The sequence below is a fragment of the Eleginops maclovinus genome, chromosome 14, assembly GCF_036324505.1.
Source record: "Eleginops maclovinus isolate JMC-PN-2008 ecotype Puerto Natales chromosome 14, JC_Emac_rtc_rv5, whole genome shotgun sequence".
NCBI lineage: Eukaryota > Metazoa > Chordata > Actinopteri > Perciformes > Eleginopidae > Eleginops > Eleginops maclovinus.
In genome coordinates, this window is record NC_086362.1 from 3,473,240 (window position 1) to 3,610,774 (window position 137,535).

A 137,535-nucleotide genomic window follows, 5' to 3' on the forward strand; every position below is an offset into this window, starting at 1 on the left:
GGGATCAGCTTATGTTAAAAGTGTTTGTCATGTATTTGTGCTACCTGAGTAGAAAATATGCGTTTTGACATGTGTGCCATGTGCAAAAATACATGTTCTGAGTCTGCAAGGAGTATGAACAGTTACGTCAAAATCCACAAAAGGTTTCTTGTTGTTAATGGTCAATTTCAAGCAAATAGTCAAAAATGTGTGCCACGGGTATTGCTTCTCAAATGTAAGACTTTTTTCTTTATCATATATCACTGCAAACTTAATATCTATGCAACTACAAGTATGATTCATTTAGTAAAACCATGCTGCATGCTGATACGTCAACTGTAAGAGTGGTAAATGACAGTGTATTATTCTCTTAGTTAAGTTATACTTAATACCAATTTCTTAAACGTTGACAAAACCTATAACCCTGTGTATTTGGAGTAAGTTTACCATTGCTGTATGCCATGAAACTAAGTTTGAATACAACCCAGTGTTTAAATACTGGTGATTTTCTGGCTTATATACTAAGTCCTGTATAACTTGCAGCCACAGTCAGCTTTACGCACCAGCGATATCCCACAGCTGTAGCCGCAGCACCGTCCTCTGGTCCCAGGTCAGTAACTTCAGGGCGAAGTCCACCCCGATGGTGGCGCGGTAATGCTGGGAGAACACCTGGTGCACGTAGCGTTTGATGATGGACGTTTTACCGACTCCCAGATCGCCGATGACCAGGACTTTGAGCAGCCGCTCTTGCTGCATTACTGCTCCGGTCGAGGACGCTCGCGAAGTGGGATGGCACGGCGATGTCTCCAATTATCCGGTTCCGCATGGAGGAGGGTTTGGCCACGGAGAGGCAGCAGAACAATCCACTGATGCTGCAAAACCGAGTACTGCGTGCAATATCTAACGCTGCAATGAAAACTAATTTGACAAAAAGGAACTATTTTGCAGAAATTATATTAGCAAATAAAAATGTTGACAGGAAATAAATTCATAACTCTCTAAGTCTATTAATTAGTCTTGGGTCCTGCAGATGCAAAAAACTGTAAAACTGTGGTTCAAGTAGTCGTTTTTTCATCGCACAGCGCGTGCAAGTCGTCAAGTGACAGTGCAAAAAGTGCAAAATGAGAAATTGCTGTCGTGTCCTGTCCAAGCGAGAGATAGTCACTTCAGTGTTATCTGCTCAGCCTGCGGTCTGTGTGCACGTCTCCTGCTGTTTGGTTTGCTGCCAGAGAGCAAACTGTGCTGAGAGACTGACAGCTGGAGAGTGCGAGCGACAACAACGCCACAAACCCATATATGAGTCTGCGTTTAAGTAAACGATTACAAAGACAAGAAAGATTATATCTTGACTGGACTTTTCTTGGAAATGTCTGATAAACAAAGGCTAACCAGGATTTGGATTAGCATATTATTCTTTAGTTAAAAAATGAAAACAACCTAACATACAGTAACTTTAAACATTAACTAATTCAACCAAAACATATTGAAATTATGACCTTCGTGCAGAAACTACAACAAACTCACATGTAGTTCAGGGCTACACGAGAGAAAACACTACATCTCCCAGCCTGCAACTCGTCTAGTTCCATGTCTGCGCACTGAGATATGCGCACATAGCGCACTGGAGCAGTGAGTGTGCAGCTCTTGTTGTACTAAAATATACAAACATAAAACAAGATTATAATAGTAATTAACAAAGTAAGGCTTCCATGAGTGTTATGTATTTACTTTACTTAAATACATATTAAAATGTAACCCTTGCCATTATGTCCCGGACATCATACTGCAGGAATTTCCCTTTTTTATTCCAGTATTTAAGAAAATCTAGTAACAATACTAATAAACCACCCAAAGTAGTCTTATTATTCCTTGTTTTTTCTTTAATTTCCTAACACAAACTGTTCTCTTCTCGATGAGCACCGTGCATGGTTTTCCTTCAGTGTTGCGCCTCTGCACGGTGCTTTACGGCAGTGGTACTGATGCGGGATGAGTCAGGCTATATGATGCTGCTGCTGCTGCTGCCATTTCATCAGCAGCCAAACGCTACAAACACACAGCAAACACACAAGTGATACCGCGGGATTCCCTCTGACAACCCCCCCCAAAAAACCCCAGCTCCTCGGTGTGGAAACGCACATCTCTGGGTGGTGTATTCCTGGAACGAAAGCGCAAGATCCGGTTTTTATTGCACCTGCTCTGGATGCGTTTTCCTTTCTCAGCTCTCGATCGGGCCTGACATCAACAAGGAAATCAGTGCCGACTCCAGGGCCTGCTGTGCATTAGCGTGTGTGTGCAGGATCTGAGACAAACATCGAGGTTTTTGTGGAGTAGTGCTCGGCGCCATGGAGCCCACACCAGCCTCCTGAAAAGCGCAAAGGAAACGGAAGAGGAACCGATCTGGGCTAAAGTCCACTCCTGCTGCAAGTAGGCTGTTTTCGTTTTACCATTTAAGGCTTCTGTTTCCCTTATTTATCATGCTATTAAGTAAAACGTGATCTTAAGAAAGCATATAGACCTGTTTTCATACCATTATGTGCTCTGGTCTAATAATAGCCTGCAGTAGTAGACGCTTTATTAGATGAATTATATTTAGAAAGGCCTCCACACTTTGCAGATTGTACGTGTTACTGCTTTTAAATGGTCTATTATTTGGGCTGTTGTTTTATTCTTTTTATTTGAGTTGGTACCTTCTTTTTGGTACCCCCCCCCCCCTAAATCTCAACTAGTACTAGACAAAATAAAGTCCCACATGGAGATATATTAATATTCAGAATGGGGACAGGTCTAAATGTTGGATATGTGATACCCTCTGTGCCGGGATGGACCTCTAAATCACCCCCCAACATCACATCCGGTGTGAGAGCCCACAGGCTGCAGCTCTCTGGGGATTCAGTCTCTAATGTTTGCATACCGACCGAGCTACGCAACCAGAGACAGGAGGGGGGGGGTGCATGTGTCTGGCCACGGTCTGCTACTGTGCTGTAAGATATATAATAGGTACAAAAATGACATTTTTATGTTGAAGTTCATCAATACTTTGGACAATACTTGGTGGATTGATAGTATGTTGCTGCATGCTGTGTGTTATAGTACATTTTAAAATACATGTGTGGAGTTAAAATAAGTGTATTTACCTGTGAGATGTAGTGGAATAGAAAAGAAAAGTAGCACAGAGTAGAAATACTCAGTTAAGTATGTAAGGGACCACACAAACTTGAGTTATAAAGTACAACATCTTTGAAATGAAGCGAAATGAATAAAACTAAAAGTAGAAAGACTTAAAAACTGTGTCTGGTTTTGAACTGAAGTGTTGTAGTAACAATTAGGTACTGGCAAACATAAAGCTCCTGTGGTCCCAATATGTAAAAAAAAGCTAGCAGTTTATGTTATATTAGAGGTCTTTCTGATTAATAGAAGGTCACACATTGAAATGCCAGCGCCCCGTGTAAAAAAGGACATTAGGCTGCAGCCAATAATCCAGAAATCAGGCTTGTTAAAATATCACTTGACGCCATCGAGTGAGGAGAAAAGCATAAGAGGATTTTCTCTCATACTCGTGGTTTTGATTGAATAACGCACTGAACACAATGAAGCGGTTATGTGTGTGTGTAGTGTGTGTGTGTAGTTTTGGCAAATAGCCAATTAAAGGGTCATAGATCAGGAAGGCAGAGTTGGTGCAGCCAGGAATATATTTCATTTACATTCATTTGAGGTGTTTGTACTCATTAAGCCCCTAATGTTAAGTACCATACATCGAGTACTGATAGCGCATAATAAGTAAGGTTAACAAAAGTAGAGATGAAACCGTGGAACAGTACCTAAGGCATACTGGTCTCTAGTATAACATTTAGGGCTTTCTTAAATATTCTTGATGATGATACTGCTATTATACAACGGTTAAAGGATATAGATACATCTCAGAATCAGTAGCACACGTAGTCATAAAGAAACTGGCCCACTTCAGAACAATATAAGCAATATTGTATTACTGGGTGCATTACATTCATTTATTATTGCCTCCAGCAGATGTGGGGTTAATTGGTATTCCTATATCTAACCCCATAATAAAACATGGCAATTTAGCCTATTAATTGATTTCCATATTGTATTAATAACATACAATTATATTAATGCAGGCAATATAACAATTTATAATATGTTCCTCTAAAAATAGAAGTTAAATAACGTGGAAGTACTCAAAACAGTACTTAAGTAGTAATTCAGTAAACTACCTATTTTCCACCACTAAGAAATGCTTGTTATTTAATATGAGGATTATTTTAGCCATCACTAAGATGTTTGTAGCACACATACCCATAGTTATACATTATTACAATAAACTGTGGGGCTAGTATTTAATTCTACTTCCTGTTTTATCTTATTTTACATGTAGAAAGTTTCTAAATGTTTGCACTCTTATTTATTTTATGTCTTACTGCATGTTCAATTATTGGAGGAGCGTGGGACTTAAAATGTACTGGAAATAAATATAGGATACATTATGGATTTGGAGTTATAATCCAACTCTCTGCTGTGCAGACGCACCGCCTCCAAACCCGCTCTCACCTGAGCAGACCGACCGGAGAGCGACAGACAGCCAGTCATGGAGGCCATCTGGCTGTACCAGTTCCGGCTGATCGTCATCGGGGACTCCACGGTGGGCAAGTCGTGTCTGATCCGCCGCTTCACGGAGGGTCGCTTCGCCCAGGTTTCGGACCCCACGGTCGGCGTGGACTTCTTCTCCCGCCTGGTGGAGATCGAGCCCGGCAAGAGGATCAAGCTGCAGATCTGGGACACCGCGGGGCAGGAGCGCTTCAGGTGGGGAAATATATATGCTTTTACCGGGTTCATTACACGGCATTACTCGGTTTTAAATCATGAAGTTACTTTAATATGCGATGTGTTGCACCTGTTAGCCCCTTTGCCCTTTATGTTATATAAAACATGGCAGCAAAAGTGAAAGTAAGAGTGCTACACTGTTAAAACTCTCCGGTTTAAGTTAAAAACAGTGCATTCTGCCATCGTATTTTTAACTAAATTCACCTAAAGTGAAAAGTAAACGTGTGATTCTTTATATAAAGGTTCTTAATTAGGATTTGTTCAGATGTTAGGAAACTCCCATGGCTTTAAAGATGCGTATCTACATTATAATGTGTTGGAAGACTTGATAGAAACACAATGAGCACCCGTTTGTCAGCTGGGTGTTCTCCCAAGAAACTATGTTCATACTGAGTTTGTATAGTGTACTACAGCATGCATTTTAAATCACAATATTTCTATAAGACATGTAAGTGACCACTGTGTGCCTCTAGGGCTACATTTTCAGATAAAACGTAGAAGCAAAAAGGGAAATAAGTACACAGATACTTAGGTAAAAGCACCAGTAACAAAGAAAGTCTACTTCTAATTTTAAAAAAAGCAGATATTTAAATAAAGTTTGATTGTGTTGTATGAAAGTCCTTAATAGATTATAAGGCTCTTAAACTTTAGCACTTTTAAGAGGCTTGTTGATAAACTGCTTAAGAACGAAAATCAGATCGATCTTTACGACTTCTTTTGTCATTTCTTGCACAATAGGAAGTTATGGTTACGTGGTATTTTTACAGTAAGTACACAGAGAGAAGAACTGGGAAGCTGACTGACCTAGAAAAAACGAAACTCAGACATTTTTAGCAGAAAAATTCACAGAAATCACGTCAAGAGAGTTCAAAGTACACACGTGATCTCTGGGAAAAGTAGAATCACAACTAGAAACACAGATAAGGAAATTGTGGTTCACCTCTTAATTCTGCTTTTTGGATATTTAATTGGAATACAGCTTATTTTTACACAACTGAGAAGTAGAAAGACACTTAGCTGACCTCTAAACTCTTTGCTGAAGTAAAAAGATTTATAGAGATTAATGAATAATACGACTTTACAAAGGTTAGATGTTGGATCAGATAGATAGACACCATTTTAGTAGATTCCTATAGCAGGAATCACATTTGAAATATCAATCAATAGAAAAGGAATTGTCTATGCTTCATTATTCAAAGACATAAAATAAATTGGTAGTTTGAATCCAAGTTCAAAAGATACACGCCACGTTTAAAAGAATGGACGATCATTACTGAATGATAGTAGACGCTTCCTATTCAAACGACGTAGCCTCGAGGTCTTGAAACTCGAAAAGCTACCTGTGAATAATTTGTTTGGCTAGATAAAAGGAGAGAGCAGTTATTCAAAAGAGCTTCTTGGTGATATTGGCAGAGAAAACTGCTGGAGGGGTTGTTTCTAATTCATAAGTGCTCCTAATAGCTCAAATTAAGAGTGATTCTGCCTCTACAATGATCCTGTTTTTTCACACTGTTGAAGGTATTTTCATGTGGTGTTAACGACATTTTAAGAAGGATACCATTATGTCATCATCTCAGGACAGATAGACACCATTAGTACAGCATTTATAATCATATATATCATAATTATACAGCGACTAGGCGCTCTGCACACCCTTGCAGATGTTTCCACTCATAAAAGCTGACTAAATCTTTGCTTAAATTGAAAGCACGCAGAATTAAGATGGAAATTATCCACATATGCAGCTGCCATGCACTAACAAGGACAATATTATCCCACTTAACAGGTGCAAAGATAGGGAATCAAACGCACTATATGTCCAAAATCATTCCTTATTTACTAGACTATCCTGCATGTACTGCTCTGTGTTTAATTAAGATTGAAACTTATGGTTTCTTTAGTGCCCTCCACAATTCAAATTAAGTGGTTTTTTTTATTCAAGACTATAGTATATGATTTGAAGGCAGGTATATCTCTGCAGCACCACAATCTGTCTTTCAGAGAAATGATTTGACACATAATTTGCAGTTGTCAATGTCGATGCTGCCAAATGAAGTATCAGAAGAACTGAACAAATATAAAACTTGAGTAAATGTAGTCATCAGAGTGCATCTGTACGCCCTTTAAAGGATCCCTGAACCCTATAACCAAGGGTAACACATAAAGTTGTGTGTCTTATCTAAAATGCATCTTCACACATTCATGCACACCCACACACACACACACACACTCACACTCATCACGCTGACAGAAGGGAACTGGTCTCACCTGTCAGCATGATTAGTGTCTCCATGGCAACAGTGACACATCCACCCCCCTCCCCTCCCGAGACCGAAGGACGCATCAGATATAAATGTGCCCCAGACATGATTTAAACATCAACTAAATCGGATGTTTTTTGAAATTATTCAGCGATTTGAGAACATCAAACGTTATATTTTGGAGACGTTTTAAAGATGTATGGCGCTCAGGCTGCATAAGAAGTACAGAGAGAATAACGAACACATTGATCTTCTTGTGGACGGTTACAAAAACATAGAATAAAACCAACTTATGTTCAATGGAGTAGTGCAGGAATGAGTCCTAAACCAGGCAATGAGTTAGCATTTTAGCACTTTCTGGTTCCCTGGTGCTGAAGCTATTGTTTTTCTGGATATATTTTCGGTTAGATGTGAAATCTGTGGTTACATTTAGTTTTACAACATTAAATATGTCAGTAAATACCCCACTAGAGAATGCCTGAAAATGTTACATCGTCACAACACGTCGAACGTTAGCCACCTTTAGCTTAGCGGTGGTGAAGCGCAGTCTACGCGACCATCATGAAGTTCATAGCATTATGTTAGCTATATTTATCTGGCATGGGCTATTTAATTCAACTATTATACAAGTGGTGTTACTATGTGGAGATTATCCTGCTACAACCATACATGTAACTGTCATAAATGTGTGTTTGCCACAAAAACAGTGGAAAAATCCCACTGCTTTTTCGTCGAGGGAGGCCTTTAAAAAAATACAGGGATTTTTACTTAAATGTGTCATAAATAGTACCATCTGTGTCTCATCATATATGTCATGTAGAATTATTTTGGATCTAAGCTTCCAGAACTTATACTGCCATGACTGCATTAAGGTTTACATTTTAACTCATGCACTGAAGCCATTACAAGTACTAGGATGGGTTAAATGCAGAGGACCAATTTCACTGTGTGTGCTCTGCTGTGTGCATGTATGTGACTAATAAAGAGGGTTTCATAAAGAGGAAAGTATTTATGTTCCAGAAGGGATCTTTCTGCGGCTGCTGTAGTGGATTTATTCCTGCTCCTATGAATAACCGTACAGCCTCTTGTGTAAATCCACCTCATCCCAAAATCATCTTAGTCATTATTTTGTATCTGCGTGGTTCCTTCCTTGCATAGATAAATATATGTGCGTTTCAGCATTTTGGATCACATGACTCACTCGCCGCCTTGGAAATCTTTCCACCTACTTCTCGTCTCTTACTGTATTTTCTCCGTCAACTAATCCCCCCCTCTTCCTCCCCTCTTCCTCTTTCATGACACGTCTCTCCTTCCTGTCTGCGAGGACACTGTGGGAAGATAGATGCATCACAAGGGGGTTGGTGTGCGTTTGTTTGCATGCAGGGTGTCACATCCTGTCAATATCTCGCAGCTATTCTCCTCCCAGTCGGGCTGCAGTGTTGGTTCTGTAAAATCAAACACCATCATTCGAGTATCTCCCAAAGGCTCGACGGATAATAGCTTTTTAAAGGTTGATATTGATACTGACGCGAGTTAACAATGCTTGCACAGTTATTCATTATAGGCAGTGCTGATTTGTTCCATTTGGTATTCAGTTGTAGTCAATGCTACTAAGAGACACAAAAAGTGCGTTCAAAACCGCATAAATAAATAAAAACTGTTGTTTTAAGTAACTGTAGAAGGGCCAGTAGTCAGAATATAAGTAGGTAGACTCTTCAAGAACACATACTTTCTCGCTCCAACATGAAGACCGTCTATTTTTAATCATTAAAACAAACCAAAATTGTCGTATAATCTATGAAAATAACTAGATTCTCATTTAAAGCGTTATCGTTCACACTCACTGTCGACAACATCTCCCCTTCATCTCATTTATTCCCAACTTCTCAGCTCCTCCACCCGACACCTCCATCACTTCTGCTTCTTTTTCTGTCCTTCACACCTCCTGACATCTGTTTTTCGCTCGGAGAAGCTTTTCCCCCTGTGGTTTTATCGTTTTTTTTTATCATCCCTTTCACTCGATGTGCTTTATCTCTTGTTATCCACGTCCTAAACAAAGATAAAAGCCTTCCCAAAAACAAAAACCCTTAGAGCATAAGTGGCAGAAAGGGTTCAGGTATCTGCGTGTTTGTCTACTGTTTCCTGCAAACGTTAGCATGCACAGCTAAATGAAAACAGTTTGAAAATACAAACACTACAAGCCTACATCTAACAACTGTCTTGTGTGTCAAAGTATAGACTTAATAGGGTTCCATTAAAGTAACGTTGATCCTACGTTTTAGTACTAAATACTAGGACACCTGTATATCTTGTGCCGAGCTCCTCCCTATGTGTCCAGTGTCTTTACCTTCCTCCTCCTTTTTGCAACCCCTGCAGGTCTATCACCAGGGCGTACTACCGTAACTCTGTGGGCGGGCTCCTCCTGTTCGACATCACAAACCGTCGCTCCTTCCAGAACGTCCACGATTGGCTCGAAGAGGCACGCAGCCACGTCCAGCCGCACAGCATCGTCTTCCTATTGGTCGGCCACAAGTGTGACCTGGAGGCACAGCGCCAGGTGTGTAAAAGTGGACAAAACAATGTTAATAGGGCTTGAGTTGCTGGGGATAGTGGCTGTTTTGGATGTTATGTAACACTTATTTACTAAAGTGTGCAGCAGTAAAAATAACCTTGTGTTCAGAATTAGATCAGCTAACATTTGGATCAAAGGCAAGTCGTCTTTGTTCAGTTCTCTTGGGGCAGCTGACAGACAGAAAGCAAAAATAACACTATTGAAAGTAAGACTTGGATGATACTGCAAAACGCTGTGAAGAACAGTGAGTCCAAACTCATAATGCAGCGTTTCAGCGGCATTCAAATCTAAAAGGTCATACATTGTGTACAGTTTGGGAACTAGTCTGTGTCCAGTCACACACAATTCTTGGGCAGTTTGTTTGTGTTGAGAATGGGATCCAATTATAACGTACACTTTGCGAGTTCGAGCCGAAAAAAGCTCCTATACCAAGGTGCATTTTGCCTATTGAAATGCAGATTAACAGACATCGATGAATTAGTTCTGGCCACGAGAAGCAACAAGTATGTAGCATTCTTGGAATATAGGCAGGTGGGACCTACTTCAATGCCTTCTTTATGGGTTTCTCACTGATCCATTAAGAGTTGCTTGAATCTTTGTGTGAAAAGAACCCAAACTCAAACAATCCATGGATCTAAAAGCATCCTTAGATCCTGCTTTTGGTTCCTGGTGCTCCTTAGTTCTCTGGACTGTTTTGTTGGAACAGACAGTTAGTGATCTCCTTTCCCGTTTGTTACATCTACTGGTTCTTGACCGCCCAGTTCCCATATGGTAGAGTTCATCTCATCTCATTTAATCTTCTAGGTAACTCGCCAAGAAGCAGAGAAGCTAGCGGGGGCGTACGGGATGCGCTACGTCGAGACTTCGGCCCGTGACGCCATCAACGTGGAGCACGCCTTCACCGAGCTGACCAGAGACATCTTCGCCCTGGTGCGGACCGGAGAAATCACCATCCAGGAGGGCTGGGAGGGCGTCAAGAGCGGGTTCGTCCCCAATGTGGTTCACTCCTCGGAGGAAGTGACCAAGAGCGATCGCCGCTGTCTGTGTTGATCCGGTTTTGGGAACTGAAGGTGACAAGAGGGAAGGGGTCCAGGGAAGGATTCAGAGGAGAGTGGACTGAGATGTCAGCCCTCTGACTGTAACCCTCTGTAGTTCAGACTGGATACGAAAGGGGAGGTTTGAGGACTTTCAATAAAAGGTAAAAACCAGACAAGCACTCCTTGAACGTGGGTGGACAGCGGAAGTGTTGAGCCCATATATGAATACATTTTCTTGGAGAGGAAGGATAACAGATTCTCATTTACTCACGAGGGCTCAAATGATTTGTGTATGGTTTGGGCATTGTGAATCTCTCCCTTAGAAAGGCCTTAGAAAGAGGATCCATTTGCGCCAAAATACGATGAGACTAATCTTTCTTTCACCTTCACCTCGCCTTCCACTAATCTTCTACTCTCCTCCAGTATGCAATTACATGATCACTTAGGAAATGATCACTTCACGTTGGGGTTGCGACATCCTCAGAGCACATATTATTTTAGAAAAGTTAAGTCTGCACCCTTAGATCCCTCGTTAACAAGAGTGGTGTTCCTCTTGTGCCGATATTTTGCTCCACATTCCACTATCGGGTCAATGGAGGAGTCCTGTAGGGCCTACGTTTAATGAGGGATTTCCTTTCCTGGAGCTGGGAACACTATATCTCTTTGAAGCAATTAAGGCCTCCTGTGAGCTCAATGACATTGACTTCATGGTAATATCCAATATCATTCTGCTAAATACCGCACTATAATAAAACTCTGTCGCCCATCCAGTTCCTAATGGACTCCTTAAGCAGGATAAGACAAGCTCGGTGTACAGCTAAACAGACCGAGGTGGACTAACTTACGCCTCATTGTCTGCCTTCAACTGGGGGACTTGCTAAGATGGACTTATAGGAGTGTTGGAGCCAGAAAGCACTTTAACAGCCAGGTCCAACTTAACTGTGGGGCCTCGTTCGGGACTACAGATACACACAACGGAGATCATTTATTCCTTGAAAGCAACGAGACGGACCAGACCATGGACTCCACACAACAAGGGCCACAATATCCACAATGCACGCATACAGGCAATATAATCAGGCAAAGAATGTCCAATTAGCGGGCTTTAAATCGACTTAGAAAGAGATCCAGGAGCAGGGAAATTACGAGGTTAAACTTTGTCCTGACTAAGTGGTTTACATGCCTTTTTTGTGTGTTTGTGCAAGTCAATATCAGAAACCTTTATTTTCATTTCAATACATTTAAACGCAACAATTTTGCGCAGTTACATTTTCCGACTAACACCTTGAAACTACATGTGTTTTGTTCGGATCGCTTAGCTTGGTGATAACCGAATTTACACACATCCATGTTTTAGTGAGCCACATCAACGTAGATTTACATATACATTTAATTTAAACAATGACGACTTACAGCATTTTTAGCAATTAAATGTACCATATCTACCTTAAGCACCTGGATGTACATCGGAATTTCTGCAGTCTATCTTTTTATTTAGCCAATTTTAGTTTTCATGATTGGATAAGCATTTTGTTTTCTAACTATCCTTGCTATGTTCTCTATTATATATGTTACCGTGACATTTTCTCACACTGTATGCCTTCTTTTTACACGTCTCTTAAGTCTTCTGCTTTATATTTTTACATGAATGTATCAGCGGGGGATAAGGTGACGTTGGTCACATAAGAAATGTGTGAACAAGTCGAACGCAAAACCTTACAAACTTACCCTGTATGTCTTACAAAAGCTTTGAGAAAAGTAGTCCAACCCCTCCCCAATTTCTTGGAGTGCAATGATTCCTGACATAAGACAAATGTAAGTAATCGATCTTCAAATTAATTCCAGAAATAATAATACATACACAATCTCCCGGATGCCACTGAAGATCATTTTTCCATTATAAACAGTTTGCTGTATCATCATCAACCAACCACTCCTTAAAATACCTGCAATAAAACACTCTTGAGTCCTCTCTGAAATCCCTAACAAATATTCTGTTCCCTTATCAGTTTGATAATAATTCTCATATTAAATTGTTTGTGTTCTAATAGTATTTCCTTTTATTCATGAGTCTTGAATTTGGGGTTAAAATTTGCCGTCATAACGCACAAAATGAATACATAATGAGGCAACACTAAAAAAAAAAGAGTCTTATTAAGGGATGCAATATAAAAATCATCCTGAATGGCTTTTAAGGAACTGTGAAGTGAAGAAATGCTTGATTGAGGCCCATTTCCTAATCTGTCTCTCATGTTTCTAGACCAAAATTATAATATCAAACTCCATGACTTTTGAAAATATTGAAATCCTGTCAGATCTTTAAAAAAAAGGGCTTTTTTTTCTTGGTTCACTGTTGAAACGATTGTAATCAACACATCTGTGTATTGTTTCCTGGTGTCATATTGACTGGATAATGGAAGAAAAAGTCAGACACTATTTAAGTAAAGAGAAGTCAGGTTATCCCTGGAGCAGCTGATTCTAGTAAAACCCAATTCGATCAGTGTGTGAAACAAGCAGCCAGCAATTAAACGCTTAAATACTTCTTTCCCAGAAGCTGCTTCTGTCTGCTAGTGTCTGTCCATGTCTTTTGCCTCACATGACAATACAGTCTGCGAGTAAAGCAAGTCTGTTTCCTTTCAGTAAGTCAGTGAGGTTTCTGAACATGAAAGCAGCAGTCCACTCCATCAAGTTGTTTTCTTAGACGCCTCAGTCTTTTATTGATCTTAGTTTGGTGCAAACAAAAGATGAGAAAATTCAGAATTGCTGACAAAAGTCGCCCAAAGGGATCAAGCAAGGTCACGTTGAAGGGAGGCGTTTGTATGATAGCAGTGCTATGATCGACGGTAAAGCAATCTGCTTCTTGGCTCTTTTCACTGCACAGGGTGATTTACTGGCACTGCACTGTTCTCAGCCAGGATCCAACTGAGGCTGCTTTCATGCACACAATACACATGACTGCTTAACTTAGTAAACATGTCAAGTTAACAGGTCTCTTAACTATAATTACAGTCAAATGTATAGAGAGTCAGTCATATCAGGATTTAGCATTTTGTTTTTTTGTTAAATCTGTACTAACAAAACTAGATGTAACAACAGTATATCTTTGTTGTGAAGGGGAATACTGTGCTGGAATATTAAAAGCCCAAGTGAAGTTACTTTATAAAGTCATAGGTAGATAGTTTCAGATTTTTGGATCGAAAATGGCAGTTTACCCCCGTTTCCAGTCATCGTGCTAAACTACGCTAACTAGCTGCTAGCTGTAGCCTAATTTTTATAACACACGTCAGTCCTGAGTTGTGTCCCTCGTGGAATCTTGTTAGATTTTATTTAAAAGGCTTAGCTAAGGTTACCTCTGTGACTTTATTTGATGTTAATGTTTATTCAAAAGAAGCACAAACTGGGGTTAATCCGTGTGATGAAAATGAAGCTAAAGCTAGCAGACAGTTAGCCTAGCAATAAAGGTGTAAACGGGGTAAAACGGTTGGCCTTGCTCCTCCAAAACATACTAAAATCCAGCTAGCAGCGTTGCTATTCAAGACTCTATGAAGTTACTGTTTGTGGCCCAAAACACTTATTTGCTACCCTATTTTTGTGCTAAAATACTCTAGCAGACTGATGCTAGGCAAGACATAATAATCTGTACCCATCGTCAAATTCTTTAAAGCCATTATTTGTTTGCCCTGTTTAATGTCCATGATTTAAAAGGAAATTAAGAGGAATGGGAAATTAATCTCAATATTTTCTAAAAACATTTTGCACATGCAACGACTCATGGCTTTCCAAATCACTCTTTTATTTGACATAGATATAATGATTAAAAGGGGATGAAGGGAACAACCGTTGACCTGTAGATGTCTTTTCTACCCTGCCGCTGTGACATAGCCTACATGTCATAAATTGGTCGGCCTTGCCATCCAAAGCATGAATCTGTTGGGTGTCAACAGCTATTACATGCCCTCAGTGTGACCCTTCTTCTCACAGGAGCCGTGGTACAACAAAAACTCACCTTTTTCACCCCTCTGAGATGTACAGACGATACTGTATCACTGTCCTCAATCCTGCTGGGTGACATCGGACAGTCTCTTGTTCTGCTCTTAGTTATCTCTCAACAAACTGAAATGTACTAAAAAATAAATAAAATGTGACTGGAAAAACAATCATCTTGTCATTGAGTTTTTAAACAAAATATTGTGGCTTTTTCCGTAGGAATATGTTGAGGGGAAATGTGTGTTTCTTGTCATTTTAAGCTTTTTAATGAGTCATTTTAGATCTAAAAGTGATTGGTTGAATTTAAATTAAATAGAAATATCTTACTGAAGAGGAAAAGCAAGTCATTCACGATCTAAACGTACTTTACATAAGCTTATTGGTGACACATGCCTATCTAACTCCTAATTCAACACATTTGTTAATGGAAGTAGTATTTACACTTAACTTTAAAAACAAAAAGGTCAAGCACACACGAATATTGGTATTATTGCTTGCATGTTGTTGCTCAAGATGATGTCAAAGCACCTGTACCCTTTGCTGTGCAGCAGTTCCACACAGTACCACTGGATAGAAGCACTGAGGCCTAAACATTTGACAACACCATCTGTTTTCCCGAAAAAAACCCAGAGAAGCAGGTTTCTGAACATTCAAATTCTGGTAAAATGCCTTCAAATGTTCCCACTAATAGCTGCTCAATTTGGCTTCTCTATTCAAAGCTTGAAGCTGCAAGAGGACAACATGCATGAAAGGAAAGTGTTTGCTTTTAAGAGGAAGAGGGAAAGTTATACACAAAGCTACAGGAGGAAAATCATCTAGGAAGAAACATACTCTTTAAATCAGTAGAGTATCAATAGAAGGAAAAACGTCTTTAAGTGTCACAGGACTGAATGTAGAATAAATTGTGATTATGCTTAAGGAGTTTGTTCATTAATATTGAAAAATATATCTATCAGTTTAAATAATACACTCAAATTAAGCAGTTTCCAAAATTCAAAGACTTTCAGAATAAATCCTGATGATTTTAACTCTAAGTAAATGTTGCAAGAATGTACGGTTCAATCTTGACTTTGACTGAATAACGAAATCATACATCGTTACCTGCAGGGACTGGATTTCAAACACCTTTTCTGACCAGTCTGTTCAAATCAGAGGAATAAAACACACCAGGTGAAAGTCTTTTGTCTTTGCCCAAATGTTCTTCTTTTACTTCATTCATTGTATAATGAATACAGTGACAGACAAATAAATACAGACAGAACAGCAGCTGAGGAGGAAGAGGAGGAGATGGTCGAGTGTTAGAGGACGGAAGAGTGAAAAGCTAACCACTTTGTCATCCTATAGGTCTGATTCTACCGAGTATAATGGCCACTGGAGTCGTTTCAATCATTAACAACTCAAGTGAAAAGTCTAATATGTCAGGACAAGAAAATGGAAAACAAGTGCAGGTAGGTAAGGTGGGAAAAAGCAGGGGGAAGAAGACGATGCAAGTTAACCCTCACACATAAATCTGCCTAAGATAGGAGTAACATACTTAAATCAATCAAAAGAATACAAAAAATTGCCTTTGATTTTGTTAGTTTTTACTTGAAAAAATACATTAAAAAGTAACAAATCAACTGAAAACAGTAGAGGTGGAAGCTTGACGTTAAAGGGGGCATCTTTAAAACGAAGTGTGCTTGGTTTAAGAATCCAAATCAAACACACTGCCACTTTTATATTTTAAATATGCACTCTTTTCCGCCGAGCTATGGGGGTGAACATACATGTGACTGAAAGGGGACGGGGTTTGTTTTTTTATTTATGCGAGTAGAAGATAGTTAGCCGAAGGGATGTGGATGCTGTCGATATTAAGACTTTTCTGCAGATTTGAGGAGGTTTTCTTTGCTCCTTCTCTTCACGTCCCAGTTGTAAACTCGTGCCATGTCTGAGGGGAGCGGTGAGTTGAGGAACAACAGCAGCAAAAGGGACCGCAGGACTTGGCAGAATAATTGATAGTAAGAAACAGTGGCAGGATATGTAAACTGTAAGATCTAAAAATACAAAGAGTATATTTATTTATTACATAATACAAACATAATAAAATCTCTAAAAATATTAATAATATTTCTGCAAAAATGAAATGGTTTCAAGGCATTAAATGTGAGGATTGGTTGTTTTCCTACATTTTAAAATCTACATTTTTTTGGGAAAATTGTGATGGTTATTCATGTTGGCATTCATTTTTGACTCTTGAAAATAGGCAGACTTTTATGACAAATTTAAAACTTCTTAAAAAGGTTCAGTTAATTAAAAAACTATATTTTTTCACTTACCTCAAGTATATAGGAATTTAGTTTGTCAATTTGGGTAACCTGACTTTATAGAGATTTTTTTAAATAAAGTTTAATACAATGTATGTTAAACCTTACGGGGCTTAATGCTTCTGGAAAATTGAGATTTTTTTTATAATTGTAGAAATTTTATTTAACCTTTAACCCTTAACCCTAACTTTTTCTTGGAAGTGTTGTACTCTTTTTTTAAATATTGTCACTTATTATTTAACTAAATACAAGAGACAATTGTGAGATCCTCTTACCAACAGATCGTATCGTTTAGCCAGCAGGTGTCACCGTTATCTAAATCAAATGCTCCTCAACAATGCACCATTTTCAAAACAATTGCTTTACAGTGATTAGGCACCTCAAATACCTGATTTTTCCACCCATCTTTATGGAAAACAATTTGTGTTGGTGTTGCAGAAACCTGTAAAAAACACCTTTAAAGTCGGTAAGCCAAACCTGAGTGGACTACATTGTGGAAGGATACTGACTTCGGTGGTGGTGAACTGGTCTCGCAGGAAGTCCAGATCATCCTCGAGTGTCTCGAGGTTACGAGATGCCGTAGACAGGTTCTTCTCCAGCAGAGCCTGGGCTTCATCGATGTCGTACTCTAACATGACGTTAGCCTTTGGAGGGGAATGTCGGGGTGGGCAGGAGTGAAACATGTGGAGAGGATATAAGTTATGGCGTTCACCATCGTCGCCTCCGACCTCTCATATTCGTCTCCGTAAAACTGCCCTCATGCAGGGTTGCAGACCACACATCAGAAAATAAATTGGACTTTAATCTAAGCGGTACTCACCCCTAACCATAGGCACACTTTATCGGTGGGCGGTACGGAAGCCTTGCAGTAAACATTGTCGGCCAATAGGAAGTGCGTCTCCATGGGCGTTGTGGTGTCCTGGGAAACAAAGCGTTACAGTAATGGTCAGAAGGAGTCTCTCTTTTTTTAACTGAAGCTGATGTTGAGACATTTTTGAGTCTAACGCAATGCTGAGAAAGATAAATGTGTCAGCATTAATCAAAATGCAAATTAAGAAATATACAACAAATATTTCCATTCATATGTAGATTTTTTTTGCAGCTAATGCATCTTTTTTTCTGTTAAGTTTCAAGGAAATTAAAGATGAAAAAACAATATTTTAAAAGAGAAATATTGAAGAAAATTGGCTGTTTCCTTTTAATAAATAGTCAAAACAAATAATAAAAGGAAATACAATGCATAACATAAAAACCGTAATTTAAATAATACCAATAATTTGTATCAGTTCAAATACCAAGTTTGCCATTTCAATAATAGTTTATTACGGGATACACACCTTCTTCTTCTGCATGTGTCGCAGGATTTCTAGCGTCTGTGTGATTTGTGGGATCTGGCTTTTCAACCTACACATAAAACGAATAAAAACATTTCAGTAGGAGCAGTCCTAGGAAAAAAATATCTGGTGTCAAATTATTTTCTGTCCTTTTCTTGGTGTTACCTGAATTTCTTCTGGGATAGGTTGAGCTCCATGTATTTATATTTCTGGAGCTGTTCGTCCAGCTTCCTCAGAGCAGCGTCTGCCGTCTCATTGCCTGGCTTTTTCATAAAGGAGTCCACATCCTCCTGTAGGACACAGCAAAAGAGACAGAACACAAAACATTAAAGCCTAACAGATAGAACTCCTAGCATAGATTTTTATTTGGGTCACTTTAAAATCATTTGTCAAGTTAGAAATCGACCAGGCTCTGTTGGGTACTTCTGATGATATAGCAACACCATTTTAATCAAACATTAACATATCATTCTCATTCAAAGGCTACAAATTGTGCAACTCGGTTAACAATTCACCCATAAAAAATGATTCCTACTTGTTTTTTTTACTGTTTACAGGAAAGGGATGATTAACTGAGGTACTTCAATTCAAAGATCTACAGCAGTGCAATACTATAAGCAGCTGTAATTTATATTTTACAAAAACACTGACTGATTATACTTTCACATGCTGATGATAAGTTACAAATTTCCTACTTAATGCACGACATGCATCCGTAGTGGAGTATTTTAACAGTGTTGTTAGTACTTTTGCTTAAGTATATAATGTGAACTATCCTTCCACAGTATTGATATTTCCTGAAAAGGGAAGATGTTGTAGGCAGCTAATGCTAATTTAGTCAAACTGTCATTAGCAGAGCATGTTTTACTAACAAGTAGTTATCTACAATATTTTAAAGCCTACAGAGGAAAATAGGTGCAGTAAAATGAGGAGGCAGCTCCCACACACACAGCCTCTGGGATGATGTCCATAGATGGACGTGAGGAGCCGCCCTGCACACTGCAGGAATAGCATTAAGCTAACTAGCTCGTAGCCAGCATGACGCGCCCACACACAAACCACAACAATAACATGCGTGTTTTCACCCCTCAGACGTCAATGTGGAGTTTTGACAACCTAAAGCAGTAAATGTCAGCTTTTACGCACCACAAAAAATGCTTCGGGGATCCCGAGATGCTTTTTCTTTGTCGCCTGAACGGCATTGCTGGTGTCTATGGTCGCCGCCATGTTGGAGAGAGGCTACTCCTTCTTCCTACTTTACGTACAAGTTTGTGCGTCATCGCGTCATCACGTCAGTGCGTAAAGCAGGGTAAAGGATCGGCTGCCTCTAGTGGCCGCAGACTGCAACTACTGGTGGTGTCAAATACTGTATAGTATAAGTAAGGATAAGTAAAGAAAGATACTTTACTCAAAGGACCTTTATGTAGAATAAAGGGGTGTTTATCTATTCCATCATCATGGGTGATTGAAAAAACTCCAAGCCGTGTGCACCATGATGCAAAGATGCATGGAAATGTACTGTCACTGATCTGGATGCAAAGGAGATATTTGGAATTAAATTTGCAATTGTTCTCACTGCTTGGACAAGTAAAACCCATCTGTCTTCAGTCGTTTTGTAGAAGTTTATTAATGTAATCACAGAAAATGGCTTTATAAATGACTGAAATATGCAGAGACTAATCAAAACAAGCATAACTTTTAAATAATTCTGGTATTTTCTAATGTTTGAATAGGATTTTAATCAGATGGCCCAAAAGAAATTTCACACAAACACAACAAAATATGTGTTTTAAGGAACACAGTTTGATTCAGGTTCTACTGTTGGAGCTTAGGTTTCCTCCTTCTCTGGAAGCTTGCTCCAGCGCAGTTCAAACTCTTCAGTGGCACCCAGATTTGTTTTCACCTATGCATCAAAACAGAGTTACAAACATTTTATTTTGAGTTAAAGGTGTTTTATGAGGAAGGGTTTGTGTTTTTACACCAGGTATAATTTCGTGACTTTGTACAAGTTGCCAGGAATTCGTCAAAGCTGTGAAAAGTCACCGTTTTCAAGATGGACTCCAACACAGCGGGATCCGCCATGTCCACAGAGTCGTCAGCCCCCAGCTTCACCTTAACCAAATACTTCTTCAGTGGATCTAGAAAAAATAAAAAAGCAACAATATTTTAGCCTACTTAACGGAATAGTTAATCATTTTTGGGAAGTATGCTCATCTTTACAAAGAGTAGGAGAGTAGAAGAGAAACTATACATTTTTTATGAAACACTACAAAAAAAGGTGTGAATTAAACACAGCCTGCAAATGCATCTGTCCTAATATACAAAATAATGTCCCTATAACCCAATTATTCTGAAATACAATGCACATCAGTAGTAGTCCTCATGACTGCACATGTTAAACTTCAACAGTAAATATCATCCAGTAGGTTGTGATGGTAGAAAAGCTTTTTACCAGAGTAGCAAACGAAGGGCAGTTGTTCAGTACATTCCTTGTCTACTATTCCCAGAGGTTTGCTGTTGACCTCCAGTGTAGCACAACGACTGGCTCCATGGATTTGGGGCTCCTGAGGTCTCCAGGGTATGAAGGAGGGTTCCCTCCCATCGGACCACACCAAGGTCTCCTGTGTCAGCCCAATCCAGATCTGGCTCTGGTTGAAAACATCTATTAGCGCCTCGTTTTCAAGCTGGTTTCGAACTCTGGCCAGGTCTGTGTGCCGCTCCCTGCAGAAAGCCTGAGCCGAGGGCCAGTCCCTGAAGTCATCCCCCATAATAAACCTCTTAGAGGTATCAGGTTTCGGATTCTGCAAATGACATTAGTTCTTTTTATTTTATATTTATTATTATTTTTGTTTGTATTTTATTATTTATTGCATTTATTTGTATTATTATCTTTTATTTTATTATAATTGTTTGATCTTATCATCCTTGTGTTTATCATCTTGGGTATTATCTGAGTTTCTCTCTTCTTCTGTTGCTGCTATAACACCTGAATTTCCCTACAGGGATTAATAAAGGTCCATCTTATCTTATCTTAACCTGATATATCAATTAAATTGCTTATCACGCTGTTTTTAAATGTTCGGATACCAAATAATACCAATAAACCCCAATGACATGAGACCTGAGAGTCAAATCCAACTAGAAAATCACAAACCTTTTCATAATATAACAAAATATTTGAAAAAACAACAATTTTACTGACATTTCTTAGTAAAAAATAAACATTTTAGAGCAGCAATTCTTTAAAAAATATCTTTATTTTCTGTGGGTTTTTGAATTTTTCAATCAAATCTAAATTAGTCATTGTGTTCGGACCACAGAGCACTGCTAGAGTATCATTCTTACCTCTGTAGCAGATGAATTTCAAAGTAGTTTTGCAATTTCCAGCATACCACTCTCCAGAGAGTTTTGTGTACCCACAACCGTATCCTTTGGGTTCATCACTCGCCCATTTCCAGTAAGCCGGTTCTCCCTCTTTGTGGTCGTCGGCGTCGGACACTGACCATCCCCAGCTTTTGTACAAACCTATGAAGACTTGGGAGGCGTCAGACCCCACCAGACTAGCTAGTTCCTCCAGGTCCTGCTCGTCGTTGACGGTGGCCAAGTCGGTGTGATTTTCGCTGCAGTACTGTTGGGCCTCCAGCCAAGTTTTGGACTCTTTGATGAAGTGGTACCGAGGATGATGAAGAGGAGACACAAAGTGGAACACACCTTTGGACAGGGGTTGAAGAAGTACAACCATGTAAAAACAATGTATGGGTTCCCCCCTCCAAAGGGTCTCTGTAAGAACATTTACGGCCGTAAAAAATAGATACAAACTGAGTTCTGCTTCACAAACTTGTATTTTCACTTTGGACCTCTCTTATTTTTTGTGAGGTATTGGATTTGTTTAGATTTTTGGAGCCTTAAAGACGTATTTAATTGAAACAATGATAAACTTCTAACACAAGGAGGCAAGACTACCTTCAGAGGAACTGCAATTCATGGTCACAAACCAATACATTGGAAACTCCTGATTTAATCTTTAGCAGATTATTGGATTTTATAAGATTATCATGTGTTCTTTTATTTGAAATCTTAGTTTTTAAAGGATCTTAAAGTGTAAGTAAGTAAAAGATCTTGAGTAAAATGCAGGATGCAAAAGTATGGTAAAGGTCAATAAAAGAGTAGCTTTAGGCCGTTTATAATCATGTGTTACAGCAAGATGTTCATCACTACCTCACCTGAGAGTAGCACAATGCCAATCATTCGTCTATCCATGGTTTGCAATTTCTATAGGAGAATAAAACAACACATATAGATGATTCAAACTGATTATCTTCAAGACAAACTAATGGATAATTCAGATTGACAGCATAAAATTGTGATGATAAAACGTACCTCTGAAGAAGAAATCAGACCGACGAGAACAAGCTGCCCAGACACTGACTGAGTAATCGAGTACTGCACTCTTTATTTAAGTTTCTTAATCCTCCTTGCATGAGTTGACGTATGTCCTCTCACAATGCAAAGCACATGGAAACAGGGGCGCTCTGTCGGGACGGATGCAAACGTTTTTGCAAAACAGAAAAGGTTTCTGGGACACGATTTAAACTCGTTTTTTTTATTTCAAAAACGAATCACCAGGTGGAACACACAACAAAAACAAGACACAAACAAATATGCTAGCCAAACATGCTAGCCGTAGCATTGCTCTCAATCATATGGTCGTTCTTTTTTTATCTTAAACTGTAATCAGCATCCCAAAAGTCTTTGTAATGTCAATGACAACAATGCATGGCACCACACCACCAGACATATCAGGTATATTCAAGCACAAGTTTGATGATTAGTTTAGGTTTGGCATTCGACATCATGGCGTAAAATTGTCCGGGATTGGAATTATTGTTCCTTCATTTGAGATCAATCTTCTCTCGTCTATAGGTCGAAAGCAACAGTTAAACAATTCCCATTAGGCCTTAAAGGTTCAAAATGGCTTGTATTGAGGTTGTGGGGTCATTATGATCTTTGAAACTGTTGGTAATATGTACAGTAAAAACCTAGATACCAACCAAACTAGACTAAATGTTCAGCTGGAAGCAGTGATAGGCTCAACCTCAAGTCTCATGATTGACAGCTTTGATAACCAATGGTGCTGCATTCTTCCCATCATCAAAAACACCCGGGCTGAAGAAGGGGAAGATCCTCTCGGAGAACATACACCCAGTGAAGCTGTAGATGTGAGCCCCGGCCTCCACGTCGAAGAACGACACGGTTCCCTCTTCATAATCCACGAACACTCCCACCGTCTGCGGCTTCTTCTTCAGGGACAGAAGGACCGAGGGAGAGTCCAAAGCGCGGTACTCCTCCCCGTTCCTAAGACGCACTGTCCAATAGCCGTTCTCCGGTTTGGAGGTGATCATCCCCTTCCTGTTGATGGACTCCTTGACCACGCCAAGGTCCCAGAAGGTCTTGGCCCCAACCGCAACCTGACGAATGATGAAGAGAGTAAAAAACTTTGAACATGGAAACTAGAAAGTAGATTTTGATGGCTCCATACTCAAATTAACAATTGATTTATACACAAAAGAGTCCCTGACCTCAAAGTAGAACCTCCCGGACAAGTAACCTCTCTTGCTCACAATGCAGATGACGGGGTCGAAGCGTTGGGGGTTGTCGGGCACGATGTGCAAAAGCTCGCCTCGGCCCGCCTGCTTCCCGTCAGCGGACAGGACGATGTTTGGATGGGCGGTTTCTGGGTCTAAAACCACGTCGACTACGGAGATAAGAGAAGTTAAATTAATAGACAATAGGCGATTTCTCTCCCATTAGGTGAGTTTAGTTCAGTTCTTAACCGAAAGTAATGCATGTTGTGCTGGCTGGAAAATGCTTTGTGACACAACCACAAGTAGGCAGCATATTACTTCAACTTCTGCATAGCAATCCAATACGCCAGTGTGCACTTCACCTAATCAATTATTTAAAGTGAGGTCCTACCTGCATATCTGTGCATCTTCTTCATCTCTGCCAGGACGAAAATGAGACATTCTAGTTACAGAAAACACAACTATAGAGAGGATAAATTAAGTCATAAGAATAACTGCAATATTTCATGATTAGTTAAATGGCAGCGCATGTTCTACCTTCTTTCTTCAGACCATCCAGTTCTTTACTCAGAGTGTTGTCCAGTTTGGACAGGGCTCCCCTCACCGTCCCCACACAGAGCTCAGGGTGAACGCCGATCTCTGTCCACACTTTGGTGGGTGGGGACGACATAAGAGAGGGTGACTTCTACATGAGGGAAACACAGAGAAGAAATGTGAATAAACTGTAACCCAAAAGATCCAGTTTTGACCAATTTCGCAAGAATTTTAACCTGTAAAACATGCAGATGGTCCTCAGAGTCCCTCAGCTCCTCCAGCTCAGAGTTTCTCCTCTGCAGTTCAGTGATTTCCTGTTTCAGCTCACCAACCAGCTCTTCTGCTCTCCTCTCCGCAGCTTTCTGCTTCTCCGTGATCTCCGTGTTGACTTCAGTGTGTCTCTCGTGGACGGAGCGAATCAGAGAAGTGAAGAGACGGTCGCTCTCCTTCAACTCCTTCTCTGCACTCGTCTGGACAGTAAAAAAAAATGAGAATAAGTCACATTTTAAAATGTATGCTGTCATGCTCAGAAGTAACTTGCCATGAAAAGACTTCTCTACATCTTGGTAGCTGTGTGTAATGTTGTGCTTGCGTCCTTGTCATCAGTTTGTTTTCTTTAAATGAATAAAGATCTCATTTAACTTGATTAGGACTCACGTTGCTGAGCTTCAAACAGTTTTTGATCTCCTCCACTTTCTTCATGCGCTCCTGGATCAGCTGCTGGAAATCTGCTTCAGTATTCTTTATTTTGACCTGTAAGACATACATGCACAAAGAGAACTTGGAAAATATTCTCAATTTCATTGCCTATCACGAAGGATAAGGTCTTGTCTGACTGTTTGAACATTACAAGTGTCAGCACCACAGTTTCATGCCTTTAAAAATGTGTAGGTTCTATAGCTGCAGTCTCCCTAATGTCCAGCAGGGGGAGGAAGTCCAATTGTATAGAGAAAGTGACTCTACTTCTTAATTGATTTATTACCACAATCAATACTTTCCTAAAGACTTTATGGTCTTAATAGCTTATTGTAACAGTTCTTTAATACAGCATGATGTCCATTTTTTATAAAAGTAAGAGTCCCAGTCACCATTTAGAGTAAAATAGACAATACATCCGGGTATGTTTAAGGTCAGGATAACCTTTGCCTGTATTCTCATGGTCTGCATTGACTTTGTACACCTGGGTCTGAACACTCTTATAACACATAGTCCACTTTGAGTTTACCTTCCTCTCCCCACTCTCGTCCTCTATCGTGACGGCCTGGTGATCTTTGTGCTCGGTCTCGGTGCAGAACTGGCACACACACTTCTGTTCGTCCCTGCAGAACATCTCCAGCAGCCTCTCGTGCTTCTTGCACATCCTCTCCTGCAGGTTCTTCACCGGATCGATCAGCTTGTGGATCTTCAAGGTGGCGACTCTCTGGTGGGGCTCCAGGTGGGACTCACAGTACGACGTCAGACACACCAGGCAGGACTTCAGCGCCTTCACCTGCATGGAGGTGGCCGCGCAGACATCACACGCCACCTCCCCTGGTTTGGCGGCGCACAGCGGGGAAGCGGACTTACACACTATGATATTTCTCAATGTGTCCGCCAGTTCTTTGAAGGCTGTGTTGATGCTTGTTTCAGGCCGGGAGGTGAAGGATTTGCTACAGGTGGGGCACTTGCAGACCTCACTGCTGTCCCACACATTCTCGATGCAGGCCTGGCAGAAGTTGTGTCCGCAGGGAGTGGTGACGGGGTCGGTGAACACTTGCTGACAGATTGTACACTGGAACTGTTTTTCTGGTAACATGTTACCCGAGGAAGCCATTCTCTGCAGAACCATAAAGAAATAGGAAGTTAGGTGCACAGGATGATGTAAAGAGGAAGTGCATGCAAAGATGTATATCCACAGAACAAATATTATACAGCACTGTGTATATTTGAGTTTGGATTTATACACCCTGCACTGTTGGGAGTGCATGGCGTAGTGTATTAGTCATTGTTTTTCTTGGCTAAATACACACGACAGACCAGACACACCCTCACTTCCCTCAGAAAATATCCACATAATTACACAAGTGCATCAACACCCCATTACTGACGGAAGAAACAAATAAGGGTATTAAAGTTGTATAACTGCCACAATGCTTGAGAGGGTTGTATTCAACTGAAAAGCCTTGTAAATATAAGTGTTACTTTTATTTTTTTACAAATGCATACAATAAATTTGCTTTTGGTATTTATGCATTTCAGGATACCCATTATGCTAATTAGCTAACACTTTCTGATCACAACATTATTATCGTAAAATGCTTTTATTTGAGGTATATTCTTTGTTAAATGTACTCCAAAATCTTCCATCCTACCTGATGAAAGATCATTTTGTGTTACAGGTCTGTTACAGTATGTCTCTTTTTATTGGCAATCACAACAGATCCTATGTTAGCATGCTAGCCTAACTTTATCCATTCAATATGAAGCTACACAGCTAGCAACTTGTTAGCTTAGACTTCAAACAGCTGACCTGGCTATCTCCTAAAGCAAACGTAATCCACTTAGCAGGATATCTAAAACATACTGATAACATAGCAGGCCTATATCTTGGTTTTTAAACACTAAAACACTTATCTTAAATCTTATAAGGCCTGTTCCCTACACACACATTTAAAGAGTAAGGCTTAAGGGCTTTACACAGACCTGAATAATCAAACTGCACAAAATAATGGGAAAAAACACTTTAAACCCACTTTAAGACAACCAAATATAGTACATTTCCATGTCAACATACAGTAAAGTGGCATATTTGTCAGCTTTCAGACTATAAAAGTACTGTTTTCCCTCTTAAATCATTCACCTCATCAGTTTTTAAACTGATTTACTTTACTTTCATTCACCTGCCAAGTTTCCCCCCACCAAACAGATCATATTCTGTATCTGTTATCAAATATCTCTCATACTTACAGCTGCTTCTCTTCCGTGAAGATATGGTCAGTCACACTCCTGTCCTCTGTGACGGAGCAGGTGACCCCTGCTTTATGAATGAGCGTGAGTACAGCTGTGTAACAGGAACACCAGTTATTCATCGGCTCCAACCCTCCCTCTTACCGAGCAAAACACTGGTTTCTCTCTCAGTTTTACTACCTAATCCTTCAATAGCAGCATTTACGACACAGCCTTCCATTAGTGACTGTATTTTATTATGCTCCCATGTTGTGGAAGACATTTGTGTGTGCATATATGATCATGGAAACACAGTAATAGCAGCTCCCACCCAGGGAAGTTGTGTGTTTAACCTCATGGGTGTGGTGTGTGGAGTCCAATGGTTAAGATTTTCCATTTATGACACACCTGAAACACAGTTTACACCACAGCCTGACCTGAGGAATGCTGCAAGTCTGCCTGTTACCTGTAAAACGTCCTTATTAACACTTGGATAAGCACCAAAAAGAGAAGCACATAAGGTTACAGTCAGGTAATAGTTGCTCATTGACAGGTTAAAGATCATGTGACAGGTGTGTGATGGGACCTTTAAAAGTCATAAAGTACAAACAGGATATGCTATAACAATGCACATATAACTACAAATGATGTGTACTTTAGTCCTGAATTATAATGATGTTCAATTTGTGCTGCATGTATTATGTTTGGGTCGATTTAAGCTTTTGAGTTGAAGCATAACTTGTTTTTTACCCACTGTTATTAAATATATTTTCATAATTTAGTGTTCCTGGGTGTCTGTTTTGCGAGTGATAGACTCACTTTGATGAGGAACTTCATTAGAAAGGTCCACAAGTGAATCAGCTACACAAAGTATATTTATTTTCACAATAATAATCCTTTTAAACCACTGCTGGAACAGAAGTGAATCGAGGAAATGAATGCTTTTAAATCATTCTTTTAACACTTCCTGACAGCTCCACTCGATGGCAGTGAAGTACAATGCAGTCAGACGGGGTTTTTTGGTTGTAATGTGTGGGAATAACACCACATTAAGTTCACTTCTCTTACACGGTGTGTGCAAAGTCGCAGGTTAACCTTACCTAACAAACCCTAAAAGCTGCTAAGGCAGGGATTCTTTTTATAATTAGACATAATTGGTGGTTTAATTCAACACAAAAAGTCCCTTGGTTATGCAAGTAAAGAGAGTATGTCGTAAGGCCAATTTAAACTTGTGCGCACTAATTGACCACGTACCGTTAATCTAATTTAGAAATGTTCTAGTGTCTGAGATACAATCATCCAGGCTGAATAACTTCTATGTTAAACTAATAAGCATAGATTTTCAAGCAGTGAGGACATGTCAGACACAATGAACCAAAAATAAATTAACGACTTAACGAGACGTTCTCATTACATCACCAGAAGCAATGTTTCACTCAGTAGGAGTTCATAATAGGTGTGTAGAAGTTTATATGTGTGTGTGTGTGTGTGTGTGTGTGTGTGTGTGTGTGTGTGTGTGTGTGTGTGTGTGTGTGTGTGTGTGTGTGTGTGTGTGTGTGTGTGTGTGTGTGTGTGTGTGTGTGTGTGTGTGCAGGTGAAAAGACCACCTCTAAGTTTCCGTTAAATTACCCCTTTTTCAACGTATTTTTACAGCAATTCATTTTTTTGCACAACAGAAAATTGCAACCACGTCCGACCTCAGCCTCTCAGCGGTTGTTTCCCTCAGCTTTGTGCTTTGGTGGACACACCTTAAGCCGGATAACTGTATGTGATTACATGTGCTGTCATTGTTTAGTGTACCAGACCGAATTCCAAATCCACTGCTATTGAAATGGTTGAATATTATAGGGGGGAGGGTGCCAAATCTGGCAGTAGACGTACCTTCTCTGCCAGATATGGAAGCCCCCCTTTAGATGTTCACCTTATGCGCCCAGAGTGAAATGCTTTTGTGTGCATGAACTAGAGGGGAACTGCAAACACCAGTGTGATTTTGATAACTGTATGAATATCCTGGAATAAGTTAAAGGACGGGTGCCAAATCTGCCAGATATGGAAGCCCCCAGTATTAAAGGGTCAGAAAAATCGACTTATTTGGTTGTATGAGTTGGAGGACGTGTTACAGCTGTTAGAGCAGATGACGAGATATAAGATGAGATGATAATGCAGTCATCCTCCTTTTGTATCTCTCAGAGGCATCAGGGAGAAGTCTTACAACACACACGTCAACATTCATGTGGTTCCTGGGGAATTTGAACAAAAATAAATCCCACATCTCAACTCTATATGCTGGGATTTTCCAGGTTCAGTAGGACAGTGTCACAGTACACCTGCATGCTGCCTTTCCAAGGTGTTGATGGCATTACACAAAATAATGCACTTACACAGTAGGTGGCAACCTGGACAGGTTCTCTTTTCACAAGTGTTGGAAACCCCGCTGCAGATGCAGCTTGGCCTCTGTATATTCCCAGGTTTCCACAGCACTTTATTTGTCGTTCAGAGTGTCTGCACTAAGCTGTCTCACTACCTCCAGTCTGAAAATGGTATATCATTAAAGATTTTCAAGGTTACATGGGTTTATTTTATACCTAGCATGACTGGTATGCTAACAGTAAAGAAGTTAACTTACATTGTTGTCATTCAAGAACGTTAAAGCCTAAATGATTAAGTATATGAACATGGTTGTGTCGTTGGTCGGGAAAGGACATCTTCAATCCCCTGTTTGATGCCTTTTAATGAGGAATGTTGAGGTGGAAGATGGTGATGTTACAAAACAAATAGTTTCTTGTCCTAAAGAAGTTGATTTCATTCGTTCAGCATGAATCAAACCATGTTTAGCAAATCCAGCCTTACCATCTAGACATGACTCTCGTTCAGCAAGCTAACCCAGAAGTACAAACACTGAGCAAAAGAACAAACCCAAACTAAGACATGGAGACACGTGGTGTGTTTACATGGACCTTGGTAGTGCACTATTAATCTAATTGCTAAAGACAAATAGGTCCAATTGGATTAAAAAGAAAAGCCCAAGCTGTAAGGCAATCAGCAAAAGTTAGCCATGACCTAATTGGGAGAGAAAGTAAACAGTAAAAATAATTAAACACATGTGATGGAAACTTCTGAAGCAATGGAGAGGAAAATCAGAGAGACACGGGAGAGCAGGAACTTGATGTCAAAACACTGTTGGGTTTATTCGGAGTTACGGCCGGAGAATTGACAAGACATTTGCGGTAGACACGAGTTGCCACAGCGGTTCCCAATCCAATTCTGAAGAACTCAACAACAGGAAGAGGTTTTAACTAGTTCCAAATGGCTAATCAACATTCTTCAAAAGCCCAACTAAACAAGCTCAGACAATACGTTTAACTTAAACTGTCATCTAGGTTACAGATAAGGTGTTTACCGGAGCATAGTGGGCCAGATAAACTGGAGCTAGCTGTGCTTAAACAATAAAGCCAATCTTAGGTCAGCATGAGCTTGTACCCACTGTGGGAACAACAAGGCTTCGGAAGCCCAGGCTGCCCTCCTCCTTAATGAAGATAACAGCACCTGCAAGGCCGTAGAGCCAGGTCAGAGGAGGACAGAGAGAAGAGATGCAAATGAGCTAAAGATTTACAAGTTTACACAAAATATTCCCTAACAACACGGATCCATAAGAGTTTACAGAACACCTTCCTGGTTCCACTTTGACTTTGGACAGTAGTTATAGATGATGTGTGATGCACATGATTTCTAAGACGTGCTCACTTGGATAATCAGATGTCTTTGGGCTGCATGATGAGGTGCACAGTCACTTATGCAGTCGCCGTAACAAACAGGACTGTTTAGATGCCACTGAAAAGGGCTAAAGAAACAGCCAGAGATACATGACTGCAGGCTCTTCAAGTGTGACGCATGTTCTGCCCACGATGCATACCAGGAAGAAACCTATTGAATTCTGTGGGAACAAAAACAGATATAAGGACGCGATGTGCAGCTGTGTCATGAGAACGTGACAAAGGAAAATGAAAACAGAGAAAGGACTGTCTTTTACAAAATGGAGGAAATATCATTACATACATGGTTTATCACCCCAATCAACACACACACACACACACACACACACACACACACACACACACACACACACACACACACACACACACACACACACACACACACACACACACACACACACACACACACATTAGCAGAAATGTTAATTAAGATGATTTTTTTGCTGAATCTGGATGTATTTTCATAGATTTTGTGACTCCAATCAAAACCTTTGATTAGGAAGTAAATAAATCAGGGTGTTGCCGTCTTGAACTACATTGTAAGGCCTATTCAATTATCTGCAACTGTTAGAGCTAATGATAGTCTTGAGCATGCAATCACAAAAGGCTATACAATAAAACCCCACTGACAGGTCTTCATGCCACATTTAGTTGAATGATAGCTGGATTGACATCAACATCACGTGCAAATGGTCTTTATGGAAGTTTTTATGGTCTTTATGGAAGTTTTTGTAACCATATTGATGTGTCATACAGCAATCCTCCTCATAATTAATGATAGTTTATTTGCTTTAATGGGTTAACAGACAAACACCATATAGCTAGTTCAGAAAGATCAGCATACAGGACTGCTTTCTTATTTAATGGTCATATTTTGTCTAACTTCAGGGGTAAAAACAAGTCTGATCAACATCCAATAATTGATCACATGACAATTGTACCTTGTGTGCATGAATGGAAACATGAAGGTGAGTCATGCTTCACAACTTTCCACCCTCAACAACCCAGAAATAACATCGTAGTTTAAAAACTCAGGAACTTGCAGCTAATTTGATAATTGCTCAGTTTGTAATTAAAGACATTAAAAAGAAGGAGAGAAGGAGAACCAGAATTACCCGTTTTGAAAAGAGAATGTGGGAGGATCTTTGAAACTGCTGTCCTTGTTTATTTCGAGAAGACTGTTTTGACTGCATCCACACTGCTAACAACACACGAGGAGCATCAGATCTTCGACACACACAGGTAAAACATTATATCAAGCAGATAGTGTACAGAGCATATACAATGACACATCACTACGCTATGCTTTAGTCTGAATTGATGTTTGGCCAGGAACGCTAACATTGTCAGGAAGGTATTTAGAGGTGGATATAATGGAAGTTGCATTTACGATGTACCAAAAAAGGCAAAGTGTCATTTCAGTGGATTTCATATGAGGCACAGACCTTTGAATCAAAACAAAATCTATCCTTTAACCAGTGATTGAGGATAAATGAATTTGCAAAAGACATGCGCTAAAGGTAAATCAGTTTTTTAAGTGAGGTACTTTCCAACAAAACCCTTTCACCTACTTTAAAAGTTGTATATCCAACTTTTAGACCCATTTGCCTCATTGTTTCCACTAGCTTTTATAATGCTGCATCTTGATTTTCTTTTCTGAACGTGTGCTTGCCTCTTTATGTAATATATATCCACTACTTTATTTCTGCGCTGTCCCTTTCCTTGTAACATTTCTGATTTAAATATCTGATTCTGATAACGTTTCAGTGAACAAATGAGGCCCTGAGCAGAAAAATGCTCGACTACTTTGTGTTGTAATCCACGTGCTCCCCTCTACTGTAATAACCACTGCTTTGCACTTTGAGTATTTTCAATGTGAAGACATAATACAGTTGTTCTATATAGCTGCTTTGGTATTTTTATTCATTTTTGACATATAAAGCAAGGTGTCGTCGTCATAACATACGTTCTGTCAGGGTTGGGGAAACAAGACCCAAGTGCTGTAAATCAAGGGGAAGCAGGTAAGGGTCAAAACGCAAGCTTTATTCAAAAGCTGTTGGCGACAACACGAATCAAGGGGAACACAGGACATGAAAAACACTTAACTCCAGACATGAAGGGCGACAGGAACAGGCAGGTATCATGGACAAGATCAGGGAAGAAATGACGACGACCGAACAACAGCCAAAAGGGGAAACAGGGACTAAATACACATGGGTAATCACAAGACGAGAGACAGCTGGAAGGGGGAGGAGAAACACAGGGGCAACAGGTGAACACAATGACACAATCAGGCACAGGAGGGAAACGCAGACAGGAAGTGAAGCTTAACGTGACAGAAGTGGGGAAAACATTTCAAAATAAAACACACAACACAAAGACATGACAGATACGAAACACGGATCATGACACGTATAGAAAAGTTGAATTTGTACTTTATCACATTCCTGTAAATACTAACACCTATAGGTTGAAACTCAGCTTTGTTTTCACATTATAATATGTACAATAAGTGTTGTTACAGCTTGTGTAAGTGAAATAATGTTATTTTCCAGTCAGAAACATGGCCTTTGCTCTGTCCAAGGATCAGTTTCGGTGCAGCATCTGCCTGGATGTCTTCCGCAACCCCGTCTCCATCCCATGTGGACACAACTACTGCCTGGGATGCATCAAACGCTTCTGGGATACGAGGAATAGGTCGGAGTGTCCTCTGTGCAAAGAAGACTTCAAACCCCGTCCGGATCTCAGGGTCAACATAGGCTTGAGAGACATCACGGATCAATTTAAAAAGTCTGTTTACATTTTCTGACTTGCAAAATCAAACATACTTTCTTGAGCCAATTTGACTTTAACCACATCTGTTTTGAATCTAAAGGTCTATAAAGGGCCAGCCTCAATACAAGCCAGCCCCGCCAAAGAGGATGGGGCATAGACGACAACAATCGATGTCGGAAGAAGTTGTCTGTGACATCTGCCAAGGAAAGAATATAATGGCGGTGAAGTCTTGCCTCGTCTGCCAGGCGTCTTACTGTGAAATTCACCTGACGCCACACCTAAGGGATCCAGTGTTGACGAAGCACATGCTGACGGATCCGGCCACCTTCGTCTCCAGTTGCCTCTGCAGAAGTCACAACATGCTCCTGGACATGTTTTGCAAGAACGAACAGACACCTATTTGTGGGAAATGTAGAGAGAGGGACCACAGATACCATGAGATCGTCCCCATTGAGAAGGAGAGCAAGAGGGTCAGGGTAAGAAATGGAATACCTTGAGATAACCTTTTCAAGTCAAAATGTATTTCCTTATCCTGATAGATGCCTTACAGCGTTCTTGATTATGAATTGCTTTGCAGACTCAGATGAAGAAGATCGAAGCAGAGTTTAATCAGATGGTCCAGGAAAGAATCAGAAAGCTTAATGAGATCCACGTGTCAGCAGAGTTGAGGAAAGTAAGTTTTGTGTCCCTTCTTGACTTTAACAACAGCTGTCATGGTTGTCTTTCTGCATTTCGCTGAATTCTGACTAAGTATAAAGAAACCAAAGCCCCTTTCTCCAGTAGATGTTACAATTTCAAAATGCAAAATGAAGCTGAAGTTAACTTTGTGGTTAGGAACCAGAGCAGTCGTGTTCCCATGTAGGGCGGTGGTGGCGAAGTCCATAGGGGCTTGGCCTGGGAACTGGAAGGTCACCAGTTCAAGTCCCCGAAAGACCAAGTGCCACCGTGGTGTCCCTGAGCAAGACACTGGTTACCTACACTGCTCCCCGGGCGCGTACATAAAGGCAGCCCACTGCTCCTAACACTAGGATGGGTCAAATGCAGAGACCGCATTTCGTTGTCCTAGTACTTGTACTCTGTGCAATGTACAATAAAGTTGAATCTTAATCTTAATCTTAATCTTAATCTTAAAGCAGAGAAAAAGATCACTGCAAAACCATGACTTTCTTTGTAGGAATGTGGATTCAGCCGGTCTATTGGACCACCGCTTCAACCCAGACTAAAATAACTTAACAACGATACTGTAGATTGCCATGAACTTTAGTGCAGCTGTATGTAATAAAGTTCTGTTACCACGGGGTAATGTATGTGTATAGAAAACATGCTTTTTTTTCCTAAAAGATTTTTTCTAAATGTCGACTTTTAAAGATGTCCCATTATTCTCTCATTATTCTTACTCCTTCTTCATGTGGCCCTGATCATCTTCTTTTAAAAATTCCAATAATCTTTTCAAAAATATCTCTTTTTCCCTAAAAATTCTGACGTCCCACTATTCTGTCATTATTGTAACTCCTTCTTCACGTGGCCCTAATCATCTTGGTTTAACACACTTTTTGTCTCCCAATCTTTTTTCGTTTTGATTTCTGATTTTTTCCCCCAAATTTTAATGACCAACTATTTCTTCAAAATTATCACCTTTATTTTCCTCCAATTTCTGACTTTTTTTTCCACTAAATTTGACTTTAAAATTCGAAAAAACTTAATTTTCATAATCTGTTTTAAAATTAGAAGATTGTCAATACTGGTTAATGACCACATACTGGCATTAACAGATACATTTCCCTTTTGTACTGTAAAATGGAATCTAAAAAGTGGGATACATTAGTCAGTGTCAAATAATCAAAGAGGAAAAAATCAGTTGCGATTAGAGTATGACTATAAACCAAACATATCAACTCAAAGATAGACAGAAGTGCTGCCCCCTTTTGTCAGAAAAAATAACTGTCCTTGTTTTTTTTCTTAGTCCCTAAATCAAATATTCAGTAAATGCAGAAAAAACACTTTGCAATTAAGTTCCAGTACAAAATCCGACTTTAATTTGCATTATTTCACATATTAATTAATATCAATTTGTGCACATCTGCAGAAAGATAGAGAACGGCAGATCCAAACAAGCATTCAGGAGGTCCGCAGGGTGATAAGCGTCATTGAGAAAGACCAGTCGTTGCTCATGGAGAAGATTGAGCAGAAGCATGCAGCCGCTGACAGGACGGAGGAGGAGCTCATCAAGGATCTCAGGAAGGAAATTAATGAGCTGCAGAGAAGAAGAAGTGAGCTGCATCTCCTGGAGACCACCGAGGAACCTCTTCATCTGCTAAAGGTTGGAAGCAACCTTCATTCATACTTTCATCCATGCTATCGAGTGAATCAAACTAATGCTGATCATAAGCAATGTGTCACCGTCGTCCTGTTGTAGAGTTTCCCCCCTCTGAGTGCTCCACTGGCCACCACGGACTGGTCCCAGGTCACAGTTTACTCGGACAGCTACATGGGGATTCTGAGGAGATCTTTCACCAAGCTGGTGAATTTGTGCCAGAGAATTGAAAAGAAACTGTCTACCGAAGGTCAGTGACTTCAAGAAATGGTTAGTTAAATCCCCAAATAAACACATTAGAACTGTCGATCAATGAGTGTATGCTTTATCATAGATATATCACTTTGATTTTTCTCAAAATTACAATGAATGAACAGTACATATTTATATATTTGGAACTCACAATTATTTTCTTCTTTTCTGTAGAGTTGAGTTTGGCAAGTCAATATGCAGGTAAGTTTACGAATATCTGAAACCATCACCTTGTCATACTAATGTCTAGTACATAGAAACAAAAATGGCCAGAAACATGTACTTAAGCATTCAATTACTTCTCGTACAACATTACATTTCTACGTAAACATACAGTAGCTAAACTGATTTGAGTTCAGTAGCGCTGCATGCCAAAAAGCCAATTTTGTCCGCCTATTTTTTCGTTTCAGTTTGTTATTTCTGTCTGAATGAATTGACATAACTGTACGGTTATTGTGTGAACGTGCAAAAAGTGTACCAAAATAGTGAAATATTGGACTTTCACTAATTCCTTTTTCCTTTCCGTCTCCAGTGGATGTGACTTTGGATCCAGTGACTGCTTCCGCTTGGCTGTGTCTGTCCCCGGATGGGAAACAGGTAACATTACATGGCAAGACGAATGCCCAAAATATCTGACATATTCCAACACTGGAAAGTAACTCATGCTGATGCGGATCCCGATTCACAGGTGAGCCTCAGCAGCCAGCAGAAGAAACCCCCTCCCCCAGACGACCCTCTCAGATTTGACTCCTGCGTCTCCGTTCTGGGGAAACAAAGCTTCTCTTCTGGGAGACGTTACTGGGTGGTCCAGGTAGGAACTGATACAACTCCGACCGATAATCAATCGTCCAAGGTTTGTAAGAATGTGTTCCTGCTTGATGGACTGGCTGTTTTTCAAAGTGAAGTTGGCCAATGGATGTCATCTGAAAGTAGAGAAAGGAAAATGAACTTGCAGATTCCTTTATGTGAAAGAATAGCTCTTTGTCGCTCCCTTGTGGCTGTAAGGATGTACTCGGTAACAGGTGAAGACAAGATCATCAGAGACTGGAATACATTTTGATCCAACCTCTATTTATAATCTTGGATAGTGACAGAAGGCCAACATTCATCCTGTGGAGGTTTCTCTTAAAAGTGAGCCTGGTTGCAGCTTTCATTTGACATTTTTTCTTAACTCAATTCTCTACTTTTGGTTTCAGGTTGGGGATAAATCAGACTGGGATCTTGGTGTGGCGAGGGAGTCCATCAACAGGAAGGGGGCCATCACGGTGCGCCCCGACGGCGGTTACTGGGCGATCTGCCGGCGAAAAGGGATTCTCAGTGCTTGTGCCGGACCCTCCGTTGCCCTCCACCTCCAGGAAAATCTCCAGAAAGTGGCCCTCTACCTGGACTACGAGGAAGGGTCGGTGTCCTTCTACGACGCAGATGCAAAGACCCACATTTACACTTACACGGGTTGTCTATTCACTGAGCCTATCTACCCGTACTTAAACCCGTGTCTTCATGACAACGGGAGAAACACCGCCCCATTGATCATCTGTCCTGTTGAGGTTGGGGCCCCTGCAGAGATGAATCTGACCTTTTAGGGGTTATTTAGATCCAGCATTTTAACAGGAGACTGGGGGCTCTTGTTTGGAGGATAAAGTCTGTGCACATTTCCTTATCCGCCATGAGAAAACTTGGAATTTGACTAACACTACGCATTAGTAAATAAGGCGTTTAAGACGTATTATTGAAATGCACAACATCGGGATACAAAGTCAAAATTGCATAACCATGTGTTTCCCCTAAACAGCCAGTAGGGGGCAGTTGCTCCAGTTGTATTGAAGTCTATGAGAAAATGACCCTACTTCTTACTTGATTTATTATCTCAGTAAACATTTTCATAATGAGTGTTTGGTCTCAACTGCTTGTCTATTGTCTTCCTCATGATGTTGGTCTAAATGTAGAGTAATAAAGCCGTTCAAGCGTCATAAGCTTTGTGGTGGGGCCAACTTGTTTCGACAGGTTGCTCGATGTTGTCGGCTTTGTTGTTGTACAAATTCTCTTGTACTTTGCTCCACCCAATCGTTGGCATTTGTAGTTTCAAAGAATCAAGGTGGTAACGACCAAAATACCAAAATGGAGGCTTCTATTTTTGGAGCACATGTGGCCACCGTAAACCGGATTTGAATGTGATTGTTGATACGTTCTGATTCTGCGACTAAGCTATAGAACCTGTTTCGGTTTGATGACTGATTGTTTTTATTTGATTTTCCCATTTGTAAAATAATCCTGACTTTTTTTGCATCATGTTTTTTTCCACTACACAAAACGCAATTTTTTTAAAGCTGCATTTTTTTTTTTTTACAAGTGTAAGTGTTTATTGCCAGATCACCTTAATATAGAACAGCTGGGAACACTACACTACGGTTCATGCATTTATCCATGAGGTTTATTATATATTTGTTTTTAACCCCTGTTTCCAAACATGGAACTGCTTCTAACATATTTCTACAAAAATGATTTAATTGTTTTAATTATTATTATTTTTTTGTTGTTGCCTTTAATCGGATAGGACAGTGGAGAGTGACAGGAAAGTGGGAGAGGTGGGATCCGGAAAGGACCACGGTTCGGGAATCGAACCCGGGTCGCCGGTGTGCGGTGCAGGTGCCCCAGCCAGTTGTGCCACGGCCGGGGCCGGCTGTGCTTTATTAAAACTAACAATGCACAGTAGAGCTGCAAACGGACACACTGGATGTGATAGGTTTGCACAAAAGAAGGCTGCATTTGGAGGAGCCCTTGAAATGGGACAGGCCTCGTGAGACCCTGAATTGGGGTGTATCTCGAGTCCCAGCTGGCATCACTTGTGAAAGTATTTGTGTTGTATGGGAGCTATTGAGGTGCACAGCACAAATATACAGAACTATAAATATGCTTCCAATTTTAGCCATGCTTCCTTTGGGCATTCCAGTACCGGCCTGCTGACCACTTTGGTCCAGACTGAAGTGCCTCAACTTATCTTCAACGGATCTGAACAAACTTTGCTGCAGATATTAATGTTTCTATGAGAAGGAATTCTACTGATGTTGTTGACACCAGACCTTACTTCAGAACAAAACTGTGACATTTCCATCCGCATCTGGTTAAAAGTCATGCTGCTAATTAGAAAACATCAGCGTGCAAAGGAGAGTAAACGTGGTTAACATCATGCTTGCTAAACATGCGTGTTTTTTGCGTGGTTACGGTGAGAGTTAAGGTCAGGCTAACCTTAGCATTTAGCTGTAATCCCTGTGTTGTCTAATTGACTCAATTACACCACATCTACATCAATTTTTCCAGAAAGAAAATGGCTAAAGGACCCCAGACTGAAAATGAAAAGCCGACGAAGACTTGAATAAATGAACTTACATCAAATGAAGACATACGGTGAGTCAAAAAAATGGCCAACACCCAAACCCAACAACAACAGATGGGTACATATTTACGAATCGCAGGGTAGCCGTGCCCTGAATCATACATTGTGTAGCTGGGTGCTGGGAAAAGCAGCTCAGGGCCTGACTCCTCCCCGAACCACTCCCCCTAATTAGAGAGAGTATAAATGGCACCTGCTGCAATCATCCTTCCCCATGACCCTGTCCTCATGGTCGGTGGTGCAGGTAGGCTGTCTTTGACCACATGTTGACAACAAGTTATTGTCTCTGTACTGACTTGCTTATATTTCCTTACAGTCTGCTGACTTCCTATGGTGGTAAGTGGAGCCTGAAGGAATACAAATTGTTTGTACCACATGGCCATCCATTTTTTAACCATTGTTGTACCATTTGTTTTAGGTTTACCTGCTGCTGTTTTGTTCACTGCTGTTTAGTTTAGTTCCTTTTGCCAGCTGGGATTTTCTTGTTTGTTTAGGTTTAGTTTTTAGTCTTAGTTTGCTATTCAAGCTGAGTGCCAGTATATGGGGAGGGCTAGTCCGTATCACTGTTTGCTGTGGTGGAGCTCACCGGGGAGCACGAATGAGTGACCTACTTGCTGTGACTGGTTTGCTGACTGCACCTGTGAGTATTTGGTTGCACCCGCGTGTCACAAAGTAGTATGCTACCCCATTAACTGGCCTCATCTCACCGAGGTTTAGTTTATTTTTCTGTTTTGATTTAAATGTCAGCTTTTACATGAAGATTTTAAAACATTTGTCAGTAATAAAGATATTAAACTGTACTATTGTTTACAACGTGATGACTTTGTATTCTCTTTTTAGCATCCTCTTCTTAGCTTCTTTTGTTTTATTCATAATTAATAAGTTTATTTTCTGTACAAAACACGTCTCTGCCTGCCCCTCAGTACGAACTTGTGCCCAAATCTTTGAAGGTTTATATCTTGGGGTGCAAGTCCCCAGGAGGCTTTGTCGGTCCCCCTTTTATTAAACTTTAATACTCTACATTTTCACCTCACCACCCCGCCACAATTTCTTCTAAAAAGGACCATAATATACAACATGAGCACCATGCTGAAGCCTTCTGAAAATGAAGAAGCCTTGAGACTTAAAACTATCAACTTGTCAGGAAAATCTCAATATAAAAACTGAGAAGTTTTGCAACCATTGGAGAAGCACTTTTTTGAAATTCATCTTTGAAAATGTTTAACAAAATGGAGCAAAACTGTGCATGAAGTTTCTCATGTTTGGGTTTCTGGAAGTGAACACAATGGTTATCAAGAATATATTTAGAGCATAATTAATCCCATACATAACTCACCTCCTTATTGCATAACATTTCCTACAGGTATTTTATACAATGCAGTAAACTGAGAGTGCATTCATGCCAATTGAATGTGTTGTTAAAAAACAGGCATGCAACCCAGGCTGGATGTCTCTCAGTCTCTTTAAAAAAAACAGAGTAATGCAGACGTGCCAGCTGGAGCACATGCTTAAGTTACCTTCCCACGATGCCATTGTAGCCCGACTACGTTGGTACTCTGTTGAAGCGTTTTGAAAGCAGCTTAAATGTATTGTCAGCACATCTAATTTAGGAATAATTACATCAGAATGAAATGGAAAAAGCTCAACATAAACATTAAAGCTCCTGTAAGTGTGCACAAGCTCTTTCAAAAACCAAAGCCCACAATCAGGCACAAGCTTTGAAGTAGTTCAAGCTCATTGAAATAGTTCTGTGTGAAAGGTGGAAGTATTCGTTTCATCTCATGCTAAGAGTTAGGGTTAGGGTTAATGCTTCTGAAAGACACTAGGCCATGTTGTACTTTAAAATAATTCTACTGATGTTCAGGTATGCGCTGTCAAACACCTAAGCACGCAAAGGGAACCAAAACAGCCCGTCCTAGTGTGTCGGTTGAACAGGCTTTGACTCTTTTCAAGTGTGCATTGGACTCTAAGTATTATGCTAGTTCAAGATAATTCAAAATGTTTGAGACCTTTTCCAACTATTTGTTCCCACACAAGTTTTTTTAAGAAAGACATATAGGTTAGTTTGAAGGAAATGGCTGGTGTTTTTTCCAATGCATATAACTAAAAAACAACGAGCTATTCGCAATACTTTCTGCTGCTTTTTAGCTAATTCATTTCTACTAAATATGTCAATTAGGCTAAGCAAGTACATTGTTCACCGTGTTCAGTACAGCTTATGGTGGTGGAAATGCGATTGCTTAAAAAGACGAATGACTTGTAAAGTAGTTCATACTTTATACTGTACAGTTTGAGCTTTGGTTCAGTTGTGCATTTACAGTATCACATTCCTGCATGTTTCACTTCGACAAACTTTCTCCAGTGGGCTTTTGCCATCTTGGCTTCAGCAGGTTGCTGTTAAAGGGATTTGTTTGTGTACTTTACTGACCTTCCCACACAACAATGTTTTGATTCAGATAAGGAACACACTACTCTAGATTAGAATCTGTCTGTCAGAGTGTATTGTTGAAACGCAACACCGATCAGAACAATAGTAAAATGATATGCTTGGAGAGGTGGGAGTGTGTGAGGGAATGTGTTGAATGAAGTGTAGGTAAGGAAATTAACTCGAGGACAACTCTGCTCAGTTCGCCTTTGATTTATGTCTCCTGTGACATAAATCAAATCATCTGGGTGTTCTTGTAAGATCGTGACTCACACACTGTAGCCAACGTTTCCCTTCATTGTTTTTATGCAGCCATCTTTACAGATTTATATTGAAGATAACCAAATGTTATTTCTCTATCATTCCTCATCAAATTCTTTCTGGTTATTATTTGACGTATGCTGTTGCAAAACATTGCAGACGGCATGTTTAGTTCTCAGCAGTCGTAAACACGCCGGCCCAGCAGCGGCTGTACTGTTTCACCTAACCCGAGTTGAACCTGAAATAAAGATCAGTGTTCCTGTTGCCTGCAGTCTCTTGCATCTTGCTTCATCGGCTCTACTTCCCTTGTTTTATTTAGGGCAGCAGTGGCTTAGTCTGGGGTCGAAAGGGTCACCGGTTCACCAGAAAAATGGAGTGAGCTGTAAGCCTGGGAGGTGCCAGTTCTCCTCCTGAGCCACTGCCGAGGTACCCTTAAGCAAGGCACCAACCCTGTAACTGCTTGCTGGCGCCGGGTACCTGGCAGCCTCCCTGTGTGGTTGTGTTTGTGCATGTATATACTCCCTTTGTGTAATGTGTGTAAACACTACAGAGTGGGGAAATACATTTCCCTGTAAGGGATCAATAGAGTATATCTTCTTCTTCTTCTTCTTCTTATAGGACATTGTCTCGTATCATTGTAAAAAAGAATATCAAGTATTTAGTCTTTTTGTTGTTGCCGTCAAGAGAAGCTGGTAAAAAAAGATGCATCCTGTTGCTCAATTTTTTTTACATCAGCTGTCTGTACCTAGTCTAGTGGGTTCCAACCCTGTTTTAAATCAGAAATGAGTAGAAATTAAAGCACTAAAGATGTAAAAGTACAAGCCAGATTAGAATAAAGATGTTTTTTCTTTGTCGGTTGTATTTTGCTAAAAAGCTTCCACAATTGATCGTGACTAAGTATACGGTAAACCACGGTATGGATTTAACTAGTGGTAAGTGATGCACAACAAAGACTAATTTCTGAATTATGGCTCATTAAATGTAATTACTTCCGGCATAAATAAACTAACAAAGACTTGATGACAAAAATTAACCACCAGTGATGTCAGATATTGTTTATTAGACCATTCACTGTTTGCTTGTGTGAACGTCTCGTACCGGCAGATCGATGTGGGGTTTTTTCTTTAAGCTTGCCAGAAAAAATTGGGACGACAAAACCTTCAGACAATTTAATGGTTTGCACTTGATTTAAAAAACAAACGTCACTGGTTCGGATGACTCTCATTGCTCTCACAGGGTCATTAATAGTGAAAAAGCTATTGACCCTGTGAGAGCAATGAGAGTACATCCAATGATAGTATTTTTCACAAGAATTGCACATGGCACATTATCCTGCATATTGCTATTATTTTAGGGGATTTTCTACATTTTATTTCCACACACACACATTAATTATCATTAGCAATTGATGTTCACATCCTGGCTGCTAATTCACACACTTAAAAATTATAAAAGTGTTATAGTAAAAGGTTTCCATTTGAGAGTCACATTATTGCACAATCGTTGTGTTAACCAAAAGCAACCATACAAAGCCCCGCAACAGGAAATACCACATTGCTCGAGTGTATGCGTGGAAATGAAACTAAATCCAGTCAGGAGTTCAACGGGCCTTTCACAATAAGTGACTAGTCCGTCGGGGAGGAGTATTTAAACAAAAGCAAACCATACAAAGCCCCACAACAGGAAATACCACATTGCTCGAGTGTATGCGTGGAAATGAAACTAAATCCAGTCAGGAGTTCAACGGGCCTTTCACAATGAGTGACTAGTCCGTCGGGGAGGAGTATTTAAACATCTGCACTGCAGCTTTCTGCATTGCACTCTGCTTCTCATTGGGATCAGGACGCTCGACATGACGCAAATAAGTAAGAGCATACTGATATTACACATCATTGTACATTTAAAACATGTTAAGTAGAAAAAAGGGAATCACACATTGGAAATACCTACTATTGTTTACAGTAGTTGCTTTTATAGCATTAGCATGACAGACAATTAAAGGAGAAATACAGTTTATTTTGAATGTAATTGAACATTGAATAGTAGTTTATATTTGATAAATATTTTTCCATAAGGAGAAGAATTTAACTTGTATTTAAGAAACTAAAGAAGAAAAACCTACTTTGAAAGATGTGCATAGCCAGGACATGACAGATATATAAAATATAAAAGGAATGCAGACAATCTCAGATCTTCTCTCTAAAAACCAAAATGATTTTTGCAAGAGGTTTGCACGATATGCATGTATGTGTGTTTGTTTACAGACGCTAACATGGCATACACCGTGCCGCTTGAGGAGCAGTTCAAGTGCTGCATCTGTCTTGACATCTACATCGACCCCGTCTCCATTCCATGTGGACATAACTTTTGCCTGGACTGCATCGAAGAATTCTGGGACACGAAGGACACACCTGATTGTCCGCTGTGCAAAGAGACGTTCAGCACGCGTCCACAACTCAGTATCAACCGAGGATATGCTGAAATTATTAAAACCTTACAAAGGTTTGTGATAAAAATCATCTTTTTTTCTAAGCAAACAATGAAAAGACGTCATTTAATTTGGATTTAACTGAAATCCATTCAAATCAAAAGGTCACAAAAGGAGGACGAAGACACTATGGTGCCCCACGGGAGCACGGATCAATCCCTTAACACACTGTCTGAGGCTGGCGAAATTCCATGTGACATCTGCCAAAAAGACAAGTCGCCATCGGTCAAGTCGTGCAACACTTGCCAGGTGTCTTACTGTGAAGTTCACTTCGCACCACACCTGAGGGATCCAGTGCTGCAGAGGCACCGGCTAAAGGACCCAACCCTCTTCGCCAGCAGTCACCTCTGCAGACACCACAAGCAGCCGCTGACCAAGTTCTGCAGCACAGACCAGGCGCCTGTTTGCGGAAAATGCATGGAGAAGGGACACAAACACCACCAGACCGTATGCATGGAGAGGGAGCAGAAGAGGGTCAAGGTGAGGAAACCTAATGACCGTCTTTCTTTACAACTAAAAGTACCTTCCACCTGCTGTCCTCTATGTGTTTGCATTTCTTTAGCAGAACTCAATCTCTTCACTCTGACTTGAAGCCCCTTCTTGCAAAAAGTGTAACATTCTTTGACATTTTGCAGACTTGTTTGAGGGACACAAAGTCCAGCATCAAACAGATGATCTGCGGCAGACTGAGAAAAAAGGAGGAGATAAAACAATCAGCAGATCTAAGCAAAGTAAGTTTGGATTCATGTTCTTTTGGGTACATGGTCAGGCTTGTCTGGGTTTTTTTTCGGTAATCTTACTCGTTCCTATCATTTCAATTGACAGAAAATTACAGAGCGGGAGATACAGAGCAGTGCTCAGGTCTGCAGCAAGATGATAGCTGCCATCGAGAGACACCAGGCGGATCTGGTGGAAGAGCTGGAGGAGAAGCAGCAGGAAGTAGAAAGGAGAGCCGAGGAGTTGATCGGCGAGCTGACGACGGAGATCGGAACGCTGCAGGCGAGAGCCAAAGAGCTGCACAGGCTGCTGCGCTACCAGAACCCTCTTTACCTCCTACAGGTTAGTTACCTCAACTGATTTTACATTGTTTGTCCATCTGTAACATTTCCCGAAACCATATGCATGACAAACCCATCTGTCCTCGTTTTAGAGTTTCCCGTCTGCAAGTCGTCTCCCGACCACCAGAGAGTGGTCTGAGGTGGCGGTTCACTCAGATAACTGCATGGAGACGGTGACAAGAGCCGTGTCCCAGCTTATGAATGTCTGCCAGGAACTTGTGAAAAAACTGTCTGCAGAAGGTCCGTAAAATATATCGACTTCTCAAAATGAGCAAAGATTGTTGTGAAAAACAGAGCCGGAAAATAACCTTTGGGTTCTTTGATTTTGCAGAAGCAGAAAAGATGAATCAGTATGCAGGTATGTACACCATTACGCCACCGTTGTTCCTTTCAATACTTTACTTGAACTGTGATATGTTCACATATGTATTACCTGACTCATTGTATTGTTCTTTGTTTGGGCAGTTGATGTCACTCTCGATCCTGAGACTGCTTCAGGCTGGCTGATCCTGTCTCCGGACAACAAGAAGGTATTATCAGATTTTATGATGATCAATTCAATGTGCAGAGGCAAAGTCTTCCTAAGATAACTCACAGTTCTTTGGTACGGTTAGGATCTCAGACAATTCAGCTAATGTGAGGGTTGGTTTCAAAAAAGCATGCGAGAACCAGGTGCAAAAGGTCTCTATGATATTTCTTTAGGACGATGGTAATGCTTTTGTTGCTAGTGTTTAATTTGACGGAGATCCAGAGGGTAACCATGATTGTGTTGATCCACAGGTATGCGTCAGCAGCCAGATGAAGAATACCCCAGACAATCCTCAGCGCTTTAACTCCTGCGTCTGCGTTTTGGGGAAGCAAAGCTTCACATCGGGAAGACGCTACTGGGTTGTCCAGGTGAGGAAACAAAAAGACACGCTTGAAGCTAACAGTGTACTTAGACAAAGTGTTAGGGATGATAAAAGAGTAAGGTGAGGGCTTTTTCTGATTATGTTTTCTGTACTTTCTGTTTCAGGTTGGAGATAAATCTGAGTGGGATCTTGGCTTGGCGAGGGAGTCCATCAACAGGAAGGGGGCCATCACGGTGCGTCCCAACAACGGTTACTGGGCGATCTGTCGGCGGAAAGGCAACAAATTCAGCGCCTGCGCCGGACCCTCAGTCCCCCTCCACCTCCGTGAAACTCTCCGGAAAGTGGGCGTCTTCCTGGACTACGATGAAGGGCTGGTGTCCTTCTACGACACTGATGCAAAGACCCACATTTACACTTACAGCAAGTGTGACTTCACAGAGCCCCTGTACCCCTACTTTAACCCGTGTCTTCAAGATGATGGAAAGAACACCAGCCCGTTGATCATCTGTCCTGTTGAAAGACGAGTCAGGGGAGAGCAGGACATTACCATTGAGTCAGCTCTATGAAGTGTTAGAGGAATGGATGACAAAGAAACTAAGTTCACGTATATATTATTCCTTGTACTGTAATAGTACTTCAGGAACACTGGCCTGCAACAGGTCAACGATTATTGAGTCGTAATTCTTTACAGCTTCAAAGATAGCGGCATGGTTTGTTTATATTTCCTACATTATTCTTGTTTTCTTTCATAGTTTATAATTTTGTATCATTTAAATGTTAGCAGACAATATAAATGTATGTAAATTGTGGTCTAAATATTGTTGCATTAACCAAGTAAAATCATCCCATAGAAAAAACTTCTTGAGATAAAAATTGTGAAACTGAAAATAAATGTCGAAATAAACGGTGAAATTGTGTCATTTTTTTAACCTACAAAATCTGTTTGAACATTCCAAGACAAACGGCTGACCACAGGGATTTCATCGGTTTGTCGATCGCAAATAAAGTCAATCGTCATGCAGATGATAATCAACTCTCTCTATGTAAGACCCATGAAAGCCAGCAGAGATCGGCATTTCTAGATCCAAATCAGACTTCTTTACCAGACTACTTCAGTTTGGCATTCAAGGCTCAATATATATCTTTTGGTTTCTGCTTAATATTCCAAACATTCAATACTGCACATTGGTTTTTGTCATAGTTTAGGTTAAAGCCGTTCTTTGGTTTGGTGGTATTTTGGTAGTATATAAACAACATATCTAAGAGACCAGTTTGGGTGCTCACAAAGCAATTGGTTAATATTATAAACCAAAAACCATTTTCTAATTATCATACAACCAATATAAAGCAGCAAAGGGTCAATATGCCCCCTCTTTTTTCACCCCCAGGAAAGGGTATTATTTACATCCTTTCAGTTCCACCATCCAGTTTGTCATTTCTGAGGGAAAAGAGAGGGAGGAGGAGGGAGGGGAAACAAGTACGGTAGGGGGTCGACGAGCTGTGAAAACAGAAGGAGAGTGATGCTCGTGATATGATTAAACGTCTGCTCCAACACAGGGGTCTCCTGGAGCAGAGATACAGGAGGAGATGGGAGATGAGGGAAGAGGCAGAGGAAAAGATAAAGTCGAAGGGAACAGGGAACAAGGCTCTTGGGATGCTCTGACTTTACTGAACGACGCTGGTGTCTTTATGTCGCTGCAGGGTCGACGGGGGAAGGTGGGGTATGTCTTACTACTTTTCTTAAACGGTGATATAACTTGTGCATGCTCAAAAGGTTGTTTTTGTGTAAGTGTTTGTAGTTGGGTGTGTTGCAAAGGCACTCATTGCAACTCAAACTCAATCTTTAACGAAACTAATTTATTGTTATGCATTTCAACTCTTTGACTATCGAAGGATTACTCTTTCCTGCAGTGCACGACGCTCTGAGATTATCCACTGTAATGCTCGTGCTGCTATAGTCATCTTTCTATTCATAGTGTGTTCATTGGAGTTTGTTTAAAATAATGCATATATTGGGATTATTCGAAAGGTGAAGGTGGAGAAAGAGTGGTAATGTTTACCCACAGATGGCCTCTCGGTGGTGGGATTGTGATAGTCCGCTGTACCACCCACCCCTCCCCCGCCCACCTCCTCCTGTGTCCAGCTGGCACTCACAAAGCTTCTTCCTGGCCAAAACATTACCTCAACATTTTTTCTTCTACTATTCTATTTTTTGTCCTGTTCAGCGTAATGCTTTTCCTGTACCGTACCTTGTACTGATATGAATCTTGTACGTCAGAGTAACCGACAGAAATTCCATCGTTGTTGAAAGTACATGCAGTCACACGTTTCCATTGCCATCACCATGACACAGTTTCTGATTTCATGACATTCAAGGAAAAGTGTACTTTAAATGGTCATTTTAACCACATATATTGTGTACCCTTCAAACAGGCTTGAACACTCGACAGAACTGGAATACCTTCAACTATTTTTACCCGGATCTCCTACGTGCTGTTATCCACCCTCTTGCCAGCTCATAGGCATCAATCAAGAGAGACTGCATTCCCACCTGTCAGTGCGGTTACCTGAGGACTAGCGGATTCATTCTTGTCCCATGAGATGTCTTTGGTTAAAAGTGTTCCATGGTGACATTATGATACCTTTGCTACTATAAAGTGTTTTTCAATAACACACTGAAGATTGTGGCAGCCATATTGTCACTGAGCCACGTAAAACAAAACCCACGCCCCTCATTTGGGACTATGCCCTTTCTATCGCCTCCCTTGTTGCCCTACCTTGCGCCCCGCTCAGTCATGTTCATTGGACTGCTGCTTCTGGTCAATTGGGGTCCCGAAAGGGTCAACTGCCAGAATGACACAGAGCCAATCGTATTGGAGGGAAAGTGTCTGGTGGTGTGCGACTCCACCCCGTCTGCGGAGCCATCGGGTAATGCTCTGGGCATGTCGGTGAGGTCAGGAAGCGGCAGGGTTGCGTTTTCCGCCATCCGAAACACCAACCACGAACCCTCGGAGATGAGCAACCGCACCATGACCATTTACTTTGATCAGGTGGGTTTCTGTAGGATACATGTTGTTTTTCCATACTGGTATATGACCAATAAATATTAAGTACATATGCTTTCTCGTTGGCCATTTCCATAGTTTCGCCAAAGGTCAACTCACCAAATTGCCTCAGTCCCATAAAATGGCTAAAGTTGCTTACCCATGACACTAAAATGCATAAACACATTTCAGCAGAAGTGAGATAAATGACTCCTTCATTGTTTCGCTAAATCTTCAAACCATGGCACAAAAGATTGGATTACCGTGAAGACAGACAGATTTTAAGTGTGCTGTTATTCAGGTTAAAATCAAGCAAAAAAGTAAGTGAAATGAACCTGTATGATTACTCATAATAAACACAGCATCACAAAAACATATTTTCTCGGCTTTGGCTTGCTTTTAAGTTCTTCTTGCCGCAGCTGGGCCAAACCATTAACTCCAAACCTTGTTTTTGTCCCAAAATACGCACTTTAATTAGCCAACTTAAAAAGGAGTCACAGCTAAGGAGGTGTGAGACTTGAACTGTCAGGAAACAAAAAGTCAACTGGCTTATATTTTCACCTCTTCACCATCTTTGCTTCTGATTTGAAACATAGATAAAAGGTTTGACAGCTTTTCTACAATGTTGGCTTGTGTCCACTGCATTACGCAAGACAGCGATTCACTAAACCTACTGTACACAACGACAGCACATTGCATAACTTCAGGTATTGTTAAGATCACTTTATGTTCTCGTCCGGTCACATACACCGCTCTGCATGTGTCACATCTATTGTTAAATACTGACACAGAATGGTGACGCATTGGTTTTTTAGACAATGTCTGGGAGCTGTAAAGGAAATCAGGTTGTGCTTTCAAGCCCTCTGCCAGAACACACACAGATCCTCCCTTTCTTCTTCTCCTGGCAATTATTTAGCACCGAATTTTCCATGAACACTAGATTTTTTGATCAACTATTTTCCCACTTTAATACACCATTAGGAGCTTGGCTCAGGCCTGGTTGTGTTAATAATTATCTCCTCTTCTTTTTTTAGATCCTAGTAAACGTCGGTGGGCATTTCGATCCGGCACGGAGTATCTTTGTGGCGCCTAGGAAAGGAGTCTACAGTTTCAGCTTTCATGTGGTCAAAGTTTACAACCGGCAGACAATACAAGTAAGAACACTTAAAGGAAAAGTGGTGTTACTTCTTTTGACTTCCTCCAATGCCTTACCACACCTTGGTCAAACATTTTGGGTCAATAGAAACTCAACATAATTTCCAAAATGTCAAAATTCCAATTTTAGTTTGACTTTGTTCTTTTACTCTGACAACTTGACAAGTGGAAATTATACTTCCTGGCTCACCCCAAAAGCTGTTATTGCCACTGGTCAAACCTTGTTACCAATGTTGACATTTAAACTCCTCTGCAGGGTATGAGATGTATCCCAAATCAGAACCTTTTTACAACTGCAGCATAAGTGGATGAATTAAAATGGTTGTAAAACTTCAAACTAACATTGTTATGTAATTCCATACTTTTACAGTGCCAACACGACATGTTTTCTGACCACGGTTGTCCTGCAGATGTCTCACTTGCTCTTGCTCTTCCCCTTTATTTCACAGGTGAGTTTGGTTCTCAACGGCTGGCCGGTGATTTCAGCCTTCGCAGGCGATCAGGACGTGACCAGGGAAGCTGCCACCAATGCCGGCCTGGTGATAATGGAGCGAGGGGACAAGAGTTACCTCAAACTGGAGAGGGGGAACCTGATGGGAGGGTGGAAGTACTCCACTTTCTCCGGGTTTCTAGTGTTCCCCTTGTAGATAAACATTACGTTATGTTGTTGTCGTGTGGAAGGAGCATTAACAGATGCGTTGAAGACAAACTGCAGTGAAAATGGGTGAGATCACTCAGCAACAAACAAATCATGAATGTATTTTCCGTTTATCCTTGTTTTATGACTCGGAGTACTGTGTTGTGTCGTCTATGCTTGCTATCAACGTGTGTCACCCTGTCATAGCTTTGTGATTTTGTTTTAATGCACGAAATTTGGTGGCAATAAAGAAAAGTATTGTGTCCATTCTCTTCTCGTCTCAATCCATCTACCTAGCTTTCAAACTTCATTTCAAATATTTTAAGGCGTGGGAGCATTTGAAGTACAAGTGCAATGTTGCCACGTGTGTTTTTATAATATGACAGCTTTGGCAGTAAGCTTTGTTTTTTTTGGGATGTGCATTCATACTCAGATGTAGGTAGGTCCCTTTCTCGTAAACAAAATTCCTGAAGAACGCCTTAAGGGCGTCTCTTTGAATCTATCTTCACCTTGGATTTGATGTTAAACTAATTACATCTTGGGGTCAAGGTCACTGTAACTTAACAAAACAAGGTGTCAGTAATTCCTTAGCCAATTATGACTACACTCAAATGTCTTCTAGAATAAAATGATCATTAAAAACAACAGAAGAGGCTCAACAAGACGGCCTGGCTTCTTAACTAAACACTGACATCTAAGAGTATCCAAGGACATGCAAACCATGTCCTTGGCAATGCTGGAGGTCCTCGAAAAATACCTGCAGTACAATTTACATACGCTCTATAGATCAGACAGACTGGTGTTCTATAAATAGTACACACCCTGGTGTTAGGCCAGGAGTTGTAAGGGGTAACTGAGGGCTTACAGTGCATGGATTTAGACGAACAATCCACAACTGATATCTCAAAATATAATTTACAGTAAGCATGCAAGCAAAACTGCAGCTTTTTTTGTGGTGATAAACTTAATTTAATCATATATTCTCCTGTGAGTTTGTCCTCCCGGTGGCACACGGTGTCTCTCTGTGGCGGATCCGGTGGCAGATGGAGGATTGGCAGTAGAGGAAGGGATCCGGTGCCAGGAGCCTGCTGAGTTCACACGGGACCATCTCTACCGATTAGTTTCAATGCCCGGTGCACAGCAGAGGCCTGTGTTAGCACTTTGGAGATTCGTGTCTGGAGTACGAAACATTGTAAAGACTACGAGGTTCAAAATATGTTACAAACAACCGAAAATATAAGTCATAGTGTCACCTTTTTATACCAATTCATGTTTGTTTCCCTTAAATTATAGATCAAAACAATGCATTATCCAGCTTTTTCTGGAAAAACATGTCTTATATCATACGCTTGCAGTAGTAACAGAGGTGATTTGTTGGGAATATTTGGACAAACACATTTAGGTGTCGATGTAAGACGCGATAGCTGAACAGAAAGCCATGAGCGCCACCTGCAGACGCTCCAGGAAAGGTACTTCCTGCTCTAACTGACAGATTGACAGAGGACAAACATGGCACCATGATAACATCTTAAATAAAGAAATGAAGGGACTGTATTACAATGATTGCAGTGGGGATATTATATATATTATTTTTAGAGCAAGACTTTTCAAAGGTGCGTAGGAAACAAGGGCGACCTCCTCACATTTGAGAAGCTAGAAGCAGAGGATTTTGACCTATATATGATAAAGCAATTGTCAGAAATTACTGAAAAATTGCTTTTTACTGCAATTTGATATTCATCACTCACAGTCAATGTCATATTCTTCTAACACTGGTCAATAACCCCAATTCTTTCAGTTTACCTTCCTTTAAAATGAAAGCGAAAAGTAGCAAAGTAGCAGTGGCCAAGTCAGTAGGGGCTTGGACTGGGAATCGTAGGGTCGCCGGTTCAAGTCCCCGAACAGACTTGAAATACGGAAAGTGGACTGCTACTTGGAGAGGTCCCAGTTCACCTCCTAGGCCCTGCTGTGGTGCCCTTGAGCAAGGCACCGGGCATCTCCAATCCCCCCTCCCCATTGCTCCCCGGGCGCTGCACAATAGCTGCCCACTGCTCCTAGTACTAGGATGGGTTAAATGCAGAGGACCAATTTCACTGTGTGTGCTCTGCTGTGTGCATGCATGTGACTAATAAAGAGGGTTTCATCCTCCGATTCTATCAAGAAGCATAAAAGTGTCACACAGGAATAAATAAAACTCCCACAACATTTGAGTAAAAACATATAATTTATTAACACCTTTAAGTTAAATTAAACAGTCCTTTTAGAGGAATACAATCCCTACGTTCTTCATGTTTATACTGTCCAGAACTCTTGGGATATTTTGAATGTTGTTTCATTGTTAATACATCCAATAATCCCATCCCAGAGAAGATAAGTATCCTTCATGGTATTATTTTTTTGGCATACTACAAAACAATGTCAAGTTGCAAAATCCAGGGAAACATCGTGTACACACTTCTGTTTAAATTCCACTTCCTGTTTGATCTTTTCGTTATTTCAAAATGTTTATACAATGGTGGAAACATTTTTCTTGTCTGCATTTGATGACCTTGTAAATATACCCACAAGGGGATGCATTAGAAGAAAATACAGCAACAGCATTTGCACTATCCAAACACAGCCATAGTTGAGGAACAATAACACTGTAGCCTAACAAACTCAATTAATTACCATCAGTCATTATGATGATTTTTGGCACCTTGACCTGTGGATATCTGTTGACACAGTTGAGAGAAAAACCATATGACTTGGCTCACATTTAAAATGCTGACTGGGCAAAAGACAGGTGTGAAATGTTGTCATTGGCTTAACATGTCCTATGAGAAGAAGCACAATAAATACAACCCCCCCCCCCCCCCTCGCTTTATAAAGGCCTACAGCTATGCATTCAGACAGGGAGCTTCCCTTACAAAAAATGATCTTCCTGTTGTGCAAGAAAGGATAAATCATGCACGGAAAACTGTGAGATTAGAGAACTGAGAATAAAAAAGGGTATCTAGCTTCCCGTCTTGTCCCTCCAGTTTCCTGGGTGTGACGGCTGGTAGGGGACTGTAGGCGGCGCTGTAGGGTGCCGTTTCCTGTCCCTGGGTTCGTTGATGTACATGGTGTTGTTGTTGCCCACCTGAATCCCGGTTACATTGCTGCCGTGTATTTGGACTCCAGGTGAAGGGTGGCTTAAACTGTCGGGGGTGGAAAATTGACGCTGCAGATACAAGAATTAAAAGAGTGAAACACTTCAGCAGTTGAGTTGTAAAGAGGACATTTTCAGGTTGGTATTTGTATTCTGCTTTAAGGTTCAAAAAGCTCTTTAGTTTCTCCTCCTGCCTTTGCAGCTGGCCGGCTCTGTTGTGATTGGTCAATCGCTTAAGCAAGGTCCCGCCCCTCAGCCTATCACAGTGTGTTGGAGCGCTAGCCAATAGAAGCACTGACTGTGACATAGTGACGTCTCTCTGGAGGGAACCCTGGGATTTTAGCCTTTGCAGACCATTTACATGCACACAAACCTATATTACACACTACAGGAGAACCCCAAGGAAGCGTATAAGGGCCTCTTTAAATGTGTGTCTCTAATAAGGGCTGTGTTCTTGAGAATTTATCTGAAACATTAAGAACTGCAACAGAAGGATTTCATTGTTTTAATTAAACTGGTTTAAGACAAAAAATTAAAGCCCACCTGGAACTGGGAAGACAGGTTGTGGCTAAAATCTTTCTGGTAAGATTTTTCTTTTTCTTTTTGAGACGACCTCCCGGTTGAAAGTGACGTCGGTGAGGATTGAATGGGGCAAACAGAAGACACCTTCACTCTGTCTTTTGTCGACGGGCGGCTCTCTTCATCATAACATGCGCTCGAAGGTCGGGATGAAGGTTTATCTGAAAGGGAAAGGCATTCAACTGCAAACACTAACCCGTGATATGTTTGTAAGTTGTCATTTTTGCAGCTTTTATGTCAACTTCCTTTTTACCTTGGACTCTTGATTTTTCTCTCCGACTCACAGGCCAACCACCAGCCACTTCCTGTAACAGGTATGTGAAAGTTTGACTGTAAACACACCATTAAAACCACCTTTAATCACCAGTTTTGCAAACACATTTTGCATAATAGTTAATAACTGTATCAAAATCAGCACTTAAACGCTCAGAATTCAAGTTGATCATATGATGTTTGGTTTGCTTAATAATCACATATTTCAACTTAGCACTGAAGGGGGTTTTACATTCACTCTTCTCTGTGAAATTTCCCTGGGCCAACAGGAAGTGATACGTAATATTTTACTGCAGCAGCAGCAGCAGAAAAACAACATGTGTAGAATCAAACACCACAGCATTTGCCAATTTGGGTCAACAGGAACTGAGATGAATAACATCGACACTCTCCAAGAAACAGAAAGTGTCTCCATTAAGGATAGCCTTTCTGTGAAGCTATATCAAACATTTCTGGGTGTATTATCTCTCGGTCTGAATCTCACCTGAACTGGCGGGCGACCTGTCGGCACATCGATGTTCCTTTCTTGAAAACATTCCCTCGCTGCAGAAAAGAGGCCACATATAATGATGTAAAATACGAATGCTTGTGCTTTAAAATGACATTTCGGTCTATTTGAACTCATTCAGTCAAAGAAACCATATTGGTATAAGTGGTGGGTAAAACGCAGACCTGAAGGATTGGTTATATGAGTACTTTCGACCTGCTCACTCAATCGTTCTGCTTCCTTTTGCTCCTGGAAAGAGGAAGAGGAAGACAATGATTGAAAGATATTGCTGCATCATGTCAGCATAAGTCCGAAGAAGAGATTTGTCCCTCACCAGCTTTATCAGCTCTTCATGGACGGCATCATTTATCCCATGTTTGTGCATCTTATAGAGTTCTTCGGACTCAGTGGTACAGTCTGCAAACAACATAGAGAAAGGATGTGTAAGTCAAGGCGACATTTCCTGTGATATTCCAACAAATGACGGAGTTTCCTTACCACGGGCGGAGGGTCTTTCTTGGGGTGTTTGGTGCCAGCATCTCTTCATGAGCTCCATCAGTCCCGTTAGCCCTGCCAGCCCCGCGGCCAGATCCTGGATCTCATCCAGCGATGGACGGTCTCCCTCCGGGATGCGAAACCGCACTAAGGCGGACCCTGCATCTACAGTGGAGAAGGTATTTGACAATCGTAAGGGATGGCCTGCTCTGCTCTCAAGCCTTGACAGCTGTACTATCTTTTTGGCTGCACCCTAAAGATTGTTGACATCCTCTTGGACCCGTCATTGTTTTTATATATAGGGACATGCTCTTTTCTTGCATTTCGACCGCCTATGTTGTTGTTATCTAATCCATAAACACAACCTGTCTGTCTAGCCTGGGAGAGGGATCCGTTCTCCAAGGTTTCTAACATTGATTCCCCATTAATTGTTGCTTTTCTTGGGAGTTTTTGTTCTATAGGATGCCGAGGTGTGTGTTGTATGCTGTACACACTGTAGACAAATGTGTATTGTGTGATATTGGGCTATAAAAATGTAACTTGATGGATTGATTGAAGGGATAAAAAGGGCTACAGAGGTTAAGGATTTGAGTCACTTACGTGCGTATGGTTGTTTCCCTGTGACGATGGACCATAAGATCATACCATAACTGAAAGAGAGACCGTCAGATGCCAGGATTACAATTCATATTGCACATTTGAAACCTGACACGCGTTCAATAACGACAACTAACACCAAGTTTGGAAGTGTTAAGCGTTTGGATACCTAGGAGTTTGATTTGTACCTGTAAATATCAGAGGCTTTGGTCGGGCTGTAGGATAACTTGAAGGCCTCCGGGGGCATGTAGCTGGTCGTCCCACCTTCCTCCCCGCTGGTCTTCTTGGAAACCCGCGAGATGCTTTTTTGAAACCGGGCGAGGCCAAAATCTGTGAGCTGGAGAGAAAGTGTGCACGGAGAGAAGATAGGTATAAGGGCACAAGAGTCAATAATGGACAGCGGAGGAAGAGTACCATCATTACACATTTGAGGTACTATAAAACCCAACAGATACAAAGATTCTTATGATCGGAAATGGGAAATAAAAGGGTTAAGTTCATTTGTAATGGCCGTCAATATAAGGGATTTATTTGGTTAGTTATTTCCTTCATTATATATATCAATTATTGTATTTTTCCGTCTATTTTTCAGGATGGATCGTTACTTCTTTTGATTTTTTATCTGTATGTCTTCTTAAATTGCAAATAAATAAACAAATAAAAAGGAAAAATTGTGAAATTATTCGTAAAATTTGGATGTAACTTCCCTTTGTATTTTATATATCATTGCTTGACGATAAGTGCATGTTAGATGTGATGCATTAAAGTCATCAAGCTGCATTTATCTACTTTTCGGAAAACTTTCCTCCTACTGATGCTTAATGAAGTTAGAAAGCTAGAAAATGCATCGTCACAATTCCAAACACAGAGCAGTTTCTCTGAGACAATCGTGGAAAACTTCACGTTTTAGGTGCAAACGAGTGAGGATTTTACAGAGTGTTGAGCCATATAACAACGTAAAGAAAGCAGGACTCACCTTGGCGTTGAGAGCGCAGTCCAGCAGCACGTTGCTGGGCTTCAGGTCCAGGTGGAGCAGGGGGGGGTCCATGGTGTGGAGATAGTTCATACCCTGAGCGATTTGATGAGCCAGTCTGAAGACGAGCGGCCAGGGAGGAGCGCCACCTGGGTATTCCTGTAAAAGTGTTTCCATTTACTACATGTATAAAGACAGTGGCCTTTTGGTCTATTAATACAAGCATTATTTAGTTCAAAATAAAATAGATAAATGTATTTTCTTTACAATATGACAATGAAAAGGACATTTGATATTCCATGTTCAAAGACTTAACCTGCTGTTCAGGGGACAATATGTAAACATGTTCAATTTGAAATGCAATGCAAAACAAAGCCTACTTCTCCATCTGTACAGACATTATTTAAGCGACACATGTGTAACCTTTTGAACATTAAACTGCATTTAACCTTTCCTTTTAATAAGACCTAACCTGCCGTGCACAATATTTAAACATGCACATCCTCCAACAGAATTAGAATTGTTTTCTTTGACCCCAATGGGCTTCCATAGTTTATTTTTATCTTAATTTACATCCCATTTGTTTGTGTGTGTGTGTGTGTGTGTGTGTGTGTGTGTGTGTGTGTGTGGGACAAACAGGGTGACCGAAAAGGCACAACAACAAATAGAATACAAACATAAAATAGTACAAGTGTTTACCTGCAGGTACGCCAGGGACCCTCTCTCCATGTACTCCATCACCAGACCCAGCGTTGTGGACTGGGCGTTGGGTGGTAATCCCATAAAGAGCCCTCGGACCAGAATAACATGCGGGCTGCTTGCTTGGCACATCATCTCGATCTCATGTCGCAAATGGTGATTCTTCCTGTTTGGGTATTTGTGAAATGATCAGCCATTTACGCAAGTCTTTTTAGACTTTAGTGGACAGAACAAAGTGTATTTTGTCAAATTGCATCGGAATCTTTCGGCTTAATTCACCAAAAGTTAGTATTAAATAATGCTTGATAAACATTTCAGAAAACGTAAAAGATAATTATCTTAATGGTAATCCTAAGGACCCCACACTGCCCCTTTTGGAAATCACCTAGGGAGGTTTCATGGTGATATATTTCAGTTTTAAACCCTATTTATCTAAAGAGCCATGCAAATTGTATATTTTTTTAGGGTGTTTCTCCGAGACAGACATCCCCCGTACAGTATCTATACTTAGTAATTCATTGATCATTCATAGCCTCTTTTATTAATGGTTAAAATGTAAGAAATATTTGGTTGTTTCGATACAAAAAAGTATAAAAAATCCCCCTCATAAAAGCCTTTAACTTTATCCAAATTAAACCTGGCATTATCCAATGTGCATAACAAACATTGGACCAGACGGTGGCTCATTTGCATGTTTTAACCATAACTCTTAATTACTTACCCGTCGTCCTTGTAAAGCAGTTTAATGGCCACATCGCAGGCCCACTCCTGATGCCGGGCTTTGTAGATTTGTCCGAAACCCCCCGAGCCGATTTGCTTCCAGCCCACGAGACTGGAGTCTTTGATAAGTATGGGAGTCAAACAGGACATTGCCATGGTTCCCTGGAGGAGGAAGTTATATCAAAGGTAAAATGCTTTGCTTCCAGAGGAATTCATTGAATTGGTCCTCTAAAATAAAGAGGATCTTAGCAGTCACTCGCTCAGCTTTAATTCCTGGATTTGTCCACTCTTCGTTAAAGGGACTTTAATCTCAAATCTGTTTTTACAAAGGAAATGTGAGTTATCCCACTCAAATCTTGGACTAGAATGACACTGCCCGGCCAAAAAAAAGGTCACCAGCCTGTGGGGGCAATGCTATGATCTGGGGTTGCTGCAGTTGGTCTGGTCTAGGTTCAAAGAATGAGGTCAGCTGACTCCCTGAATATACTGAAGGACCAGGTTATTCCATCAATGGATTTCTTCTCCCCTGATGGCACGGGCATGATCCAAGAGGACAATGCCAGGATCCATCGGGCTCAGATTGTGAAAGAGTGGTTCAGGGAGCATGAGACATCATTTTCACACATGGATCGGCCCCCCAGAGTCCAGACCTGAACCCCATTGAGAATCTTTGGGATGTGCTGGAGGAGACTTTGCGCAGTGGTCCGAATCTCCCGTCATCAATACAAGATCTTGGCAAAAAATTAAGACAGAAGTAAATGTTGTGACGTTGCAGAAGCTCGTGGAAACGATGCCACAGCGAATGCGTGCCAAAGCTAAAGGCGGTCCAACGAATAGTAGAGTGTGGGACCTCTTTTTTAGGCCAGGCAGTGTATGATGTGGCATTTGGAACATTAAGGGAGACAAAAATGTAAATAAGAACTGTTTTTCTTTGGATGTTGCTTTTGCTGTGAAGGAACACTTTATTTAAAAGTATTAATAAATATGTTTAAAAACTAAATATAGCTATTACTCTAACAGGTACGCAATGTACTTTATCATTACAAATGTATGTCTTACTTGATACAATATAAATATATTCCTACTCAGATAACACATTTAAACGAAATAAAATAAAAGGACAAAAAGGAGAGAAACATTACCATCATTTCCCATTTCTCATGTCTTGTTTGACACTGAAAATATAAAGGTATTTGAATATATAGAAATGCTCTACGTGAGAACCTGAAATAGTGAGTTATTATCCTAAAATCATATCTGAATATCTGTGTTCTTCTCATGTGGTTTTCACATGTTTACTGTGGTTTCATATCAGCACCGTTTACTGACATTTAACCTCAGCCAACAGGAATCCACATTTTCTGTTTCTGATACTCACTCATTATCTTATCCATTATACGACGGTTTATTTTGTCCACTTCCTTGAACGCTTCACACTTAGTTAAAAAGTTCAAAAAGGTTAAATCTATCCGATAAACACATCAGATGTCAGACTGTAGAAACAAACTCAAACTTAAAAACATAAGTTTAAGAGCTGCCTTAAATACACGATTTCACTTCAAGTCTAAATGTACTTTGTTCTCACTCAGTTGTTTTATTCATGAACCTTCATTGTTATAACTTTTATTACTTTCAGTTTATGAAACGTACAATTTGACATTATCGATTCAATAAAAGGTTCATTATCTAATCAAATCCACTTTCAATTCTACCTTATCTTAAGTCACGATTCTAAGCAAGGATAGCTTTAACTTTATTTATACCAACTGACAAGATCAATTTTTGTCGACTCGTGTTTTCAAGGCAGCAATTGAACTTCAAATGAAGTAAACTACTGTTTTCTATATCTATCTCTAGTTATAATGACAAGTTCACAAGTTTCCTGAAACTTCTTCTTGACCCAACTTAGAAACTCGGTGGTGTCTTCATTTTTTCCGCGGCTGTATATGTGAAAACTAACACAGGATAAAGAAGTAAAACAACAACGACATTTTCCTGATGAGCTCAAACCACTCAGACACCAACAAAAATACCAAGGTGATTTTTTTTCCAAATGGGGAAACCACTCACCCTTAGAAATGTACCTTCATTATCATTCAACCGGTGCCGATGAACGTGAATGAAAATCCTGTTGCTCATTAAGAGACTTTCTACTGTCAGCAGCAGTTCTGGTTCCACTTCAACTAGAGGAAAATACTGAAGTGAAAGTAATTTCTACTTCTGCTTCTGCTCTGCCCTGCAAACTGGCAAGTGAGAAAACGGTTCTAGTTTTTTAACCCTGTGTGTGTATTATTTTTGTATTTTCTATTGGATTGGTTTTAGGATTATTATTTTGTAATACTTTAATTTAAGAAACCTTGAGTGAGCTTTGTTATATATCATATGTAAGTGTAGTAACAGTTTAAATACCTCTCATTTAGGAGCAGTCTCATTATTTAGATGTATAGGCACCATGATCAAATTCTATTTTCAAATCATGTTTAAAATGACTTATTCTTTCACCAAAAATGATCTAAAAATATTTTGAATTGATTTTAAGTTTCGCCAGCAGAGGGCATCGTCTTGGTTTACAGTAAATGGGTAGGTTTTTTTAGAATCACCTTGATTACCTGACGCAATCAATCACCTGCTCTGCCATGGAGACACATGACACTGCAGGTTTCCGGGAAATACTTGACTTTTTACTGTATTATTTCATAACTTTTAATAGTTTGCATATTCAGATTTATAATACATTATAGAGAAATAAATTATGTATGGATTAGGTCACAACTTTATTGATTCTTGTGAGCAAATTTCCATCAAAATATAATTTAATTAAATTTTACAGGACAATATTTAACAAATAAAATAGGATAAAATACAATAAAAACATGGGGAATTTTTTTAAATATGACGATGTTAAAAAAAAGAAAGGAAGAAAAGCACATTTAAATATTAATTGTCACCCTGATAGAAATGCCCGGATGTAGTGTAGGAGGTGACAACCCACTTCCTGACCTTCACACAGACAGCTAAGGAAGTCACATTGTAAACAGATAAAACTGTCAAAATAAAAGTGTGTTTTAATGTATTCCATTACTGAGTACGGAGATATCCAGACAAACAATTGTTACACTTAAGATAAATAGTCTCTTTCTTCACAAAGCTCCTCTGTTATTGAGTAAGACCAGAGTTTAAAAAGGTCAGAAAAACCCCGCTTCTGACGTCACTGGAAAATCCCCGTGCTATTTAACGTTTTATGTCCTATAATAATACCCATGTGTCCAATAGAGGCGGAAATACGTGTGATTGTGTAGGATTTTCATATATTTTAACACGGTAAAATAGTCCACAGGTACAGTTTGGGTGTGTAGGATTTTACAGCGACTTTATTCCGGCTCCCGTGTCCAGGCAGAAGAACCGCCCTGGATCAGATGAGCTGTTGTTTCGTTTGGTTTCGGTTTGTCTTCGGAGTTTTTCTGATGCTTCCTCATCCGGTCTTTCTCCCGTCATTTTATTTCCACAATCCCCCCTCTCTCTCTCTCTTTCTCTGTGGTTATCTGGCCATATTTTTACGCGCAGTGAACTTTGGTCCGATAAATGTTGTCGTTTTTGTGATCCGCCTCTCGGTCACAGCAGCTGGAAACGAAACTTGGGAGGAAGGATCGAGCTCACGTAAGGAAACGACACCGACAAAATTACATATTTCTGGGATTGAAATGTTCTTTTAAACCCCTAGCATGTCTTTGATCTGTTTCCTTACTCTGACTCGGCAGAAACACGTGTTTATATGAGGATAAATGCGCAAAAACACTCCATTTGATCTCGCATTGGGCCATGTTATTATTTTTTTTACGCTCGTAACACAACGTCTTTCTATAGCAGAGAATACTGTGAATCGTGAGTGTGGTTGAAAAACAGATGCAGGCAAACAACAAATAATGTGTCAGTGTTTTTTATATATAGAACGACACACTGAAAGCTTGTTTACATGTGTTAAACAGATGTGGGAGAAGTACTCAGATCTTGTACTGGATTAAAAGTAGAAGTACCAGAGTGTAGGAATACTCTGTCACAGTCAAAGTATTCTAAATCTTCCTCCAGTGAAAGTAGAAAGTACTCTCATCTAACTAAAGTAGTGACAGTAAAAGTAGTCATTGTCTGATTGGTCCATTTCAGAATAATATCTCTGATATGTTTTATAATGATTGATCATTAAAGTGTTCTCAGAGCTGGTAAAGGTGCAGCTAGTTTGAATGGCTTTGTATACTGCAGGGTAGCTGCTGGATTTACTCCAGGTGAACTAAAGTCTGATTTAAGGGTTGATTATATTCCACATCATTAATCCAAATCTGCCTAGCAACTACAGGGATTAAATAAATGTAGGCATAATAATATCTTCTCTATTATCTAATGCAGAAACACAGAAGTGGTCCTGGATAATAAGCAGACGCTATAACAGTATACTTTGGTTGCTAATTATGATTGTGTAAGATCAGTATTTCAGCACTTTAAAAGGCCAAAAATAAACGAGAGTGGATAAATATGACTGAAACTAGGGCAATTCCTGAGAGTGCTTTTTTTTAACACAGCACAATGCAACACAACATATATTAGTAAATCAATGAGGAACAGGTAACAACAAAAGGGGAATAAAAAAGGTGCATAATACATTTCAACATAAATCCAAAACAAACAAAAAGTGGCACTCTTTTTGTTTTGCTTTTCTCCTGGTTATGAAATCACATCATACAGCCTTAGTTCTGCCTCGATTTGTGTTCACCTTTGCTGTGTTTGACTTGTGTTTTCGCAGCATGTTCGACACTTAGAAGCCCATTTGAGACGAGGGGATGGACAGTGAGCGAAGTCATGGAGGTGAAGGTGGAGAGCCAGAGGTGGAGGATGAGTTTGCCTGTGCCGGGATGCTGCGTGGATCTCTGGCCTCCCTGCACGGCACCGTGGAGCGTGTCTTCTCGGTAGCGTTTGCCATCGGGGCCGACGATTTGTCAAACGACCACAACGGGCAGATATGGCTGAAACTACGGGGGCAGAGCAACGACGTAAAAGCTGCAAAAGTAGGACTATTATTATTACTCGTATTATTACGTTTTCTTCTTTCTGTCATTGTATGCACCACTGATACCGAAGAACATTCCCATGATATGTAACCCTGCTTGGCAATAAAACTGATTCTGGTTTTGGTCATCTTATAGCTAGAAACTAACGCTGTAAAATAAAAGTAGTGGAGTAAAAAGTAGAATATTTTTCTTCAAAATGTAGTGGGGTAATGTAATGAAGTGGCGTATTGTAATGAAGTACCTCACATATTTATTTACCATGTTCCACACTGAGATAAGAGTTGAGTCATGTTGGGCAAATGTTACCAAACCACTTTAACACAATGAAATGAAGCTCTTTACTTTCCTTTTCTTAGAAACACGGTCCTTTTTCAATCCTCTGTTCATTTGTACTTTGTAGTAAATTCATTCTGACTGTGAACACGTTTCTAACCCTTCGACATGAGGGTTAATCTCAAGAGCACTTAGATACTGTTCCCGGTAAATTAGTCATTTGTAAATGTTAAATAAGGTCCTCATGTTTGTGGTCAACCCGTGGACACAAGGTGCACGCAGAGTGACTCACAAAATGAAAATGAATTGTGTTCGTGGGTGACTTGACTAAAATGTCTCTTTGTTACTAGTGCAGAACGGAGCAACATAGGGTGCCTTTTAAGATCTGGCTAGAGACAACAGATGGAAATTAGCATAGCAGCTAACTCTGGCTTATTTACAGGAACTTGTCTGTTAATCAATGAGCACTGTCCCTATCAACTAAATAAATGAATAATAAATAACATGTGACTTAGACTACAAAAACCAGGGTGTTTCTTGTTTTGAACCAACTCAGTGTGGCAGTAAAAAAATAAACAAGAATAAATACATTTTGTAAGCCTCAATATTAAAACCATAACATATTTAAATATTTAAAATAGAATAAAATAAATGAAAAAAACAAAATGTTTAAAATAAAATAAAGTAAATAAAACAATATTTAAAATAAAATAAATAAAACAATATTTAAATAAAATAAATAAAACAATATTTAAAATAAAATAAATAAATAAAAATAACAAAATGTTTAAAATAAAATAAATAAAACAATATTTAAAATAAAATAACTAAAACAATATTTAAAATAAAATAAATAAATAAAAATAACAAAATGTTTAAAATAAAATAAATAAAACAATATTTAAAATAGAATAAAATAAATGAAAAAAACAAAATGTTTAAAATAAAATAAAATAAATAAAACAATATTTAAAATAAAATAAATAAAACAATATTTAAATAAAAATAAATAAAACAATATTTAAAATAAAATAAATAAATAAAAATAACAAAATGTTTAAAATAAAATAAATAAAACAATATTTAAAATAAAATAACTAAAACAATATTTAAAATAAAATAAATAAAACAATATTTAAAATAAAATAAATACATAAAAATAACAAAATGTTTAAAATAAAATAAAACAATATTTAAAATAAAATAAATAAAACAATATTTAAAATAAAATAAATAAAACAATATTTAAAATAAAATAAATAAAACAATATTTAAAATAAAATAAATAAATAAAAATAACAAAATGTTTAAAATAAAATAAATAAAACAATATTTAAAATAAAATAAATAAAACAATATTTAAAATAAAATAAATAAAACAATATTTAAAATAAAATAAATAAATAAAAATAACAAAATGTTTAAAATGAAATACATCAATAAAAATAATCATAATGAAACAACCTAAAAACAAAGATTTATATCTTCAAATACTGCAGTATATTCACTTCAGTATAATAATTTACCGGTGCGAAACCTTTCTGTCTCGTAGTTATTTGTGAAAGGACTGGTGAACCAGGAGGAGCAGCAGGAGCTTTCTTACCCCGGAGCTCTGCACTGCATCTTCTGCGGAGCCAGGGGACTGTTCATGGACTGCCTGACCAAAAGCACCTCGGCACATATAGTGGTGAGTGTTGCATGCTGGGTAATTTATAGGCTAATGTGTTTTTTATCTGCCCAATAAAGCACTAGAAACGTAGTACCTAAATGTCCTTCCTACATTTGTTTCGTTTTTTTCCATTCGCTGAATTATGAGTAAGCTGAATTAGTGATTAGCATTTCCTGTTAGCATCGGGACCGCGCACGTGGTATTTCCTTGGCAAGTTCTGGATTCGTAACTGTTTATTATATGATTCTTTAGCAGAAGTGTGTGATGCTTTCTTGCCTACGTGTTAACAGTGTTATGACTCCTAACAGGAATACCTCAGTAATGACTCATTTCTATTATTGCACAAATCCCCTGCCAGCACATTTTGGGTGCCATTTCTGACTAGTGTTGCAACAGTGATGTTGACTAATAATGTGATATCTTGCTTTATTATTCCTCCAAGATTTTACATTATTTGTCAATATCATAAGCTAACAATGTGTCATACCCATTATGAAGCAACACATGCCTGCTAATGTGACTGTGGTGTTGCAACTGGGAATTTTTCATCTAATTTTAGTGGTTAATCCGACAAATTCCTGGGTGTGTGTGTCAACTTTTAAAAGGAATAACCAGTAAAGGGTTTATTTAAGTACCAATGCTAACCTATGTGAAAGTAGGTTCAATAGAGTCATTTTAGGTCAGTTTGAAGGAAAAGAAACCCAATCTTAACGGTTTATGATAAAGCTGGAATGATTGATGGAATGGGAAGATTGGGAAAACTCAACATTATAAACAAAGTATTAGCCAAATACAGCTTTAAGAGATCTGTCTGGCTCACAATGACCTTATAAAAATAAGTGACAGATGCCCACGCCTCCAACTGCTCTCTAAAATTCAGCTTTTTTCCAAGTACAGGAGTCATCTTCTACTATTTCCACTGCTTGGTTTGCTTGTTCTGTATTCATGTAAGTGTAGGAGTCAGTTAAATTACTTTCACATTCAAAAATGTGATATTTATCATTAAGTAAAGACCACCTCACCGTCAAACCAGTACCAGACTTCTTAGACCTCGTCTTCAGATGTTGATTCGTCTTGAATCATTGTAAAGTCCTGTCTTATAGGATTATAAACTCCTCTGCGTGCCTCTTTATGCTGCCATTTTCCCGCTGCTGTTTATATTCTGTTTTCTTAAATCCAAACCAGGTTGGCTCTACCGGATTCCTGCTTATCTCGGGTCTTGCAGAGCCGGTTGTGCGAGCCTACTCCCTCATTACAGACATGGTGGAGCGGTATGAAGGCACACAGTCCAGACGCTCAGACACTGCAGACAGAGGCTTGGGCGAGACTCTGGATTCACGCCGGGCTTTCAAGACCCTCGTTGAGAAATGGGAGGACAAACACATCCTGGATCTTCTGGTGCTGCCGGCGTCAGTGAAGGAAATCCTGCTTGAAATGATAACAGAATCGGGGCTTGGATCAGACCCCAGTCCGGATCTTGTAGATGGAAACGCCGGGGCAAGATCACTTGAGGATTTGGGGGTTAGATGGGAAAAACCTTCATCCATTACTTACAAACTCCCAGAGCCCTCCAGGACTACTGATCATTGGGTTGAAGAAATGACTTCAGGTTCTGGTAAAGACTCTGCAGCTTCTTCATTCCAGTTGTTGTCTTCAGGTGCCCGAGGGATGGCAGAGGGTGCAGAGGAAAGACTTATGATTTCTCCACAAGAGTTTGGAGAACAAAGTCAATCAGCAGCATTAGGTAGCGAGGTGAAAGAGGTACGAAGAGAGGATGAGGAACCGGAAGTGCAGTTGTCAGTGGGGAACAAAGAGTTCTGTCTTCTTTTAAAGTTCTTCACAGCCATGGGGTACACAGAGGATGTTGTTAAGAGAGTGCTTGCCCGAACAGGACCTAAAGAGGCGTCACAGATACTGGACGTGGTTCAACAGGAGCAGGATCGCAGTGACCGGGAGGAGGCGAATAAAAGTCAAGACGGTGTTGACTCAAACCGCAGCGTGAGGAACCGACCTTGCGAGACGGAGCACAGAGAAGAAGAAGAAATGGAAGTAGGAGGAAAGGAGTTGATAAGTAGTAACGGTGAGGTGGTAGTTGTTTCTGGAGGGGAGGAATCTGGGGCAATGGGAAGAGATAGTCCCAAGGAGAAAGAGAAAGGGCACGAGGAAGACTTTGTTCTGGGGGTGGTGAAGAAAGCGGCAGCCAGCTGCGGCTACATGGAGCAGAAAGTGACCAAACTCTACAACAGGTTGCCTGATGGATCCACTCACCAGCTGCTCCTGGAGCTGCAGAGAGAGGAGAACAAAGAGCTGTTTGCCTTTGGTAAAGGACCGAGAGAGATGGATGATGTAGTACTAGAGAAAGAAAGCCCAAAAGTTGCAAAAGCAAAGGAAATGGAGCTCCTTATACCTGCCGTTAAGAGAAAATCTGATGATAAAGGATGGGTAGAAGTGCAGAATCCACCTGAAGACGAGTTCAAATTCTATAAACTCACAAACTCGCCAAATCAAGTCAACCTTCCTGAAGTCAAAGGGCCACCCATGCCTACATATCCTCCATCTTTTGATCGTCCACTCACCATTGTCCAACCCAACGTACAACATGGTCGAACCAACTTATGGCAGAATCCATCCACCTCGAGACAACAGCATCCAACCCAAGACAATGTCCTTTTCTCAAAGCCCCATTATTTTAACCCCCTAAAACAAGCACTCCAAGCCCCACAGAACCCCTTCTTCTCAACCAGTGCCTTGCCTCCCACCAGAGTGAGGGAAAAGCAAGGCTTCATGGCCCCTTCCTCAGTAGTGGTGACGGGGGAGCAGCGTTTCCTGGAAGGCCTGCAGATGCCCTTCGATCTGAAGCTAACTGACCAACCCGGTGACCCGAATGTGAGGACGATCATCATCGACGGGAGCAATGTGGCGATGAGGTGGGAATTAAATGAATTGAACTGTTTAACTTCCCAGAACTCTAGCTTTAACTGTAAACTACATTTTGTGTTTGTTGTTTTCAGTCACGGGTTGGGTCACTTCTTCTCCTGTCGAGGAATCGCTCTGGCCGTCCAGCACTTTTGGGATCGAGGCCATCGTCACATCAGCGCCCTGCTGCCACAGTGGAGACAGAAGAGCGACCCTAAAATCAAAGGTATCCCTTCCTGTTCCTCTAGTAGTATTACAATCCCGTTATTTGACATTTATGTTATAGGAACTAAGTATCGTAGAGGTTGGTATTGACGTGTTCATTATTTATTTTCATAATTACATTAAATCATTCAATTTGGTCTGTAAAGTGTCTTCAAATTGTTGTTTTTCACTGATTAAAACCCCAACATAATCCATTTCCAACCACATGACACATAACAAAGGAAAGCATAACATTTGAAAGGCTAGATTTAGGGATTCTACAGTTTTACAGTTCAGCTCTTGAGACCATAGTTCAATGCATTGTGTGTTTTGAAATGACGAAGGCCTCGGCTCATCCAGTGTTGCTTATTTTTGATGAAGCGCAGACTAAACACGGCTCTGTTTGTTCCTGCCTCTCAGAGCAGCACTATCTGATGGAGCTGCAGAAGCTCGGCCTGCTCGCCTACACCCCCTCCAGAGAGGTGCAGGGCAAGAGGATCAGCTCGTACGACGACAGGTACACAGGATGTTGGACTCGACTGAACTTAAAACAACTATGTTCTAAGATAAATATTTACAATCAGCATTATTTGTATTTGTTAAAATGGGAAAACTATAATAAACATTGTATGAAGTTTACTGGTTGGTTTCTTAAATCCATACTCATTTTAAAGTATGTACTAAATACAAATAGTCTGTTTTAGTAGTTATTATCCAAAAATATCAACACAATTTACCTTTTATACCGACAGAAAATGAATAAAGTCCTAAATCATTTTTATTGCTTTTAGGATTTTTGGAGATTTTTATTATTTAGGCTATATGTTTGCAGTTGTAAGTAGCTCTTACATCTCCTTTGTGTATTATAGTTTGGATCTTTTTTAATATGCAATCCCTCTGGTTGTAGTTTATTTGAGTGAACAAAGCCTCCTTAGAATCAGTTTGCAGTATGGGGAATTGGGGATATGCATTATTGTTGCTGTAAGGTCATTCATAAACCACTGTGTGACGCCACAAATCCAAAGATGTAAGGTTTGTTTCAAGGCTGTTTTATCATTTTTATTACCCCGTTTCCACAGATTTATGCTGCAGCTTGCACAAAAGACAGACGGAGTGATCGTCACAAACGACAACCTGAGAGACCTTTCAGACGAGTCGCTGGTATGGAGGGACATCATCAAAAAGAGGTATTTAAAACAACTGCATACCTCAAATCTCTGGCAGTCTTTCTCTAAATATAAACGCGTTTCTTATTCAATAGATCTGTATACTCCGGTCTTTACTCTCATTTTAAATCTCCATGATGCCACGTTTCCTCCCCTTGCAGACTTCTTCAGTACACATTTGTCGGGGATCACTTCATGGTGCCGGACGACCCTCTGGGCAGGGGAGGGCCTCACCTGGATATCTTCCTACGCTCAGATCACAGGTATAACAAACACACACACTCATATAAACAAACCTGTTTCATTTACAGTTCACTGCAACAAAACCAACCACATCCAATTTTCCCTGTTCATCATCAATCTACATTTGGTTCGTTGGTTATATATTGGCTGTATCGATGTCGGCCTTCTCTCTCATGTGATGGAACTAGATGGTGCTTGAAGCGGCAAAAATGTATTTGAAAAAGTCACAAGCAATGTTTATTTCAAGGGGTAAAAAATTGGGAACTCAAGATTTGTGAGGGGAGCTCAGAATCTATACTTCTGTGTTTTCTGAATCATGTTCTTTATTTCCTCCCAGGACCCCCGACCCAGGAAACCACTCTTTTGCCGGTGTTGCCACCGCTTTCCCTTCTTCTAAACCTCCACGCTCCCAAACCGAACTCCTGAACTTCCGCGACCGAACTCCAGGTGGAGGGAGCCAGGGTAAAACCAGAGGACATGGAAAGGGATGGGATTCAGGACACCAGGGGAGGCAGTTTGGAGCCTCAGGACTTGGGTTTGGTGCTGATAGGAGCCAGGAGGAAACGGCCAGCCTGAGGGAGCAGCTCTGTCAGGTTTTCCCGGGTCAGGACAACATGGTGGCACTGGTGCTGCAGAGCCACCCGAGCGAGACGGACATGAACGTGCTGTCTGATCGAATGCTGGAGCACTAGAAGGACTCCTTAAGTCTTAAGGTTTTCCTGGGTTAATTCAGACCTTTTTACGCTGAAGTTTGGCCTAGTTTAATAGATGGTAATTGTGTTTTCGACCAAAGCAACTACAACAAATCCCACCCAATACCCAAATATGTCCGCTTGGGCAAGGATTAAGATTTTCTGCATTTCAATACAGAATCTTAATCTGATATATGCCCTCCTCCATTTACCAAAGCCTTGAGAGGCAAGTGAGATGTCAGATAAGACAAATAGACAATTTAAAAAACGTTTTCCAGGATAATCTAACAGGTGAAATAACTTTTGTCAGAAACATTATAGCAGGGGTGTCCAAACTACGGCCGGGGGGCCAAATGCGGCCCGCAGGCCATTTTGAATCAGCCCTCAGCAAATTCTAAAAGTATAATGCAATATGGCCCATAAATTAAACTTTTGCTATTCTTATATTGTACTTCTCAAATATAGATGTTGAAATATATTTAACATTAGCCCAATTTTCAAATAAATTCAGTCTTTAAGAAGGCAATATTCCTCTCTATAAGTCACCCAGCTCTCCACATATTTTTCTGTATGTGGCCCTTGGTGAAAAAAGTTTGGACACCCCTGCATTACAGTATGTCCACTAGGGCTAAAGTGCACCACTATTAATGTTATTATTGAGACTAAAGGCATGTCATCTTTGACTAATCATCCCCACATCTACCTCATTTCTATCCTATTTTCCTACACAATTAAAATAAGATTTGTCTATTGTTGTTGAAAAGGCCCTAAGTATACTGTTCTGTTTCCCCCCAAAAAGGTCCCTTAGTGGTCCGGGATGGATTTAGCCTCTTCAAACATGCAAAACAATTGATATTCCTATCAGCCTCTGTTGTATTTTGTGTTTAATTCACAAATGCTAACATGGTAGCAGGTTAAACTCACAAATGAACATGGTATGGCTGCTAAAAACAAGCATCGTATATGTTAGCGTGTTAGCATGTTAGCGCGTTAGCATGTTAGCGCGTTAGCATGCGAACGAGAGCATTTAGCTTAGCCTACAGCTTCATAGAGCTAAGTCTTAAAGTGTGAGTCTTTTAAGGTGTTAAAAACAAAACCAATGCCAAAGGATGCTTTTATAACATCCCCCTGTTACCCTTAAGGAGTGTGTTTTTTATCTGGCAGTAATATTAAAGGGTCAGTCATTCTATTTTGTGTTAAAAAACAAAAACAAACAGCACTTCCGGTTAGCCCTTTGAGCAACTGGAGATGAGAAAATAACTCAGTGTTATTTTTAAAAATATGAAAATGTCTATCTTTCATTAATAGAACAATAGCAATCGTTTTTTGTTTATGATTCTAATCTTCACATTTTAAAGCTACACAGTGGAGGATTGTTGTTTAATCACCATGTTTGTTGGCTTGGTGTTCATTTTCCAATGCTAAGATAATACTAAATCCTCCTTACAATATTTTGTCAACTCAATTTTTTTATATTTCTAACTTATTTTAAACAGTTTTAATACTGTTTTGATCATAGCTCCGAGTCTGTGCTTCAGGAGGGGAAACAAAATGAGTGAATCTTTCATCTTATTTTTCATACAACTGAAGATCAGATCTTTAATCAAACCACGTTATTATATTTGTACATTTAAGACCTCAATGCTATCTTCTGCCTATTTTTCTATATTAAAGATTTCTTAAATCAAAGTATAACATGTTCTATGAGTGTTTCCATGATTCTCTGTGTCTCTGATTGATTATTTCAGTGTTTTCTATCCTGGAATTAGATGTCAATTATAGAAAATTGGATTATAATCATAAATTGTACTGCTGTTCACAACAATGTCCACAAGAGGGCGACATTTACCAATATATATCTGGAAGTGCTGCACCTGTATGCAGTAAATACAATGTTAACTTCAATTGTTTTGTTGAAAATATTCAGTTTTTAATGATAAATCCTTGTTTCGTCAAGACATTTGAAGCCCAAAAGCAGAACATCTTCAATAGTTTTGATTTTTTTTAAACGTTGCCTTATTTTAATTGTTTTAAAGACTGTGTTTATTCATATGTTTTAGTGAATGATCGTAAATGAACACAAGGATCCAATAAGATTATTTTTTTAGAAGTCTGTAGTGTATCAACTTAGTGAGCCTCTTTTATTTATTGCTATAAGAAACACTTAGTAAAGATCACTTAACTTAAAAGAGCCTACGGGTAGGAGCTTCCTCTTCCTTTTTTCCAAAATGGAAACCCTGACAGGATTCTGCATGAATTGATCTGCAAATTGTTGAGTGTTTGTTTTATATTTATGTATTTTAAGAATGCTTTTCATGTTTTGTTTACCTTCCTCTTGCTTGTTTAGAGCACAATAATAATTGTTACTACCTTTGCATATTAGTATGCCTTTTTTATTTTAGACACAGAGGAAGGTTAGGTTGCATTCTTCTAATAAATAGACATGTAAACCGGTCAGGTGAGTTGGTGAACAATGGTGAAAGTATACCACACATCTATTTTAGGAACAACCTGAGAACATTTTACAGGCCGCTCAATGGACTTGCCCTTTGACGTCTAAATTTACCTCTGCAGAAGTTTTAAACTAGAGTGACATACATTCAGTGAGTGGGTGGTGGCTGTAGGTATTTTGTGGCTTTGTAACACCAGCCTAATACAATTACATATTAAACAATTACAGAAGAGTACAGGAAGGCCTTGACGGATCATAGGACAATCGGCATCTGGGCACACGCATGTGAAAGAGAAACAAGACAAACACAATGCATAGTTTTTTAAGCATGTTTTTGTGCCGGTCTTCTCATTTTCTGTCTCCGCAGTCTATATATATCTCTCTATGGTCTTGTGGGTTGCATTTTCCTTAACTTAACTTCAAATTAACATGTTATTGTGACCAATTATTGGTTAAAAGAATGTGTCCGGAGCATAAATACTAACACTTTGCCCACTTAGGTTTTAGAGACGGATAAATACATGAACAGAATGTAAAAGCGTGGCTTGTAACATTCCTGTGAATGGCACCATCTTGTTCTATTGGCTTTTTCTTTAGCTGCTTGATTTCCTGTTGCCTTTGGGCTCTTTCCAAATTCCCAGCAGTAGAAAAAATTCTCAGATATTCACTTAGGAACAAAAAGCAGTCCCGCAGTGACTAAAAACAAGTAAAAAATCCTGCATTGAATATATTACTGAAGTCAAAATCCAAAGTACAAGCATAAAGAATACCAAAAATATCTAAATTAAAGGCACTGATTATGCAGATTGGTCCATTTCAGAAATAGTTGCAGCTAGGTGGAGCTAATCGTAATTGCTTTATACAGTATGCTACCCTTGATGATCAATAAAGTCTTATCCTCTACAGGATATACCACAGAGTGTGTGTGTGTTTGCAGATGTTGTAAAATTGATTGTTTGGCAATATAGGGACATATTACCACATCAATAAACATGTTTGATGTAAAAGAAAAGACACACAGAGGAGAGATAAACACAGGGAGGAGGATATATTGTGTTTGCCTTTAAGGTTTTCCAATAGGATTTCATTTACTGTGTCTCTTTGTGACGTAATACAAAAAACGCATTTCTCACTTTAAGTTTGAAAAGGAAGTCACTTCTTTTTTTCTTTATTGAGTGTTTGACATCCATCATTTATCGGCCGTGGACTTGTGCATGTATGCAAAAAGTAATAAGGAATCTTAAAACGTCGAAGGTACAATTAAGGGGAGGAAATGGGCTCTGGTTTCAGACAGAGGGTGAAAAGAGGTGCTGCAGCACAGGCAGCATGAGAGAAAATAAAGGGCTTTCTGAAGATTCAAGCATGGAGACCCAGTTGATGCACTAAATACAAATAGGAACCTGATAATCGGTTTTTGGATAAGAATTAATATAAAACTGTACATAATCAAAGAACCCTTCCACCTGACTATAGTCACTCAGAGAATATCAGGACATAATGTTGTAGAGTTTCAAAATACGACCTTTGAAATCTCTTCAAATGTCTTGATAAGTATGTAGTGTACTTCTTTTTAAGACAAAACACCTGTAGCGTGACCTGTGACCTTCCTCTCCATCTTTGTTTACATCCTATATATTTGAATAGGAGGACCAGAGCTGTCGTTTGCACGCCCCCGCATTCACCTGCCTCGCGCTCTAACCTCACACACACTCGCTCGTGCCCAGAGCGAGACGGTGACTTTCTAAAGTCTGTTTATTTTTGGACGCAAATACGGGATAATTTCGTCCTTTTTACCGGGATGTAAACTCCTAAAGTGTATTTAAGAGCTCTTGACAACAATTAGGGAGGCTGGGCGATTACAAACACAAAGGGAAATTAACTTTATCGCGTGAAGTTAAAGGGAAACAGCGACGGGAACATTAATAAACGATGAGGTAAGAATATTTAAAATGACTCTGCTTCAACTGTCATGTTACTGTTCAAACCCAGTGTTTATTTTCTGTCCCAACCAACCTTTATTAACGTGAAATAAGTTACTGAATCGATAATAGCCTACTAAGTGAGCTATTAATGGAAATTGTTAACTGTTCCTAATAGTATGCCCTGTAAACTAGCCACCATTATGTATTGAAGCCCATTTCTGCCAATGTTCTGTACACAAAATATCCTGTAAGTCCTTTTACTTTCTTTCTCTGAATATTGGCTTAGTATTTTAAACAAATGCCAGGAAATTCTCTTCCAGTAATAAAAAGTTATCTTTTCAGACTAGGAAATCAATGTAATCGTTAGTTTGGATTCCTTTGTGATCATTAAATAGGTTTTCTTATGGTGAAAAAGGACTTCATGCCTTTATGTTAAACCCAAACTAACAGATTATTACATGATACATGATTACACCTGCTGCCAAATCTGGCAAACCACAGATAAGGCTGATACAGTTTACGGATAGCTTTGTTAACTCTGTTAGTCACTTTAACCTGATTTGTGATAACGCCTTTGGCCGTAATACTCCTTTGGAAATTCAACAATAAAACGTTCAATATGCAGCTTTGAATTTGTGAATGGTGTGGTTGGACAGATTCTCCTGGTCCACTTGGACCCAAATAATGAAGACTTTATTTACCCTGGATTTATTTAACTACACATGTTTCTATTTTTGCTGTCTGATATGATAATGTAAATATTTGTTGGGGGTTTCAAATTGGCAAACAAGCAATTTACGGACTTACGATATGCATTTATATAAAACAACTCCATTTATGGATTAGTTCATCGATTAAATTGGGGTTATAGGGTAAAATACAACCAGAAATTATAATAATGTGCAATAATTGTCTTTATTTGCTATGGTTGGTCATCTAAAAGTGACTTAAAGTCAAATTAACTGTGTCTAACTTGATCTTGACTTGGAAGATACTGAATTATCATGTCTATTTAAGTCAAATTCAATTCAAATAATAAAAAAATATGATATCCCTGATTTGACTTTAAAGCCAAAAACATCTGTGAAAGTTTTGGAAAACTCCCCTTTCTTTATTCTTGTTTGCAAAGGTCTTTACAAACAAGCAGAGCAGGGAAATAGGACACCAGCGTACCACAATAACTGTACTGTCATTACCACACAGTGCCACAAGTGTGTCAGATAGACACACAATACCTCCTCTTGTATAAAATAGTAGATCGTTGTCATTTTGGTGCAGGTGAACTAAGGTAACCGGATGAATCAGATACTGTTTAATCCCTCCTTTTGCTATTAAATCAGATGTACCTGTAGCAGAGGAGGCAGATTAAACATTTGAAATCCTAAATTTGATGATGACATTGGAGCTGCCAAAGGTAGTCTGTGCAGTCACACGATGGGGAAGAAGAAGCAGCCGTGCACATGACTGAATGTAGGTGGAAGTTACGTGCACTGGGTGCGTCGCTGTCTCTTCATTCCTTTACACTCCTGTAAGTGTGTGTGCGTGTGTGTTTGTCGCAGGGGAAGAGCTTGCAGCTAGTATAACAAGTTTGTTTTGCGTAATGGGGAAATTACTAGAAGAAGTCTCTCATTGTAATGGCATTACAACAATGACTTCCCTGCTCTCATTATTGGACTTTGCTGGGGAAACAGGTACAAAATCATTCAGCTGAAAAAGGAAATCTCTGACTGAATGTGTTTGTCGTTGTGTTTTAACCTTTCTTATTGTTTATCTTTTTTGTTTTGGCAGGAATTTCATCCCGTATGCATCAGTGATCATTAAAGGAGATTATGCTTTGGTGTAAGATTCCTTACCAGCAATTTTTGGGACCTTGAATCATCCGTCTAACCTCAAAATAATCATAGTCTGTTTTTTAAGTCTGTCATTTTAAGACATGAAGAGCTGGTCTCTCACTGGACAAAATAGCCATATTTTCGTTTTGTTTTAATGAATTTAATCTGACATGCAGTCAAAGGTGGACGTTCTTCTTTCGGCACAGACGTAAACACCACCTGACAGGTGAGAAACAAAGGAAGTCACTCTCCTTGAGTGTTTTTATCATGTAGACAGAGACAGACAGCGGGAAAAAGTAAAGTGACAAGGCGCTAGATGAGGAGATCCCTCACAGTCACACAGGTCACGATGCCAGACGAGTCACGAGGTTTTCCGGAGAAGGGGAGCAGCGGAGAAGAAGCACCACAGGGGGCCTTAGTGCCGGACATTGTGGTGAAGTCTAGTGATGGAGAGGGGAAAAACCACGGGGGTAATATCATGGAGCTGGACGACTTCAGTAAAACAAAAGACGGATTAAGCAGTGACACTTTGAAAGGAAATGACGGCACATTTAATAAAAGCAATCCTCCTGTTTCCGTGGAGGTCGGTGTGGCTAAAACAGTGCAGGCCCCTGACCCTCTGGAGTCTTTGAAGAAGGGAACAAGTGTGCCAACAACAGATCACGCTAACCTGGTCAACTCTGATAGGCTACAAGCCCTAGAAAACGGCCCAAAATCCAGCTTTGGCGAAGAGATATCAGAGCTCGATGGATTTGAAAAGACAAATGAAATCTCCCCTGTACATTTCTCAGCTCACGGTTTAGAAAACAGCAGAAATAGTCCGGATGATGAGAGGGGCGATTCTAAAACGGACTCTCTGAGTGGCAGTTCACCCACAGATGTCGCGTCCAAACTCCCCCGGGACAGCATCGATGTCAGGTGGGACGACGAAAACGAAGGCGAGGACGGAAAAGAAGACAAGAAAAGCACCCGGTCCAGGCAGAGTGTGAAGGAGGGGGTGTGTTGCTGCTACCAGGCGTTTCACAAGGCCTTTCTGCAGTGTGTGGAGGAGACCCCCGCCATGCTGATCGGACTGTTGCTGTCTTTGGTTTTCTGTGTGGTCCTCATCATCTTGATCCCCAGCACGAGAAGGGTAAGGCATTGAGAAAGTGTGTGTGTGTGTGTGTGTGTGTGTGTGTGTGTGTGTGTGTGTGTGTGTGTGTGTGTGTGTGTGTGTGTGTGTGTGTGTGTGTGTGTGTGTTTGGGGACCAATCTAAACTCAGATGGGGCCAAAATCTTGTCTGTTGATACTTTTTGGTTATATAAAAAGCTCCAGAAATCTGTACTTCTCTAGACAAAATCAGATGGAGCTTATAATTATAGTCATAACCTTACTTTTGATGGAGGATTAAAGCAAAAAAAATCTAGTCTATTTCCTCTTGAAGTTATTTTAAAGTCCCTAAGCATTCATTCATAATGAGGTCTTTAAATGTGTTAATATGTCCCAAACAAATCGGACCATAAAGGGTTTTCAATTTGTTGTTTTTTTCAATCGTAGGTAACAGTTCAGAGTTGTTAGGGACAGTTAAGATTGACACTCAGATAAAACAGCAAAGAAAAAGTATAGGAGGACATTAAAAGTAGTTTAGAGAGTGTCCACATAAGCAAACAAGCCAATTTCAAGGAAACCGATTAATAAACCTGTTCTCCCAAAACACCACAACCTTCTTAAGCTTCAATTATAAGGACGCAGTGAGATCTGTGTCAACCTGCAATGAACACAAACTACTTACTTTTAGTGTGCTTTTTTTGGCCTCATAATACTGACATTGTTTTCTGGAATTATTCACTGTACTTAGAAGATTAATTTTTAAGCCATTTTGTTTTTTAAATCAGTGGACCTTAGCTGAACTTGAATTTGTTAATTGTACGTTGCTTTAAAAGGCTTTGTCAAAGTTTGTTGACGTCAATATCAACAATGTTAATTCCCTAGAGGAAAAAAGAAAAACCTCGAGGCAGGATTAAATTAAAAGGCATTGCACCAGCTGTTTAAAGCTCAGCCGGGCTTTCATGTCTGATGATTAAAGGCATTTCAGTTTTAGTTAGAGCAGCTTTTTGGATATACTGTAGTACACCCGAAATGGGAAGGTATTTTGATATATCTATACAAGTGCTCCTTTTTTTTCTGTTTGTATCTGCTATAAACCGGCCATATTCTGCAAATTTCCAGGTTTCATATTTTTATTTTGTGTCTCTACTGGGACTTGTTTCCATGCTTTAATGATCAAAAAGCTCTCTGTTTTACTCATACTTCCAGCGCCTCTGGTTAGCCCTGTTGTGATTGGTCAGCCGCTTAGCGATGTCCCGCCCCTTAGCCTGTCATGTACAATCTGTTGGAGCTCTAGCCAATAGAAGAGCGAGTGTTCCAGTACATAGAGATGTCACTGTGTTACGGAAGTTAACAAAGGATGGATTTTCACCTTTGCAGACCATTGACATGCACTAAATAAACACTACAGGAAAGGGAACACACCGAAAAGTATAATAGGACCCCTTTAACGCTGCTCACTACAACATCTATGACGGTGAAGTGTCCTCAAAGAGCGTGAATGATAACGTGTTTCAAATGTTTCGCTCATTTCTCCACAGAACATCCATGTTCACGCTGGTGCGCTGTCAGTGCTGTGTGTGGTTCTCTGTCTGAGCTTCTTCCTGCTCGTCTGCCTGCCCTGGCTGGCCACGGTGAGGCGCTGCGGGGGGGCTCTGGCCCTCTTCGTCTGGGGGACGCTGTACGTCGTCGCCATAGTCTTCATCTTCACTGGAGGACCCGTCACTACGTGGGAACAGGTGAGAAAGAAAACGGTGTAGCAATGAATAAGTACATCAGTAGAAAGGAAAAATACTTTATCACCTTTATTGTTTAACTGTTCAGAAACATCGGTCTTCTTCCTCTCAGGTGGCGTTTTTCCTCTTCCTCTCTCTGAGTGTGTACACGGTGCTGCCTCTCTCCATGGCCTGGGCCCTCATGGTTGGGATCGGGACGAGCGTCTCGCACATCATCATCATCAGCGTCTACGTCCCCGTCAAGAGCCCAGAGACACCGGACCTGGCTGTGCAGGTAAAGATTTCAGAGATTGGTTTCATGTTTTAATGAATTTGCTTATTCACTTTCATTTCTGTTATCAAAACATGAAGCCAGGCCTGTGTGGTGTACCTTAACATGGCATAACAATTTAAAAAAGGCACATTTAATATCTTTAATTGGACATTTTACTTTAACTTCCTGTGTTTATACATTATAAATATCTTTAATTTCGTTCTTTTAATGGACATTTTACTCTGAAATGGAGCAAATGGATAATTAGCTTAATAACTAACACAATATATTTAGATTTTATATATCTTTTATGGGTATTTAAAACAAGTTACGTCTCCTTTTCCATTTAAAAATAACTTATAATCAAGGCTAAGGTTGTCAATACTGATGCATTGTGAGTGTCGGTGGAAAGATTAAAGTTCAAATGTAAATGTAGACAAATATTAACAAATATTCATGTAAAGAGATGAACATCTTTTGCATGTGCCAGAAAGTAGCATCCAAATTCAAATCACGCAAACGAGAACAGGTCTCCCTCTATCGAGATATGGTTTATGGGCAGCAGGTTTTACAGTTTCCTGGAAGAATGCAAATGATCTGCATCACTCCCTTCTGGTTGACGTACACTTCGAAACCATTACAGTTAGAAATAAATCCCTTTAATTATGCACACAAATGTAAAGCACTAATGTCTCTTTTTCCAACTCTCTGGGATGATTAATAAAGTGTAAATACTCTCCCTCTCTTTTCTCGCAGCTGGTGGCGAATGCTTTTCTGTTTGTGTGTGTGAACTGCGTTGGGATTTTCCATCTGTGGATGACCGAGCGGGATCTCAGGAAATCCAATCAGAAGAGAGAGGAGTTCAGCATCATACGCACCCGGAAGGAAATCAGGAAATATCAGCAGGTAGATGAAAAAACCCCGTCTACAAATTCATAAAGTATAGTTTTTATTTAAATGAGATCTAAAACCCCTCAGCTTAGCCTGATGGCCACAAATCCCATTTTCACTGCAAGGTATGTAATGTTTTATGACCTCTCAAGATCAAATGGGTACTTCTGCATTATAGAAATCACATTAAAAACATTTTAAAAGGATATTTATTATTTTTATTATTATTATTATTATTATTATTATTATTATTATTATTATTATTGTTTTAAAACAAATCTGACTTTTTTTTCTAATTTCTGACTTTTTCTAAAGTTAGACTTTTAAAAATGTCCAACTATTTTGTAATTATTCTAATTATTATTATTATTATTATTATTATTATTATTCTAATTATTATTCTAATTATTATTATTCTAATTATTATTATACTCATTATTATTATTCTAATTATTATTATTATTATTATACTAATTATTGTTATTATTATTATTATTCTAATTATTATTATTATTATTATTGTTATTATTATTATTATTATCATTATTATTATTATTATTATTATTATTCTAATTATTATTATTATTATTGTTATTATTATTATTATTATTATTATTATTATCATTATTATTATTATTATTATTCTAATTATTATTATTATTATTATTATTGTTATTATTATTATTATTATTATTATTATTATTATTATACTAATTATTGTTATTATTATTATTATACTCATTATTATTATTATTATTATTCTAATTATTATTATTATTATTGTTATTATTATTATTATTATTATTCTAATTATTATTATTATTATTGTTATTATTATTATTATTATTCTAATTGTTATTATTATTATTATACTCATTATTATTATTCTAATTATTGTTATTATTATTATACTCATTATTATTATTATTATTATTCTAATTATTATTATTCTAATTATTATTATACTCATTATTATTATTCTAATTATTGTTATTATTATTATACTCATTATTATTGTTATTATTATTATTATTATTATTGTTTAAAAAAAGCTCTTTTTTTTCTAATTTCTGACTTTTTCTAAAGTTAAACTTTTAAAAATGTCCAACTATTTTGTAATTATTCTAATTATTATTATTATTATACTAATTATTATTATTATTATTATACTTATTATTATTATTTATTAGAATGAACTGAAATAATATGCTGGAAATAACAATATTAATAATAATAGACAAATATCTGAAGACCTGGAGAAATGGTAATAATGCTAATAAATATGAATAAAACATTTAAAAAAGGGATTATTATTGTAATCATTAATTTGTTAATTAAGTAATACAAATATAGAAATAATACAACAGTTATATCAAAGTGATAGTCAAATAAAAATCGGGGTAATGATAAAAACAAATCAAATACAAGTAAACAGTAAAGCGACTAAAGGGTCAAATAAGTTATTAACAGAACCATACTTTCTCTAAAGGAAAAACAAAAGCCATGTGCGTACCTTATGTGTGTGTACGTCCTTCTGGGTTTAAAATCGTTACGTGCAATCGCTTCTTTATTAAAGGGCCCTCTACCTCGACAGCCTGGGTTAAGTCGCTGTATGCTTTGTGGCTATTATGTCAATAGATTAATGATTCACTTGTCCGAAGCCCGGCAGCAATAGAATAGGCAAACCTGTATGGACACTACTCACGGCAGGTAAACAGATAGATGAAACCCACGGTCCACTGAGTAAACACCGCAGCGCTTCAAAGAGGCTATTGCCTGTTTCTTATACAGCCTTTAGGACAGATTGTAAGACAGAAATCCAATGACGCATGACCTTTACGTCTCAAAACTCATCACATTTTCACATCTGTCCGTGTCCTCCGCAACAGGAGAAGCTCCTCCTGTCAGTGTTGCCACGGTACATCGCCATGGAGCTGAAGACGGAGGTGATAAAGAAGCTGTTCAAGCCCGAGAAGGAAAAGAATAATGAAACCAACCCTCACAACTTCTACAGCCTCTACGTACGGAAGCACAGAGACGTCAGGTGATGATCTCACCCGTACATTATTAAAGTGAAGTTAAATACGCCTGCACAATAATATTCAAGAAACATGTCCCTCATTTTGACCTTTAATATTATTTACTTAAGATGCTTGTGTTACGTAAATACTCAAACTACTCTTAATAAATATAGTCTGAAGCTGTTTATCAATATTTAAGTAGAGTCTTGGGATGAAGCTGTGTTTAAATACTATCTAAAAGTCCTACTTGACAGAGATACATTATATACTGTATATCCAAAAGAAAGACGCTTCATCCGTGGTGTAATATCTCTAAACCAGAATTCTGCTCCAGATAAATCACATAAAAAAGTTGTATATTTTCTGTGTTTATTCGGAGAGTCACTGACCCCTTCTATCATACTTGGCTCACATGTGTGTCTTTGTTTAGCATCCTGTACGCAGACATAGTGGGCTTCACAAAGCTGGCGAGTTCCTGCTCACCTGAGGAGCTGGTGGCTGTTCTCAACAAACTCTTTGGTAGATTTGATGAAATTGCGAAGGTAAAAACACGAAGAATCCAATGAAAAAAACCCCAAATTCTTCAGAAAGGACAGTTTTGAGTTACCTGAGACTGCTTCTGACTCTCTGTTCTCTTTCCATCTGCAGAAGAATGGGTGTCTCCGCATTAAGATCCTGGGTGACTGCTACTACTGTGTGTCCGGTCTCCCTGATCCCATCCCAACCCACGCCAAGAACTGCGTTAAGATGGGGCTGGACATGTGCTCCGGCATCAGGTCAGTGATCTGAATCTATCATAAAAATGAACTGTGTGTAAAGAAGAAAGGGCTCATTGGTTGGACAATCCCTGGTGTAACTATCATAGGGAAGAAAAGCTTTGTTATTATTATTATTCTGAAGAAGAAGAAAGCGCTTCTTAATGCAGCATTTTGACCGAAATGTTGTCTTTATTGTTTATTAAAGTAACTGATGGTTAGTGAAAGGTTGAGCATGAACATATTTGTCTTTTCCTTTCAGTGTTTCCTGTTCTTTCTGTCGTAAAATAACTTGATATTGCCACAAAATAGCCTTACTACTACATAACATCATCAAGAATCACTCTCACTTACTTATACCTGTGTCTTCCTGTAGTCTCCTGCGAGAGGCGACCGGGGTGGACATCAGTATGCGGGTCGGCGTCCACACAGGCAACGTGCTCTGTGGTGTGATCGGCCTGCAGAAGTGGCAGTACGACGTGTGGTCACATGACGTGACGTTAGCCAATCACATGGAGTCTGGAGGTCTTCCTGGGTGAGCACATCTTTAAATAAACGATTGAGAAAGTGTGGTGATGATGGAGGATGTGATGGGTTTTGTTTTGTCATAAATAGGCGAGTCCACATCACAGAGGAGACGCTGCAGCACTTGGATGGAGCGTATGAAGTGGAGGAGGGAGACGGGGGGAATCGGGATCCCCTGCTTAAAGGGAGGAAAACCTACCTAGTGATCGACCCCAAGGCACAAAGCTTTTCCAGGACATATACACGGGTAAATCATGAAGATTGCAAAACATTTTTAGTCTATTTCTGCAGATCTACACATTTAATGCACCTCAAGGGCAAGGTTTGATGCTAGTTATCAGGTATGTAGTTTACAGTTGCACATTTTCAGCTAAAGATGTTTGAATTAACAGTAAAAAGTGATTACAGAATTGACAAATGAAGGTGTTTCTGGTTGGCTAAATAAGGAAACAACTTCCTGACATGGACTTAATTTAAAAAGGAGGGACACTCTCTTTAAGTACGTGCAGATCTATCATTTTGGGATCTATTCTACAGACATCTTTGGTGATCCTAAACCCTGTAAACGTGTTAATGATCTCTAAAAACCCTCATGGTAACCTCCACTCAAATGACAGTGAACTAAATCAATCTAAATGTTCATTTCAGGGGAACCATCTCACATCGGGAGAGACGAGGCAGCGGGCGTCCATCCGGATGTCTCAGTACATGCAGTCCTGGAGGACCATCCACCCCTTCGCAGACCTCAGCAACCCTGATGCCAGCCCCTCTCAGCGGCCAATCACCACCCCCAATAACACCCTGAACCAATCACATTACTCTTCAGTACGTATCTGTGCGGCTCTACTCCTCGTTGTTGTTTCCTCCACTTATTAATCTGTGCATGAAAGTAAGGATACACAGAGTTGGACATTAGACACACATCTGTATAATGTTATTCTGACTGAGTGTGGTCTGTGTTTCCTCCAGGAAAGACAACCTTACCAGAGCAACACGTAAGTTTCCCCGGAAAAACAGCAAAGCATTAATGCAAAACAGAGAACCAGCTCTTTCTAACCTGGTGTTGTTGTTTTTTTTTGACAGCTTGCTGGTGGATAACGGTATGAGGGGATCACTGGACACGATAGATAATGCAGGGTAAGTTTGCATCCTGTCAAATGTGTTACGTTGGTAGAAAATCATCAAAAATATCCCGTAAGAAAAGAGACAAGACTTTTATAGTACATCGTTTCTCAAACATGTCTTAAATACTAATAAGAGTGACTTAAAAATTGGGAATACAAATGGTTAAATAATTCTATTAATTCACTGTATTTTTTATGGTCTACTGTTCAGTGATAATTGCTACAGTCTGTACTTCGATCCTAAACCGTTATCTTATTTTAGGAGGAGATTAAAGAAGCTCAACTGTTTCACCCTGCTCTTCAACGACCTGAGCCTGGAGAAAAAGGTAGCTTTGTTCTCTGGTGTAACTTAAGCATAAGTAAACAGTATGTGTGCATGAAAGAGCAGGATGTGTGTGTGTGTGTGTGTGTGTGTGTGTGTGTGTGTGTGTGTGTGTGTGTGTGTGTGTGTGTGTGTGTGTGTGTGTGTGTGTGTGTGTGTGTGTGTGTGTGTGTGTGTGTGTGTGTGTGTGTGTGTGTGTGTGTGTGTGTGTGTGTGTGTGTGTGTGTGTGTGTGTGTGTGTGTGTGTGTGTGTGTGTGTGTGTGTGTGTGTGTGTGTCTAATATTTATCCGTTTGTGTTCCAGTTCCGCGTCTCAGAGGTCAAAGGTTTACACCACTCCATCAGCTGCACGGCCGCCATCTTCGTTACCGTCTTCGCCGTCCAGATACTCGTCTCTAAGAAGTGAGGGGCACTCTATATTCACTTACTAAGTTCTGAGTTAAACGGGAGTCTCTTAATTGTTTCTACAATGTTAATTATTTGTGTTTTTAGCAACTTTGAGATGGCAGTATCGTACGGCGTGACGTTCCCTGTGTTGGTGCTGATTCTGTCCATCGCTTTCACCGGGTACCTGGAGGTAAAGTGACCGTGGCTCTGGTTTGTTTGTAATAAAACCGAGCAGAAATGGTTCTGTTTTTAGTTTCAAATCAACAGGTGATCACTGTCTCGATCAACAGCAGCAAATGAAAGCAAGTGCATCTCAATGAAAAGTGACGGGGTTCCCATAGATCCTTAAAAGTCTAAAGGGGTTGAAATCATTATTCTAAACATTCTAAAATTATTCCTAAAAAGGCCTTAATTGGTAGTAAAATGCCTAACCTAATTCATGTCTTAAAAAATACTAAATAATTGGTCAAATCTTTTCTGTAATTCATGTATCAGGACCAACAACACTTACATTATATTTAGTTTAGAGACAAATTCAATAAGGGATGTCTATTTAAGATTGTGTGGCACGACTGAATCCGGTATCAGGCAAAGTTTTGTGCAACGTTTTTAATAAATTGGCCTTTAAAAGTATTAAATCTAACATGTCTTATCTGTAGGAACCCTGGGTGAAAAGACATACTAACTTGTGCTTGTTTAACATTTTAAAGCAGCCTGTTTGTCCTAATTGTTGGATTGTGATTTGTTTGCAGAAGTGGCGTTCGAAGATGCCGCTGGGTGTTCAGTGGATATCCGGTCTGTCCCGCAGCGTCTCCAGCCGGGCAGCGCTGCGACTCTTCGTGGTCATCCTCTGTTTGCTCATCACGCTGCTGATGGCCTTCCTCAACTTAGTGAGTTCCTCTTCTGCCTCCCGATGTTCAGTCACAACTGTTTTTCTTTTCCTGTCATTCATAAATACATTTGTTGTTCTGTCCCTCAGATCTTCATCCCGGGAGACGGCTGCACATCCATCACCAACAGGACGGAGATGGAGGGTCTCCAACTCTACTCTCTGCCTGTGAGTAACTCCAGATTACATTACGGATGGCAAAGTTTCATCTATATTCAAACTCATATAATTCCTACGAAAAACTTGTGAAGCGGTGTTATTTGTCTGAACTATTAGGGATAAAACAGGCCTACACTTTACTTTTTATCCACAATTTTCCTATTTTTATTAAATATAAAAGACACAAATGACTGATGATAACTATAGAATAACTGAACTGTCATGCTACTGTTAGCTATGTAAATACTCTTATCCATATTCAGCCCTCTAATAAACTGCCATACATTTAGCTTAAATTAATTAAAGAAAAGCCAAAATGTATTCTGACTTAGATGTTACTCAAATGACTCAGTCTCATCCATCAAATCATTTCTAAAAAATTGTTCCCAACTGTTCTGGTAATTCCTCTTTTACCCACACAAGACATATAAAAACATACTAACAAAAACACAGAATGGTTTGGTAACTTAGGCCTTCATTCTTTTTCCGCCTATAAAAGGAGAGCTGTATCCTAAAGTTCCTCAAATAAGGCTGTTTATAACCAGAGTTAGAATCAGAACGTGTGGAAGTGGAAAAATGAGGAGCCAAAAATAGCTAAATATGAATTAAGAGGCATTTATAAAATATCAAAGATAAAAATAGAAGTTACGCAAATTACAATTCTAGAAAATACACATCCAGGTGGACAGAAAAGTACCAGTAACAGTATTTACATAATAGGTGTAGCATGTATAAAGTATATAAAGCAGCAGCTGTAAAAGTGAAGTATATATCCACAGTTATTACAGATTGTGTTACAGTTGTGTAAAAAGCAGCCAGTAATAATACTGAGAGTAAGGTTCTTTAAGCAGAGCTTCGGTACAGTCACCGAATGTCACGCCTCGCTTGTCATAACCCGAATTCTTCCCCCTGTCCTGAAACATGCAGTATTACCTGTACTGCTGCTTGCTGGCCATGCTGGGAGTGATCGTGTTCGTCCGGACGTGCTTTTCTGTGAAGGCGCTGCTGCTCACGCTGGCGGTGGTGGTTTACCTGGCGCTCTTCCTCGACGTCTACGCCCCGAGGTCACAGTGCCTCATCGACATGCTCTACAACGACACCAAGTGAGTCACGTAGCAGAATAAGAAACAAAGCTGCAGCAGAGGAGCTCGGATTTTACGTAAAAACTGTATTTCAGAATAAAACACAGAGTACGCTGCAAGCTCGTAACATGACGTCCATGTTAAAGTCAACACACTCAACCTCTTAGCTGCATGTAAGGCCATAAAAGTCAGTGTGTAAGATTTAAATATAGCACTTAAAATAATAATAATCTACTGAATATTTCAAAATAAAAGCATGGACACTAACAAACACAAGACAAAACTCAACAAATACAATTATTGATTTTGTTACATGAATAAGATGCATGTGTGTGTGCAGACAGGATTATGAAAGTGCTTTAGACTGCTAGCTGTTCAATTTCCTCTCGGTTCCCTTTCCACTCGTCCACATTCACCCACAGATCTATAGTCTTGGCTCTGTCCGTCTTGCTGGTGTTAGATTCCCCGCCTTTTGTCTGCCACTCACAGTCCAGATTGTGAATCCTCAGCTGGAGTTTCAGATCACCATCATTTATTCAAGAGCTTTCTGTAGCGACAGGCCTTCACAGGAAACTGAGACACAAGACACTGTAGTATGGAACGGAAGAAGAAAAGGGTGACGATTACCAGATAGTATATGAGATTATGTTTGAGTTTGGCTCTAAACAATGTCTTTTTCCACAGGCCGGGAGTCTTGAAGGACCCTCAGATCATGTCCGGGGTTTGGCTGGTCATCTTTTACTTAGTGTGCCTCCGCCTGGCCAGACAGGTACGCTGTGTGTCTTTGTCATTTCATTTAATAAAGAAATCAATCTATCTCCCAATCTCATCGTTCACGTCTCTACTCTGTCAGGACGAGATGGGTTGCCGGGTAGACTTCCTGCTGGACCACTGCTTCAAGATGGAGAGGGAGGAGATGGAGACGATGGAGAACGTCAACAAGCTGCTCCTTCAGAACGTGCTGCCGCTCCACGTCGCCTCCTACTTCATCGGCAAAAATATCCGCAACCAGGTATTTATTACCCATCTTCTGCCAGTTATTCTCTGGTTAGATATGCCAGCTTTCACACATCTCTCCGAGTGCAATTCAGCATTAATATCTTAATAAAGCAAATACAGCCCTAAATATATTCTAACACAGCGTCTTATGTTAATATTTATAGTGTTTTTCTATTTAATTTATTTAATCTTTTATCAAATATTTAACTTTTTTTAAAAATATTTTATTTTATTTCACATTCTTACTTTTTTATGTTGATATAAATATATATATTTTTATTTTTAAATCGTTTTCTCCCAGGATAAATACAGTACTTTTATTTAGATTTTTCTGTTGTATGCAGAGTGTCGTATTTTATTTAAATTGAGAGACAAAATACATTTTATCTGACTGAAATGAACCTTCAGGACTGAATCAGCCGTGCTTGCATGCGCGTTAAGAGAATATGATATTTCTCTTATTTTAATTTATTTTCTTGCTTTGGGATTCATACTGTGTTTCAGGACCTGTACAGTCAGTCCTACGACTGTGTGTGTGTGATGTTCGCCTCGGTGCCTCAGTTTAAAGAGTTCTACAGCGAGAGCAGCGCCAACCAGGACGGGCTGGAATGTCTGCGCTTCCTCAACGAGATCATATCGGACTTTGATGATGTATGAGGAAGAACATGTGATTAAACACCTCAGTGTCACATTAGGTCCGTGTCCTTAACTGCACTCTTCTGTTTTCAGCTTCTCTCTAAGCCCAAATTCTGCTCAGTGGAGAAGATAAAGACCATCGGCAGTACGTACATGGCTGCTGCTGGGCTGAGACACGCTCCGCAGAGGGAGGAGGAAAAGGTTTGACATCCTAATAACTTTTATCCTATGTTTTAAAATCAAACGCTTAGACAACGAACCCTCTAGTAACACGGTCTCTGGCTCCCCCTACAGAAAGTGGAGATGTCCTACAGCCATGTGCGCACCATGGTGGAGTTTGCCATCGCTCTGATGAACAAACTGGAGGTCATCAACACACACTCTTTCAACAGCTTCAAACTAAGGATCGGTGAGATCAAAACTCACACACACATCACATTTCATACACTTGATTGAATCCATACTGAGCTAAAGCATCACGCCAGGTTTTCTTCTCCATTATTGAATCAATGATCAGCTATTGGCTATTAGTTTTCAGTTAATGGAGCTTTACTTTACCTAAACTGTACAAATAAAGGTCAAAAACTGCGATAAAAGAAAGAAAATGAACATTGTTTCTGAACATTTAATTATCCCTTCATTTGTTTGTGGTTGCAGGGATAAACCACGGTCCAGTGATCGCTGGAGTGATCGGAGCTCATAAACCTCAGTACGACATCTGGGGGAACTCGGTGAACGTGGCCAGCAGGATGGACAGCACAGGAGTTCTGGACAAGATACAGGTCAGAGGTTACATTTTTGTAAACAAACCAGAAAGGTAGCATTGTAAGCTCAGTCGACAAAAACAAACGAGGTTTTTCCATTCGATTTTTTGAGACCACCACTTTTATAATGGTTGAAGCGTTAATGTGAATCTCCAAAAGTGAAAAGCTACATGGGGCTATAAACACAGTCTACAGATGTTTGTCTTTCACTGTCAACATGAATATAATTGACTTTTTTTTTTTGATATTTCCGTTTTTGTTTGTTTATTATTTACTCTTTTTATTTTCACGTAATGTGACATGCTGCTTTTCCCAGTTTGGGATCGATGAGTAAATCTTAAATGAAGTAAATCCCATGACTCCACCTCACCGCCGCTAAGTTAAGAGGCCGCTAATGTTTGCCATTTTAATAGTCTTAGTCACTTATAGCCACCGCCTTTTTTTAAAGCGTAAAAGCTGTAGGCATTCACCAGTGGGGTCGTTACTGATTTTATGACGAGGAACAGAACGTGAACATCTTGTAAGCTTGTTTTAAACACAGAGCTTTTTTCAAGAAATCCATACATGCTAAAATGCTTAAAGGGATGCAAAGAATGCTAATACTATAAGTCATGTGTGTTTGTTATTCTTTACAGTTGAAATATGGGTGTTTCTGAATCAGTGACACATCCTCTGTGTTCTCCCAGGTGACGGAGGAGACGGCCCAGATGGTGGAGAGCGTGGGATACACCGTCACTCTCAGAGGCGTCGTCAACGTCAAGGGCAAAGGGGAACTCACCACCTACTTCATCAACAAGGAACATTTAGTCCCTCAGTACTGAGCTCCACCGTCGATGTGCTACACAGACTAATCACTCAGACCTGGAGTCCAAACATTAGCAGCTAATGTTTGTCTTAATGAACCATATGACCCCACCTGTGATCATCACAAACTCCGCTCTGACTTTAAGGAGCTGCCTTCGTCTTCTGGATGAGAGACAAAATACAATCCGGACCGAGTAAATGAAGAACTGGAAACTGAAAGCTTTCTCCTCAGGGACCACATCACGTTGTTTACACTGTATTATTCTGAGAACATACAACCTGAAATTATTCTTTTGGTACATTTAACATCGCTGAATTACATGCACTGTCCAATGGTGTTCATGTACCTTTAATTTTTGGGGATAAAAAGGTTACAGATGTTGTATGAAGGATATTATAGAGGTAGCTTATACCTCAAATAAGCTAAAATAATAATATCTATATCAATATTCTTGCCATTTACATTGTTTTATTTGACTTATTTACACTTTATTCACTCCATTGTGGTTTTACTGAGTTACAAAAGAGCATTTATGTTTGAACAATGTTACAGAAGAGTCTTTAGGAAAAATTGGGTAAAAAAATAGATATGTGACACTGATTGGTGTTTCCACAGGTTCCCAACCCTCCAAAACGGTGGGTAAAGAGAATATTCACAGCATAAGAAGAAGGAAAAACACACAGCATGTACTGTATCACGTGTTCTCTAATCGTAGATGCTTTTATTGTGAAATCCTGGATGGTTTTATGAATGAAATCTGACTGCTCTCGCACCCCACAAACGTCCACAAGTACACATTGTTTACAGAAGGTGTCACAATCCATATAAAGTAAGGAGTACGATCGCTCACTGCTGGAGACGGAGAGCTGTGCGGGAACCACGTTGATTTAAGATTAACATAAAGATTAGTGTGCCATGAAAAGTCTGATAAAGCACATTTGATATTGCACTTTTACGTTCTATGTTGTTCTACATGTTGTAGTTCTGCATTACAATCCAATTGTTTCTTGAATATTTCTCGTTTTCTTTAAGTATATTTCTCGAGGATGCGAAGTGTGAATGTAAGAAAGAAGTGTATGTTCATTAAAGGGGAACTTTTTTATTTTATTTATAAACTAATACAAAAGTATAACTATTTTCTGTGTGTGGATTTCAGAAGCAGAGTGCCATAATGCGCCCGTAATTCAATGTGTTATTTGTGTAAAAACAGGCCTTTTTTGCCCGTTTGTACGCGTGAATAAACGGGCGTAATTCCGTGGGAAATTCTTGATAAAATATTCCTGATTAATTCAAATGATCCATAAAAGACCAACAAAAAAAACGCAGCAACACACACATAGATTTATACAGCAGAGCAGACGGTATACGGTACATAGAGACAGTATATGAAGGTTTAGTGTGTGTGGGATCAGGGTTAAAGACTCAGTCACAATAGCATTTTATGCTCAGTTTTCTTAGTGTTGTTTGTTTGTTTGTTTGTTTGTTTGACATTTATTAGAACAAGTTCCTTGACATTTTACAGTTTTATCTTTTGTGTGCAAAAATATTAAATTGAAAAGTTCCTCAATCTGTTGGATATGGTCAATTAAAGAAAAGCCACCTTTAAATATCGCTGACTCATGTTTACACCTCATGTACTCTAGAGACAGGACCAGAACCAAAAGGCATCAGCACTAACCCTGCAGAACCAATCTGAATCCGATCTATTCTCTGCAAAGCCTCCAATAACGAGTCCTGTTGAGGCTTCAAACCAGCAGCAGCTGACCCTCTGCTTCCTGTCGCTGTGTCTGTGTTTAGTTTACTTGTATGTTCCTCTCAATTACTCTCAGTGTCATTTGCTTATTAACCAGCAGGGCTTTCATAGAGGGAGCACTGCTTCTACTTCTATGAGTGGAGACTAATAAGAGAACTTTTTGGGATGATGAGCCAACTTAGAAATGTTTCTCCATTAAGAAATGAATAAAATAAATGAATACATCATTATATATTATATTTATTATAATTACATGCAATATAAACATCTCAAAATATAAATAAAACTAAACTGGAATTAAGAGAAAATATATTTGGTTTATTTCCACTTTTTAATTTGGAATTACGTGCATTGCCTGGTTCTGCTTTATGCTGATGATTAATGAAGTACTTCTTCTCTTACATCATTTTCTGCCCTGTTGGCTGACTGTTTGCCACGGTGACATCTCACCATCCCACCAGTCTGCATGGAGGCAGGGGGGTTAGTGATTTTCACTCGTCTGTTTCATGTTTTTTTCATGTTTGCAGCAACACAGACAGGATGTCAGACAGACGGAGACACACAGACAGATTTACTGCAGAGGAAATGTTAATGCAATATAAGTTCAATGTGTTGAACGGTTATTCAGAAAGTTACTTATAACCCATAATCCGTGATTCACAATCTACAGATGAGAGTAAATTGGCCCTCAGTGAGAAACTACAGCAGTAAATGCTTTTATGTATTTGTTTTAATATAATACTGAATAAAAGTGCTATGATGCAGACTGAGAACTCTATCTGATGACCATGTTCTACTTCTACTTAAGCTATTTGCAATTCAGCACTTTTACTTTAGTATTTTAACAAAAATACTATGTGTACTTCTACTAAAGTAAAGGCTCCAGGTTCTTCTTCCACCACTTAGTATTTTGAAGGACCTAATTTAGTATTGAAGGACTTACTTTATATTTGAGGACTTAACTTGTATTTTGAAGGACCTTAACTTAGTATTTTTGAAGGACCTTGAAGGACCTTAACTTAGTATTTTGAAGGACCTTAACTATTTTGAAGGACCTTAACTTAGTATTTGAAGGACCTTAACTTTAGTATTTTGAAGGACCTTAACTTTAGTATTTTGAAGGACCTTAACTTTAGTATTTTGAAGGACCTTAACTTTAGTATTTTGAAGGACCTTAACTTTAGTATTTTGAAGGACCTTAACTTTAGTATTTTGAAGGACCTTAACTTTAGTATTTTGAAGGACCTTAACTTTAGTATTTTGAAGGACCTTAACTTTAGTATTTTGAAGGACCTTAACTTTAGTATTTTGAAGGACATTAACTTTAGTATTTTGAAGGACCTTAACTTTAGTATTTTGAAGGACCTTAACTTTAGTATTTAAAGTTAATCATACTTGTATGCTTTTAATTTATTGACTTTTTTCCAAATAAATACTCAGGTTTTTACGTACAGTAAAGGCGAGATACCTAAAGACTGTTCTAATCAGGGGCCGAGGCTTGAGGTGCTTTGATTGTTTAAAAGATAAAACGTACAAAAAAACATGTTAACTTTAGGTCTCCGATAAAATAAATGTCTTATTTTCTCAGACGTTAAAAAGTGACCTTTAAGTGTACTTTTCCTTTGAAAGGTCACGTCCCATTTCCTTTTTATCAGACGTCACGACCTCTTATATGTTTATCACTGGTGATATTCTAAAGCCCAAAAATGCAGACTCTCACGTCACGACCTCTGACCCCGGACTGACTCTCATATTTACCTTGAACCAGTTTTTGAACTTCTTGGAGACGAAGAAGAGGATGATGGGATTGATGCAGGAGTTGATGCTGAAGTAGTCGAGCACAAACAGGAAGCTGCAACCACAGAGGAATAAGAACATCAGAAGAGAAGATACATGTATGTTTTTTCATCAGAATATTTGTTCTTTTTTGTCACACGTTTCACATATATACATTTTTTTAAACCTCAGGATGAATTAGGTGTTTTCTTATTGTGTCTCTGGTTGCAGCGTCAGTACAGCAGAGCCTGTGAGTTCTTCCTCTGCAGGGTTATGAAGTGAGCTGGGAAATAAAATGTGAACATCATCTGTAACACCAAATGTCTCACAAGCTTCTAGATCAGAGTTCCTCCCCTGTCACTCCCCTCCCTGTCATTGCTCTCAAGGTGTTGGTGGGCACTGCTTGCACTCGTTCTCTGGTCAGGAAGTTTGGCGCTGACATGGAGTCATCTTCACCAGCCGCCCTGCAGCGCCTCGTGTCCTGGAAAGAGAAGAGAGGATGTGCTGGCATGGCTTGGTGTGGGTGAGAACCCTGGCGGCAGAGATCTGTACGTACTGGAGCCTCTCCAGGGTTTTGCTGGGAACCCCGGACCAGGACTCCATTGCGGTAGTCTAGGCAGGAGGTGATGAATGCGTGAATCAGGGTTTCTGCCACAGAGTCAGAAAGTGAGAAAGAGAAATGTTCTCAGATACATCAGATTTTTGCATAAAAACTACATTGCGTGTGAAGAACAGTGGAATTTCCCGCAGTCTCGGAACGCCCACGTGCGCTCTGATTGGCTGACACAACTCTCCTGGTGAACTTTCCTCACTTGCCATTGGCTGCCGCTGATGACAGTCACGCTGCTTCCTGCTTCACGGTGCTGTTTGTTGTTATTGAAGCATAGCGCCTTTAAATGTGAAGGGACATAGCTTGACGTTCAGAGTTGATGAAGTTGGTGAGTATTTTATTAAACCCTACATATTTTTCAAACACAGTAAGCCATGTGATTTGTCCGTCGAAAATATAGTTTGTTTTGAAAAATGGACCTCCGTTTGAATGAAGAAAGTTTAGAGTTACCTGTCGAAGGTGAACTCGCACTTTGACACTCCTTGTTGTTGTTTTGAAACCACTGTTAATATATTTCACAGCTTACATAATGGACATAATTGCTTCGTGAACCCGGCTATAGAAAAGGCACGCCTAAAATGTCAGGGGCTCATGAGCATACCAGGAAGCGACGCCCCCCAAAAATGTTCTTGATCTCGACCGACCTGAAGGTGCAGGACCAGCTGGACGGTCCCATTCGGCTGCAGCGGGGGTTCATCTGCCAGGAGCAAGAGGCGGGCAAGAGCAGAGGCGATAGCTACTGGGTCAAGGTATAAACACATTAATTTAGAAGCCAGACTATCCATTTCTATTTACATAAGTGTCGGTTAGAAAAGCATAGGAAAAGATTCATCATTTATCCAGCATGCACTTCATACTGTGAGCCTAAAATAAACTTGATCTTATATTGTATGCATGGATTACTCAGCTAGTTTGCCTAATTATGCAGGCTTTAGAAACCAGCCCATACTAACTTCCCATTTTATTTTATTCTTCCCAATATAATGTTCTTTATGCATTCATACCAAGGTGCATGTAGGTTATCATGTATTTAATATGCACAATAAATGGATTTAAAAATATACTTGGGACATTTATCTTGCAGCAATTTAAACCACAGAACCCACAGTGACTTTAACCCAAAATAACCTACAATATACAATGTATGTGTAAAATCCAGACATCATTGATTTAAAAAAAACCCAATTCTATTATATATTTATATTTATTTGTTCATTTTATTTTCTTGTATGTATTTTCTATCATGTGGTGGCTCTTAGTTATTTCGTGTTCCATATTAAAAGGTTTTATTCCACCTTACATTTAAAACCAATAAATGATGTAATTGATGTCATATGAGATGAAATAATTCTCCTTGTCTAACTGGATTTTAAAAGTCTCTTGATGTCAAAGGCTGTTTAAGGTGCGAACGTTGTGGCATTTTAACGCCAACCTACTACTGGTTTAATTCCCTTTAAATGCTCAAATGTTCCCACTGTCATGGCACTGTGCTGCAGTTTAAATGAGAGTTCCAACACATGTTGTTGAGTCACCCTTTTTTAAATGGTGTTTAACCTTAATCTCACTTCCTCTGAGTGTGGTACTCTGTGGTTCCTTCACACTCACTGCTGAGTTCTTTCCTCTTGCTCAAGTTTTTCTTTCTCTCTCTGCCTTTTGTTTTTCACCACAGGTGTTAGACAATGAGCTGATGTTGAAAATAGAGAGGAAGTTTCTGCTGGAAGTCCCGTCCGACCTCAGCGGCCTGTTGGAGGCTGTGCCTGATCCTTGGGCCAGACTAAAGCTTCTAAGTAATGCCTTCAATCGTAACCAGCAGTGATGATAGAGGAAGTACAAATATTACAGTAGTTACAACCCTTAAAGTGTTGTAGAGTGTTACATGTTAAGTACTAATTGTTTGACATAAAAGAACATTGTGTTTCTGAATCTGGAACATGTGATCCATATGATGTTGAACAAATAGCAGAACTACTTTTTCAATTGTACATTTTGCATACCGGTATCTCTTTCTTCCATCTATTCTAAGTTTGCCTTTGTCCTGTATTTTCCAGACGATTCGGGGAAGCTGCAGACTTTTGCGTCTTTGCCGGTCGATTCTCTGCTCTGGGTCCAAGTAGGCCAAGAGGATGAGCTGGCGGAGGCAGAGCTTAAATACATCGGGCCGCGCACCAGAGCGAGCAGCGCTGTGTATTTTGGGGTACAGCTCAAGGTAAACTTGAAAGGAGGACATGAATGTGACACCTTTTAATATCAACGTTTTAATCCAATCCAATACATCTCTGATACCTCGTTAGGTGGAGAGTGAATGTGAAATCCATTAAATACAATTAGTAAACACTAGCTCTTTATATCATGCATGCCTCACTTATGTGAATCCCTTTTACCAATTTGGGCTGAAAATAATAAAAAGTACACTAAAGACATTTACGGAAAGCTTTTCATGGCTTTGCTTTGATTTTAAAGATGATCAGAATCAGAATACTATGTTTACCCCTGTGTGTGTCCTCTGCAGGGCTCAGCCGCCGGTAAAGGAACGAGCAACGGCTCCTTTAAGGGCAACCGGCTCTTCACCTGCCCTGAAGCCTGCGCCCTCTTCTTGCCCGTCAGCCACATCCGCCTCCGACAGTGGTCCCGCACCCACGTCTACGAGGCACAGGAGCGAGCCCGGGAGCGAGACCACCAACGCCACAGCAACGGGCAACACGAGCGCCAGCATCCTCAGCACCAGAGCCGTCACATCAGTTTCCAGCACCAGAGCCCCAGCAGCCCCCCTGTCGGCATCCTCGCCCGGACGGCGGAGTCAGCGCCCATCACAGCACAGAACCAGGTGCAGGTCCGAGCTCCTGCGTCGCCTCCGCCGCTCCATGTGGGACAGAGGGTAGTTTTCCCCAAGGAGGACAAAGTCTACGGGGGGGAGGTTCGCTTCTGTGGTCTGCTGCCCGGTCACTCCTCCTTAGGGATGCACGTCGGAATCCTGCTGGTCAGTACGACACAGGAGATCAAAAATATGTAGAACTTTTGCTGCAGCCACTATGTGATTATGGTAGTTTTTGCAACCCTTATCACCTGATTCCTTATCAGGCACCGTTTATACTGATATTCTTCCACTCATTTGAAGTCTCTTCTCCTGGTGTAGCAGCTGTGTGATTGACTCTGTGTTACAGGACGCTCCTGCCGGGCACTGGGACGGCCTCTATAAAGGAGAGAAGCTCTGCCACATTCCCTCTCTGCTCTACGGAGCATTAGTGCCTATCAACAAGGTTTCCTCAGGTACGGCAACGATATCACAAAAACACACTCGCATTGAAGTGAAGAATACGTCCACAGCCCTTTATAATCAGGTTAAAAGATAAAGTGACCGTATCCATACCAGGAACCCATCGCTGAAACAGTTCAGTCAAATTCACCCCTCATTTATTTAATCAGAATTGTTCAATGCTTGCTCGATCTGCTGGATGATAAACCAAACTATGCATAAAAGAGAGATGTATATATTTACAGATGTTTAATCTGGTGGGGAAATTGTGTTTTTACAAAAGTATTTATAATAATAAGTACAAAAGTACAATTAAATATAAATTAAATGCAACAGAAATATATCTATAACACCAAAAGTAAAAACGTGCATATTTAAATAATAATAAATAAAATAATATGAATTCATTCTAACTCTTCTTCCATTTTATCCCCAGAGCCGAAACCCCACCGTCACACCCCTCCACACCAAGTGACCAAATCCATCCTGAAGTCGGCGCCACCCCCCGTCATCAAACCTGTCCCCCTGCCAGCCCCCCACTCTGCTCCCAAAGTCGCCCTGATGCCCCCCGGCGGCAGACAGTTGGTTAAGGTTCCTCCGCTGCCGCCACCCAAACCCAACAACAAGCCGCTGCTTCCCCCTCTGCCCACTCCCAAACCCCGCAGCCCGACATCCCCAAACTTCACCCCCACTCACACCCCAACTCACACCCCCACTCACCCCCACTCACACCTCCCCTCACACCCCCACCGAGCATCCCCATCACACCAACGGCGTTCACCGCCCTCCCTCCCCACCGCTGAGTTCTCCGTTCAGCAGTGAGGCTGTGGAGGAGGACGGAGAAGCGGGGCTGGATGGGGGGCTGGAGGTGGGCTCCATGGTGGAAGTGAACGACCCGCCCCTTTTTGGGGTCATTCGCTGGATTGGTCGGATCAGTGGGGTGGTGGAGCCGGTGGCAGGAATTGAGCTGGTGAGATCTCAGTTATTAAGCTGTTAAAAAAACAACCACCATGTGTTTTATTTAGAAATGTAATTAATATAGTTTATTCATTTAGTTTAAACTTAGCAATAACATTAATGTATTCTGGGACTCTGGAGTGAAGAAGTTTTATTTATTGAAGCATTTAGTTTCTAATTAAAGGTTTAGACATCACAAATGAATGGAAACATCTGCAGCATTAACCATATAGGGTTGTTTATAAAACCCTCCCTGTGTGTGTGTGCGTGTCAGGACCAGGATCTGTCTGCAGGGACGGACGGCAGTTACCTGGGTGAACGTCACTTCCGTTGCCCGGCCAACAAGGGGCTGTTTGTGAAGCTCCGCAACTGCAGGCGGGACTCCAGATTCCCCGCCCCCGAGACACCTGTCAATCAAGTGGAGCGATGCAACTCCATAGGTAGGATGGCATCGATATCTTATTGATAGTAATACACCCCCGTATAAATTGTCATAAATGTTATATATATCAGTACAATGTGCACATTCTAATAATTCATTTATTTTAAAATCATTTTTGGATTTTAGATAATAATAATAATTTTTGTATTTGTCTTTAAAAACATTACATCTTCATTTTATGGTATCCTTTTATTTAAATTGTATTTAATATAAAATCAACTCAATTTGAAGCGTTGTGATTCTGATGTGTAATTACTGTAAAAAGAAACTCTAAGGAGATTTTAGTTCCAACCACTTTTAGTGGAACTATAAATTCCTTCCTCCTGCAGCTTTGACGTCTGTCCTGTGTGTCTATAGTAAATGATTTACGCTGTAACACTGTCTCCTGTGTCTCCCAGCGTTTGCAGAGTGGGGCAGTGAGCGGGTGGAGGATCACTCCCCCCCTCTGGAGGGGGAGGAGGCCGCTGAGCTCTACCAGGGCTGGAAGAGAGGCATTCAGGGACACCTCAATTCTTGTTACCTGGACGCTACGCTGTTCAGGTAACAACACAACGCTGTTGAAGGTCAAAGTGAAGGTTTTTCCTTTTCAGTTTTTATTTGTTCTACGTTTAAGACGATGTGTGTCGACGCTTTAAACTGGTATACACATTGAACTGAGGTTTTAAAACTTACTTTTCAGAGTGTTCAAGTTATTCTTGCGTTAATGTTTAAAAATGATAAAACTTTTCCTCATTTTGTTTTTTATCAAAATCATTCTATTTCAGGTTTTACTTTAAATGATTTTAATAAATGTATTTGTTTTATTTAATATTACACATTCTTATTTGGACTACCTCATTTAAATTAAAGTATTTTTATGATTTTTAAATCTTTTTTATATTACATCTTTAAATGTATCGACTTTCCAAAATATTTCCCGGGATTAAAACTTAAAGTATCTGATTCAGAGAAACGTCCTTTTTCATTGTTTTCTGTAGAATATTTTTTTATACACTGCCGTTCCTTGTCGGCATTCAAAATCGCTGAATCTTGCAGCTGTTTTGACACCTGTGACCTATGTTCTGTCCTCACCTGTGTGTTTCTCTGCAGCCTGTTCTCCTGCTGCAGTTCTGCAGACTGGGTTCTGTTGTTGCCCTCTGACCCTGACACCGACTCCAGTCAGGCTCAGGACCTGCTGCGCTGTGAGATCGTCAACCCCCTCAGAAGGTGGGTACATTGCTTTTCTACTGGTGATGCACCATCTCTAACAATAATACTTATACTGATACTGCTTGTTCTTCTGAGGTTCCTCCTGCTGCTCCATGATTTAATGTCCCCACAAGGCCTTTTGATGTAATGTGACAGTCTGACAGATACATGGAGGGGGGGTAAAACTGCAAAAAAAACCAGAGGATTTCTGACATTTAATTTGTAAATCTAACAATCCCAGAAGTTCTGACCTGATTGTGTTAAATACTAGGCTCTAACATCTGTGTGTTTTAAGGTATGGCTACGTGTGTGCCAGTAAGACGATGGCTCTGCGGCGACTGCTGGAGGCGGCAAACATCAACATGGGTTTCACCAACCAGGAGAAAGGTGTGTGTGTGTATGTGTGAGTGTGAGTGTGAGCGTGAGTGTGAGTGTGAGAGAGAGAGTGAGAGAGAGAGTGTGTGTGTGTATGTGTGAGTGTGAGTGTGAGTGTGAGTGTGAGTGTGAGTGTGAGTGTGAGTGTGAGCGTGAGTGTGAGTGTGAGAGAGAGAGAGAGAGAGAGAGAGAGTGTGTGTGTGAGATCACACTGAGGAATGTTGTTCTGTCCGTCAGATCCTGAAGAGTTCCTCAACAAGCTTTTCCAGCTCCTCCAAGTCGAGCCGCTCCTCAAGATCAGGTGATGTCCTGGCTGCTCACACACACACCACACACCACACACACACCCTGGTTCACTGTCACACAGACCACTTGTTTGTTTAATATTCTAAAAGCCGTTTAAAGATGATTGACAGACTCTCCTCTAATGTTTTACGTCCAATACCTGCATCATATGACCTGTTTTTACTTTATCTTTCTGATTTGCTTAATTTACCTCTTTATAAAATCTAAGGTGTGTTCTAAAGAATCTACTCTTCATTAAATCTTCAAATCTTCCCTGTCCTTCTTACAGATCGATGACTCAGCAGCCTCAGAAGTGTCACCTGTACCAGCTCTTCCCGCCTACACTTCCTCCCTCTCCCACCTCGCCCTTACCCATCTCCCCCATCGGCTCCCCCATCCCTCTGGCCCCGCCCTCGCCCAGTCGGATGAGAGTAGCCAGTGTCCAGACGCTGCTGGAGTCCTCCTTCCTCCATGCAGGCCTCAAATTCGTCGAGGTAGCAGAAATAAGTTGTTAAAATGAATTACTTTTTTTTCATATTTTGAGATGAAAGATCATGTGTATTCAATGTCCACCCCCCCCACCAGGCTCCCTCCTGCCTCTTGCTGCTCATGCCTCGCTTTGGAAAGGACTACAAAATGTTTGACGCCATCCTCCCGACCCTCAGCCTGGACATCACAGACCTGCTAGATGACAGTAAGGGAAATAATCTGTATTTTAGTAGCATTTTGGTTTGTGACTGGTTTTCCATATTTGGTCTTTTTGAATAGAGTTGTGTAATGAGGATGTATATTGTCTGACCTGGAAGTTAGCAACTTAAGGGGTTCCTCACATGAAAGAGCAATGGGGTTTTGAAATATTAACATCTTTGACAAAGACACGTTTATGATGCTCTTGGTTTTTGGAGCGTAAATGCAATCGCAAGAAGTAAAAAAAAAACTAGCATTAACTTCGAGATGATGGAACCAGAAGTAGTAAAAAGCTGACTCATACCCAGGTTTTAGGACTCATTCCTGCACCACTCTATTCCAGTGTAGCCCATGCAAAAGAACTGGCTTCATTCACATCAGTTTTTGTTCTTCCTTTTCAGCTGAAGTGTTTTTGTCTCTCTCCGTCTCCCTAGCTCTGAGGCAGTGCAGTATCTGTCAGGCTGTGGCTGAGTGGGAGTGTTTCCAGTGTTACGAAGACCCCGACATCACTCCCGGCCATCTCAAACAGTACTGCCCCACCTGTAACACACAGGTACCCACCTCCTACCACAGACCTGACTCTAAAAAGAGCAATGACTTGCAGGTTTAAAGGATTTGATCGTTGCAGCTACTGGATCCTGTGCAAAATGACAATGTATTTATTTATTTGACTTAGTATTTTTGTGGCTGCAGTGGTTTGATTGCTTTATGTTTCTATAATACGTTACAATAACATCGAGATAAGACACAAGGAAACAGATATTAGACATAACAGACTATATCTGTATTTCTTTCCACAGGTTCATAGTCACAGGAATCGGGCGTCCCACCATCCCATAAATATTTCCGTCCCTGGGGGTCCTTGGACTGGCCCTCTGCAAAGCGCCCGGCAGCGGATGTCTCTCTTCGCCGTGACGTGCATCGAAACCAGCCATTACGTTAGCTTCGTAAAGCACGGACCCCTCCCAACCGACTGGCTGTTTTTTGACAGCATGGCAGACCGGGAAGGTAAGAGACCCCTCAATTAGACTGAAGACCATCAGAACGAGCACTGTTAAACCATGTTTTCTCAAACCTAGGAGGGCAGAACGGCTTCAACATCCCCCATGTGAAGGCGTGTCCGGAGGTTGGCCGCTTCCTCAGCCTATCAGAGCAGGAGCTGAGCAGAGTTGATCCCGCCTCCATCCGGGAGTCGGCCCGCCGCCTGCTGTGTGACTCCTACATGTGTCTGTACCACAGCCCTGATCTCAGCCTGTACAAGTGAAACACACACACACACATGCACACTGATCTGAGCATGGAACAAAACAGTCTCTTTGCAAAATATTAACTTTTGAGTAATGATAATGTGAGCCCTTGTTACTTTATCCAGTCAATTATTTTTCTGGCTCTGTTCGCACTATGCAGTAAAATGCCTCTTCGAGATTCAAGCCTCAGTTTGTGCCTCCAATTTCCTGAAAAACAAATACCCGGGGATTCTACTTCCACCTATGTATGTTGTGTACAATGTAACCTAAACTTATACTGATGTTACAGAATGCAATTCCTGGCTTCTTGGATAGAAAACAATTGAAGTGTTTTTTAATCCAGATGTTAAAAAGAGTGTTGACAGTGGAGTATTTATTTTTCAGCCAATTGGACGCTTAGCTCTCTGTAATTGGAAAATGCATTTAGTACCTTTTTCTGAACTTACATGTTAATAATTTTGACTAAAACTGACTTTTCTCAGAACAGATTTATATCTAAAATGTACTATGGGCTCAGTGTACTTGACATAAGCAGTATGATCTAATGTGCCTTATGAACAAACAGCCTGTAGTTTCAGAGCACTTACTGTGTGTATTTAATGATGCGTTAGTCTCATGGGTGGCAGTACTGTATTTTTACACCCGAGTTTACCTGTGCCTTAATATTTGCTGTTAATAACTGCTGTGACTGTATCATATAACACACTTTACAATTTAAATTTGCACTGCTTCATTTACATATCAGTATGTGTGTGTATATATCAGCATTGTCTTATCCGACTGTAAAGATTGCACAAATATGTTTAAATGTTTGAATTGTTTACAGGTTGTTTAATATAGTACAACCACAAACAATGGGGACATTGTCCAGAAAAATAAATGCTTTCATGCTATTCTACTTTGTTTATATTTATCTTTTTTTTTATTGAAATGTTTCTACAAGCTACAAACAAGGTACAATACGGTACATACAAACACTTACACCAAATTATAGTAAAGAAATTAAAAATAAAATACCTTAATTTACAAAAATATAAAAGTATTTATCTGATTACAATTATTAAAAGAAAATAAACAAGGTTGTGATATGCGATATCATTTCTAGTAAAATGTGGGATAAAGAGTTTCTATTGTTTTGTGTTTTTTATATGTATACTCCGGTTCGTTTCAATTGTATTGTGAAATATCTGAAAGGCACGTTGTTAGTATGGCATGTTTACAATATAACCGTGACGCAATATCCGGATGCAGCGTCATCGCGTCACCGTTGCGTGCCCCGGAAACAGTGAGCGACGGATGGTCGGTTTGTTCCCCAGCACAGCAAGATACAATTTCACTAATTTCATCAAAAAACACGATAAATAAACCATATAGCAGTGATTTGGATGCTCTTATAAGGTAAGATGAATGTTAAGTGGCAGTGCGTTTGTTTGTTTTAGATATAACGTCATGTTTGAGTTCACAACAACGACGAAGTGATGATAGCATCATAATTAGCGTCGTGTTAAGTCTAATTTAATTTCCTTTTTACGGTTTGAAGTGTCATGCTAACATTGTTTTGTAGTAGAGAAAAATGCACCGTTGCATCAGCTTCATTATGAATATACTGTGCTTATGGCAGCCCCCTTTTGGCTTTTTAATTCGATTAACGAAGCGAGATTTAATTAACTCAATAGGCATGACATTTGACCTTATGCTATTCACATATTAACAGCTCCATATTTTGAAAGTAAACACAAATATGATATGTTGTCGTGATTGAAGCTGCAAAACAATAAATGCATTTCCCAAAATATGTTATACATGTATTTTACATTTTAATGATAAGCATACTGGAAAAAAGTGGGCTTAAAATCAGTAGCAAGCCCAGTTTTTACAGCAGTGGTAAGGAGCTGGATGAAATATAACGACTCTTTTAAATCCCATCCGACTTACAGTTGTTTTTTCTTATTCTCTTTATGTAGCTGCTTTCTGTCTCTGAGGTCCAGCAGTGAAGCGGGTTGCCATGGCGTCTCCAGGGGGACAAGGAGGAGGAGCTCTGTCGACGAGAGGAGGCGGAGCCAGGAGGATGAAGTGGGCTCTGGAGCTGAGCATGGGCAACACCAGGTAAACAAACATCCAAACACCTCCATCTATATATCAAATACTCTACATACACTCAATACTGACATCTAGGAAATCTAAAGAGACACTTGAAGCTGTCTCCCTCAAGTAATAGTCCGTGTAACATTTGAAACTATGTAAGACTTTATCTGACACACAGAACAATCCTCTACACTTCTGTAAACGTGCGTCAGACTTCCTGATTGAGATTTTCATTCAGCCAGTCCATCCACGCCTGTTTATGTCTCTCAACAAAAAAGATAAAGGATCTAAAAGAGTCACAGTCGTTCTCAGAGAATAAAGCTAAACTCTCTGTGTTGCAGGAGTCGTGGTGACCGTCAGGGCGGTCAGGGAGATGTCGTTTACCCCATCGGTTACTCAGAGAAACCCGTCCCCGACACCAGCATCCAGGAGACAGACAAGAACCTGGTGGAGAAGGTAAAGCCCGGAGGAGAGCCTCTAATAAACTAAATAAAAACCTTAATCTTCCTCTGAATATCTGATCTTTTGTCGTACAGCGTTGTTGGGACGTGGCTCTCGGGCCCCTGAAGCAGATCCCCATGAACCTGTTCATCATGTACATGTCGGGCAACACCATCTCCATCTTCCCCATCATGATGGTGTGCATGATGGCCTGGAGGCCCATTCAGGCACTCATGTCCATGTCTGCCAGTGAGTATCCACCATTCAAAGCTCAATATGGAAATCAGTCCTTTGAATATCACCATGGGTTTTTGTTTTTCCAGATCAATGTTTATCACCTGCGGTATTAAATATATAAATATTCAAAGTGTAGCTTAAGTTGAGCTCCTGCACCCGTCACCACATATACATAAGCAGTATTTTATTTCCCTGTACAGCATTTCCTTTTACATCCTATATTTAGCTCGTCTTATTCTATTTTACTTGTAAATAGTTTACTTTTCATGCACAATGAAGCCTTTGAACCTTTGAACATAGCTGTGTCAATTCTCCTGTTTCCCCCATCCCCATTTCATTCTCTTGCGTGTCTGTTTGTGTCCCAGCCTTCAAGCTGTTGGAGAGCTCCAGTCAGCAGTGGCTTCAGGGCCTCGTCTACCTGGTGGGAAACCTGCTGGGCTCGGCATTGGCTATCTACAAGTGTCAATCAATGGGACTGCTCCCCACACACTCTTCTGATTGGCTGGCTTTCATAGGACCGCCTGAGGTAAATGCACACAATGTCTCATGTTCCGTTGTTGCTTCTTTAATTTTCTTACAATACCTCTTAACGAATCAAGCTTTTCCAGTTTTAATCCTGGCTGCGGATCAAGCCCATTTTGTAATTGCACAGTAACACAAATAATTGACAATATAATCCAATCAAGATTTGTATTTGTTATATAAAGGTCATGCTCTAATGACAAGTATTTTTGGAACCCTTATTTTTTGCTGTACTTAATTCTGGGAAGTATTTCTTTATTTAATTTGTAATTTATTTGTATTTTACCATGACAAGTTAATAAAACATAGAGTAATAAGAAAATATAACAGCCAAAAAGTATAAATAAATAAAAACTGATAACAATACACTGAGTAATAATGGAACCACAACTAATATTCATCATAAATAAAGTCAATCTAATGTTTGTTTTTTGTAAAAGCCAAACACAGGCTCGATCTGACCATTTCCTTTCCTTCCCTGCAGAGGATGGAGATCATGGGTGGAGGCATGGTGTTGTGAAGAGGATGGAGCGTTCTTATACCAGATTCAGATATTTACAGAGGTTATATAATGTAAATTCTTCACTTATTATTTACTCCATGAAGACTTCTGTTGTTTCCTGTTGATGTTTTCACAAAGGTTTAAAAGCCAGCAGATCATCATAATGATTTTTCATTTCTTTCCAGTTGAAATAACATAGTTTTAAAGTTATCGGACAGAATACACAATTATTTACATCATTAAAACATAACTTAGTAAGTAAATAATGTTAGGTTTTATTCTAATAATTTAGTTTTTTCTTCTTATTTCCCATTCTTTTGATTCTCTGACGCATGATTTCAGCATGCTTGCCAGTTACATTTACTAAACTGTTTTGTAATTTATGAGTCTGTTTAACTTATACTGATTTGCTACATGAGAATGTTCTATAAAATGAATAAAAACCTTGAAAAGACCTGTTGTAAATCGTGTCAATACGAAAGAAGAAAGAACAGCTTGTGCTTCACACTTGTATGTTTAGGTACAGGCTGCTTGTTTTTGTCAAAACTGGATGTGGAGAAGTGGAAACCAAACAACTTGAGAAGCATTGTTTTGATTTACAAACATGCAGTTTCACAGAGAATGTGATGAAATGATCTCACTTTAAAGAACATTCAGATTCTAAACAACGGCAGTAATCAGACTAGGCCAACATACACCCACACAGTGTTGTAAAAACATACATTTATTTACACAAGATGACATATTTCAGTCACAACCACTAGACAAATGGGCTTGTTGTAGCAAGTGAAGAATAATAATAATATACTTCAAGAATGGTTGTGCAATGTCACTCGTGATAAATGGTTGATTAAGGCGTAGGGAGTTTTACATCAATGTGGGGAATTCAAAGGACTATATGTTTCCATATAGAGATGCTAAATAATATTGCCAAAACAGGGCCCCTTTATTTTTACTGCAAACAACTGCAAGTACATCTTGGCCACATACTGTATATGCAATTCATCACGGTTACATTCTATTAAAAATATACATTTAATTCAATCAGAAATATAAAGTTGATCAAATGAAATCTGCAAACTTGTATTTTTCTGTACTTGGTGATTGTTAATGTTCTGATTTGGGTGTGTGCCTTTGTGGTTTTGGTATCAGCAGATACACCCTGCAGGGAGAACAAAAGCAGTCAGGTAGGGTAGAGGGAAAACTCGAGAGGTGAGCAGAAACCCTGCGCAGTTTTTGCTAAAGTCGTGCATGCATATAAATAAAAGGTGGGCATTAAACATGATAAATTAGATCAAAGTTGTCATAGAACTTTAAAGGAAATGTGACCTTTTTATATTAACATGTTGCAATGCTGGTAGAAGCTGTGTCTAGTTGTGTTTCCAATACATTTTTGCACATATTAAAGACACGTTTTTATTTTTGTAATTCACAGAAGTTACACGAATATTTAGTATCCAATTTAATCTCTAAATGCTGGTGAAAATGGTGAAAATATAACATTTAAAACAACATTTTTAGATTTTTGATAAACAGATAAAATAAATATATTAAATATTAAAAATAAATGAAAAACATCCCAATTAAATCACAGAAAACCAAATCTAAATAAATGAATTTTTAATTGCTATGTCATTTGTGTGAAGAGACTTTTTAATACTTGTTTTACTGGCAGTAATGGGCCTCAATAGACACGCTTCGTCACACCCAAGAGCCTTGAGTACCGGGGGTTGAGTTTTGGGGACCGACTGGTCGGATTTGCCTTACCGAACCACCCATGGTAAGGACCTATCATGGGGAGGACCGGACCCGCCCCCGAGTCACAGTGGGCCAGCCTGTCAGACGGAGAAGGGGGCGGGACAGGTGAGGAGGAGAGCGTGTACAAGAAAGATAAGGATGGGCAGTTCTTCTGGAAGGTGTGTGCTTCGCCATGTGTTAGAAAGAAACAAGTAAAGTTTGTTTTTAGTCAGTTATCGTCGTGTTTTCGGGATTCATTTCACGTTTTTTGAGCCGAGTACCTTTGCAAACGTCAACCGTTACTTTTTAAAAAACGTACGAACGAACGTACTATTTTTAAATTCGACTGCACGAGACCCTTCGGTTGGTTTTCAAAGAAGCGAGCCTTTGTCAGCGCACAGGATCGACTTTAGTATTTAAAAACAACGTATCCTCGAAGCGTGAAGGAGTGTGGATACCTTTTCCTGACTTTTAGAAGTTCTTTTTTGGGTACACTACTTTCCCCGTAGCCATGGAGAGGAACGGCAGTCAATCAGCAACGCGGACACATCCGTTTTATCATGAGTTGAAGATGACCCGTGCGCAGAGGATAAGGGTAATGTTCATATTTGTTTCTAAAAAGTATAAAGATATTTATAAATAACAAGTACTGTTAATAAAATGGCAATAGAAGTACAACCATAACCTGCCACCTGAAACTAATCTGGCAGTAATTAACAGTGATGTAATACAACAAAAGTACATTTACTCAAGTACTGTACTTAAGTACAATTGAGGAACTTGTACTTTAAATGAGTATCTCTACCTAATTTGCACTTACACGAAATTTCATACTTTTACTTCACTACATGTATAATTATAGCTATTTAGTTACATTGCACTTTAGTTACACCTGGAGAAAATTCACAAGCTACCCTGCAATATACACAGTGATTAAAATGAGCTTCACGAGATTTTATGACACTTTAATGTAAACGTATATGTTATTCTGAAATGGGCCAATACTTTTACTTTTAGTACTTTAAGTATATTTTGATGCTAATACTTTTCTACTTTTAATTGAGTAACATTTTGCAGGACCTTTACCTGTTACAGAGTATTCCTACACTCTGGTACTTTTACTGAAGTATCTGAGTATCTTTTCCACCTCTAGCCAGAGTTGTCCTCTGTACAGACTTCCTACCTAAACATTAACGTCCAATATGTTTAAATGCCGTGCTTTGAGTCAGTGGGATCAGGGGGCTATATTTGGACATCTGTTTAAACTCATGGTTTCCCTTCTATGGTCATTTTTTACATGCCTTATTTCTGGGTTTTTTTCACAAGATTTTTTTAAGGGAACAAAGAGTCTCTCACATTTCACTCTCTGACTTTAAGGCAGAAGCAAAACAGCCAAATCATGAATGTGTTTCAGGCACAGGCTGGCTTGTCAGAAGAGAACAACATGCCACAGAGTTACATAACTCTATGACTGACACGTTAGTAGAGCTGAGCCACATGGCTCACATTGGTGTCATGATGTTTACAGGAATATTTATCCCATTCCCATGCATCTAAGACCACTGTAATGTATGGTTAATCCAGCGATAAGTGTGGACTGACACCTTTTTAAGTTGATATACAATACAATCGTAACAGCTTTACATTCACGTATGAAATCCAAAGACTTAAGAGATGTTGTTAAGCCATTTTTATGTAGCTTCAAAGTTCCTGTGCACCTACATGATGTTTTAAATGATCTGCAATGATTAAAATGATTGTTAAAGTCCTTTTTTATGCAAAGATGACCCCTCAAATATGAAGATTTTCTGTGTTTCTTTGTTTTTTTTCACATTAAAATACATCTCTTTGGGTTTTGGACTGTCACAGCAACACAACTAAACATGTGATCCTGGGATTTGATAAACTGGGATGAACATCTTTCAGTATTTTCTGAAATGAATCCGTTTATTTTATAAAATTGTCCGATTAATTTGTTATTTTCCACCGTAATTTAAACTACTGTCTTTCCTCTCCTGATCTCCAGGGTATCATCCTGGGCAGCGTCCTCTTCCCTCTTCGCATCATCCTGACGGCCCTCCTCTTCCTCATGATGTGGCCCCTGTCGCGGCTCCGATCCGCCGGCCTGTCTGCGGAGGAGCGCTCTCGGCCCATCACGGGATGGCGGCACTGGCTCCTCCACCCGATCATCTTGTTTCTGAGCCGATCCGCCTTCTTCTGCCTGGGCTTCCTGTGGACGAAGGTCAAAGGTCGCCGGGCGGACTTGAAGGAGGCACCGGTGCTGGTGGTGGCACCCCACAGCGGCTTTCTGGACATGGTGGTTCTGATGCAGACGGAGCTGGCTACGGTGGTGTCGCGGTCAGAGAACACAAGCCTGCCCGTTGTAGGAGGTGAGGCACACACACACACTCACACACACACCACACAAACCACAAACCACACCACACACACCGCACACACACAGGAACCTGCTTTAGTTGTTGTTCCAGCTTCTAATACAGCACACAAATGAAATCTGATCATACTCTCCCGCCTATAATGTTTGATATAAGCCAATCTTCATCATAATCGTTTGTTTTCTCCTGGTGTCGCGGTCCTGGCTCTAGATAAGCTTTGAATTATCATGATCAAAACGTACAATCAAAGTTAATATGAACATATGGAAACAAATTCATTGACTGCAGAGGGTTTAAAGGAATTCTTGTTTTTATACCAACCATTTGGATTAGATGACAAAAGCTGGAGTCTGGAAAGTTTGGTAAAGTGTTTTAAAATGTCTTAAATTTTACTTTAAAAAAACAGTTCAAACCCTGAATAATTACCAAGTTAATGGATGGTTAAAAAAGAGCTGAAACTTTGATCAAGCAATTTGATTTAAAAAATGAGAAAGGAAGTCACTTACACCTAATGTTTTTCTTATAAATCTTCTCTTTATTGTTATATTAATGTGTGGAAATTGAATATCTGCTGTTTTAGCCCCCCCTTCAGTCTCCAGTTGTAGTGTAGGTCATGCATGCAGGTGTGAATGACATTGAGTGTTTAAAGTGTCAGTGGCACACTGTGCTCTGTCCAGTGGGAAAAGGGTTTGCCTGTCCCATTGTAAGAAAGTACTCAACTGTTAACACGGTTTGCTGGTGTACCTTCTTCCTCTTCATACTTGTATCTGCGTCATTTTCTACTAGGGGACAGACAGAACAGAGGAAACCTGAAGAAAAAGCAATATCACTTTGAGGGCACATAATCGAAGACAGGCTGAGAAAAGTGTAAATGTTTTACTTTGAATCTTGAGAGAAGTGGAGCGTTCACCCTGCCAAAAAATCTGGTATTGTTTGTTACTGTGCAACTGTCAGAGTGCCTGGATGACATAATGTTTGCCCAAATGAATGTTTAAATAGACTGCCAGGGAAAGCTCAACTCAAGTATGAGCCAAAAAATCAGAGCAAGATTTTGAGAAGAGCGGTAGAGAAATATTAGAGTACGCGAGGAAGTCCAAAGATAAACAAGTGCCTCAGCCTGCTGGCTTCCAAACTGCTCTGCCTGCTTTGGCACTTCCTGGCTTGCTTTCTTGGCAGGCTCTCTTCCCCCCACTCCTCCCTTTTGGTTCTGGTTCTGATTTTTCCTTTTGTTGTTTTCTAACCGTTCTGTTCTTGTTTACGTCTCAGCCCTGCTGGAGTTCAACCAGTCAGTAATGGTGAGCAGGAAGGATCCGGAGTCGAGGAGAAAGGCGGTCGCTCAGGTGACAGAGAGGCTGACCTCCGGCGGCTACTGGCCTCAGGTGAGAAACCTTCTGTAGACGGGAGATAATTTGCTGCTGCATCTTGGGTTTATTTTGGTGGAAACATAAATAAATGTTCTGCTCTAAAGTCTTGTTTACAGAACCAGTAATGACCACACACTATCAGAACACTTTGCAGTATTCTGGCACTTCATGTTCTCTCAAAGTCAATCTGTTTTTGGATGTATGTCATAAACAGACTTCGAAGTATCGTTCTACAGTATTAAATAAATCAGATGGTAAAACTCTGATTCGCTTTTTGTTGAGGAAACAACTAGAGTTGCTTCCAAGTTGGCCTTAAAAATGAGGTCATCCCCGCAGTGCTCGATTAGAGGAATGCCCCAAATGACAACAACAACAACAGTGCAAACCTCCCCGAAACCGTTAAGTCTTTGCTTGTTATGGCTTCTCATCTCTGATTCAGCCCAAGCAAACAGCTGATCGAGATTAGATAAAGAATTTTGTTTTGGAACTGGAGTGGAGCAACACATGTGTCTGCCTCCAGGAATTACATGTTGGACAGAAGACACACAGTGGCGGTAGATTTCTGTAAACTCACCTGCTCATAAATCACATGTCTTAACTCTTTGGCTAGATGCTGATGTTTCCTGAGGGAACCACGACTAACGGCAGCTGCTTAATCAAATTCAAACCTGGTGAGAACACGTCTTTTCTCTTCATGTCAGCACCTAGCACAGTTTGTTTCCCCGTTTTGAACAAATCTCACAGGAATGAGTGGCATGAAAGGGAAAAGGGCGTAGCAGCTCATTGTTTTGCTTCTGGTAAAACTCTCCTGGGACGCTCTTTAACATTCCTGTCCATCTCGTTTTTATTTCTCAATGTCGGCAGGTGCCTTCCTCGCGGGCGTCCCTGTCCAACCGGTTCTGTTGCGTTACCCCAACAAGCTGGTGAGTGGAGTCATCGAGGTGTTTCTGTAGCTGTCTGTACTCCTAAAGACCTGACCTTTCTGTCGACTCCTTTACCTTTTCTTCATTTTAATCCTGAGTGACTCAGGACAAAGTACTTTATTTAAACTCGCTGTAATTTTCTGTCTCTTGAAGTTAATGTCCAGGAACGTTAACATCAGAATTGGTTTTATTTTATACAGCATGTCATGTAAAAGAAGGATTTTACCTCAAATCATTTGTGAATTTAATAAGAGAGGTGTACGACAATATTCAAACATGTATCTTATATCAATAATTATCAAGAGTTTTAAAAGGCATTGAGGTACACTACTTAATTCCAATGTAACAGAAATAAAGAACATTTACTATAGTGACAAGATCATTTGAAAACAGGAAGTCAACTTTGTGTTTGTGTTAGAGGAAACAACATCAGCACTTTGTTGACCTCATCTAAAAGGGCGGAAGTCCAAACAAATGGGTAATTTTAAAATGTGAGCGATGATCTGAAAGGATAACAGATCCTAAACTTTCTCAGAACAACAGTCCCACTGTTTTCTTCCTCAGTTCACCAACCTGCAGGACATGATTCCCTCACAGGGGCGGGCTTTGTTCTGCTGCAGTTTGTTTTGAAAAAAACTCTTACTCATTTGTGATTTCCTTGTTCCTTTCCCTGTGTGTACACTACAGTCCCATCCGTTCTTATGTTTTAATAAAAAAAGCATAATTAGTATTATTTAGATTTCCACCAGCGCCTGTTATTGTATCTCCCGTCTTGTCCCACAGGATTCCCAATAATGTCAGCCTCCATGTAAATTTTCCCAGGCTGTAGCTGTGTTTATGAACAGACTGTTATATTTGTCCAGGCCACTGTGTTTGCATACTGGAGCTGGGCAGGGTGTGTAAACGGGGCAGAGGGACTGGAATTACACCTGCTATTAAAGAATCCCCACCTCAGTCTGTTACTGAAGATGTTCTGTTCCTCTCCCTCAGGATAGTGTTCGGTGGACGTACAAAGGAACGACCTGGTGAGTGAAGCTCCCCTGTCTCTCGCTCTCTCTCAACTTTCCATGTTTAAAGAGGCCCAATTTCGCTCTTTGGGGCTTTCCCTTTCCTGTAGTGTGTTTTATAGGTTTTAATGCATGTAAATGGTCTGCAAGGACTACAGTCCCTGTGCACACTGTGACAGTATTGTTCCCTGTCTAATATTTGCTCTTTGGTCTGTTAGGGTGGAGACCCTCTGGTACACAACTTCTCAGTTCTACACAAACAGCACTGTTGAGGTAAGCGTTTAACCACATAGTTGACTTGACAAACATGTACGAAAAAACGACTTTGTTATATTTGACTGTAAAGAGGAACATAACACCTTGCTGAAAATGTGGTAGCGTGATGTAGAGGTGTACTAGGTTCACTGTGAGTATAGTAACAGGTGCAGCACATGACTAATCCTCACCAGCAGTAGTGTGTTCAAAGGTGTATCACACATACAGGAGAGGTCAGTACTTAAGCCTGGTGTAATTTCCTCTTTAAAACAAAAGAATTGAAGGTGTGACAATTTAAATCCAGCCTGGGTTTACCTGCTGTACGTGCTACTGTATTAAGTGTGTGTGTGTGTTGCAGTTCCTGCCAGTTTACACCCCATCTGAGGAGGAGAAGAGAGACCCCAACCTGTACGCAGACAATGTGCAGAAACTCATGGCCAAGTGAGTCACACTATATTCAGATGCTTTATGATCTATATCCGCCACTCTGTGTGTCACTGTGTCAGTTAGAGCATTAAGTGATTTAAGATAAGATTAGGCTTTGTTTATTCCCACAGGGGGAAAGCAGGTTATGTAGCACCACAAGGAGGGAGTAGGTACAGATAAACAGTGAGAAGATGTTGTGTAGTGTAGCATAAACGGTTCTAAATATCGTATTGTCATTTATTGGCTGTACAAAACTGACTTTATATTCTCAAGCTGGGTTCTTGGTGTTGTTGTTGTTTAACACTGCTGCCATTAGATATGAATATAGAGCAATATGTTACTCTAAAACTGAAGGTACAGAGTTCAAGCCAGCATTTTTTTCTGGCTATTCTTACCCACAGTCCTTTGCAATTGTATGCAAGCTGCGTGGAACAGTATGTGCTTTAAGGTTAGCTGAGCTATATTTAGCTGACCACCGTTCAGCAGAGACTACATATTATACTGGATGTCTGCTGTCTCTTATGATGCCTGTTTCTGCTGTGCTGCAGGGCCCTGGGGGTGCCGTCCACAGAATATGTGATGGAGGGCCGAGTGCCTGTCAATAAGGTGGGGGGCCTGTCCCTCCCAATCGATTCCCCTGCCAGGGAAATGCTCTCGCTGTTGCACAAAAACAGGTAAGATGAGATTTCCTGCTCTCAGTCCTGTTAAAAGTTGTAGCTCCTTCTCTGTCTCACCATCTCTCTCTCTCAGTCTGGAAGCACATGAAGTGGAAGCAGCGCTCGACAGAATGATTGACAGGTGTCAGTCAGGGGCTCAGGGGTCAAAGTGCAGCACCGAGGAGCTCGCCTCCATCCTCGGGCTGACGGACGGACAGACAGCCGGCACCATCTGCAGCCTGTACTCCAAGGTACTGTCTGCTGACATCACCTCCTTAGGCTTTTTGCAATCTGTGTTGTTGTTGTTATTCACTTACCGGTTCAATAAAGTACTGAATGTTCTCTCTAACGTTATACGTTTGATGCGTCTTCTATGCATGTTATTGCATGTCTAGTATAAGGTTTTTCTCAATCAAAATGTGACTTCAAAGCCTTCATACTGCTCCCTGATACAGTTTAACACTCTTCAGAGGCAAATGAGCACTTGTAGATATTCTATATGATGTGTGCTGAACTGGAACATGCCTTCAAATATCATACCTCTAATATAACAGATTAAACCTAAAGAACACGATGCTCCAAAGTTATGAGACTGTGCAAAGCAGCCAGGCTCATGACTGCCAGGGGGAGCTAACCTGCAAGCTCCATAGCTTTTAAAGTCATTTACTTATCAGCAAAGTAATTTAACAGCAGTTTCTGTTTGCAATAATCTCAAGAAACCTCCTTGTGTTTTCAGGATGAATCTGTGGACCTGAGGCAGATCTATTTAAGTGTTGCCGCTCTGTCAGGATGTGTCAGCTTCAGCTCACTGCTGCACACGGCTTTTACTGTAAGTGTTTTATTTACAGCATTTGATTTGTCCTCCGATAAAGAACCCTTTCATAATGCAGCTGATCCAATGTGTCAAGGACATCTTACTTCTCTTTCTTCTTCTAAATGCACTGTGTTTGTAACCCAGCTGTTTGACACAGAGGGCACAGGCAGTCTGAGTGCAGAGCAGCTGTCAGGCCTCATGGGGGCGCTGCTGGGATTCCCTCAGCATCGCACTGCAGAGCTCTACACTCAGGCCTCCGATGAAGGCCAGCTAACTGAAGGTGAGGAGCTTTAAGCAATCAGTTAGGTATAAAAATACTTTACTATCCACTAGCGCCTGCAGCAGGACCTGTGATGCACCAGACTCTTGTCAGATTGATCAAATTGTCATCTTGTTACATTGAGTTCAGCAAGAACATGTGGTATCAATAGTTTTTGGTAGTTAATTAAGGACTTGTATTCGACAAAATGAGAATTATTTGTGTAGGCCACTCACACACCAGCTTAAACACAACAAAAACTAAATGTTTTAAAGTATAATCTGTAACTTGGATATAACATTTACTTCTTCAACGCTAAATACCTTTTTAAGTCTGTCCTGTTTCTCCTTATTTCTCTCTCTAAATCATTTAGTGATGTGATGCATCAAAGGCATCTGACTCTTCCCTGAACATGTGCGTTGCTTCAGGTGATAATTAAGTGTCAAAAAACATTGAAATCCTCCTTAAATCCGCCTCGCTGTTCACAGAAAATCTGCTGCGAGTGCTGACGACCCACCCAACCTATCAGAGGGTGGTGAAGGAGTACCTGCAGCCCGAGGAGGCGGGCTCTCAGCTGGCCAACGGGAAGGCCGGGAACAACAACAGGAACATGCAAAACGGCAACAGATCCGTCCACTCCAAGAAGTTTGAATAGGCAATAACACAAAATAGGATGTTTAGTTTGGTGTGTGTGTGTGTGTGTGTGTGTGTGTGTGTGTGTGTGTGTGTGTGTGTGTGTGTGTGTGTGTGTGTGTGTGTGTGTGTGTGTGTGTGTGTGTGTGTGTGTGTGTGTGTGTGTGTGTGTGTGTGTGTGTGTGTGTGTGTGTGTGTGTGTGTGTGTGTGTTTTAAATCTATATTATAGCAACCATACTTGCAAAACCAAAGAATGACCTACATTATGAATACAGGTGTGCGTGTGTGTGACATTCGTGTTTACGGTGTACGTGCGTGTGTGTGACGTTCGTGTTTACGGTGTATATTCCACAATAACCCAAGAGAAACACGTGTTGGTCCAAACCCTCTGTGATGTTGAAGCCATAAAATGTCTTATTTATAGAACTCCTTCCTGTGTACATTGAATGTTTTTATAGCGGGGACAGTGGTACGTGTAAAAAGAGACTCTGTAAATCAAACGTTTATTTTGTGTAATTCTTACGTCTGTTAGTCTGAATACTGTTTTATATTTAACAAATAATTAAACTGTGAATTATTTTTAGTAATGAGTTTTTTTTTTCACACCATCGCATTTATTTTTCTTCTCCAAACATTAACTGCCGATCCTCCTTCCACTCCTGAGCTGCAGCCGTCTGCTGCGTGTGTTGGTTCTGCACAAGATGAAGTCTTTGTACTTGGTGGTTAACCTTTTGAAGAGCCGTCTCGTAGGAGGGAAGCTGCTGGGTTTTGTACGACTTGTACTGGTTTCTATCTGACTTCCTGAGTCTCCTTTAAAGGTTTCATGTCCCACTGACATCTCTCCGTCCTTCTTCGCACTACTTCTTGTTAAAGGTAGACTTGGTTCATCGCCAGATCTGTCTCTGGTTCCCTCTTTGACTTTCTCATTCGCTGTCAGCCTACGCTCTTCTCTGTCTGTGTCTGCCTTCCCTCTGCTCTTCCACCTTCCTCTTTTCTTCGGACTTGAGCTTGAGATTTCTGTTTCAATCCCCACATCGTCCGTCTCTTTTACCGCTTCCCTCTCTCCTTGTTCATGCCGCTGTCTTTTCATCGGGTATTCTTCCTCTTCTCCATTTATTCTGTCATCTTCACCTTTCACATCCGCTGTTAGCTTGAGGTTAGCTGATTGATTTGTCGGCTTGTGTTTTTTAATCCCTGTCGTATTTACTGTCCTTTCTGCCACCATTTTTGACCTTAAGCTGTAAAAGTCAAGGTTTGTGACGTCACTCTGTCTATCAGCCGTTCTGCTTTGTTGCTGGGCCTCTGGAGTGGTTACATTTCGGTTTTCCTGGCAGGTTTTCTCAGACGGAGCATCTGTTGTCTCGCTCAGTAGTCCCTCTTTGGGTAATTCTTGTCTACTTTGGTCACCTTTTATCAAGTCTTGAAGGGAATGAGTATCCGTCTGAACTTTTGGACTCTGCAGGGAAAGTTCTGGTAGAGAAACCTTGTCCTCGTTGGTCCTACTCTCCTCCTCTTCATCAGTTCTGCTTCTTTTCAGTGGACTCGAAACCAGGAGAGTCTTTGGTTCAGCTGCTTCCTTCTTCACATTTACTTCGAGGTTGTCAACATCTGTCGTAGGTGAGGACTTCATCTGGTTTCTCTCCATCTCTGGGTTCTTGACTTTCCTCCTGGCTGTGGTGGCAGAAGGAGGAGTCAGCAGCACTTTTTCCTCAGTCGTAATGCTCCTACTTTGTCTTTTTACAAAAGTAAACATTTGAATCTCCTCTTCTTTTGTTTCGTTACTAAGAATTTTCTTTGCTTGTGGCATTGTGTCTAAAAGGGCATTTTCTGCCCCAGTTTCAGTGGTCATATCTGGGTTATCAACCCTATGCGGTTCCCCTCCCTCCATGTTGAGTTTCAGTTGTTCCTTCTCTCCAATCTCTGAATCTGTTTCTGTATTCTGTCTTTCTGTTGCTTGACTCAGCTTTTCAAAATGACTCTCCTCTTGTTTGAATAATTGTCTTCCAACAAACAAGCGTCTTTTCTTCTTCTCATAAACCAGCCTTTGCATTTCTGGGGTAAATTTAGTGGTTTTCTTACCACTCTTTCCAACTGGCTTCCTTTCAACTGCTCCCTCTTTGCTATGTCTCGGTTTCTCCTTCTCAATTTGACCCGTCAGCCTCTGAATGCGTCTGGTGTTTGTCACTACCTTGAGTTTGGTCTTACTTTTCTGATTCTCCTCCTTCCTTTCTTCTGTTGATTTTGTAGCTTTGTCCTTTTCTTGTCTCTCTGTTTCTTCCTGATTCTCTTTCCTGATTTCAGGGGATGCTAAGTCTTCAGAAACTTCAAAAACTGGAGGCTCAGTTTGTTCTTTAGGCACTGAGTGTGATAAATTGACATTTACTGCTTGTGAATCTGACACGAAAGACAAAGTATCTGTCACAGGAACTGCTTCAGGACAAGACGACTTTGAGTCTTTGGTTTTAGTGTTGCATTGTTCCTGAGACTCTCTTATCTGATGCTGAGCTGGAGGGATAAAAGTCAACAAAGGGTCTCTGAAACTAGCCGTAGATTCCTTGCTGGGAATGGTAGAAGGGTCATCATTTGACCCTGAGAAGCTGGAGGTTGAGGGGGACTCAGGAGCAAGAAACTGAAACCGAGCTGACTCTGGGTCTGCCAGGTTCAAGAGGAACATTGCGTCTTCTATTGACTCGTACCACTTCGCTGCATGTTCTTCCACCAATGCACCATCGTCTCTGGCTTCCAGAAGGTGTGAAGCGATGATGGGAGTCAAATCTTCCTTTGGATCTACATTCCTCTGAAGTGAATTTGCCCCATTGTGGTTGGGATTGTCCACTTCTCGCTCTTGTTTTGCAAGGAGGTCAATGGGATCTGGGTCGGAAGAAAGAAGGGAGTCCAGGAACTCTGTATCCAGTGTAAACTCCACCTGCGAACAAGGATGGATGTGGATTAAAACGGAGAGACGATAAACCTTTTCCTTATTAAGAATACTGTTAGCTATGCTGGTTTTAACAGGGTCTTGTCTTCCAATAGCATGCAGATTAGAGGACCAAAGGGCCAAGTGTTTATTCTTTTAATCTAAACTCAAAACAAAATGATCATATTGCCCTGAAAGCCACTCCCTTAGATTCACTGACTGTCAATGAAAATTTGCAACTAAAATAATGATATATTAATGCCATTGACGACTAACCTCTTGGACAAATTTATCATCAGTGCACAGTTCATCCAGATAATCCAGAAACGAAGAGTTGCTCAGAAAGTGTGAGGGTACCAGCGGGGAAAGGGTGGGCAAAACTTCATTTTGTTCTATTATCCCCTGAGTTGGAGTTTCCCCACCGTGGTTTGGATTTATGTACGACTGTGAGCATGGAAGAGGCCAAAACGCTTGCAGTGGTGACGTTTCCTCGAAACAGGAATATTTGTCTTCGGTTACAGGGCCGACGCTGTTGGAGTCGCCCTGGCAAAGGTCAGGCAGCTTCTCCAGGATCTCGTTGCATATCTGATGAAAAAAGAGAACAAAGAAAAACACCTTTGACCTTTTCCTGAAGCATTTCCCCCCAAAACTAAGGCGGCAATTAAATTTTCCAAGCAACATTGTTTCCATAACATTGAATGTTTAAATCTCCAACCTCTTGCACAAGATGGCTACTTGAAAAGTCAGTCGGATCTGGATCTGGATCTGATGAGGTGGCAGGATTCACATTCTCTGTTTTCAGTGTTGACGTCACCTGAGGGAATGAGATGACATTAAAAACAATTTATTATTCCACTTCTGTACTTTTTGCCAGCTTTTAAGGAACAGGAATGGTCACATTTGGAGCAATATCCTCACTTTAAGTTCCAATACTCGTGTGGCCTACATTTCCCATAATGCAACTTTATCGCATCTTTCAAACTCTACAGACCCGGTTGTAAAACGTGCTAAATGTCAGCTCTGAAAGACGCAATACCACAGTAAAGAAAAACTTGGTAATGCTTTTTTCTTACAAACAAACAGCAGCGCTCACTTCTGCATTTCAAAACTGGCACTAAGTGTTGAAATTAGCTCCTTTTTTTTAAAGACAGAAATGTTTTTAAATCATGTTTCATCACCTCTTGCTCTTGTTTTACCAGGGCAAGAAGGTCAATGGGCTCTGGGTCTGAAGGAGGAGGGGAATCCAGGGACTCTGCATCCGGTGTAAAGTCCACCTGCAAACAAAGATGGATGTGGATTAAAACAGAGACGATAAACCTTGTCCTCATTTAGAATACAGTTAGATATTTAGGCTAGTTTTAACAGTGGTCAAATATCAAACCTGCTACAAAAGTTATGATATATAAATGCCATTGACGACTAACCTCTCTGACAAGGTTCTCATCTCTGCACAGTTCATCCAGAAAGTCCAGGAATGAAGAGTACTCCATCCCCAGATTCTCCTCTTCCTCATTTCTTTCCTGCAGAGCCGAATCAAAAATGATGGGGTATTAGTTTTGAAGTACAAACATTACAAAACAATGTTATAAACCCTCCCCAGATTTGATACTATTTCTTATAGAAAGTAACCTGGGTGCAGAAGGAGTCGATGAACTCCTCAATGGATTGTTCTTCCAGTAATTGTTCATCCAAAACATGTGAAGTACCAGGTGATTCCACGGGTGTAATATTCTGATTCTGCTGCTGTTCTGCTGTGAGGAAAGACAGTAATGCTTTTAAGGAAGCAGAGCACTTTGGTTTTAAATTGTGAATAAAACCATTGGAATTTATTTTAGGTATCCTTTTAGGGACAAACCTTGATCTTTATACCAATAGTTGTTGAGACAGCACAAATATCATGATATTACTAGAGGAAAAATTGCTATTAGAGAAGTCACATGATCAGTAAAGCTGGAGGGCTTCATCTTCTGGTGACCATGAATGCTAAAACCAAATTTCATGACAATCAATCAAATAGTTGTCGTAATATTTCCATCTAAACAAAAATTGTGGACTTGATAAACATGGCTTAAAATTCACTCCTATAAATCCTTGACCTCTGACCTTCTGACTTGACCAACATTTTCCCTGACACTGCAGACTCGGGCGTTACATTTAACTGATCGCTGACCTGCTGAGCAGTCCTTTCCCTGGGGTCAAAAGGAAACAAGGTAATACAGAAATCATGAGAGGTCTTATGTAAGCTCTTATATCTGTTGTTTGTGTCTTACATGTCTGCACTGCAGGGCTGATCTACAGGCACCTCCTGCGGACACAAGCACCAGACGGGGTGACCTTCGGGCATGAGGAGCCAGGAGTGACGAGGCAAGCCGGGGCCACGTAACTCCGGTGGACTGATGATGGGAACCAACACACTGGGACCACGAAAAAAATTGGAGTGTGTCCAGCAGACGTCTGGAGGAGAACAGGGCGTGATGATGAGCTCTGGGATGAATCCAGGCTGGGGCAGGATGTTTATGTAGGAGGGGTCATCCTGAGCTTGTTGCGGTTGCATTGGGTTAAATCTCGGGGTCAGATGCTGCATATGTTGATGGTTTGAGTTCATTTGTGGTTGCATGTCTGGATCTGGATTTTCTCTTTCCTGGAGGATTTCTGCAACTATAGGATGTTTCTGTGGCACCAAGTCTACCGGCACCACAGGAAGGTCTGATACATGAACCTGTGCGACCTGGCTCATGACTGTAAGGCGGTCACTTAGGTCGATCTCAGGCAGAGAAAAGAATGCTGGATCCATCTTTATCTGTGGGATGTAACTGAAGGGAAAGTGAAATAACGCAGAGCTGTTAGTGGCAATAAGACACATTTTCTAATCCAGTTTAAAAGAGTGAATGGATTTCATTGTGTTTTTTATATAAACTTACAACACAACTGAAAGCTTTTTCTTCTCTAATAATTATTTATCTTGGATAAAATATGACTGGCTTTAAACCAGTTGTATTTATAATGAAGCTCTAAAATTAATTCAATTTTATAAAAGTGGGATTTGTTTAATTATCAATTAGTGGATTACCTGAGAAATAATTGCAAGTACTTTGATACATTTTACAGTAATTTTTTGATACAGGACAAGCTGTTTTAAGTGATTCAAATATGTTAACTTCCTGCTTTTTCTATTGTATACACTTTTAAGCTGAATATCCGATTGACACTTATCAGTAAACCTTCGATGCTTAATGAAAGAAGTGCATTTAAATAAATTAAAAAACAATGGAAAACGGCCCTTTAGTTTCTGTTTTCACTTTCAGGGATAAATAATACACATTTTTAGGTCAAAGAGTTCACCTACCTTGCATGTGTAAGATGATAAGTCTTTAATACATCAGTTTGCATCTGCAGTATGTTTTAAAACTAAACTGAGTTGATTTGTTTATTTTTAAATAAAAGTTCTTTTAGAAACATTCTAAACACATTTTAATTTCATTCATTTTTTTTACATTTATTGTTTTATAATGAGGAAGCGCCATTCATTTACATTTTTCACAGATATAACTTTTTCTTTTCGGACGCTGAATAAAGTGGTTTATATTATTAAACACCATTTCCCAGGATGCCAAGCGCCCTCAATTCTAAACCGGATATCCGCCCTGGAAAGCGAGCGAGGAGAAGCTTCACCACACGTGGATATCGGAGCAGAAAAAGCGTGTTAGCCGCAATCTTTGCAATTTTTTGATATAAAACCATCGCTTTGATATATTTTGAATCGTTAAAACAATAACGTCGAGATGTTTCTGCAGTTTTACCTAAACGAGGACGGGGACAGAGTCTACACTCTCAAGGTAACTTAAACGCGGTGTTTACGTTTTTCCTTTCCAACTTTATGCTGTATAAATGTATGTTATGTCCTCATTTAGATAGCTTCACCTTACCCTGTGCACATATATATCATTATTGTGGCTTATTTGAATAACTATAATGTACTCTTGCTCCAAAAAAAAAAAGAAGCTTACGTTACTTTAGCTAGCTGCTTCGGTTCAACACATTAAATGTATCTTGTAATTTTCTAAATAAACTTCAGGTTTCTAAAGAATGCTTGTTATTATTTCTTACAATATCAAACACCGAAGGAGAAAATATAATTAATGCTCTGTACAGGTGACTTGCACCTTGAGATATGTATGGACTGCTTGAAATAACTACTTTTAAAGTCTTATCAATCCAGGGGTAATACAAATGGTGTTTCTCTCCCTAGCTATAACATTGAAATAAGCAGCAACCAGAATTCAAATATCTCTTGACAAAAAAGGATGCCGCTAATACAGTCTGTCCATTATGATACAAGTCTTGTAGGGCCTAGCAATGTTTGGATTATTCAAATCACCCTTGACTGTATTAGTTTGGGGGGTTTAGATTTGTTTCTGTCAAACCATCACAACAATATATTTTGCAGGACACAGAAAAAACACACATTTTCTGTGTCCCCACACTGACATTTCGTGTTTTCTTTGTCTTTTCCACCAACAGAAGAATACTGCTAATGGGGAGCCCACCAGCTCGGCCCACCCAGCTCGCTTCTCCCCAGACGACAAGTTCTCCCGACACCGGGTGACGGTGAAGAAACGCTTCAACCTCCTGCTGACTCAGCAGCCCAGACCGATCCTGTAAACAGGCGCTGAAGAGACGGAGGGACGGATGGATGGAAATCAGACCAAGAAATGGAGGAATGCAGGCCAAGATGGGACTGTCAAATAAAACACATTCAGAGTCACATCTTAAACATAAATCTGGGATATGTTTTGTGTTTCGCCCACATGTAGGGTGCAGTTCATTTGTGGACATCAGCTGCCGTTTTGGATTTTATTTTTATGTACTGTAATTTGATGACATTCATTTGAGGATGATGTTACATTTGTGTTTTCTTGCTGAATAAATGTTTGGACGATTATCATGTGGGGTGGATCATTTGTTATGGCTTTGAGTCCCCAGATCTCAAACACCTATTATAGATTTTCCACAGTTCCAAGATTTTTCCACTTCATTGCAATGTGTTGTCTACAAAAATGTCAACATCAGATTTTGGTGAAAAGGGGAAGATGCATTTAGAAAGTTACCTTCTCAATAATTACTCCAATAATATAACGGGAACCTTATGGCATACAATTCATTCATAATGATCCTGCAGGAAAAATGCCTTTCTTTACCCATTTTAGTACAAAACAAATGAATCTTACACAGTTCCCTCCAGATTACTAGTAGACTCTTCTTCCTGATCTATACAAACCAACACAACCCACATCTGAGCTGCAGCTACATTTAAAAAAAGTTATCTTTTTCCAATTTTCTGCAGAAGCACTTCAAACTCAAAGGAGTACACTCACAAGACTGGTGCTTCATGTACAGTACACACTAATTTAAGCTTCTGTCTAAAAAATCATTACCAAATGGAAACGTCACAGTACACCAGTATTCGTGAAAATATACCTCTTCAAAAATTGCCATATTGTATGAATTTTACATTACCAATTCACCATTATGCAACCACTTATTTATCATTTTACATGGAATCCTATTGTGTAAGTTTATCATACATCATTGCATTTTTAACTTAACATTAACACGCTATTCGCTGTCTGGTCTTTGTGAACTACAATTCCCAGCAAGCGGTAGCTACTTCTTTGTCATGGCGCATGCGCCGGCAGTTGGAACGACGGCAAGCCAAATGGGACCGGCCGTGCGCAGTCGCATGTTTTTTTGTTGGGTCGGTCGGACAAAAAAAAAGTGCCGAGCAAACCTGGGAGAGGAGCCAGATCTTCCCAGATGTAACTGAAAACAACCAGAAGCGTTCTCCACAGAACACTTAAGCCAGGTATGCTTTATGTGACTAACGTGTTATTAGAATTGAACAAAAAAAATGACGTTTTCACTGAGTATTTGTTGTTGTCACTGAAAAATAGCAGCATGGTTAGCCTGTGGTGCTAACGTTAGCTTCGGCTCTTGACATGCTGCTGCCATTCATAATATAATGCTAACATTTAAACGAGAGTCACTAGTGTGTCAATAACTAATTTCTCCTCCAGTTTATTCCGATTCAGCTGCGCGCGCCTTTCTGATTTTAGCCGGTTAACGCAGCCTCTCACACTGATGCCGCATTTTCCTTTCTCATGGTGTCATTTCAAAGCGAAAAACATCTGCTCATAATATTATTATTGAGATTATCCGTCCAGGTTTTTGTCTGTATTAATATTGGGATGCGTTCTCTGACCGGTTCAAGCCAGAATTATTATGGCTAGCTTAATTGGCTTACAGTGGAGTGTCAGTCAGCAGGGAGGGTCACCATCCACTGCTTAAGTTACATAGATAGATGGATATACACTTCATTTATCCCAAGTGGGGAAATTGTATAGTCACAGCAGCATTTTTGACAGTCATTGTACAATAGGAACACACAAAATTGAATAAAATACTAAATCAAAGCCAATTCATTCACAGGAGTCCACAGTCTATATATCTGTTGCTGCAGTGTTTTGGTCTTATAGGCAACATTTGATTTGATCCAGAATAGTTTATATTGTGTATGATTTGTGATATATGTCTTTCCTACTGTAGATATGTTTATATTATATATTATAAAAATATATTTTATGTTTATACTTGATTCCAGCATTAAATATTGTAATGCCTGAACACACTGCTGCTGTAACACAATCATTTCCCAATTTGGGATCAACAAAATATCTATCTAGAAAAGAGATATTCAGAAGAATATCTATGAAAACACACTGTAAAATATACAGAATAAATTAGAATACTCTCTAATAGCAGTGTGTTCAAGCATTGCACATGAGTTAAACGTATTTTAAAGACAGAATAATATAATACAACATTAACATAAATGGAAAATATGTATAAATTCACGGTAGAAAAGATATTTATTAATAGACAAATATACGACTGAAACAAATAGACATTTGGAAATATCAACATTACAATTACCCCCTCCCCCCCTCTGGTACATATTATAAAGTATTGTTTACTTGATAAATGACAGGTAACCTAACAGCCTTTTACTGATCATTAAACTCAGTTAAAAAACGTGTAAAATGATGCTGCCTACTTCTTAGATAAAGCCTCAGATAAATGGGAATCAGTAGAGTTGAACAACATGTAGAAAGTTTCGTGATATTGACTTCACATCGACTAGGCTTATTTGTTCATTGCTATTTGAGGAACTGTAAGCATTTGGGGCTTTGACTTAGTGTTACACATCATACAAAGCTGAGATGTACAATATATCAAGAGATAATTATTGGTAATGCAGTGTCTTCAAATATTTGGTAACCTGAGCAGAAACGGTTTCCTATATCTTTGCAAAAAAAAACCCTGTTTAAAAATCAACAATCTGAGCTGCATCGCAAGAAAGGAGAACAAAATGTTCCCAACCACGAAATGCTCTTAAATACTGAGAGTGGACAGAAAGAGGGAACTTGAAATGAACCGACCTGCTGTAATAGCACGTAACAAGGCTACAGTAGCACATGACAAATAGGAACCCCCTTGTTTCATGTATCACACAACAAATCAGGTGCAAACAGACAGAATTTCGCCCAAAAATGCAATACATTTGACCCATTAAACGCAATCAAGGTGGCAAAAGATAGTGCAAAACTTCTAGGGTATGTTATTTTTTCCCCACGGTGCGAGCGTTCTATGAAAAGATATCTCAATAAATGTGTGTGCAGTGCATTGTGGGTAGAGATGTGTGTTTAGAAGACTTTTTCCTCATGTGTTTTTCCTCTCGTTTCCTCCTCAGTCCAAAGACATGTCAGTGTATTGGAGCGTCCTAACGGCCCTTATGACTAAATGTGTTTGTCTAGACTTATAACCTCTCAGGGTGTTTCCCAGCATCTACCACAATGCATGCTGGTATAGGACTCCCAAACGTAGCAGGAAGTTTGTTTTAAAAAACACAACAGGAAGACTAGTTGAACAGGCAGCGTGATTGTCATGTCATTATCTCCCGTCCAACTCTGAGCGGGGACAGATGAAGTGCGTTAGATAAAGAGGAAACTGTGCCGTGCCTCTGCATGCAGAGCGAGAGAAAACAGCCAGCAGCCACTGGCACAACCGGTTGGAACCGCTCTCCTTTAATAATTAAATTATGAGTTAAAGCAACAATTCAGCCGTATCCACGAGTCCTGTCACCTCTCTCCCAAGGCGATGTGGTGGTTGACTTTTCACCTCCAGTGGGGTTATTGTTTCACTCCGTTTGGACAGATGTCATGGTGTGGACGAGTCATATATCTGTCAAAAATGTTCCCAAGGCTAGTCTAGCTTTGTTAGTTCACAACACAAAGGTATGTGAAAGTACACAGACGTACCAATGAATGTGAGGGGAATCAGTCTAGTGTGTATGGTTTACCTTTTGACTGCAGAAAAAGGCAAGTTGAGGCCTGTTTGATGCTTTTGGAGCACAGAAGTGAGTACTATGGACCGGTCTGTTACCTTTAAAAAGTGAAACGGCAAAGCTTCTTATTTTTCTGTGCGGGAATTTATTTTAGATTGCTGCAATGAAGGCATTTCTTTCTCGATTTAATTGAGAAAATACTGTTAACTCCTTCAATTAAAATAATTACATAAAAATGCAGTCAATATATTTTATTCTATTTTCCCCCAAAAATAAATGTAATTTTAGAAATAACAAAATGTAAGTGAATGAATAGTTTAGGGTTTCAATACTCAAATATAAAAGCCTAATACCTTTTATTATCTGTATCCTAATATATGGAAAAGGAGGCTAGTCCTTACATCTATATCAGTGAAGTTTTGTATGTTTTTTCTAATAGATGAATCAAGTTAATTTTAAGTTTTCATTAGATAAGGTAACACGTTGTGGATGCAATCCTGGTAAAATAAGTGCTGCTTCTCCTTATTTCAATTCAACATGCATGCAGCCTGCTTACATTTTTAGATAACGCCACTTTTTGCTGCAATAACTAATCTCTGCTTTATTGTTTTTCTCCCTTATCTCCATCCTTTCCCTCTGATGACTTTTCCTGTCACTATAGCCTCCCGTACCCTACCTTGGGCCGTCATTAGAGAGACATTTCTATCTCCTTGTCAGACAAATTTTAATTGTGAGAAACGTAGACAAGCCGGGAGCCATAGTCCTCATCAAGACATGCAGAGACACTGTTTCCTTGCCGTTTGATGGAAGGAAAGGACATGTTTGACATCCTAAACTCTTCATGAAATTATCCCTGCTAGTAGCTGGTACACTACACTCCTCACAAATATAATAAAGGAAGTCTTTTTTATTTATAAATCTAATCAGAGAGGGTATTGACTCTCTAAGGCACAGAGAGAGGCCTGTTGCACACATCCTTTCACATGCCTGGTGGCAGCCAATCACTGCGCTGCAATGGAGAATTGTGGCTGCAAAAGAACTAATCGCAGAGGCCGCCGTCACCTCAGCATCACCTGGGAGATAGCCTAGCCTAACTTAGCTTAGCTCAGGTCAGCACTTAGCTACTGACCCTCCCCCCCTGCCCCACCCTTCCTCTCCCTCTACACCCCCTCCCGCCTCTTTCTCCCCCTTCCAAGTGAGCAGCCATGGCATCAGTGCGCTTCACGGTGACGCCCACCAAGGCCGAGGACCTCCCGGGGCTGTCCGACACGTCGCCCGACATCAGCTCGCGCTCCGGCGCCCGCGTACGCTTCGGCTCCCGGGAGAGCGTCAACCGGAGTGACCCGCTGAGCGAGGCGTCTGGGGGCCTGTCCACCACAGGGGGAGGGGCCGAGACGCCGGACCACAGCAACTTGGAGCAAGGTGAAGAAACACACACACACACACACACACACACACACACACGCACACACACACACACACACAGATAATGCAGGTACACAATGGCTGTATTGCACTTGTTTTAAATCTGCCTCTTAAGGCGTGTTGCTGCCCTTGTTTGAAATTGTGAAATCAGTGAAGCTTTTGGAGAAATAGGAAGCCATTGACTCGTCTGCAAACCAACCGTCCCTCTATTGTTTCTAATCCCACTGCTTACATAGCTACAGACACTGAATCCACTCTCTAATCCATTGTTTATTTATCCATACAGAAGACATGACACGCCCCCCTCCTGACACACTAGCTTGTATAATATAAACACGATGTCACACCTTCCTGGAGCGGTATGAACTTCCTAATAATCCATGTATAAAAGACAATGACAGTGAGGTAAAAGATGTACCTCATAACTCAACATACGTTTATTGGAGCCAAACCTGAAGCGTAACTCGCTAAATTCAAAGAAACGAGGGAGAAATTTGAGGGTGTCGTCCTAAATCTAGGGGTAGGTATTTTGGTCTAAATTATAACAGAGACGTTGCCGTCAACGTAAGCATGAACCCATTTGATTTCTGGCTGCCGGATTTGTCTCATGAAGCTCAAACTCATTTCTTGTTCTAGTCTCTTTCCATGTAAACACATTCCAGAAACACACCAGTTCCCGGTCCCATTCACTAGTTACAGTTTGAACTCAGGAATCCACACAGATCCACTGTTAAATCTGTCATGCTTTGTCCCATTTCTCAAACTGTCTCTGGATATGCTGACTCATTGTTGTCCTAGTCAATCAATCTGAATGTTTACCTTCTGGCTGTATAAAGGTAGTCAAGGAGAAACTAAATCACACGACACAATCACATACAAGGTTCACTCAACGAAGGAAGTAAAACAGGAAGTGCTTCTTTACGTTTTCTGTCTTTAAAGCTATTCTGTTTTGAGTTTGACTTCATTGGAGGGTTGCACATCCAGCAGCAGTTCATCTTATAGCTTTGAGCAGATGTTGAGCAGAACAAAAGGACTGGGATGTAGTGCTTATTGTGATCTTAGTGTAGGTTTCACTTCCCCCACTGCTGTCATCAGCCAACCTACGGGCACACACTGCTCTTTACGTAATGCTAGCTGTCAGCAGAAACCCTTTCTCACGGACTCGGTTTGAACAGGAGCAGCTCGTACGTCAAGTTCAGCAAGAAATCGCCATGAGCAAACGGAGGAGAAATGCTAAAAAAAACCGCCCCTGCTCGATGACTGTGATTGGCTCTCCAAAGGTGTTTAAGAATAGCCGTGCTGATTCACAGAGCTCAGCGAGGGTTATAACAGAGGAGAGATGTAACTGTATTAGCAGCTCTGATCCACTTAAGCTGTTGCATCGTAGCGGGGATGCCCAACGTTGTTTAATAAGCTTCCATAAATAGAAATGGAGCCGGTTAATCCTGACAAGCTTCGATCAGCCTCTGTGATGCTGCAGTATTTGATACAGAGACCCTGCAGAAAAATAACAATGTGGAGAGGAGAAATGCTGCAGGAGGAAAGTCATTTTCAGAAAAGGTCAAATGCTCTGTGATCCATCCGTTGTGACACCTATAAATTTAGCGATTTGGATTTCATGTGCTCACAGCCGGACTCACACACACACATCTGGCTTCTTTCTGCTCCGCTGGCCACTCACAACACAGTGTGACACTCTGATGAGATACACTCAGGTGGAGCTGTTCTCTGGAGGAACACCGTAACACAAACAGACAGCTGCGCTCCCCCGTGTGAACGCTGCAGTTCAACAGGGACAAATCACATACTCTAAAAGCTAGAATTACTCCAAGTGGGACTTTTTTTAATAGTTGTTTTATTGCGTTTAAAAAGATCATTCGAATTCGGACTGTATCAATCAGTCTGTTAATTCATTCATTCATTATAAGCTCTTGAATTGTTGCTTGTTTTAATATAAATTGAAGCAAAGGGAAGTGCTTTGAAGACCTGTTGAGGTCATATCTTAGTCCCCGTTAAACATCACTGTCTTGCAATCAGCTTTATCTCACTTAATATTTGAGTGTTTTCATTGTAAGACAAATTATTCTCAATTTATTAGTTAAAAATGTTTTATTTTTAAGGTTATCATTTGTCATTTTTGGATGATTTCTTAAAAAAAAGTGCTTGTGGATTCTGGATTTTTGTTGTGTTTTGTTTAAACTTCACGTAAAAAAATCAGTTTTAACTTTGAACTAAGTACATGTATGCACAAACTAAGTAAATCTATTGAATGTACTATATAAATAAATCGTAAGGAAAAATGTTGGATTTTATCCACAAAAAATGGCGTTGGACCGAAAAACCAAAAGATATTCAACAACCACAGAAGCCAAAAAACAGACCGAGTTCCAAAGTGTTGGCGTCTATAAAATGCCGTCCGTCCTGATCAACAGGTTGGGAAACAACAAGGTAAAGGTCATGTGTGCGTGTGCGTGTGTGTGTGATTATCCTGGGTTCTTAGCGTGGAGTATTTATTGACTAAGGGTGTAAATATGTTGTAGAAGGTCAACCACTCAACATTTTTGAAGAACAAATGAGCAAAACGCCTGACACCCCCCCCCCCCCCCCCCCCCCCCCCCCCCCCCCAAAGTATGAATACTAACAGGCGAATGGTTTGGTGTGGAGTCACTCTCACACTCGCTATCTTTGTCCAAACGCACGCTGAGAACAGGATGGGAAGTTTCTTCCCACCGGCCAAATGCTGGGTTTTTGTCTTTACATGGGTATTGACTTTTCTAAATATGTAACCAGTGGATGTTCTGCAGCATTTACGGTGTACCAGCTAGTGTGTCCTGCTGCTGTGTTTAAGAACTAAGTGGTCTTTCTTTTTTTTTGAGTTTCCCAAACTTTTTAGGGTGTTTCCAACCTTTTTGAAGAACTTTTAGAAGCTAAAAGAGATGGAATTATTCAGCATTTTCCAAGAAAAACCAGATTTTTAGAATAAAAAAAAAATCTAAATAATATATATATAACAAAAAGGTATAGAGTCCAAACTTTACTGTTAAAAAATAAATAAATAATAATACATATCCACACACAGATGAAGGCCAAACAGTATGGCACACATTCCTTACAATACAATTAATATAGGTCCTTATTTTTATCCTTTTCCTAACATTCTGAAGGTGTTTTTGAGGCATTTTAGAGATGGAAGTATTCAGCATCTTCAAAGAAAAACATATTTTGTAGGTGAATAAATTATAATTAAGATAAATAACCAAAAAAGGAACAAAGGCAGTAAGAAACAACACATGGGATACAGTAGTTACCTTATCCTCACCCCTCCAATTCCTCAACAAATCCCTTCATTTCCTCTATTAATAATCAGACTAGAGGAGAAATGGGAAATACTTCAGAAAGGGAGGATAGTATTGCTTCTATTTCTTAACACATATCCCCCGAACAAAACGAGCCGTATTTATTTTGAGTCTCTCATTACGTTGTGTGTGAGAGTCTGTGTAACGCGACCCTGCCTGCACAGGTTGCTGCTGCCGTTAGCGTGACAGCGGAAGGAAGTGATGCTGCTGACTCAGCTGATGCAGAGCTCTGTGCTGACTGAGGCAACTCGGCTGGGACATGGGGGAGAGAGTGTGTGTGTGTGTGTGTGTGTGAGAGAGAGAGAGAGAAAAACGCTAAGGTATCGGTCTTACAGCAATAGTCACGTGCCAATATGAACTTTCAAACGGGGATTATGACGCCTACTAACAAGTGTTTTAATTAACTGTAGATCACAATTAGTACAATTAACTTCTTCTGTACAGAATTGTATTTTACTTCCTTGATTATTTTACTCCTCTGTGTGTCTTTTTAGGTTTAAACTGAATGTTTTTCAACCCTATTCATTATTTCTGCTCTAGTTCAATTGCTATAATTGTTTCCCGTGATGGAAGAACAAATCCACAGTCTTCGTTCTGTCCTAAAATAAATAGAAAATAATGTAATTTAAGGCAACAGTCTGAGTTAATTAAGTAAATATCTTTCAGCTAACACCTTTTATAGTAAGAAATCCTGTCTGACTTGTTACTGAACGTCATTAAGGAAACATTATTCATTTCCTGGTTGTCTTTGAATTAATATCCGTGTATTTATGTTATTTTCTTTGTCTCTAGGTGATGGAAACTCCAAAATCTCCAGTGTGTACATCAACAACACTCATGGGGTGGATGACGACGACTTCTACGACCGAAACTTGGCCTTATTCGAGGTTCGAAACTCAACTCTTTTTTAGATCTGGTTTCCTGTGAAAGCCCACCATACTCCTCTTCTTCATATTCTTAAATCTGTGCTTAGTGTCAGAGATAGAGAACCACCCTGTAGCCACATTTGAACGCTCACTGCTTTAAATAGTGTCTGTCCTTTTGCCAAAGTGTCTGCTAAACCAGAGTCAAAAATAAACCCGCGGCCGGCTGGTGGTGGGAGCAGAACATTTCAATTTTTATAGATTTCGAAGCTCTTTCTTGTGTCTCCCACTCCTTCAATGACTCATTCAATATGTCTCCTCCTCTGCTGCTCTTTTGCCTCTTCTGTGTTGCCTTCCTTTGTGCTCGGCCTCCTCTCTTCCACCCATTTGTTCTCCATTATTTCGTCCATTTCCCCATCCTCTATCCCCTGGCTTCACTTACTGTCACTTACCTTTGTTCTTTATCTCTTGCTGCCTCAGGAGGAGATGGACACTCGGCCAAAAGTGTCTTCTCTGCTCAATCGCCTGGCAAACTACACCAACCTGACGCAGGGAGCCAAGGAGCACGAGGAGGCAGAGAGCATCGGAGAGAAGAAGAAAGCCGGCAAGGTACAACTCACCGTAGAAGACAATAAAAGCAGTAAAAACAGCAAACAAAAAGCACAGTCACTCATTCAAAAGTGTGTATTATATAAGAATATATCATTACATCTACCAAGAAGTCTCATCAACTGTCCTAGAAATGGAATAAGATCTGTTCTTGGAGTTTTAGGAGATAAAGGAAAGTCTCAATGGAAAAAATATGCCTTTTTTTTAATGTCACGTTTAAATGTACTTTGATGCCCAATAAATTACCCGTACATTCAAAGGACTTAAAGGCTGTACGTGTAATATGCATCAACGTAGTTCTAGCAATGGGAATCTTGAGTCTCAGGCTCCTCCAACGATGCATCATTGGATATATTTAACATTATAGCAAAATACATGATAGTGCAATAGACACATTTGTTGAATAAAGTGCAAAATGATTCCAAATCTACTTCGTCTTTATGTATGATGTTCTTATACTACAGCAATTATAACCAAGCTGTGGGTTAGAGGTATAATTATGGGGTAACAGGACGTTTAAATGATCATGAACACAGT

At 40.0% G+C, this 137,535-nt stretch overlaps 15 protein-coding genes and 2 long non-coding RNA genes across 26 annotated transcripts in view; 11 read left to right on the top strand and 6 right to left on the bottom strand.

Moving 5' to 3' along the window:
- The window catches only part of zgc:162171 (uncharacterized protein LOC565931 homolog), a 6,027-nt gene extending 4,840 nt beyond the window's left edge, over positions 1–1,187 (bottom strand). The window contains exon 1 of the mRNA XM_063901338.1: positions 543–1,187. Coding sequence (XP_063757408.1) covers positions 543–735 — 193 coding nt within the window. The 5' untranslated portion in view covers positions 736–1,187. The remainder of the gene's footprint in view (positions 1–542) is intronic.
- An 829-nt stretch (positions 1,188–2,016) lies between these two features.
- LOC134875800 (ras-related protein Rab-39B) lies at positions 2,017–14,845 on the top strand. Its single transcript, XM_063900455.1, has 4 exons — positions 2,017–2,403; positions 4,519–4,797; positions 9,456–9,636; positions 10,456–14,845. The coding sequence occupies exons 2-4, from the start codon at positions 4,583–4,585 to the stop codon at positions 10,699–10,701; spliced, it is 642 nt and encodes a 213-aa protein (XP_063756525.1). The 5' UTR covers positions 2,017–2,403; positions 4,519–4,582; the 3' UTR covers positions 10,702–14,845.
- Positions 14,846–16,236: 1,391 nt separating this feature from the next.
- vbp1 (von Hippel-Lindau binding protein 1) lies at positions 16,237–19,598 on the bottom strand. Its single transcript, XM_063900456.1, has 6 exons — positions 19,459–19,598; positions 18,478–18,602; positions 18,316–18,382; positions 17,799–17,897; positions 17,484–17,622; positions 16,237–16,602 (listed from the first exon to the last, which is right to left on the bottom strand). The coding sequence occupies exons 1-6, from the start codon at positions 19,537–19,539 to the stop codon at positions 16,526–16,528; spliced, it is 588 nt and encodes a 195-aa protein (XP_063756526.1). The 5' UTR covers positions 19,540–19,598; the 3' UTR covers positions 16,237–16,525.
- Positions 19,599–19,920: 322 nt separating this feature from the next.
- LOC134876290 (putative C-type lectin domain family 20 member A) lies at positions 19,921–22,706 on the bottom strand. The gene is made up of 5 exons (XM_063901279.1): positions 22,693–22,706; positions 22,536–22,584; positions 21,617–22,023; positions 20,765–21,113; positions 19,921–20,450 (listed from the first exon to the last, which is right to left on the bottom strand). Exons 2-5 carry the CDS (start codon positions 22,570–22,572, stop codon positions 20,266–20,268), a joined length of 978 nt encoding a protein of 325 aa, XP_063757349.1. The 5' UTR covers positions 22,573–22,584; positions 22,693–22,706; the 3' UTR covers positions 19,921–20,265.
- Positions 22,707–22,899: 193 nt separating this feature from the next.
- LOC134875965 (E3 ubiquitin-protein ligase TRIM39-like) lies at positions 22,900–27,688 on the bottom strand. The gene is made up of 8 exons (XM_063900755.1): positions 27,378–27,688; positions 25,657–26,247; positions 25,089–25,184; positions 24,668–24,901; positions 24,435–24,582; positions 24,289–24,315; positions 23,892–24,067; positions 22,900–23,780 (listed from the first exon to the last, which is right to left on the bottom strand). The coding sequence occupies exons 2-8, from the start codon at positions 26,242–26,244 to the stop codon at positions 23,409–23,411; spliced, it is 1,641 nt and encodes a 546-aa protein (XP_063756825.1). The 5' UTR covers positions 26,245–26,247; positions 27,378–27,688; the 3' UTR covers positions 22,900–23,408.
- A 4,584-nt stretch (positions 27,689–32,272) lies between these two features.
- On the top strand, positions 32,273–40,700 carry LOC134875916 (zinc-binding protein A33-like). 2 transcript variants are annotated; one of them, XR_010167305.1, is made up of 11 exons: positions 32,273–32,371; positions 33,685–33,919; positions 34,005–34,380; positions 34,482–34,577; positions 35,991–36,224; positions 36,321–36,468; positions 36,645–36,671; positions 37,003–37,067; positions 37,159–37,281; positions 37,667–39,875; positions 40,178–40,700. XR_010167305.1 is itself a non-coding variant. In XM_063900655.1 (10 exons), exons 2-10 carry the CDS (start codon positions 33,693–33,695, stop codon positions 38,051–38,053), a joined length of 1,683 nt encoding a protein of 560 aa, XP_063756725.1. In that variant the 5' UTR covers positions 32,273–32,371; positions 33,685–33,692; the 3' UTR covers positions 38,054–40,700. The 2 variants fall into 2 exon arrangements, 1 of the variants encoding a protein (XP_063756725.1); XM_063900655.1 differs by having other exon boundaries at positions 37,667–40,700.
- A 3,507-nt stretch (positions 40,701–44,207) lies between these two features.
- LOC134875915 (E3 ubiquitin-protein ligase TRIM39-like) lies at positions 44,208–47,861 on the top strand. Of its 2 annotated transcripts, XM_063900654.1 has the most exons (10): positions 44,208–44,412; positions 44,812–45,049; positions 45,140–45,515; positions 45,671–45,766; positions 45,861–46,094; positions 46,186–46,333; positions 46,425–46,451; positions 46,559–46,623; positions 46,874–46,990; positions 47,109–47,861. In XM_063900654.1, exons 1-10 carry the CDS (start codon positions 44,400–44,402, stop codon positions 47,508–47,510), a joined length of 1,716 nt encoding a protein of 571 aa, XP_063756724.1. In that variant the 5' UTR covers positions 44,208–44,399; the 3' UTR covers positions 47,511–47,861. The 2 variants fall into 2 exon arrangements, with proteins under 2 accessions (XP_063756724.1, XP_063756723.1); XM_063900653.1 differs by having other exon boundaries at positions 44,345–45,049.
- Positions 47,862–48,411: 550 nt separating this feature from the next.
- On the top strand, positions 48,412–52,050 carry si:dkeyp-74b6.2 (cerebellin-1). 2 transcript variants are annotated; one of them, XM_063901339.1, is made up of 4 exons: positions 48,412–48,665; positions 49,378–49,994; positions 51,023–51,142; positions 51,593–52,050. In XM_063901339.1, exons 2-4 carry the CDS (start codon positions 49,689–49,691, stop codon positions 51,788–51,790), a joined length of 624 nt encoding a protein of 207 aa, XP_063757409.1. In that variant the 5' UTR covers positions 48,412–48,665; positions 49,378–49,688; the 3' UTR covers positions 51,791–52,050. The 2 variants fall into 2 exon arrangements, with proteins under 2 accessions (XP_063757409.1, XP_063757410.1); XM_063901340.1 differs by having other exon boundaries at positions 48,415–48,660.
- A 1,935-nt stretch (positions 52,051–53,985) lies between these two features.
- ripk3 (receptor-interacting serine-threonine kinase 3) lies at positions 53,986–61,939 on the bottom strand. 2 transcript variants are annotated; one of them, XM_063901003.1, is made up of 13 exons: positions 61,804–61,939; positions 59,735–59,895; positions 59,014–59,179; positions 58,318–58,473; positions 57,530–57,678; positions 57,345–57,394; positions 56,748–56,909; positions 56,584–56,666; positions 56,435–56,498; positions 56,247–56,305; positions 55,743–55,794; positions 55,454–55,650; positions 53,986–54,982 (listed from the first exon to the last, which is right to left on the bottom strand). In XM_063901003.1, exons 1-13 carry the CDS (start codon positions 61,870–61,872, stop codon positions 54,776–54,778), a joined length of 1,575 nt encoding a protein of 524 aa, XP_063757073.1. In that variant the 5' UTR covers positions 61,873–61,939; the 3' UTR covers positions 53,986–54,775. The 2 variants fall into 2 exon arrangements, with proteins under 2 accessions (XP_063757073.1, XP_063757074.1); XM_063901004.1 differs by having other exon boundaries at positions 61,818–61,935.
- Positions 61,940–63,038: 1,099 nt separating this feature from the next.
- Positions 63,039–73,651, top strand: khnyn (KH and NYN domain containing). Its single transcript, XM_063900695.1, has 9 exons — positions 63,039–63,390; positions 64,529–64,790; positions 66,619–66,753; positions 67,921–69,662; positions 69,747–69,877; positions 70,276–70,372; positions 70,935–71,042; positions 71,183–71,284; positions 71,602–73,651. Exons 2-9 carry the CDS (start codon positions 64,566–64,568, stop codon positions 71,954–71,956), a joined length of 2,895 nt encoding a protein of 964 aa, XP_063756765.1. The 5' UTR covers positions 63,039–63,390; positions 64,529–64,565; the 3' UTR covers positions 71,957–73,651.
- A 2,457-nt stretch (positions 73,652–76,108) lies between these two features.
- LOC134875741 (adenylate cyclase type 2-like) lies at positions 76,109–93,608 on the top strand. 2 transcript variants are annotated; one of them, XM_063900356.1, is made up of 26 exons: positions 76,109–76,342; positions 78,119–79,294; positions 80,791–80,988; positions 81,098–81,259; positions 81,995–82,144; positions 84,019–84,173; positions 84,581–84,692; positions 84,799–84,926; positions 85,282–85,440; positions 85,521–85,677; positions 86,079–86,255; positions 86,400–86,425; positions 86,514–86,567; positions 86,817–86,880; positions 87,180–87,277; positions 87,368–87,452; positions 88,015–88,152; positions 88,242–88,319; positions 89,238–89,413; positions 90,077–90,161; positions 90,246–90,404; positions 90,896–91,042; positions 91,121–91,228; positions 91,322–91,436; positions 91,685–91,809; positions 92,478–93,608. In XM_063900356.1, exons 2-26 carry the CDS (start codon positions 78,479–78,481, stop codon positions 92,610–92,612), a joined length of 3,807 nt encoding a protein of 1,268 aa, XP_063756426.1. In that variant the 5' UTR covers positions 76,109–76,342; positions 78,119–78,478; the 3' UTR covers positions 92,613–93,608. The 2 variants fall into 2 exon arrangements, with proteins under 2 accessions (XP_063756426.1, XP_063756427.1); XM_063900357.1 differs by lacking the exon at positions 76,109–76,342 and adding an exon at positions 77,685–78,021.
- LOC134875743 (uncharacterized) lies at positions 91,466–97,318 on the bottom strand. Of its 2 annotated transcripts, XR_010167275.1 has the most exons (4): positions 97,186–97,318; positions 96,301–97,015; positions 96,108–96,201; positions 91,466–91,794 (listed from the first exon to the last, which is right to left on the bottom strand). It is a non-coding gene; the product is annotated as an uncharacterized LOC134875743 (long non-coding RNA). The 2 variants fall into 2 exon arrangements; XR_010167274.1 differs by having other exon boundaries at positions 96,301–97,316.
- On the top strand, positions 96,544–106,067 carry si:cabz01101003.1 (ubiquitin carboxyl-terminal hydrolase CYLD). The gene is made up of 18 exons (XM_063900358.1): positions 96,544–97,063; positions 97,257–97,484; positions 98,405–98,522; positions 98,784–98,941; positions 99,245–99,712; positions 99,897–100,002; positions 100,425–100,661; positions 100,726–100,958; positions 101,220–101,385; positions 101,786–101,927; positions 102,477–102,593; positions 102,871–102,962; positions 103,188–103,251; positions 103,525–103,729; positions 103,821–103,929; positions 104,357–104,475; positions 104,723–104,930; positions 105,002–106,067. Exons 2-18 carry the CDS (start codon positions 97,314–97,316, stop codon positions 105,184–105,186), a joined length of 2,898 nt encoding a protein of 965 aa, XP_063756428.1. The 5' UTR covers positions 96,544–97,063; positions 97,257–97,313; the 3' UTR covers positions 105,187–106,067.
- Positions 106,068–106,407: 340 nt separating this feature from the next.
- Positions 106,408–109,410, top strand: emc4 (ER membrane protein complex subunit 4). The gene is made up of 6 exons (XM_063900223.1): positions 106,408–106,567; positions 107,134–107,275; positions 107,596–107,710; positions 107,791–107,944; positions 108,298–108,458; positions 108,939–109,410. Exons 2-6 carry the CDS (start codon positions 107,175–107,177, stop codon positions 108,972–108,974), a joined length of 567 nt encoding a protein of 188 aa, XP_063756293.1. The 5' UTR covers positions 106,408–106,567; positions 107,134–107,174; the 3' UTR covers positions 108,975–109,410.
- A 1,425-nt stretch (positions 109,411–110,835) lies between these two features.
- On the top strand, positions 110,836–120,010 carry lpcat4 (lysophosphatidylcholine acyltransferase 4). Of its 2 annotated transcripts, XM_063900570.1 has the most exons (13): positions 110,837–111,288; positions 112,720–113,083; positions 114,356–114,468; positions 115,064–115,124; positions 115,318–115,376; positions 116,367–116,401; positions 116,602–116,656; positions 116,997–117,079; positions 117,613–117,738; positions 117,815–117,971; positions 118,457–118,549; positions 118,679–118,814; positions 119,282–120,010. In XM_063900570.1, exons 1-13 carry the CDS (start codon positions 111,205–111,207, stop codon positions 119,446–119,448), a joined length of 1,533 nt encoding a protein of 510 aa, XP_063756640.1. In that variant the 5' UTR covers positions 110,837–111,204; the 3' UTR covers positions 119,449–120,010. The 2 variants fall into 2 exon arrangements, with proteins under 2 accessions (XP_063756641.1, XP_063756640.1); XM_063900571.1 differs by lacking the exons at positions 115,064–115,124; positions 115,318–115,376 and having other exon boundaries at positions 110,836–111,288.
- Positions 120,011–121,061: 1,051 nt separating this feature from the next.
- LOC134875866 (uncharacterized) lies at positions 121,062–125,809 on the top strand. The gene is made up of 2 exons (XR_010167297.1): positions 121,062–123,891; positions 124,484–125,809. It is a non-coding gene; the product is annotated as an uncharacterized LOC134875866 (long non-coding RNA).
- A 2,263-nt stretch (positions 125,810–128,072) lies between these two features.
- The window catches only part of LOC134875852 (solute carrier family 12 member 6-like), a 24,621-nt gene continuing 15,158 nt past the window's right edge, over positions 128,073–137,535 (top strand). For all 3 annotated transcript variants that reach the window (XM_063900546.1, XM_063900547.1, XM_063900548.1), the window contains exons 1-4: positions 128,073–128,207; positions 131,407–132,167; positions 136,319–136,413; positions 136,870–136,998. In XM_063900546.1, the coding sequence (XP_063756616.1) occupies positions 131,951–132,167; positions 136,319–136,413; positions 136,870–136,998 (441 nt within the window). In that variant the 5' untranslated portion in view covers positions 128,073–128,207; positions 131,407–131,950. The remainder of the gene's footprint in view (positions 128,208–131,406; positions 132,168–136,318; positions 136,414–136,869; positions 136,999–137,535) is intronic.

What these genes read in the sequence shown, in the direction of transcription:
- ripk3 (XM_063901003.1), bottom strand. Translation starts at nt 61,872, where the DNA reads ATGAGCAACAGGATTTTCATTCACGTTCATCGGCACCGGTTGAATGAT. An exon ending in ATGAAGGTACATTTCTAAGG is followed by an intron (nt 59,896 to 61,803) that starts GTGAGTGGTTTC and finishes TTCCTCCTCCAG; the next exon opens with GGAACCATGGCAATGTCCTG. An exon ending in AGGGAAACAACCATACGCAC is followed by an intron (nt 56,910 to 57,344) that starts GTAAGTGACTCA and finishes TCTCCACTGTAG; the next exon opens with ATGCAGGGTCCGCCTTAGTG.
- khnyn (XM_063900695.1), top strand. Translation starts at nt 64,566, where the DNA reads ATGGACAGTGAGCGAAGTCATGGAGGTGAAGGTGGAGAGCCAGAGGTG. An exon ending in GGGAGCAATGTGGCGATGAG is followed by an intron (nt 69,663 to 69,746) that starts GTGGGAATTAAA and finishes TGTTGTTTTCAG; the next exon opens with TCACGGGTTGGGTCACTTCT. An exon ending in TTCCTACGCTCAGATCACAG is followed by an intron (nt 71,285 to 71,601) that starts GTATAACAAACA and finishes ATTTCCTCCCAG; the next exon opens with GACCCCCGACCCAGGAAACC.
- vbp1 (XM_063900456.1), bottom strand. Translation starts at nt 19,539, where the DNA reads ATGGCGGCGACCATAGACACCAGCAATGCCGTTCAGGCGACAAAGAAA. An exon ending in TCCCCGAAGCATTTTTTGTG is followed by an intron (nt 18,603 to 19,458) that starts GTGCGTAAAAGC and finishes TGTGTCCTACAG; the next exon opens with GAGGATGTGGACTCCTTTAT. An exon ending in CTATCCCAGAAGAAATTCAG is followed by an intron (nt 18,383 to 18,477) that starts GTAACACCAAGA and finishes TTTTATGTGTAG; the next exon opens with GTTGAAAAGCCAGATCCCAC.
- lpcat4 (XM_063900570.1), top strand. Translation starts at nt 111,205, where the DNA reads ATGGAGAGGAACGGCAGTCAATCAGCAACGCGGACACATCCGTTTTAT. An exon ending in TCTGCAGCCTGTACTCCAAG is followed by an intron (nt 117,972 to 118,456) that starts GTACTGTCTGCT and finishes TTGTGTTTTCAG; the next exon opens with GATGAATCTGTGGACCTGAG. An exon ending in TGAAGGCCAGCTAACTGAAG is followed by an intron (nt 118,815 to 119,281) that starts GTGAGGAGCTTT and finishes CGCTGTTCACAG; the next exon opens with AAAATCTGCTGCGAGTGCTG.
- LOC134875916 (XM_063900655.1), top strand. Translation starts at nt 33,693, where the DNA reads ATGGCCTTTGCTCTGTCCAAGGATCAGTTTCGGTGCAGCATCTGCCTG. An exon ending in TGTCAGCAGAGTTGAGGAAA is followed by an intron (nt 34,578 to 35,990) that starts GTAAGTTTTGTG and finishes GCACATCTGCAG; the next exon opens with AAAGATAGAGAACGGCAGAT. An exon ending in GACGTTACTGGGTGGTCCAG is followed by an intron (nt 37,282 to 37,666) that starts GTAGGAACTGAT and finishes TTTTGGTTTCAG; the next exon opens with GTTGGGGATAAATCAGACTG.
- LOC134875741 (XM_063900356.1), top strand. Translation starts at nt 78,479, where the DNA reads ATGAGGAGATCCCTCACAGTCACACAGGTCACGATGCCAGACGAGTCA. An exon ending in ACCAATCACATTACTCTTCA is followed by an intron (nt 86,256 to 86,399) that starts GTACGTATCTGT and finishes TGTTTCCTCCAG; the next exon opens with GAAAGACAACCTTACCAGAG. An exon ending in CTTTCACCGGGTACCTGGAG is followed by an intron (nt 87,453 to 88,014) that starts GTAAAGTGACCG and finishes ATTTGTTTGCAG; the next exon opens with AAGTGGCGTTCGAAGATGCC.
- si:dkeyp-74b6.2 (XM_063901339.1), top strand. Translation starts at nt 49,689, where the DNA reads ATGCCCTTTCTATCGCCTCCCTTGTTGCCCTACCTTGCGCCCCGCTCA. An exon ending in TGACCATTTACTTTGATCAG is followed by an intron (nt 49,995 to 51,022) that starts GTGGGTTTCTGT and finishes TTCTTTTTTTAG; the next exon opens with ATCCTAGTAAACGTCGGTGG. An exon ending in ACAACCGGCAGACAATACAA is followed by an intron (nt 51,143 to 51,592) that starts GTAAGAACACTT and finishes TTTATTTCACAG; the next exon opens with GTGAGTTTGGTTCTCAACGG.
- LOC134875915 (XM_063900653.1), top strand. Translation starts at nt 44,790, where the DNA reads ATGTATGTGTGTTTGTTTACAGACGCTAACATGGCATACACCGTGCCG. An exon ending in GGGAGCAGAAGAGGGTCAAG is followed by an intron (nt 45,516 to 45,670) that starts GTGAGGAAACCT and finishes GACATTTTGCAG; the next exon opens with ACTTGTTTGAGGGACACAAA. An exon ending in ACCCTCTTTACCTCCTACAG is followed by an intron (nt 46,095 to 46,185) that starts GTTAGTTACCTC and finishes TCCTCGTTTTAG; the next exon opens with AGTTTCCCGTCTGCAAGTCG.
- LOC134875965 (XM_063900755.1), bottom strand. Translation starts at nt 26,244, where the DNA reads ATGGCTTCCTCGGGTAACATGTTACCAGAAAAACAGTTCCAGTGTACA. An exon ending in ACCATCTGCATGTTTTACAG is followed by an intron (nt 24,583 to 24,667) that starts GTTAAAATTCTT and finishes TCCCTCATGTAG; the next exon opens with AAGTCACCCTCTCTTATGTC. An exon ending in GAAGATGCACAGATATGCAG is followed by an intron (nt 24,068 to 24,288) that starts GTAGGACCTCAC and finishes TTATCTCCGTAG; the next exon opens with TCGACGTGGTTTTAGACCCA.
- emc4 (XM_063900223.1), top strand. Translation starts at nt 107,175, where the DNA reads ATGGCGTCTCCAGGGGGACAAGGAGGAGGAGCTCTGTCGACGAGAGGA. An exon ending in CTGAGCATGGGCAACACCAG is followed by an intron (nt 107,276 to 107,595) that starts GTAAACAAACAT and finishes TCTGTGTTGCAG; the next exon opens with GAGTCGTGGTGACCGTCAGG. An exon ending in ACTCATGTCCATGTCTGCCA is followed by an intron (nt 107,945 to 108,297) that starts GTGAGTATCCAC and finishes TTTGTGTCCCAG; the next exon opens with CCTTCAAGCTGTTGGAGAGC.
- si:cabz01101003.1 (XM_063900358.1), top strand. Translation starts at nt 97,314, where the DNA reads ATGTCAGGGGCTCATGAGCATACCAGGAAGCGACGCCCCCCAAAAATG. An exon ending in TATCAACAAGGTTTCCTCAG is followed by an intron (nt 100,003 to 100,424) that starts GTACGGCAACGA and finishes TTTTATCCCCAG; the next exon opens with AGCCGAAACCCCACCGTCAC. An exon ending in CACAGACCTGCTAGATGACA is followed by an intron (nt 103,930 to 104,356) that starts GTAAGGGAAATA and finishes CCGTCTCCCTAG; the next exon opens with CTCTGAGGCAGTGCAGTATC.
- LOC134875800 (XM_063900455.1), top strand. Translation starts at nt 4,583, where the DNA reads ATGGAGGCCATCTGGCTGTACCAGTTCCGGCTGATCGTCATCGGGGAC. An exon ending in GCGGGGCAGGAGCGCTTCAG is followed by an intron (nt 4,798 to 9,455) that starts GTGGGGAAATAT and finishes CAACCCCTGCAG; the next exon opens with GTCTATCACCAGGGCGTACT. An exon ending in ACCTGGAGGCACAGCGCCAG is followed by an intron (nt 9,637 to 10,455) that starts GTGTGTAAAAGT and finishes TTAATCTTCTAG; the next exon opens with GTAACTCGCCAAGAAGCAGA.
- LOC134876290 (XM_063901279.1), bottom strand. Translation starts at nt 22,572, where the DNA reads ATGGATAGACGAATGATTGGCATTGTGCTACTCTCAG. An exon ending in TGGCATTGTGCTACTCTCAG is followed by an intron (nt 22,024 to 22,535) that starts GTGAGGTAGTGA and finishes CCCTGTCCAAAG; the next exon opens with GTGTGTTCCACTTTGTGTCT. An exon ending in TGCTCTGTGGTCCGAACACA is followed by an intron (nt 21,114 to 21,616) that starts ATGACTAATTTA and finishes TGTCATTTGCAG; the next exon opens with AATCCGAAACCTGATACCTC.